Genomic DNA, 144,179 nt, shown 5'->3' with positions numbered 1-144,179 from the left:
ACTCATACTCACTTGTTCAAGTTCTCCAACTGCTACCCATCTGTTTTTGAAGCTTTCTTTTAAAAGGAGGAGAAACAGACTTTTCCTTTTTTGTAAGGAATCTGAACTTCTCTATGCATAGATTCTGCTCGTGAATCGTGATGTGAATACACATAACACAATCCTGTTTACTCCTCATTTCACATATAAATAACCTTGAAGTATTTATCTGGTGAATTTTATATTTACATGGCAATAATTAAAGCCCAGTAGCACAGATTGACCCTAAAGTAATTGGATGATGATAAGATCTCATTAGAACACCTCTTGATAAGCTCTCTCAAACACTTAAAGAATAATAAGCCTTGATAAGCCTCAGTGAAAAACAGAAAATCTCTTCTGGACCAGACCCAAAGTCCTTTTTATTCTCTGAGTTGCCAGCCAGATGCCTCCAGAAAGCCCAACAGTAGGGAATGAAAGCAACAGTCACAACTTGCTGTTTCCCCCTCAGCAGCTGATTTTCAGTTGTACACTGCCTCTGAACATGAAAGATTCATCCTAAGACATAAAGATAAACTGTGTTGCTGACAACTCACTTTTTATTCTGGCGCAGGCGCACTGAGAGCCATGTGGTACACTTACGCCAGGGTAAAAAGTAAGTCAGCGGGGCAGGCCTCTGAGGGGCTTGGGAGCCGGTGGGGAGGCAAAGCATGGGGGAGATCCATGCACGATCTTGCTGCCACCTCAATGGTGCTTGTGGAGCCGCTATGTGCCTCCCTGCCAGCTCTGGCCCCTCAAAGGCCTGTCTGTGGAACCGGTGGGGAGGTGAAGTGCGGGAGAGCACCCCCACGCAGCCTCCTACCACCTCAACAGTGGCTATGGAGCAGCACTGTGCCTCCCCACCAGCTCCTTGGCCCCTCAGAGGCCTGCCTGTGGAGTTGGTGGGGAGGCGAAGCATGAGGTAGCCTGTCGCGCAGCTTCCCTGCCAGCTCCATGGCCCCATAGAGGCCTGCCTGTGGAGCTGGCAGGGAAGCAAAGTGCAGGGGAGATCCCCCCTTCCCACAGCTTCAACGGTGGCTATGGAGCTGCACTGTGCCTCCCCACCAGCTCTATGGCCCCTCAGAGGCCTGCCTGCAGAGCCGGTGGGGAGGCAAAGCATGAGGTAGCCCCCCCCCCGTGCAGCTTCCCCACTGCATTGTGGAGCTGCATTGTGCCTCCCTGCCAGCTCCATGGTACCTCAGAGGGGAGGCATAGTGTGGGGAAAGCCCCCCTGGGTGGCATTCCTGCCTCCTCTATGGTTGCTGCAGGTCTGGGGAGCCGGTAGGGAAGCAAAGCATGGGGGGCTCCCCACACAGCCTTCCCGCCACCTCCGCCAGCTATGGGGCCTTGGGAGGGTTGCACTAGCTCAGCCCTCCCAACACCCTGCTTCTAGAGCCTATGGTATTTAATTTTACAACGGGCTCTGTTGCTAGTATAGCCATAATGGCTAATATCTGTTAATAGACAGCTATAGACAATTTTTAAAAACTGTTAGCCAAGTTGCAATTTTTGTTTAAATACACTTGCCACTTTCTTCTAAGCAGCATATTTTCCTACCTACACAAAACCCAAAGCAGTGTTTCTTCTTTCAGCATTCAGTAATAGTATTATACTATGAAACGGATGCTGAGTGTTCCTTACCAACTGACCTTTAAGGCCCCATACATCAAATGTAAGCTGCTTGTTTTCAGCAAGTGACCTTAAAAAGCTATGCCACTATTTGATAGGAACTCACTTTGTATGAGTCATTTATCTCACCTGATCTCACTATACAACACAAAAGCAAACAGAGCAGAAAAATCTCAGACTTCAGATTCTAAACAATTGGGAAAGGCAATGTGCCTTTCGCTGCAGTGCTACAAGGGCTGTTTGCATATAGAAGGAAGCATCTGCCTGCCAGTCCGCTTCAGACTCAAGCCTGTGTATGCAAGATTGCTGTGCAGAACAGGACCAAGCATCTGTATGTACAGCATCAATCGCGTGCTCGGTGATTAAAGTAGTGCAAATTTAGGGATATTTCCCTTACTAAATTTTGACTTACTTCTGAGTATTCCAGTTTAGGATTGCTCCCTGGTCAAATGACACTATCAAAACTGTAGGAGGAGCTCAGCGGGACAGCACAATTTTTTTTGCATACGTAAGGTCCAAGTTTAAATTCCTGGCAACTAAGATTATTTATTTAACCTTTTTTATAGTCTGCCTTTCTTTGCTAAGACTCAAATTGGATTACAAAATATTTTTTAAAAACATGCAATCGGACACCATAAGATATCAAAGAATCAGTCCAAAAGGACTAGAATTACTAGGCTTGACTCAATAAAAGAAGCTGCATCCTCCAGTTTGCAGGATCTGAGCAAGTCTGTTAATGATAGGACATTTGGGAGGTCTTTCATTCATAGGCTACCATACGTAGGCCAGAGGTGACTTGACAGCACATAACACACACAGGATTTCTAGGAAAACAATGCAAGCAAAAAACTGCCCAAGTCACAACATACCATAATGCAGGAAGCGAATTGCAAAGGTAGAAGACAGTGCAATAAAAGCAAGGAGATACATACAATAAAGATTGCAATAGATTACAGTCCCCTATAAAAATGCCTTCCTGAACTATTCCATCAAGTGGGAAGGTGCCCCACCACTCAAAAGAGATCTTGCTGGGCTGCATAGACCTGTAGCTTGATTTAACACAAGGCATCATCATAGCGTTGCTAACTAGCTTGTCCTGTTCCTTTAATACAAGCATCATGGGATGTTATTTTCCTCCATGCCATAAAAATCTTCAACTGCCCATTTCTGCCCATTAAAGGGACAAGACCTTTTTCGCTGGGCCAGCTGGAAATCCTTCTGTGAAATGTATGTTCAACATCACGTTCATAGACATTACAGACTAAGAGGATAGAAAATGGTAAGCTTAAAGAACTGGAATGGTGAACCTTGAAATAATTTGAAAATCTACTTTCCAGAATTTCTTAACTTTAATCTATATGACTACAGTTCATTTTCAGACCACCCCTCCCTTGGAGAGGTGGGGTTTATTACTGCACTTCAGCTCAGTTGCGTTCCCTTTTTATATTTCTTCTGTAGTACTGTAAATACAGATGTCTCAAGAATCTTTTAATGTTCACATTTATTGTCAATGGCACATTTTACCATTAAGGTCTGTACAATACCACTCAACTTCCATTCAGTGAATTTTTCCAGGATGTTTTCCATCAGTTATCCCCTACAGAGCTCACTTCTATGCATGGGAACTTAGGAGAAATTCTCACTGAATTCAGCGGGATTTAATCCCAAACAAGTGTGGCAGAGAGTGGTAAAATGCAGTACTGCAGCCCAAGCTCTGCTCATGACCTGAGTTCGATCCTGGAGGAAGCTGGGTTCAAGTAGCCAGTTCAAGGTTGACTCAGCCTTCCATCCTTCCGAGGTTGGTAAAATGAGTACCCAGGTTCCTGGGGGTAAAGTGTAGATGACTGGGGAACGTAATGGCAAACCACCCTGTAAGAAAAAGTCTGCTAAGAAAACATTATGATGTGACGTCCCCCTATGGGTCAGTAATGACTCGGTGCTTGCACCTTTGTTCCTTTAAGTGTACGTACAACTGCTGCCTGAATGAACCACCAGGCACTGGCATTCAGTAAGACAGCAACTCACAAATTGTTTAAACAGATGTGTTTTTATTTCAACTGACTGATCTTCCAACTTCTCAGATTATAGAAATCTGAGCCAGCTCAATTACACTGCCCATCCAAATAATTCAACTTTTGAGTTTTGGTTAGACGACAGTACATCAAAATGGAAAGACACGGGATGTTGCAACACAGGTTTTTTTTCATCATCTTTATGTCTAGCAGAGCAAATAAATGTTTTGATTGCAAAGAATGATAAAGTAGGTTCTGCAGAGAAAGTTGTATTGGATGATTGAACTGTTTGGGGAACAATGCCGAGAACTGATTGTTTGTTCAGCACTTACAGCCAGTGCCACATTTGATGCTTTACTGGTTAAGGAAAAAAATAGGAATACAGTGCAATCCTAAAAAACACATTTTCTAGGAGAAAGGCCCATAAAATAGAATAGTCTGGGATTCTGAGTAGACTTGCTTTGGTTTGCTCTATTATTCAGGGGTGTTTTTGCTCTCCTGCAGTGTTACCAGAGGAACTGCATTATCCCACCTGTAAAATTGCTGGTGAATGAATGGACCCTTTGCTTATTTTAGCAACAGGTGTTCGACTGCTGTTATTTTTTATCAGTTGAATTTTTCTATTTTAAAAAAATACAAAAAGACCTCTTGAAATTCAGAAAATCATTTTTTGTGTGTGTGGGTAGTACACACAAATTATTTTGTGGGTAGTACAAAATTAACTGGTGGAGAAAACACTCCTAAAATTAAATTATGTCTTTGTTGTTAGCTAATAATCTTTAGTTCTGTCTTCATCCAGGAAAGTAGGCAGGAGCAACAGGAGGCAAAAAAGAGAAAGTAGGAAGAGAAGAAATAGGGGGACAATTAGATATCAACTGGGCAAGATGGGCAAGCAGAAAAAATTAAACAAGCATAAAGCTGGGCACAGAGATGAAATCTTTCTGAAACAAAGCATAACTAAATTTATATGGCATGTTTAGCAATGTGGAAACATCCTAGTAGGCACGTATCTGCATCAGTAGACAATACCCAATAGTGTAGCATATAATCCCTGTCCCTACCAAGGCCTCTCTTTTGATAATGTGTACATCTGAAAGGGCAATATAACAAGAAGCACAAGCAATTTCCCTCCCATAATAAATTTCTTAAAGCACTAGCATGGGCTTGTAATTTGTTTTGCTTTAGGTAAACAAGGGGAGATAGACATTCACTAGTTGAAACTGAAGGCAGACCCGTGTATGTTCATCTGGTTATAAATTTGACTGTGTAATTTTTAATTGAACACTGGGAATTAATGTGCTGAGAGTATAGTTATGAAACAAGGGTGCCATCCAGTGGCTATCTGGTCTATAGCATATTTTCTTATAATTCTGACAGTTTATTCTTCGATTTATATTTGATAGAAACTGCATATACAACTAAGCTGCTTACAGAAATTCAGGTAAAGCAAAGAGTCATATTATTTCAGTGCAGAATTCTGTATTCAGCTCACATGAAATGTTGATACTATGCTTTTATGTTTTCTGGGTATCATAAACACTGATTATCATTTAACATGGAAGCTCCAGGCCTTCTAATGCATTACAAGGCATGGAGGGACAGAACTTTGTATCATAGCTCCTATTCATATTTTCTTGAAAGCAAGTTCCATTAAAAACAGAGAAGTTTAATTGTGAATAAATATGCTTAACACTAGGCTAATCTGTAGGTGAGTAAAAATCGCATATAATATTGTCCAAATGCATATTGGTGATGGTAACGTGGGGGTGGGGTGAACTTGTAGTCAGTGGTCAGACTGACCCTTCTCATGCCTGTGGGTTCTCCCCTGTAAATCCCTCTCCCCACCTATACAAGGTTTTGTTTATACCAACCCACGTTTACTTCCAGTTTTAGATTTAAGCTTGGGATAATAATGATTAAACATTCTGAAGTGCTTTTACAGAGAAATCAGAGGGTGGGGGGGGTAGGTTTAAGTACCCTGTTCCACCTGCTGCTTCTCTCTTGTGCATTTGCAACATAAGGAAAATGTGGGATTCAGAACCAACTGTGCTATGTTGTTGTTTTTTTTAATTTCACTGCATTGCAACAAATATTGCTATGGAGGATATGAGAATATTCATTTTTTTAAAAAAAAAATCTGACTTTACCCTGACACATTTTTCATAACATGTTCACTGCCTTTGTTTCCTTAGTCTGCTGCTGCTTGAACATTATTTTTATTGACTATTGCACTGATATAGCATATATTTGACATATTTGTTTCTAATTTGTTGAGTTACCACTAAATAAAAAAAGGACCTGCTATACATTTATTGGCAACAGCCAACAAATAAATAAGTCCTGTCAACCTGGAAAAGTTTCTTTAAAAGTATTCGAGAATCCTTATAAAGGAAGCAACACAGAAGCTAGCTAATTAATATCATCCAGAAATTTGCCAACATATACTTCTTTGTTATTGTGCAGGAACAACAAGTTATGTACCATCTAAATATGTAAATGGCATCGGCATATGGAATAATTACAATTTTGTAAAGGCCTTCTTCAAGTTAACTTCAACAAAATATCCATAAACTTACCACTTGATTTAATTGATACCTTAAAGAAAAGTAGGTATTCTGTATGCTTCCTATTTTCTTTTGAAACATTCTAATCTAGAGTAGATTCTGTGGCTGTTTAGTTTCTTGGTGGTGGAGAGGGCCCTCAAGTCACAGCTGACTTATGGTGACCCCTGGTAGGGTTTTCATGGCAAGAGACTATCAGAGGGGGTTTGCCATTGTCTGCCTCTGCAACCTTGGTCTTTGTTGGAGGTCTCCCGTCCAAGTACTTAGAAGTCCTAAATCCCAACCAGTCAAGGCTTCTAGGCAAAGCATAGACAGCAAAGGATCACATAATTTGATCTTACCAGTTTGCTCTTCTTTGGCTAGCTGTTACCAGGAAGTTTCTTTATTTACCCTAGCACAAAAGAAAGGAAACCCTATTACAGTCTGCAACAGAGTATCAGTACATAGTGCAACAGAGTATGAGTACATAGGCCTAAAAAAGATTAATACGTGTGACTTTTTTTGCAAATGAATATTGAACATATCTTAGAACAAGTATTTAATTAGCATTCCCAACAGGCTGGGGGAGAGGGGATGTCTTGTTCTTTTAGCAGAAGCATAATGTGTGGAAATGGGCAGTTGAAATTTTTCATGGCATGGAGGAAGTAAGCAACATCCCATTAAGCCTCTATTAAAGGGACAGGATTTTTTTCCCCAGGCCATTTTACAACATTGCATTTGAACCTTACTGTGAATCTTCACAGTACTGAAATCCACACACACCCCAAAATGAAACCTGCAATGATGCCCCTCAATCCAACCTACTGATGAGCCAGTAAGAGGGGTCCCAGTAAAGGGAAGGAGTGCAGGAAGAGATGCATTCCCAGATCAAGCTGGGCTGCTCAAATCCATATAAGACATATTCTAATAGAAGGTCAGAAACCACTTCTTCCTTGATACTAAGCCTGATCGAGATGGACAACTTCATATACACACTGGACTTACCACTGAAGTTTCAGAGTTGCAAATCTCAAAGCAGAATTAGAGGCTCCTTCTCAGGTCAAACTAGATGAAATACAGGAGATCTATAGGGGGTATCATATGAGGTATTTTAAAACTATATTTAGTAGTCCAGTGAAGCCCAATGAATGTTCCTCTGATTGAACATCACTCAGAACACCTTGCAATTTTCTTTGCATATTTCTAAATAATTTATCATGGTATCTTAAGAGTATATATGATTGTCTTTCAAAACATATTTCTTTTCTTTTTTTTACTCTGTACAAGTATGCCGCAAGTGACAGGGTCCTCACCTTGCTGGTAAGAGTCAAAAAATAATGTTTGACAAAGCATGTGATGTTTGGTTTCATTTGTCTGATGAAGGATGGGGCTGGATCTGGATACAGCTATGTATTCCTGAGGCCTGGTTTGTAAATAAACAGCAGAAATTAACTTTATTTCCATATAGTAAGGATGTGTAAGAGTTTCAGATTAGAAAACTGAAAAGTCTTCCTTTTTTCTTGAGAACCTGCTTAGAGAAACAGCAAAATTATGCTGGCAAGTTCAACCCCTCTGAAATTTCTTAGAGGTTTTCACACATCTCTGCAACAAAGGTAATCGGGGTTGGTTTTTATCATTGTAGCTACTTCTCCTTGTCCCGGTCAATCTATTGTGAAATTAACTTGATCATGAGCTGTCATACTGGCTTCAGTCCTAAGGGAGAGACACAATCAATTGCAGTAGGGGAAAACAATTTGGCTACTTTCTAAAGTAAACAAAGATGTTTGAACTTTTGCTGGAGAAAAGGTTTAAAGAAAAATGGATCAAAAATACAAATATTTATGTGAATAAATAGAAAGTCTGGGCTGTGTTATGTACTATTCCTGATCCCATAGGTGTTCATGTAACATATAGATCTATGAATGATGATATACAAAATGCTCAGAGTATACAAAGCTTTTGAGCTATACAAATATTCTAATTACATAGATGAAGATGAGATCTTTTTTCATCTACAAAGAGCATGCCACTTGAATAGTAGAGCGGTTCTTCTGGTTGCTTAGAATATTAATCTTTGGCATTCATTGGCCTGTTGTGGAAAATTTCTATTTATATGTGGAATTTCCTTTTTACATGGCTTAGGCAGATGCTAGAAATTTCAAATTACTACTTTCATTTTTCTCATATGGCCATGTCTGCATCTGACCCTAAGAAAAACCCACTAGACGCAGACAAATGGTAACCTAATCTACAGTATCCTGTTTCCTACAGTGGCCAAGAAGATTCCTTCAAAGATTCACAAAGAGGAGCAAAAAGTCCAGAGTCTCACCCTGCTCTTGCCCCCCTCCAACTATCCACCATGCCACTGGTCAGTCATTACCACTTGGACCCATCAGTGCAGATGTATAGTTAGAATTTTTTTAACCCAATGTGCATCCCATTATACTTACACTAGAGCTCATTTGCCATGCCCTTGCCCACTCACCCAATTTGGAGACATCCTCTTATAGCCATTCACAATCTGCTTTGTCTTTCACTAGCCTGAATAATTTGGGGGCACCTGCAAACAGTCCACATCTGCTCAAGCCAAATTTCAGATCATTTTGGGGCAAATTAAATAGTACCATTCTAATATAAATCCCTGAAAGACTCTACTGCTTACTTCTCTCCATTGTGAGAACTACTTACTTGTTCCTACCCTCTGGTTCCTGTTGCTTAACCTGTTACTAATCCATAACAAGCGCCAGTGTTCTGATTTTCTCATTGTATTGGATAAAGAACAACTTTTCAACAAGACTCTGTTCTCTAGGGGGGATTTTCGCAGCTGCTTTATTGCATAATAGGGTATGCTGCAGTTCAATGAGCAATTTTACTTTCAAATTCAAATTTTTGAAAGAAAAAGGGGCATAATGTTATTAAGGCCAGTCATCTGGAACACAAAGAAATTACCTCTGTTAATACTCCATTGTGTTGAGAGAGATTGATCAGTTTGGTTAACTGGCTTCTCTTGTGAGTAGAGAATGGGTAGTTTTTGAATTTAATCTTGCACCTTTACAGACAATAATTTTATAACATGACAAATGCACTTCTGTTTCAGGGATATCAAATTTAAGTAGCAATCAATCTATAATACTAAGGAAAAATGCAATACTTTCCTTAGCAGGACCATTGTGACTTAAAATGCTACCTAATGTGATTACACACATCCCAGGTACTTACTGGGCACTGATAGTGGCTCAAATCTGCACACTCTCTTGCACAATTCATGTTGTGACTCATGCCTCAGAATTCTATTTACTAAAATAGGATTCTCACATAGTCAAAACTGACTATTCTCCAGGTAGTGGAAAGGCCCTTATAAGGTTAACACATGTTCACACACAGAGATCAATGTTTATTCCAACATCACCTTGTTGAGGTGAAGCTATCAAAGAAAGCATCTAGACTTAGTTTGAGGCTATTGGTGTGTGTGGGGGGGTGAGCTGCTGTAGCACAGTGGTTAAGTGGTTCGGCTGCAAATCAGTACTCTACTGGTTTGAATCCCACTACTGTCATGAGCTCAGCAGGTGGCCTTGGGTAAGCCACTCCTCTCAGCCCCAGCGCCCCAGCTGTATTGTGGGGATAATAATAACTCTAACTTGTTCACCACTCTGGGTGAGGCACTAATCTGTCAAGAGGAGCTGTATATAAGCACAGTTATTATCATTATTATTATTTTATTTTCTGCCTATCTGACGCATCGTAACATTCAAGGCAGGGAACAGAAGCTTACAAGTTCAAAACTATTTCAGACACTTGTTGCCTCGTGCTCGTCCCACCCGCCCGCCCATTAGCAGTGCAGGTTTTTGACCGGTTGCCTTTTGGGGGGCCAGGTAGGAATTTTTCCTTTCTTTCCCTGATTGGCCTTGGGGAAGGAAGTTTTTTGCCTACCTTGTACTGCTTGCTGGATCTGTGGCTATTGGACTACGGTGGTGCTGTATAGGCCATCAATGGCAGGATTTCGTTGGGGGGATGTTAGCGGGATGGTGAGTACCCTTGGCACATCCCCATTGGTGGGGATATTAGGGGCCTGTCAGGATCGGCTGGCATGCTTTGCGGCGGCCAGTTGAGAGGGCAGGCTGCCTGGTGGGATCTCCTGGACAAGTCCTTCCCTCATGCTCTGCGGTGGAGGTACTTGGAGCTTTAAGGGGGAAACCATCCGCCAGGCCGGCCAGATCCCAGCCATGCATTTGGATGGCTCGCATCTGGGGCAGCGGGTCTCGCCCAGACAGGTCAAGGTGGGGTCCAGGGGAATGACCCCAGGGCTTGACCTGTACAGCTGGTTAGGCCCTTGCCAGGGTTTTTTAGTTGTTGCGGTTCATGTTGTTGCCTAAATAAAAGTGGCCCTTTATTACCCAAGCCTTGTGTCTGCCTCTTATTCCGACTGGGGGGGGCAATGTAACAGCACATTTAACAGAACAATTAGCAGCAGCAGAATAAAAGTAGCAAATAAATAAGTGGAACACAGAGAGAGACAAGTGGTGGTGATTATTTCTCTAGTGCAGAGCCATTCCGCACCATGCAGGCAACCCTGACTGGAGGAGGACAATAAGCAGCCTGAGTCACACCTAAGCCTTGAGAAACCAAGGTGAGAGTGGGCCTTTTGGCAGGTAAGAAGAGAATAATTTGGTGGTGGGAGGGGAAAGGCAAAGACTAGAAGCTTCTAAGCTTGTTGAAGAAGCAGCCATTTTTATACACTTTCAGGAGAAGAAAGGCTGCAGGGTGATTGTTAACCTTCCTCATTCCCTGAAGAGCTGAAATGGGTGCTCTTAAGGCCTGTCTCATCACAGAGCGGTCCTTAGTTTCTAGGCCATTTTGTAGTCTGAATTCTCCACTTCCATCAAACTACATAATAGTGTACAAATGCTTCAAACACTTGAATAGATAACCAAACAGGTTTTGTGGCAAATAAATGAGGGATGAAGTATATCTGCTGTCAAGCGTTCATGGTTTCTAACAGAGCAATTCTAAACAGGTCTGCTCAGATCTATGGGGCTTATTCCTAGGACAGTGTTCTTAGGAATGCACTGTTATTATAAATTTCATTTATGTGTTTTAACAGCAAGACGAAATCTTCTTGGTCTTTAAGGTGGGACTGGACTCAAAGCTGCTGCAGACCAAAACAGCTACCCACCAGAAACTATCTTCATACAAGTTTTAAGTTTGCCATTTTCAAAATTCTAATTATTATGAGTCATGGTTCTTCTGACTTTAGGAAACTGAGTAATTACCTTGCTTAGGAAAGCTAACACATTAAATCAGATTTCAGGAATTACACTCAGCAATGTTTTAAATTAAATGTTTGGTTTTTCTCATTAGTGAAAAGGTCTATACAAACTTTCATTGGCACTTCAGCAATTCATTTATTACACTGGACTAAAGATCTTTCGAAAGATCATTTGACAGAATATATAGATGGGAACAGCTAGAGTACTGCTGAGTATATCACATCATACTAAGTAAATGACACTGCAAGAGCAGAGGGAACTGAACAAAAGGTTAAGTGCAGCAGGATAAAAGAATTAAACATTATTTAAATCCAAGGAGAGATGCTGCAATAAAGTCAATGTAAGGTAATGTAGATATTGATACAGGTGAGTATAACAGGATGCATAAGCTTTCGAGAATCACAGTTCTCTTCATCAGATGCATGGAGGGCAAGAAGAAACTGGTCCATGCCCTCCATGCATCTGACGAAGAGAACTTGATTCTCGAAAGCTTATGCTACAATAAAGTTGGTTAGTCTTAAAGGTGCTACTGGACTCTTTTTGATTTTGCTACTACAGACTAACACGGCTAACTCCTCTGGATCTATAACAGGATGAAATATTAAAATAGTTATTTGGACTTAGCTTGGATTATGGCCTTATAAATATGCAGTTTTGTTTTCCCTCATTCTTCTGCCTCAGCTCCCACAAAAAGCAGAGGAGAACAACGGTGTACTTATATACTGCCCTTCTGGACAGATTAGTGCTGAAAGCAGTGAACAAGATCAGTGTTATTATCCCCACAATACGGCTGGGCCGCTGGGGCTGAGAGGAGTGACCTACCCAAGGCCACCTGCTGAGCTCATGGCAGTGGTGGGAGTCAAACGAGCAGAGTGCTGATTTGCAGTCCAACCTGTATTAAAGCATTGGTCCTGGGGGGCAACAAACGGCACAGTGACTAAGGCCTTCCCTTAATGATACCTTCCAGCACTGGAATTCAGAAGTTTGCGGCCTCTGTATATGGAGGTTCCCTCCTGTCACTATGGCTAGTTGCCATTGATGGACCTCTTGTTTTGGTTGACTCTGGTCAGGCCCGATTCATAATAGGGTTGCCAGGTCCCCTGGAGCCCAAACCAGGGGTTTGCCAGGTCCTTTTACTCCCCTGGCGGGAGATTGGGAGCCTGGTACTCACCTTGCCGCTCAGGGGGGTTTCTTTTCTGCATGCACGTTCCCGGCTTGAGTGATGACGTCACTTCTGGAAGTGATGTCATTACATGGGAGTCAAAGGCCAGCCAGGAGCGCTCCTGCACTCACTAAGGATTGGGCCCTGTGGGGCACCATTCTCTGCAAAACGGGCCTGCTGTAGGTGCAGGAGTGCGCGGCGTGGCTCAGGGCACACGGCTGGGCTGGGCTGGGCTCGGGGCACGTGGCTCAGCTCAGTTTAGACACGCATGGTGCAACTCGGCTCAGGGCGCGTGGCACGGCTTGGGGTGCATGCCTCGAGCTGAGCTGAGCCACGCCATGCACCCGAAGCCACGCGCAAGCCAAGCTCCCCCCTACATCAGGCTCTGGAAAACTGGATGGATTGGCACTACCACTGCTCATACACCACCAAGACAGCCCAGTCTAAACAGAAACTTACTGTTTTCATCTAGCTAAAAAGCATTTAGTCTTTTTGTTTGTTATTTTTATAATTATAGCCATTGTAGTCACTTGCTGAGGCTTATCTCTTACAAATATCTCCAACCACCTGTCAGTCAGGAATAACTGACCATTTTTGTTCAGGCGTAGATCCATAAATGGTCTGTGGAATCATGATTCCAAACTGCAGCTTAATCTTGGTCACGAAACCTGGTTTTATAGAGAAGAGAGTAACCCATATTTTCTGGATAAGATGTAGTGACAAACTATGATTTGTGAAAATGGAAGTCTTTAATTAGTTCATGCAAGGGTAAAGATGAGGAAGAAAAAAGCATGAGGCCTTCATGTTTAAAAAAATACTATAGTTTAAGTCCTTAGGCATTTGATACATCCATAGTTATGCCAGGTTGCTCCTACCTATTTTATTTTTATTTATTTTTTCGCATTCCCATAGTGACTTTAATGCTCCCTCCCACCACCATTGCAGGGTCTCAGGGCTCCTAAGAGGTATGCCTACAAGAGATATATTTCTAGAAGCCTATCTTGTGCATACTTTTTCAGAAGTAAGTCCCACTGAATTCCACAGAGTTTCCCCTCAATTAAGTGAGCAAAAAAAGCACAATCACATGCCGTTTCTAGAAACAACTCAAAGTTGTTGTTGCTTTTAAGAAAAGGAATATAAGAACATAAGAACATAAACAAAGCCATGTTGGATCAGGCCAGTGGCCCATCCAGTCCAACATTCTGTCACACACAGTGGCTAGAAATCCAGTGCCATCTAAAGGACTGTCAGTGAGGCCAGGACACCAGAAGCCCTCCCACTGCCTTCCTTCCAGCACCAAGACAACAGAGCACCACCTCCCCACAAAGAGAATACCATCTATCTCCTGTGGCTAATAGCCACTGATGGACCTCTGCTCCATATATTTGTCCAGTCCCCTCTTGAAGCTGGCAATGCTTGTAGCTGCCACCACCTCCTGTGGCAACGAATTCCATGTGTTTATCACCCTTTGTGTAAAGTAGTATTTTCTTCTATCTGTTCTAACCCGACTGCTCAATAATTTCATAGAGTGCCCACGAGTTCTTGTATTGTGAGAAAGGGAGAAAAACACATCTTTCTCTACCTTCTCTAACCCGTGCATTATCTTGTAAACCTCTATCATGTCTCCCCTCAGTCGTCTTTTCTCCAGGCTAAAGAGCCCCAAGCGCCTCAATCTTTCCTCATAGGGAAAGTGTTCCAACCCTTTAATCATTTTAGTTGCCCTTCTCTGTACTTTTTCCAGTGCTTATATTAGCACTTTTTCCAGTGCTAATATAATCTTACCTTTGTGGTTTTCTATTTCTTTCCCTAAACCAAACTGAAAAAGCAGGGCAGGATTTCGCTACACTGCTTTTCTGTTCTTTATTGTTCCTTACTGTAGTACTTCTGTTGTGTCTGACAAATCTTCCAATGGCTGTCATACATCCTTTCATCCTTTCCATGTTACAAAACCACTGAAGTGCCCTGCCATTCCATTCTCAGGAAAAGGAAGGATTTTGCCTTTCCTTTTACTTTCTTCGGCATCTTTGCTTGATATTTTTAATCACTTTCATGATTAATCTTCCATGCAACGTTGCATTAGCTGGTGTTCTAAGACACCCCAAATTCACATCTAACTTAAACAAGGATGAATGGTGTGCTAAGTCTGGGGTGTTGGCCATGATGGGCAACTTACCGTTCAATCCTATGTAGAGTTACTCTGGTCTGCCCATTGATTTCAGTGAGCTTAGACTGCTCTGCATAGGATTGTACAGTTAATAATATAAAGAAATCAAATTGATACCTTTAAGAAATGCTTTGTGAATCTTTTGCATCTAATTTATTTATTTTATTGACATTATTTATAGCCTGTCTTTTTCACTAACAGTGCAATCCTATGGAGAGTTACTCCAGTCTAAGCCCATTGACTTCAATAGGCTTAGACTGGAGTAACTCTCCATAGGATTGCGCTGTAAGACTCAAGGCAGATTACACAATGTCAGCACAGTCAATTTCAAAGATATTTCAATAAACAATGTTAATAGGGTATATAAATGCAAATGTGCAAAGATTTAAAACCAGCAGAAATCCAACAGAGTTGAAGAAATGCTGAACAGGGCATATACAAGTCTAAACCTGACATATTAAACAATGCAGAAACTACCCAGTAGGATAATACTTAACAGCAACAGACAGTACATAGAAGTAAAGTCTATAGTCCCTATCCCTTTACTAATACATCCCTTTGAGACCACTTCCTTACCATGCAGGCCTCCTATCTGAATAAAAAGCCTAATGAAGAACTCTTGAGCCTATTATAAATTTGTGTTTAATCTGGCAGAAGTTCCTTTGATCAAAATGATAACACAGCTATCATCTTCTGTTAACAGAAGGCACTCCATCTTTTAAACTCAGCTTTAGTTAACAGTTCCAATAGACAGGTTTCTATGACAGAATGTTCAGTTTCTTGATATAGTTTTAATTAGGGTTGCCTGGCAACTGGCTGGAGGGTTGGTGGTAGGGAAATGGAGGGAGCAATGTCAGCTATGTCATGATATCACTTTCATGGAAAACCTGGAACTGATGCAGGGCAGCTCAAGGAATCTGTCCTGCAGTCTGCACACAGGCCTGGCCAAGTGCCTCCCTGGAGTAGGGCCTCAGGACTGGCTAGTGAGACTTCAGAGCATTGACTGGAGATAGCGACAAGAGAGCTAGAACATAGAGCTTGCATCTAGTGGACCGGTTGATCTACCAAGGTAGCCTTCTCTGCCTCAGCCTAAATAGTCTGGAAGCTGATCTGGCTCCGCTGCACTTCCTGGCAGGTGTTGAAGCTTCTCAGGGTGCTCTGCATTTTGAACATGATCCTGTGGAGAAGTATTACTCTCAGAGCACTGTTCTGGATCTAGGCTGAGATTGTGTGCTGCCAGGCTGGCACTTTGCCTCCTTTGTGCAGTCTTGTCCTGGGACCTCCACTGTTGCTGCTTTTGTGAAGTGGGAGCAGGTCCTGAGGGGCTATGGGCCCAGGTTCACATCCTGCCCAATGGAGGCCTGGCAGCTATCTCAGAGGCTGGTGGCAAGGCCTCCTTCCAGGCTTTGGCAGTGTGGCTTCTGGCAGTGCTGGAACAGGGTCAGCATGTGCTTCTGCAGCACCAGGCCCTCCCTGGTCTCTCGGGCCCTGACCCCTCAGGCTCTTCCTTGGAGCACTCTGAGTCAGAGTCACTGGGCTGGGTCAGAGGGAATCATGATGACTCTCCATAGAGTTTTCAGTCATTCCTAGAACTACTCCATGTCACTTTCAGATTTTCCCCAGAAGTGACATATCAACATAACAATGTCACTTAAAAAAAATTCCCTCACAGCAGCAGGTGAACAAGGCTGCCAGTGGGAGGCCCTCTGCCTTCTTTCATAATTGTCAGTTCATTTGTTAGACAGATTAATTTAGGGATGGGAAATTAGTTTGCGGTGACATGACTCTGTTTGAGGGAATGAATTTGGGAGAAAATAAATTTTTGGATGAGAAAAATCTCTAATATATGTTCCTGTTATTTGCCACCAAGTTGCAGGTGTTTTTTGGTTGAGCAGTCAGACTAGACATGCTACTGAGGAAGGTGGATTTAGTTGAGGCCTCATTCCAAGATGAACACCTGACTGAGACTTGAACTACAGTTCAAATAAAGCAGTTTTATACCCTTGACCTGCTACTGTGGACTCCAAACTTTACAAAATCTGCTTAATGAGTATTATTTACCAGATGCTGCTATTTACTTGCATGCCATGAAAAGCTTCAACTGCCCATTTCCAAACATTAAGCCTTTATTAAAGGGTATTCTGAACATTTTTCTCCAGGCATGGTCACAGCCCTAGCTGTGAAATGAATCAAGGGGAAATTAATTTTGGAAGGGAAATTAACAGAATCTGGGTAGGAAATTAGCTGGGTTTTCCGAGGAAATGAATTCTGAGTATGAAATCTGAGAAGGAAATGAATCTATAAAAGAAGGAAATATTTTAGTATGTGTGGAGCAGAGAAGTAGTCATTGTGTTTGGTGTTGCAAAAGAACATAAGAAGAGATTTCTGAGTCACACCAAGGTCCATCTAGTCCAGCATTCTGTTTCCAATAGTGATTAACCTAAATGCCTGTGGAAGCCTATTAACTTTTTCCTGTGATTGCCCAAGGCTAAGAGAGGTGTGAGTATTGGTCCTAAGATTACAGCAATGATCACATACAAATATACCATGAAAGTGATAGCCTACCCAATTTATTTGCGTTCAGCATTCACTATTAAGAAGTATACTGCCTCGGAATCTGGAAGTTCCATTTTGTTATTAGCCCTGACTTCCATGAACTTTTTCTGATCCCTAAAAAAAAACGGTGCTACTAATCATTACAATCCCCTATAGTTCTGTAAATTAACTGTGTGTTATGCAAAGAAAAAAGTCAGAGTGCACTATTGTTTTACCAGACTGCCTATATTTATTTTTCCTTTTGTCCGCAAACTTGGGAAGTTGTGGAGGGAACAATTGAGAACATCTCATAACACACTATCATAGAACATATGGGGACAAAGCAGTGGGTTTTGGGACTTTGATTCAGCCTTTGTCTTATACTAAGTCTGTGGTTGTGGACAAGTCACTTGCCCCTCAGCTTCTTTTAATTTTCCTTCTGTAAAATGGATGTTGTAACAGTCAACATAAGGGCAAAGAAATGAAAACTGATGCTGATTTAGACTCCACTTCTGTGGCTTGTATTTAATTTGTTGTGGTCTTGGCCAAGACATCTTCATCTACTCCAGCATTGTGTTTCTTGCCAAATGCCTCTGGTGTCATGGCCCTGATTCAAAACAGGGGGCAATATGGCATCCAGATCCTAGCATAGACCCTGCCATTGATTTGGAAGATGTGAACATAAAAGACCTATTTTGCTTTGATAGCTAAGCAGCCCAATCCAGGAAGTGGCAAAATAGCAGTACTAGGCAGGTGTGAGCTGTCAAGTTGCATCTGGCTTACTGCGATCACATCAAGCGGCTTTCAAGGTAACTAGGGTGGGCCGTGTCTGTTTTTCACCTGGACAGTCCAGTATTTGGCAGGACTGTCTAGAGGAAACGTTTCCCAAATACTGTACAACTGGCCCTTCCCACCTGGCAGTTCTGTTCCTAGCCCATGTGACTGGCCAACCTTCTGTGGCTGCGTGGCAATGGCACCAGCCTGGAGAAGTGGCCAGCTAGCCTGGGCCAGGTGCCTGGCATCCTTTGCAGTGCCAGCAAGAGTGGGCTGCCTAGCCTCCTGCAGCTGCACTGTGCTACCCAGGCACCCAGAAGTGGGGTTGGTGTGATGACATCATTCATTCAAATACCTTTAATGGCATACAAAGATCTAAGACAGCAAACAAGTCACTATGAAATTACATAAAATATCAGAAGACAATATATTTATACAAAACTTGTATGAATCTTAAGCACACCCACTAAAAACTCTGCAACCACTTTAGAAATCGCTGTATCATTATCCTTTAACAGAAAACAACAAAAAGATAGATTGTTCTGGTGTTCAATATGTATTGGCAACCTCTTAAACAGCATTCTTCGCAATTTGTCATATAAATGGCATTCCAAAATTATATGCTGGATAGTATCTGGGCAGTTGGCTCCACACAATGTCTTTCTGAAAAGGGGACTCGCATGGAAGGTGATGACATCACTTCCAGTAGTGACGCTATTATTCCAACTGTTTAGCAATATGCCGGTAACTGTGGATTTGGCCTATGTCTTTACCCTGATATAATATTTACTGGTTTCACTTCAACCCTATCCCCAACCCTGAGTATCATCTGGCTGATGGGCTCATCTAATCAGACAATTCTACTTGTTCTGTATTACTGTGACATGTCGTTAAATCCAGCCTCCCCCATACCATTTCTCTGACTTGAAACAATGCTGGGGGCGTATTATTTGCCTATACACTCCCTGCACCATTTTGTATTGGAAAAGTAGCACGGGGGAGAGCAAAATCCCCTTTTCTACCATGTCACAGTGGTCCTGACCAGAATCAGGCTCCTGTACGGTTCCCAGGTCCCCACCAGTGGCAAGAAAATTCCCAGGAGTTTGTCCCCTTGCCCGCCAATCTGCCAGTGATCAGCAGGAGGTAGCAAGCCCCTGGAGGTTGTCCACCAGCAGCAGACACCCCAGGAACACACTCATCAAAAATTTTGTGTTGTCTCTGACCATCTACATCCCACTAAATACTGAACAATATTTCATTGAAAATTATTGGACTGCATAAAGTAAGGTCACGTTTTTAGCCTGAAGCATTTCTTTGCCTCAAATTAAATTTCAGGTGTAAGGATTCCATTTCAAAACTATTGCAGGGTTTCCGTAAATGAAATACTAGACACGTTTAAATACAAAAGGAGCAACCCATTTCTCCTACAAACAACCAAAGAGTTTTAAGGGAAAGGGAGATAAAATAAACACGAGGAAGACAGCCAGATTCTCCTTTATCTGAGGAAAATCCTATTTATTTCAATACGACTTACTTTCAAGTAGGACTACAGCTTTCACCTTTCCTAAACAAGTCTTGCTGAAAGCAGTTCCAACATGCTAGCTCCTGTCTGCATTGTTCATTATGCATGCATTCCAAAACTGTGGAAATGAGAGCAGGATAGTAACCTTTATCAATGTTTCTAAACTCCATTTATCAATCTGAAAGTCGGAACAGTGCCTGCATGTGCATACCTGTTTAAACAATCAAGTACACTGCATTTTGTACATCCAACATGTATTCACGTAGCTTCTCCCTAAATATTATTTAACATTTACCATGTGGCTTGCCCTGACCTGGATAGTCCAGACAAGCCCAATCTTACCAAATTTCAGAAGCTAAGCAAGGTCAGCCCTGGTTAACAATTAGATGGAAACTTCCAATGAAAAGCAGGGTTACAGAAGCAGGCAGTGCCAAACCGCCTCTGTTCGTTTCTTGCCATGAAAACCCCACCAAGTGTTGCCATAAGTCAGCTGTGACTTGAGGGCACTCTCTACCACCACCATATAGATTGCCCAAATTCCGCTTATTTTTAATTTCAACGTGAAACATTTCTGTTTTAACTGTAACACAAATCCTTAAATTAACAAGTGTAAAGCTCAGCTTTTAATTAACGAAGCCTGAAAGAAATAATCCAGATTTTAGACAAGGATGGGAAATGATCTTATCGAAATGAAAGTTGCAAACGAAATCATACCAGGAAAAAAGTGCTAGGCCTAACATCTTAAGAAAATATGTTTCAAATCAAGCTATATGGTGAGGGTTGTTAACATCACTTGCAGAATTTTCTGTAAACTGCAAATTATTAAAGCAAAGAACTTTAAACTGGAATTCCAAAACAGCAAAAAGAAATTGGGCAGTCAATAATTAGAGTAGCTCATTCAAATAAAGAATTTGCAGTCAATACTGAGGGTGTGGTTGGGCTGGAAAGAGCAGTAGTTTTGGAATCAGGCCAGAGATTCTCTCGGGATTTCTCCGCAGCTGTGTATAATAACATTTTGGCAGCTTGACTGGGTTTTTCACTGCCAGTCCCAATCATGTTGGCTGTGATTACTCAGTGGTGACAAGAAGAATTCTGCACACGCTTGGAGGCACTATCATTACTCACTGAGCCTTGGTATTCAGAACTGGGATGATAGAGAATTATGGCAGCAGGAGAGGCAAATTATTTGGAAAATTCCTCCCTTCACTCAGACATCTCTTTATAATATTCTATAAGCTGTCATAAACAGGCCTTTTATTTATTTGACTAACTCAATAGCTCTCTATATTCTTTGTCTTCAGGAGCATACTTAGTCCCTTATCAGGTTCGGGGAGAAGAATTTTTGTGGTTAATTTACAAAGACACATTTTTCTGGATGCCTGGAGAATCTCCTTTGTTTGCATCTAGCTCAGTGTTGATGGTTTCATGATCAACATGGAACTATTCAGTTAGCTATCAGGTATAGTGATTCAAAGCTTGAGACCTGGTTAAAATGGAACCCTGGCAAGGCCCCTATCCAGAACAGAAAACAAGAAAGGATGTACGAAAAAGTCAGCACAGATCTTAAATGTGTATTATTCTCATACATTCTATGTGTTGACCATTTACTTGGTATAGTGATGCAACATAGCCATATAAAAGGATTAAGTAGTAAGGTGGTGTTGCAGCCATTAAGAAAATGAGATGCATAAACTTCGTAAGGAGAATAATTTGTCCATCTACTCTAGTTAGACATGGGATGCCCTAGAGAAAATATTGGAAAATTTGGGCAGGGGTGGGGGTGGGGGGATGTCTCCAACATTTCTAGAAATTTTACATCTCTTAGCTGAGCACTTGGTTTCAACCAGTGGCCACAAGAAGCTGATAAGCATGTGAAAGCTTTCTTCAGCTGCTTTGAGGATAGGATGAGAGGAAGAGGATCTAGGGCTCAATTGGTGATTGAACAGTTGACAATAGGAAGCTCTATGTCCACTAAGGGAATTGAGGAAATGGGGCTAGTTCTCACAGCATTGCCAGAAGCTTATTTGTCCCCTCCTCCTCATATGCCAATATGTTTGTGTCTTTTTATTTAATGTCAAAAGGTATAGGTATGCTTGTAACCCTATTGCTGTAGAAAAATATAATTGTTCAAGCTTGTGGTTGGAGGGTAGTTCAGCTGCAGTCACAGTTCTGCAAATCTGCAGCTTCCTAAAGTAGAGGCTGTGGGCCAAGCTACAAGTGATGAATGACACTTGAATGGCAAGTGAACAGACTCACGTGTATTCCTCCCTGTTCATTTGCACTCCACTTGTGCTCCACTGGATCTAGTGGAGGGCAAGTGAACAGGGAGGAATACACGTGAGTCTGTTCACTTGCCATTCAAGTGTCATTCGTCACTTATAGCTTGGCCCTGTGTGAGCGATACATATGACGGGTTATGTTCTTGGGTACAAGAACTTACTCCCAAAAGGCTGATTCACACAAATATTGCTGGGTGATTCACCACTTGATGACTCACAGCTGTACGTGTGAAGTCTCTCCATTGAGAACTATTGTGCTAAAGGTAATTGAATATGAAATCTCTTTGGTGTTGTTTGAATAAATGTTCCAAACTTAACTCATCATTACTTGGGAGACATTTGTCTCTACTGTTTTTTGACACAATGTTTTCATTCTTCCCACCTCACCTTAAGTTCCTTATTTCCAGATTTTATTCCCATGGAGTCCGCTCCATAAGTGGTGCTATAACACTTCTGAATTAGTTTGACTACTGCTACATTCATCCTTTTTGTCTAAGATCTGTATGTGCTTTCCCTGTAAACAGAGATAGAGCATGTTTTGTAGACTGTCCACTTTACCCTTTAAAAACCTTAGTGCAAAAACAATAAACCAGATACATATGTTGGGGTTAAAAATTATCTTTGTGTTAAAGTGAGATCATTTTTAGTAAAAAAAAAAAAGGAGAATGTTGAATAAAGGGTATACAGCAGTTATTAATGAATACTGGTACAGAAGCCACACTTGAAGAGGAGGCATGGTGCTACTAGGACTTGGGGAAACTTGAGTTCAAATCCCTACTTGCCACAAAGCTCTCTGAACTTGGACAGTCACTCTTTCAGTCTAACCTACCATACAAGGTTGTTGTTATGATAAAGTGGAGAAGAAGAATATGACATACGTCATCCAGAGCTCTTTGAAGGAACGGTGTGATTTAAAAATAAGTGATCGTAGTTGGAGATGATGATGCAGTCATTTGAGTCCTGGTTGATTCAGGATGGTAGCGCATGGATAAAGTTCTTCTTGTCCTGTGTAGCAGGTTATACTTGAATGTGCTTAGCCCTGCTCTTGTAAGAATAGCACACCGGCAACTGTAGACAGGTAAGAACTTAACCCGTGGCCCGCCCCCATCTATAAGAGGGCCCGGGAGATGCAGCGCGCGTGTGAACTCCCCCCTGGTTCCCACTTCCCTCCCTTGCTTTCCCCCAGTCTGCCGGCAGGTGTCGTTTCCCGCCCGCCCAGCCTCTCCGAGCCTGCCAGAGAAGCTCCTCCTGCGCACGACCCCCTCCCCGTCCCCGCCGCCTTCTCTCCCCCCATCTCCCCTCCACCAAACGCCGTCTTCGCCGGCTGCAAACCCAGGCGGGCCGGCCAGGCGAGGGGAGGAATGGGGAGGTCAAGAGCGGGCGAGGCCGGGGGCGCTGCAGCAGCGTCGGCGGAGTCGGGCAGCGGCTTCTTCAGAGTTCTTCCCTCTTGAGCGGCGCGGAGGAGGAGGAGGAGGAGGCCGCGGCGGCCAGCCTATGGCAGGAACCCCGCCGGGGCTGGAAGCGGCTCTCGGCGTGCGCGCCGGCCGCCCTTAAAAAGCCAGGGGGGAGGCGAGGAGGGGACGCCCAGCGGGAGAGCGTGCGGCGGCGAGCGCCCTTTTCTCCCGGGGAGGGAGCCGGCATGCCGGCCGGCCGGCAGAGGTGAGGCGCGGCGCGGCGCCCCGGCTGCTGGGTCGGCGTGTCCCCCGCGCATCCCCGCGCGCGCGCCGCCCGCCCTCCTGCCCGCCTGCCTTCCTTCCATGCGGACGCGGCGCGCGGGCGGGCGAAGATGGCCCCGTCCGTGATCCAGGCGTGCCGCAGCCTGGCGCTCTCAACATGGCTGCTCTCCTTTTGTTTCGTGCATCTGCTCTGCCTGGATTTCACCGTGGCCGAGAAGGAGGAGTGGTACACGGCCTTCGTCAACATCACCTACCACGACCCCGGCGGCGGCGGCGGCGAGCTGCGCAGCGAGAAGAGCGAGTGCGGCCGCTACGGGGAACACTCGCCCAAGCAGGATGCCCGGGGGCAGGTGGTGATGACCGCCTCGGCCGCCGACCGGCAAGCCTGCGACCCCAACGCCCGCTTCGCCGCGCCCGGGCCCGGCAAGAGCTGGATCGCGCTCATCCCCAAAGGCAACTGCACTTGCCGGGATAAGATCCGGCACGCCGCCGCCCAGAACGCCTCGGCCGTGGTCATCTACAACGTGGGCTCCAGCAACGCCAACGAGACCATCACCATGGCCCACGCAGGTGAGCCGCGGCCCCGCCGGCCGGCCAGCCCCCCTCCTCGAGCATCGGGCTACATCTCCCAGGGGGTCCTTAAGAGCCGAGCAGGGCCCGGGGAATCTCCGGCACCCCTGGCTCTTCTCCCCGGGAGACGAGTTCGGGGTCTTTCTGCCCTTTTGGTTGCAGTGTTGGGGAAAGGGGCCGAGCCTGAAACGGGGGGTGTGAAGGGGACGCGAAGGTGGAATGAAACGGGAGCGGAATGACAGTCGATGCCCGGAGGCTTTTGAATGTGTGCGAGCAAGAGGGGGGGCGAAGCAACTGCAGCTGGGACTAAAGGGGGGGGATGGTGGAGGGTTGCTAAGACTATAGGGGAGGGGTAAAAAGGAGAGGGGGGAGATTAATGGCTAAACATGGGCTTTGTGATGGGCAGAAAAGAAAATGGGGGTCCTGAGTAAGATGAGCTCATCCCCAGCGTATTCTCACATCTTCGTCCTGGGTTTCCTTCTCCGCTTTTTCAGGGGGTGGCCATTCCAGCTGTGGCATTACTCTCTGCTAGTCTCTACATCCAGATGTTTCACTTGCTCCTGCCTGCATTTGTATTTACTTAGGCAGCAGTCACATGTGACCGAGTCCTTTTTTCTTTTTTGTCATGTGTCTTCACCAAAATGTAAATATGTTTTTCTCCTGTCACTTATTCCGCACATAGCCGAAACCTTCTTTCCTCGTCCTGTTGCAAAGAGCACATTCTAGGATAGTAAGCAGACTAATAAAACTATACTTTTTCCAGGGCAGTGGGAAGGACGGGAGTTGGCAGCCTCTTCTTGGGAATTTGTGGTATGTGTGTGGAAGGGTGATCCTGGAACGATTTTGTTGATTTCTTAGTTTTTGTTACTCTAGCTGTGGAATAAATGATTTCACTGAGAAGAAGCTATTCAAGGAATGCAGTGAAGTTAATTAAGAAAAGATTTCATGTAAGACATGCAGTCTTTCTACAATATGTGCAATTCCTGTGGCACAGATTTCTGTCCTGTTTCTTGTAATCACACACACAAATATTTCTGTCTGCTATGAAGGCTTTGCTTTCTGTTGCCCTTGGAGTTTGCATTGTTCTGATGTTATGTGAGAGTGCTTCTGGGGCTTGTTTTGGTTGTCTTGTGAGAAAGCATCACAACATCACACCAGTGCAAGAACTGGTTTATTCTTGTTTTATGATGGAACCACAGTGTTTTTTTTAACTAATTATAGCTTTTTGGAACAAATCGATTAATAATTAAACACAACAGCTTGGGTCAGACCCTGGTCTGCTAAACAATACTTGCTTTTTTATTCTAGAAGATCTTTCTGTAGAGAATCACTCATTTTGGATTGCATATATCTCGCTAACCCAGCTGTTTCTGGCCAGTGTATTGTATAATTGTAAATACATTTGCTCAGGAGTGAATGCCACTGTGTTCAGCAGGGCTTATTTCCAAGTAAGTGAGCATAAGATTGCAGTGCTCCTGTTGCTCAGATTAGAGAGGAAGCTGGAGCAAAGATCAGTTGGTGGCAGAACATGACATTTCATTTTAGTGACATTTAGACTGTAATCCTATGCAAATTTGCTTTGTGAAAAGCAGGTTCCAGTGAAATTGGTGGACCTAATTCCAGTAAGGAGGCATGGGAAATTTTGAACTTGTTACATTAATAATCATGACACAACAGCTGCTGTGAAGTTGTCCAGAGCCATCACTGGCAAAGACTCTGTCTGCCCTTGCACCCAGACAAAGATGATATGAAAACAACTTCCATAACTCGCCTGGCTTCTTGGGGAGTTTTTGTCCCACTCCCCTCTACAGACCTAAGTTGTTGTGCAGGTCACCTTAAACCTTTAATGTTTAGATTTTTATGCAGTAGAGAGAACAGGCGACTATTTTTTTCCTTGAACAACAATGCATGTGTTGGAAATGAAAGGCTGGAGCAGAAAAGTTTTTATTTTTAAGACATACATATTGCTTAGATTTGTTCAAATTGTTTCCAGGGATCTCTGGATCTTCTTTAAAATTTCTCCTTATGAGTTCCATATGAGTCTGTCTTTTTAGGCTCCGCTGCATTCAGTTCATCAGAGAATGAACGATGAAAATACAGCATTGCTAAATTCATATGTGTAGTGTTGTGTAGTGCTTGAGCAAAAGTTGCTTAAACAAGTTATGAGGGCAAGTTTCTGAAACTGAAATGTTGTTTCAATTCATGGTTTACTTTTGCAAAAAGTGTTCTCTAAGTTATCCCAAATAAATACATTTTTAATAGGAAGTTGTAGATTTTTAAGAATTCTGCACAAATGATTTACAACTCTGTGCTTGTAAAAATAAATGTTTGTACTTACTGTATCTATTAATATTAAACTACTTCATTTAACATCACTTAAAACATCACTATTTCTTTGGATGCTTATTTTTAATCCCTGGATTGATTGCTTGGCATGTCCATAGAATGCTAAACAGTAATCTGTTTCAAAATAATGCTTCACATTAATAGAGAGCCTTCTGTCAGTTCAGCAATACTTAAAACAACGCTGAAATGTAAGTTGGTGTTGTTATCCCCATATTGTATATCTTTCAACTACTGGGCTGCATCAGTATTGTCAAGTGTATTCTGAAGATCACGATGTTCCACTTGCGCACTGGATCTTGTCAGCTTTCCCCTTCTCACCATAACCACTCACAAAGCTGCTCTTGAATGTCAGGAGTGGAATTCAACCACTTCCCACTCATCTACAGGCCGTATAGGATCCAACCATCGTTGTAGTGCAGGGGCTGAGAGATAATGGTTTGTCTTAAGCCATCCCGTGAACTAATAGCTGAAACAAGAGTTGGACCGTTGACTCCTTTCTTCATGTTCCTAGTTGCTACACAGCACTAGTGCATCTTAATTATCTACTGAGCTGAAGAGCTCTTGGCCTTTGGCTCTTAGCCTGTGGCCGTATAAGCAGCACCAATGCACCATGCTGGAACACTGTAATCAGCCAGAGTAGTGCTTGAGGTCCAGAAGACTGGAAGTCGTCTACAGGTGGTCCAGGAGGATATTCCATTTAACATCCATGGACAAGACCCCCTAGATAGCCTGTATTCCCCTGTCACCCCATCAGTAGCAGTGGGCTGCTACTGGGGGGATTTTATATGGTTATGAACTTAGTTATCTGTATGTTGGGAGGAGGTGGATATGGTTCTGCTGTTGAGGTGCTGGGGGAAAAGGGAAGTTCAGTGGTGGAAGGACAGGCTGGGTGAGGGAAAGAAGGAGCTATCAAGCTGTGACCATCCCTTTTTCCAATCCGTCTGTCAACCAGGAATATTCTGTTAATCTTGCTGATCGTCAAGCCTAAAAGTGCTGCAGCTGAATGGTAGGTCAGCCTAACCTGGTATGTATCACAGAGACCTGGGTGGATGAAGAAGAAGGGGTGGCTGTCTCCCAGCTCCCAGCAACTGAATAGGGATTATTTTGTACTGCTCAGCTATCTTCTTGCCTGAGCTGACGGGGCTGATCTTGGATTTAGCATTGAGGACCCTGAGGCTCATGGTTTTTGGGGATTTCAGTGTTCATGCTGCCTTGATGGGAGCAGCTCAGGACTTCATGGCTGTCATGACAACCATGGGGCTGTCCCAGAACATCCAAGTCCCTGCATATATAGCAGGACAGGCTCTTGATTTGGTTTCTCTGGGAACAAAGTGCAGGGTTTGGTAATGCGAGTATTTCCCCCTCTGTCCTTGTCATGGGCTGACCATTGCCTGGTGAGGTTTAGACTTAAAAACACTTGGAACCTCTGCAAGGGTGGATGCAGTTAGGATGGTATGCTCCAAGAGGCTCTTGCATCTGAAAGACTTCCTGTTATTGGGCGGGGGGAGGGAATTTTCTGGTTTGAAAGGTTAACTGTCCCCTGGTTGACCTGTGGAATACAGAGATGGCCAGGGCAGTGAACACAATTGCTCCTGTGTGCCCTCTTCCCTCCTGCAGAGCCCCAAATGATACCCTTGATTTACCAAGGAGTTTAGAGCAATGAAGTGATTGGACAGATGGATGGACTGCAAGTAGGGAAAACTTGAAGTAAAAGCAACCAAACACAGGCGAGAGTGCGTTATCATGCCTACTCTGTGGGGACGACAGTGCAAAACAAGCTCACTTCTCTGCCACCATTGTATCCATGCAGTGCCTTCCTGCGGAGCTTTTCCAAATTGTGAACGGGATCTAGTCCCAATTCCCTGAGGATTTAGACCTGGAAAACATGCAGTCACTCTGTAACTGTTTTATGATGAATTTTGCAGATAAAATTGTATGCAATCCCTGCAGCTTAAATGCCACAACTGATTTAGTTGAAGCTCAGGATGTTATTGGCGCACAGCCTGAGCTTAGTTGCATGGATGACTTTTAGTTGGAGAAGCCTGATGATGCAGGCAAGCTGATTAGAAGTGTGCAGTCTACCATCTTGCTACACTCTTGCCTTTTGTGGCTGATAGTATTGAGTAGGCTGGCTTTGTTGAGCAGGTTCAGGAGGTGATGAGCTCCTCTTTAGAAGGGTGCTTTGTGAGATCCTTCCTGAAAAGGGCACCCTCAGACTCAAATGACCTAAACAACCACCATCTAGAGGCCAACATTCCATTCTTAAGTAAAGTGTCAGCTTTGGCTGATATGCCAGGTGTGGCTCTTCCTTGAAAAGTGTGGTGTGGCCACAGTAATCCATGCTCTGATCACATCACATCCAGATTGTTGTAATGTGCTTTACATGAGGCTGCCTTTGAAAAAATATTTGGAAACTTCAGTTGGTCCAGAATGCAGCAGCCAGGTTATTGTCAAGGGCTAAATACAGGGATCGTTTCACCCCTGTATTGAAAGCTGTATATTGGCTGCCCAGGTGTTCCTGGGCACAATTCAAACTGCGCGCGTGCACACACGCGCACACACACACAGAGGATACATGAAGGACCACCTACTTCCATACAGTAGGACCATACCTACTTCTGGACTGCCACTTGATATATTATTATCAGGCCCTGTTCTCTGTGCCACTGCCTGCAGTGGCAAGGCACAGAGAGAGGGCTTTTTCAGGGGTGGCACCTTACCTGTGGAATACCTTCCCCCTTAAGGCCTACCTGTCATCTACATTACTGTCCTTTCAGTGCCAGACTGAAGTATTTCTCTTTGCCCAGGCTTTCGGTTAAGGGGTTCCATCTTTTTTAGTTGTTCAGTAGTTTGCTCGTGGCCTGAGGACTAATTAATCATCATTTTAGACTTCTCTTTTATGTGCTTTTGTGACTGTGTGACTGTGACTGTGTGTGTGTGTGTGTGTGTGTGTGTGTGAAGAGCAAGAGTCCAGTAGCACCTATAAGACTAACAAAATTTATGGCAGGGTATGAGCTTTCTTTTCTACTGTTATATTGGTTTGTTTTTACTGCTGTGTGTTAAGTTCTGTTTTACTGTTTTAGTTGTGAGCCTCCTCAAGCAGATCTGGAGAGGTGGCATATGCCTCTTCTAAATAAATTCTCCATTTTTATCACGTCCTTCTTCCAAAGAGTTCAGAGCAGCGTTCCTCTTCCCCCTTTTTCTGATTTGCCTTCACAGCTGCCCTGTGAAGTAGGTTAGATTGACCCAAGATCACCAAGCAAACTTCGTGGCTGAGGGCCTGACAACCTGTTACTCTCTCCCCAGGGATGTCCCCAGGTTGGCTTGAGAAGTGTGTTTTGGAGTTCTGTGGTATTCCAGACTGGTTCTAATGGGGACCGCTGCACATGAAGGGAGACACCTTATCCTTTTCCCATGCCCCATTTTCCCAACCTGAAAAGGCACTGTGGGATGCTTTGTGCACTGCTGTGTAAATGCTGTGTAAATGTGCATACCTGAGAAGCATGGAACATCAAAACACACTTCTCTACCTAAACTAGAACATTCTTGGAGACAACGTATTGTGTAGTTAGGCCCTGGGCTGACATTTGAACCCTTTTTCCCCCATGCTCTAGGCACTACACCACAGTGGCCTCTCCAGTGCATTCTTGCTTGATTTTAATTTATGTGGGAAATTTTTACTTTTAGCAGGGAGTGGGAAAAGGTAATAATATTGCTGTACTTGAAGGCTGATTTGTGCACTGGCGAGTGCGTACAAGGCAATCAGTCTGTACAGTTTGCTTGTATAGGAACTGAACCTCATTAGGCTGGAGTAGAGATGTGAAAATAGGCCTTTTAATTTTTCTTTTGTATTATTTAGGTCTGGCTTATTTCTTTTTTGCCACCTCTATACAATTTATACATTAATAACTTGAGAATAATGATGAAAATGTATTAATTTGAATGGGAAACATTCAACGCAAGAAACAGAAAATGGCGCAAAAGCTCAGGTTTGCTTTACACAAGGGAGAAACATCAAAATGATGATTTTTGTGTTGAAATAGTAGGAAATTCAGTAATGTCCCTAAGGACAGGCAAACCGTGGAGAAATTCACTGTCAGCTTTACCCCAATTGTAAATCCAGTTGAAGTCTAAAGCAAAATGTGAAAACTTGATGTCCGTAACGAGCAGAAAACTGGTGCCTGATTCCCATTAGGTTTGACCATTCCTAGTATATATATTCCTGAGAGGTTCCTTCTGTGCAGTTGTGTTCGGATTTTTCTAATTTACGTCTTATGAATTGTCTTCCAAGCATACGCAGCAAAAAGTGGAGAATCACGAGAAGAGATAGCAAAAAGTTACACTAGACGTGAAGACCTAACGAAATAAAGATTTAGAAAAATTACAAAATTATTCTCCTGGGGAAGGCTGTGTGTCCTTCCCCAGGAGCAGCATCCGATGTTTGCCTTAGTGGAGTTTGAATAGGAGCTTTTGAATACAGAAAATTACGTCGGTGAGAGAACCATCTTTGAAAAAGACTCGGAAACGGGACCCCCCCCCCCAAATGAACCGGTCTGCCCGTCAGATGGTCTAATCCAACCTGCATTTCAGACCTATACTTGAATTTTGACCCTATGAACTTTTTGAGTTAACTCTAAGAAAATTGATTGACTTGAGACGTATTAATTGTTCCTAGGTGATACCATCATTGTTTTGCACTAGCACTTTATGCATAGGTCTGCATATGAAGACTGTGTGTACTGATATGTATTGAATGGCAATTTGAATTGTGAAATAACAAAATAATTTTGTAATTTTTCTAAATCTTTATTTCATTAGGTTTTCACGACTATTGTAACTTTTTGCTATTCCGAGCATACGCAGCATTTACTTGAAGCTTTGCTTTTTTTGACAGTTGCTGAGATGGTAATACTCTTCATGGCTAGCTCTGGTATAATGTCTTCCATGTTTATTTTTCATGTGGAAAACATTACATTGGAATGCTTTTTTCTACAGCTTCATTAAAAAAAAAGTTCTGTGCATTCCGCCCTAGACAAAAACTCAGATGCATTCATGGAAAACCTCTTTCAGTGGAGCCGTTGGCTATCGAGGGAGATATTTATTTATTATTTATTACATTTGTATCCCATCTTTCTTCTGTGGAATTCAGTGCTACATACATAAGATTCCAAGCCACCTCCCATCCAGTTACTAACAAGAACCAGACATAGTTGTTTTTCACATTGTGGTTATATCACATGCTTTCAGACCATGTCCTGGAGCAGAAGCAATATTGTCCATTATGCAGGGCAGTGGAAATGAATAGCTTTGTTCTCTGTTTTAAGTGCATATGTATGGCAGCCTCAACACCGTAGCTGTGGGTGTGTCTGAGATTCATCCACATCAATTAGAAGGGAAGGCTGTCTGCAAGGTAAGGCGGGGGCACCAAGCGCGTGGGGCACCATGAGTATAAAATTGGGGGGTTGGACAATATGCTGCTGTGGTAGCTCTGGCATATTTGTTATAATCACTGGAAAATAGGAAGCCCTTGGATTAAAGGGGAACATCTACAGTACATGACAGATATGCTCATTTTGAGCATGATTGTGGCTTTCCTGGGGCTTCCCCCTTTGAACTAGATAAAAAAAATTGAACCTGCTTTTCTTCAGCTTAAAGGGGAATCTGCGGAGTGACTGTGGGGAGTGTCTATGAGGGCCTTCTTCCATCCCTGTGGTGTGGAGATGGAGCTAAGCTCCTTGCTATTCCCTCACCCCAGCCCATTAAAGGGTCTTGGCCCATTTTTTTTACTGAGCCATGATGTAGTACATGTCTGTATATCATTGTTGTGCTTCTTGTTGCTGCCATGATGAGGGTGCCTTGTTGTGCCTCTGCCTCAGATTCCTTTTTTTCAAAAGCACAATTTCGTGTTATCCCATACTTTATATATATATGGGCTTGAATCCAGTGATGCACAATGCAAACATGCATGGACTGTGCAATTCTGTTTGTATAAGATCTTGTGCAACACCTAGCACTTTCCTCTGTCTGTAGTATAGTTCCCACTTCCCAGTTGTTCCTTGGTTGTTCAAGACCTTGTGGAAACACAAATAGTGATACCATATATTTGCATGCAGTTACTGCAGTCTTTTTCTTTCATTTTCACTTGTGCTAGATCTAACCCATAATCTTTGCAAGTTACATTGAAATGGATCAATGGGAGGAAGAAAAAACGCAAGTAAACTGTGTTCTGCAAAGTCTTGTACAAGTCCTACAGGTAGATTACTTACCAGTGGTGGATCAAAGTCTTCTACTTCTTGATGCTGGAAAAACTAAAGGTTATGTCTCCTGGTACATTAGTAAAGCTTTCCTTCTTCCTATTTTTCTTTTGCTCTAGCTAGTAAAGTTAAAGCTTGTGGGCTACAGCAAAGGAAGCAGTGAAAAGTTCTTTTATCTTCTGAACTGACCAACAGAGGAGAGGGGAGACGACTTTGCTAGAATTGATAGACAAAGGGAATTGGCAGTGAGTTGACTATTGTTGACCTGGATCTGCAGAAGCTTAAGAAGATAGCAAGATTACTTACGGCAGGAGCACAGAAGCAGAAACAGGAGACTTTCTGAATACATTCCAGACTTAGGATTTATTATCCATTTGTCAGATGGGGTGAGGGAAGTATGATTTGGCTGCAGCAGAAGTAGTGTGTGTTTGAGTGAACACTAAAAATGTTGCAGAGAGTGAACTTAAGACCTGCAAAGGTAAAAGGAATGTTCAGTGTGCGACATGCTCTCTTCTGCCAATCTGTGTGCGTTCATTACAGCCATTTATGTTGTTGAACTGTTTGTCATCTGCATGGGAATATATTCCTCCTGCTTGGTTGATGCATTTGTTTCAGAGATGCACACTGTATTTTTCTGTATTTAAAGACTTTGAACATAAAGCGGGTAACTCTCTTCTGTTGCATGCACGTATCCCTCTGTCTGCAGTTGAGACAAGCTTCCTGCCTTTTCTGCCTCCCTTTTTGTGTTCAGGTGTGATACCTTTCCTGGCTCTGTTTGGCTTAGATCCTCAAGAGCAATACATGGCTTCGGTAGTATTTTCTGTTTGGTAAATAGCCTTTCTGTTCATGTTAACAGGAAGTGGACAAATGACTGACAATATTCAGCAGGAGGAGAAATACTAGCAGTAGGGCAAACGAGCCCTTTTCTCCAACAAGCACTGCTGAGCTCTTTGGCAAGAGTAGAAAGATTATCTGAGAGTGCTTGCCTTCCATGACAGTAAAAAACAGTCAAATGGGAAGACCGTCCATTGCTCTTTCTTTAGTTATTGGGTCAGTGGCTGTTACAGCATAAAGCCTAGGCGGAGTAAAACACAAATGAGATATGCTAATATAGCATATTCTATTGGCATATTAACTATGCTTGATCTGCATAATATGAAGATTTGGGATATGGAAGATGGCAGTTGAACTAATAATGCTCATGCTGTAATCTTGAACATTGTTTAACTTGAATCAGTGATTCGTAGAAATGCTCTGCAAACATGTTTGACATGCTGAAAACATAGCAAAATATCGAACTGGTGGTGAAAATTACAATAAAGCATGACTCTCTAGGGATTGCCTGCCACTAGCTGTCACATTATGTTTCTCCAAGTATTTCTTTACTCGGGATGGAATACTGGGAAGAGGCTGTGTGAAGGAAAAATATTTGTGGGCTTGACATGTGTGATTTAGCCTTTGATTTGTGAATTAAGATTGATTACATGTGCTAGACAAATCCACAATGCTGTAAAGGTATTCTGAACATTATAAGTATGTAGTTAGCTTTGAGTGTCTACATTTCAGCATCCTTCATGTCATGAGTTTATATGGGTCTGTTGAATGGTACAGGGTTTTCTTTACTTTTTTTTAAAAAACAGAATTTAGTGCTTGTATGATTAGCATTCAGGGTCACTTATTTCCTATGCTCCTATTTCTGTTATAATTGTAAGGAGCTTGGTATCATGTGCTGAAGTCCTGCCCACCCCCCCCCCCCAAGAATCTTCAGCAGCCTCAGTGAGCTTTTGTAATTTAAATTGTAGTTTAATTTAAAGTACTTGTAACTATTTAGAAAAATAATGTCCTAATTTATTATTTTTGTTTCACCATGAAAATGTGAAAGCTTGTACAGAAATAAAAGGCATAATTTTGATACATCATATAGCTGTATTTTAACTACATTAACCTTTTAGCAATCATGTTAGAATATGAACATGAAAGCCAAGCTTTGTTACTTAAGATGCTGAAAAATCCTGAGTGTGGGTTCATTTATATGGTCATTTCTTCAGTAAAATGTCACCATGAAATTATCCTTTCGACAGATTCAACAGTGATCCTACATTCTTACAAATGTATTCCAATGTAGCTGAACTCATGAAATAAACATTGGAAATGTTAGCTTTGTTAGCTTCCAATGGATGAATAGTCTCTTTGTTTTGAAAATAATCAAAAGGGAATTATAGTAAAAGATTTTCCTTGTGGTGACATTTCCCTTTAAAAGATATTTGTATAAACGATCCGTCTTTTTGATTCTGTACATTGGTAAGACCATAGAATCAGAAAATTATAGAGGTGGAGAGGAGATCCAAAATCTTTAAGACCAGACCTTCCTCTTTCACTTTTTGGCAGCACTCACCAAATGGAAATGTTCCTTTGCCAGATGTTTCTTTAAACTCTCTTTAAAACTCAGAGAGAGGAAGCTTCTGGAATGTTCAACCCTAATAGAAGGGTATTTTAAAAGATTATATGTACAAGGGAAAATGAATTTTGTTAAATCCCACAAAAAGCCTAAGAACAGTTAAAAATATTTGGAGCCAGGGTTTTAATTCCAGCTTCACTCATTCTGGGTTGGTTTTTATAACACACATAATGTATGGTGCCATAATTGAAAGCAGTGACTGCCACAGCCTCTGTATATTTGCTGGAAAACTATCTGATGTTAAGTTGTTTACTTGTGCAGGTTACTAAAACTGGGTATCCTTTGGAGAAGTTCTTACTCCGTGTGGTTACCAGTATGCACAAATACAGCTGTGGCACTTTCATTCTTGCTAACTTTTTTTGTAAAGTGCTACCTGAAGAAATGGAAGGATAGTGCCTTTGTATATATTTGTTTGGGGGATGGGGTTGGAGGGCAGTTAAAAATTTGTCAGAAATATTTTATTATAAATTATTTCTATCAATAGCTGCAAAGTGCACACAGAACGGATTTGGCAATATTTATTAAACAATTTATTCAAGGTGCCTTACAAAGAAATTCTTAACATTTCGATACCAATAAAAATCATTCAGCATAAAGTCATATTCTGAATTAAGAAATAAACATTATGAAAAATATTGAACATTTTATAAAATACTATATGTGTGAATTATGTTACTCAGACTTTTCATGAAATGTTACAATATTTCAGTTATTGGCTCAGTAATTCACATCTTTTTTGTGTGTGTTGTGTATCCTGACCTAATTCACAGGGTAAATAACAGCATTTTGCTAAGCAGTGTCACAGTGTGAATTCAAAACTATTAGTGTGCAGATTTACCATATCCAGGGGAATAAGTGCTGCATCGCTATAGTCTGTGTACAGTGCTATGTGTATGCCTCATTGTATGGAGTAGAGCATACTCCTGGGGAGATGTGTATAGAATTGCAGCCTGAGGGACAAAAAGCTTCTTAGCCAATAGCTGCAACCATATTAGATCGTTACAGGGAGTTATATTGATGAGGGAGCAGTACAGAGAGCCAGTTGCATCAGACTGGTCCTGAGGGTAGCATTTTCCAGTAGAGCCAGCTGCAGTGCAGCAACAAGCAGAATTATTTGTTTCATAGACGTATATACCCTTTTCTTATTAAAACAGGCCTCCACGGCAACCCAGAAAATTAAAAATAATATATACAATGGCAAATATTGAAATCCTTATGGGGAAATATGATGATGTGAAATGGCCTTTCTTCTGGCTTTAAATTAGATGTTTCTCTTGCTCCAACTCCTGCTCTTAAGTGTTACATGATGCCCATGAGGGATATAGCCCCCCTCTGGCAAAGTGTACTTCTGGCAGTTGTAGCCAGGAAGTGTTTGGTGGGGCATTTCCTCATCCAAGCAGATGGCTCTTCCCAGGACCACCAGTGGTGAGCAGAGAAAGCAGGATGGGGCTTAGCCTTCCCTGACAGGTAGTTGCTTCACTGCAACAGAAAAAGCTTCTGAGGTAGCACCAGCTCATCAGCTGAGAGGCACCCATGAAAGGAGGCCAGAGGGGACGTATAATGGCTGGTGGACATTTTGGCAGCACTGGGGAAGAATCTGATTTCTCATGATACTGGGAGTTCCTTCAGGTAGTTGGGAATGCTGAGGGAGCACACATAGTTTGCCATACTCTTTAAAATGGCTGTGACACAAGCCAGTGAGGAAGCTCCTAGCCATTGTCTCCAGGCATTACAAGATGTGAGGGTCAGCACAAGGAGGACATGGGTGACAACCTGCTCCCCTTTCGGCCTGCGGACATGGAGAAGGACCAGAAGACAGCTAAGGACTGAAAATGGGAGACAGCATGGATGCCCTTGACAAATCTCCCCAGTGCCTTTCTTTGTTCTTATTTTAAGTTTTTTTTATAGCTAGCCTTTATCAATGGGACTTAAGGGCACATTGTGGTGTTAAAAAGAGGAAAAATGCATTGGATCATCTCGGCCCCCATATGAGTTGCTGTGTGAACTGTAACAAATGCCCCCCCCCATGTACTATTGGCAGGGGTGGGCTGTATTAATCACCATCTGGGGGCTGTGTTTTATGAAAAATTAGTGTGGTTTTATTTAATTTTAAAATATATTTTTGCTTGCTCTGAAGCCCGCTTGTGGGGAGGGCAGGCCAGAAGCCTAATAAAATAAATAAATAAATAAATAAATAGCACTAGAAATACAAAATTCAGTGACGCTGAGACCAACAATGAGAACAGCAAACAGCTTAAGGCAAGGTATCTTGTGAGCAGTGCTGAATGTATGATTATGAGGTACAAAACAGGGCAGTAAAAGTCATATGATACCTACAACAATGTATGATACCAACAGTAATCAGTGCCGTGGATTACAGACCTATTCCCATAGGAAGGTATCCTTCTGGACTGTTCCATCTTAATACAGTTCTCATTCCATTGTAGGAACCTGGAATTGACCCCGTCTTGGGACAGTTAAAATCTGTTTAATTGTTGATTTTATGATATGAACCGTTGTTTTATATTGTATTGTATTTTTATAACTGGTGTACTTTGCCCTGAGCCCGCTTGCGGGAAGGGCGGGTTAGAAATGTTAATAATAATAGTAGTGGTAATAATAGTAATAATAATTTCTGTTTTTTGACATTTTATGGAGCGATGCAATTGTGTGTGTGGGGGCCCTCCTGACCTTCTCAAGCAGGCTATTCCACAAGGTGGGAGCCCCCAAGAATACACGTGAATGGGCAGTTGCTGATCTTAACCATTTAGAGGAAGGAACTTTCAGAAGGCTTTGCTCTGATGTCAAATATCCTCGGCCTTGGCCTTACATGTTTCTGTTGCCTGTTGTTAAACTGCTCAGGTGACAGCCGTGATTCTGAATCCTAAAGCATTGTTTTTAAGATTCACTATCACTCGTGCTATCCCACGAGAGTTACCTTTCTAAGTCGATTGGAGTCAGTGAGCTTAGAAGGATATAATTCTGCTTAGGATGGTACTGTAGATTTCCTCCATGCTTGACTGTTTCTCCTTTCAGATTTGCATGCCTAGTCAGTGGCTGTTCATAATAAACAAGATGGTTCCTCATTTTGCATAGGATAAGACATTGAAAGACAATGCTTTCAACTAATCCAAGCAACAAACCTTAGTATTTGTTGTATCTGTTCTGCTTCAGAACCTGATTTCATTCTTAAACTTGTTTGTTCATCTGTTCATATAATAATAATAAAAATACGTTTTCTTATTTATAATGGAACATCTCGGACAATTTCTCCATAAAATGGTTTCTGACATTTATGAGAACATTTACTGAAGTAAGAATAGCTTGTGTTTTGACCATATTGTGAAATCTGTACCACATTTTGGAATACTTGAGATTTCAGTGTCTTATTGTGTTAGTACTTCATTACTGTTAGTTCCAGATCTGTTGGTATTTAAGAATCAAAACTATATTTGTTATTTAAGCCTAATGGTATTTTTGCCTCCAGGTCTCATCTGTCAAATCTGTGTGATTTATCACACTTAGCTTCTGGAATGTGTTCAGAAGAGGCACTGAAAATGAAGATGCTTTTAAAATTGCAATAAAACTGTGTCTCCAAAGTACCAAGAACGTTGGGGAGGGGGTTTAAAGTAAAGACCTGAACAAATATTATTTGGGACGCAAGTTGGTCAGATATTTCTACATTTTGCATTATCATTTAAGCATCTTGCTTTGTAAGTGTGCGCTCTCTCCCTTCCTCCATCTCCTTTCCCCCACCCTGTCTTCTTACATCTGGAGCTAGGCTGAGAAACACTCCCATCATTGTGAAAGAGTAGCTCAAATGCCTTTTCCACATTCAAGTGCCTTTAGCATGGTCATACTGCACAAAGACCGTATTCAGTCCTGACAAGGTGCTTTTCTACCTTTTCATCTCCATCTGATTGCTGATTATTTGGCTGCTGAAAGAAAATTGAAGGGCACAATACAATCATTGGATTATAGAAATCAAATATGTAGAGGTTCATTAATTTTGGGTAATCCCATCTCTCTGTTAATGGACTGTTTCCCATCAGGGATATGTTCCAGTAGCTTTGCAGTACCTCAGAGTTGTTCCTTATTTGTAAAACAAGGAGTTGCTACGAGAAAGTCTTGGGTTCAAAGCAGGTGCAAGGAGAAAGTAGGAAGGAAGGAATCCTGAAGGTATGCTGGGAATTTTTGGTTTTAAAAATCTGTTTCTTCCCCAAGTGCTGTAAATCCATATATGATGGTTTGTGCCTAGTGGTCACCTTTTTTCTCAGATATTGTGAATGTATGGCTTCGACTGCCACAGATTTTATTTGTGGTGCAGCCCTAATATGACGGGGGAGGGAGAAAGAGGGAGAGCTGAGTCAAGTGACCTCTGGAAGACTGCAGACTGGACTATAGGACAGTTCAGTGGATAGGGAACTGGTTAAAGGACCACACCCAAAGAGTGGCAGTCAATGGCATTTCATTAGATTGGAGGGATGTGTCCAGTGGGGTGCCACAGGGCTCGGTTTGGGGCCCAGTACTTTTCAATATTTTTATCAATGATCTGGATGAAGGGGTAAATGGGCTACTCATTAGATTTTCTGATGATACCAAATTGGGAGGAGTGGCAAACTCCCAAGGAGATAAAAAATTCAACAAGACCTGAATACTCTGGCGAAGTGGGCAGTTGTGAACAGGATGCAATTCAACATAGATAAGTGCACAGTATTACATCTGAGCCACAAAAATGTGAAGCACAAATACAGGAAGGGAGATGCACTTCTGGGTAGTAGTGTATGCAAAAGAGATCTTGGGGTAAGAGTAAACTGTAAACTAATGAGCAGTCAGTGTGATGCGGTGGCAAAAAAGGCAAACTCAGTCTTGGGTTGTATCAAAAGGGTATCAAAATCACAGGAGATCATAGTCCCTCTCTATACTGCCTTGGTCGGGCCGCACCTGGAGAACTGTGTGCAGTTCTGGAGGCCTCACTTCAAAAAGGATGTGGACAAAATTGAGAGGGTGCAGAAGAGAGCGACGAGAATGATCAGGAGTCTGGAGACTGAGCCCTACGAGGAGAGGCTGAGGGCCTTGGGAATGTTTAGTTTGGAGAAGAGGAAATTGAGGGGGAACATGGTTGCTCTCTTTAAATATTTGAAAGGCTGTAATTTGGAGGAGGGCAAGGAGCTGTTCCAGTTGGCAGCAGAGGGCTTAAATTACATGCAGAAAGGTACCGGCTGGATATTAGGACGAACTTTTTCACGGTCAGAGTAGTTCAAAGGTGGAATCAGCTGCCTAGGGAGGTGGTAAGCTCCCCTTCACTGGCAGTTTTCAAGAAAAGGCTGGATGAATATTTGTCAGGGATGCTTTAGGCTGATCCTGTACTGGGCAGGGGGTTGGACTAGAAAGTCAATATGGCCCCTTCCAACCCTGTGATTATGGGAAGTAAAAGTCTGAATGCTGTCCTGTTACCCCTTTACTCTTGCATCTCCTTTCCTTCTGTTTAAACCCGTTGCCACAATATAAATTAAAAGGAGCCTATGCTGTTATCCAGAGCTTCCAAAAGTTCTATCCAAAGGCAAATGTATCAAAGCTCCCCTTTTTAAAGCTGAGGAGGTTCACTCCCCCATCCCATGTGAAGTTCCAGGGGCTCTGATTGGCTGGCCCATCTCTAGAGCTTGCTTCCTGGAGGAACCAGGATTGGTTCAGAGGCCTAGAGAATAGGCAGAACTTGGACCATGATTGCCACACCATGGCCGTTTCCACACGGCTCCCCGCTGCTTGTAACAACCCGGAATATTGCGAAAAAATGCGGAAGATTGCGTTTTCTCGCACGAGATTTGCGTGACATCATGTGATGTTGCGCAAATCTCGCGCGAGAAAACGCAATCTTCCACGGTTTTTTCGTGATATTCCGGGTTACGAGCAGCAGGGAGCCATGTGGAAATGGCCCATGTTTGAATATATATTGTAAATCACTCACCCTCCAAGCCCAGCTCTCCCTAGCTTAAAGGATCAAAGTAGGCGAGAAATTTAGTTTTGGAGGATGTCCTGTGTTGTGTCTCTTCCCTTCAAGCACATAAAAGACTTTCCCATCACTGTTGGATCATTCAGTTCTGAAAGGAGGAAACTGGTGTATGAAAATGTACCCTCTGGTGCCAGCCTCTCTTATGGGGGCATAGCAGACCTGCTGCAGCCCCTCTGCTTAAATTGGAGGCTTATGAGAACATATTGCATGTTTTATACCATATGTAGCCTAGTATCAGGTACTCTTGAGAGTTGTTGCCAGTCAAGGTTTCAGGCAGAGAAATGCAGAACCCGTTCTACCCCACCATTTTTTATCTGGAGATGTCAGGGATTGAAGTTGGAAACTTCTACAGGTAAAACAGGTGCTTTACTATCAAGTCCAGGAGACTGATTGTAGTCCCTCTGCTCATGCCGTGCACTCTAGCAGAGGATCTGTAGAAGCTACTTTTGCCTGAAACTAGATCCAGGGAGCCAAGTGTGGGGAGCTTCTCCACTTCAGCCAGGCATTTTCTGGCTCTTATCAAAGGTCTGGAATCGTTTTCCTTCAAATCTACTGTATTGGATACATACTGTATGATACATACTGATCTAAAAACTTTTAATGGAAATGATTCCTGGTGACCTTTGGATTTGGTAGAGCTCTCCTTGTGCAGAACATCATGACTTTGGACTTGTTTTAATTTGTTGATGTCGCCAAGAAGCCTTTTATTGTGTGGAGGTAAGTATTTCCATCTGCCATGCAGAAGATTGTATGTGACATGTGGTGCCCTACTACGAATCAAAGGGAATGGAGGGTGGAGACTGGAAAGAGTGTGGAGGAAAAAAATTCCCATTTGTCTTGAATTTCTTCCCGTCTGTAAAACTGCTGTGGATCCCCAGGGTATATATTATATAGTATGCTAAAGCAATTTTTGATGCTCTAAAATGGAAGAAACAAGATCTTTCTTCTACATCAAGTGAATTTCAGTTATCAAATCTTATGTAGGACTGTGTTTGGTGCTTTGCAGAAGGCATTGATGAGGATTAAACCTCTCTTTGCCCATGCCCCAATGGCCCCAGTGCAGATGGGGTTGGGGGGCATTGTTGCTGCTGTTTATCAATAAACATTTGGTACTGTACACAGATCTTCTTTAGACCGGCCTTTAATCCTAGATCATTCCATTGTGATTGTTCTATCAGTGTCTGTAGAATCTCACTAGTGTACAAACAGGGACCAAATTTCTCTTTCCCTGTTCTGTCATAATATAATGTGAAGGGTAAGCATCTTGTGGAGGCAGTTCAAGGGGTGGAGGGCAAGGGGCAAGGTGACAGAAAAAGAAGACGACCACAAAGAGAATAAGCACTTTCAGAGGAGAATTCGCATTGGAATACTTGTTCTGACGGGAGGAAGACGACATTTCCTGGCAATCACTGTTTCCTTCATTGCTTCTGAAAAGAGAACCACCTTTAGACAAAAAATACAGTGGACTTGACACGGTCTCCAGTTTTGAAGACTTACTGGTGTCAATTTCTGTTGACCTACAGACTGAAATTAAGATTCACTGAGAGACGCTTGTTAGCATCACGGTCGGATGTTCATTCACTGTTGTCATGTATGATGGGTATTTGGTTTATCCTACATTAATTATTGTTGAATTTTCATATAAATAATTTTGTATTGAATTACTGATTGAAAATTCCAGTTATTAGTTGTTCATTGTGTATTTCATTCCCTGGGAAGCTTTTTGGGTAGGCATATGGCTGAGGCTGGGCCTCCGCTGGCCTGAAAAAAGGGGTGTATAAAATCTTAACCCTCCCTGTGGAGGCTGTCCACCATCCTGTTTTAAATGTGTATTAATACACTGCTGTTTTAATGATGTTTTAACGTAGATTAATTTTTATTGTATTTTAATATGTTGTTATCCGCCATGAGCCTGCTCGCGGGGAAGGCAGAATAGAAATTTGAAATAAATAAAATAAATAAATGCCCAAACCCATGCTACTAGTGGTGTTGGAGTGCACTGGCAGCTCTGGTCCCATTTCCACTGAGTCCTGCCAAAGTGAAACTCCGTTGTACACAGACAGGAATGAAACCCAGACCTCCAAGTTCCTCCTCATTTCCTGGGAGACCCTGATGTGATGGTGGGGGCTGTCGACCTGGCGAGCCTCTCACAGAAGGGCCCCACCTGGGGCAACACCCTACAAACAAAATTAAGATGCCCAATCAGGGCCTGCAGCTCCTTCAGTATGCACTTAGAGTGGTATAGGGTGTGCATCGCCTTGTCCGCATACCAGCAGCCCCTGAATTTAAAACCCAGGAAGCAGAAGTCCTCTTGAGTGTACTGGGAGTAGCTGGAAGGCCGGCTGCACATTGCAGTTAGCCATAAGGGCTCCAGTACTACAAAACTTGATAAGGCAGACTGACTGATTGAATAATGCATACCAGACAGAGCAGTATTCTGCCAGGATGGCTTCGTTCACGGAAAAAACCCATGGGTAGGACAAATGGTATATGAGTCAGTACTCACCTGGGGCTTTCTTTGGCACCACCCCCAGAGGAGAAACCCTCAAATTGGGGAGAGGTGGGCTAAGGAAGGGACCAGCAATGCAGATCACCATCAGCTTCTTGCTGACTTTCCTGGCCATGACCTCCAGCAGCTCCTGGCAATTGAGGAGGGGGCAGAGAGCCTACTTCCAAACATGAGTAAAAGCCAAACCCAAACTGGCAGCTGGATTGCTATTTTCCAGCAGGGACAAGCTCGGCAGTGGTGCCACCAGAACTTTCCTCTCTGTGGGCACCACCAGAGGGGGGCTGGGCAGCTGGAAAGGACTGCAGACTGCCAGAGGGACAGAAACAAGATGGGCCACTGATTGACCAGCTGGGCAGTCTACGCCAATTGGCTCCCATGCCACCCAGGCTGGGACAGCATGGCAGTCATCCTGCCTCAGGCCCTGCACCCCGCAACCCACAAACAGTGCCCCCTGGTGAGTTGGGAGGCTTGGGCTTCTTGTCATTTTTAGAATTTATGAAGTCGTTAATTAAGACAGAGAATTTTGTTATAAATGTTTAACCTCACTGGAGACCTCTCTTATCCCAGAAGCATTTAAAATCTCACATTAAAGCATATTTTGTTCCACAAGGCCCTTCTAAGTGTTAAAGTGAAGCAGTAATTAGACTGGAGTTCAATGTATCACAAAATCAGTACAGCATTACAGTTATAAAAACTTGGCGGGGCTGTTCATAAGGTGACAAACTAGATGTATCTGTTTGAATTGTGTTACCGAGGTTGTTGTGTACTTCGTTCCTGCAGGCTTAGTGATAATATATGCTTGTTCCACTTGGCCAAGTGTTTTCCTTTCACAGTTTATGTTGTATATTATCATGTTTCTCACTACCTTCCTGAGCAGTAAGATTGGCGCAATAATCTGCCACAAGATTTTGATTCTACAATCATGACTTCTGCTTGGATGCTTTCTAAGCTGGAGTCTTAAAATACTTCAGGGCACAAACACAGAAGGACAAGGATGCCAGTGGCCAGATGCACACTCCCAGTGCAAGTTCAACCCAAGGGAAGCCCTTTAAACCAAACTGACCCCCCCCCAACCCAAGTACCCCTTGAGCAAGCTGCCCAGCCACCCTCCATTGTTCTCTGTGATGGGAAAGTTTCAAAGCTGGTTCTCATGGGGTCCAAGCACACTGGGGCAAGGCTACCATAGCCAAGGCATGCTCCCAAATGCAGGCTTATCCCAGAGCGCTAGAGTTATCCAAGAAGGACTGGAGTTGGTCAGCTACTGCTCTCTCATTCACTTTGCCCAGAAAGGGCAGATTAGAGACTGGGCGATAATTGGCCACATCAGTTTTGTCTAGGGATGATTTTTTTAATTAGCAGATGAATAACTGCCTGTTTGAGCAGCCGGGGGAAGGTGCCCTGAGTTAGCGATTGATCTCAGTGGTTCACTTACCTGAACTTTACTTGATTTTAACAGCCAAGATGGGCAAGGATCAAGCACACTAGTAGTGGCTTTCATAGATGCCAGGATCCTGTTAAGGTCTTTCGTTGTAATTGGTTCAAAGCAGTCTAAATATAAGCTAGATGGTGTATTAAGCATTTCTTCTATCTCATTTGTTTTACAGCTAGCATCTAGATCAGAGAGTATTCATGCTATTTTATCAGCGAAAAACTTAGCAAAGGCATCACACAGCTAATTGTCTGTCTTGGGACTGTAAAGGTTCAGATTTCGGGGTTAGAAGGTGTCTGGATACCCTGAACAATTGGGATGGTCGTGAACTAGCCAACACAATGGTTGCCGATTAGTAATGTTTCTTTGCTGCTTTCATTTCTGTTTCATAAATCCTCCAGTGTGTTCTGTAGCAAGTTCTATCAGCTTCCGCGTGAGTTACTCGCCAGTGTCTTTCTAGACGTTTTCCAGCTCTCTTCAGGTCAGCCAGCTCCGTGGTAAACCATGGTGCTCACTTCTGTCCCAAGGGGGTTGGGGTTGACAAGGAGCAATGGTGTCAGTAGCTTCAAGGAGCTTTGTGTTCCACACGCCTACCGCAGCTTCTGTGGAGTATGCATCTGGAATTCTAAAATCCCCCAAGGCATTTTGGAATCTGGAAGGGTCTATGAGCATATGTGGATGGATCATTTTAACTGGACTCCCAATTTTGTGGGGTGTTGGGGCTATATTCACTTTTGCCTTCAGCAGATTATGATCTGACCATGGTTCAGGCCAAAGCTCTAATGTTGAAATAAGACATTCCTTCAGAGGTTCAGTGCAAAATATTACGTCTAGCGTGTGGTCTCTTTCATGTGTAGGGCCTGACACTATTTGAGAGAGGCCCAGGGTTGCCAGGGAAGCTATAAATTCCTGAGTGGAGCCCGACTTGGAACACTCAGCATGGATATTGAAGTCTCCCAGAACAATAAGTCTAGGTATCTCCAACACCATGTCTGCTAGCAGCTCTGCCAACTCAGAAGGGGTGCATATAGGGGAGCTGGGTGGTCTGTAAACAAGCAGGATACCCAGTCTATCTTTAATTCCTAAAGACAGGAGCATGCAATCAATACCAGCTATAGCTTGTACTGGACATCTGCGTAAGTTGAAGGACTAGCGAAGAATAATAGCAACTCCTCCACCCCGGCTTCCATAGCGAGGTTAGTGTAGGATTGCATAGCCAGGGGGAGTTAGTTGGGAAAGACACACCTTGTCAGTTTCCTGCAGCCAAGTCTCTGTTAGGCAAGCCACATCAGTTTTCTCGTCCTGCAATATCCCAGCAATGCATGCAACCTTGTTCCTAACAGATCTAGTATTGCTTGGTATTAGTGTAGCAGGGAGGGTAGAAGTCACCCCATTGTCAGTAGAGGGAATACTAGAGAGGTTGGATAAGCAGCGAGCATTACTGCTTGGTGTTGGGTGCTTTTGGTATGTCCTACTCCCATATTTACCAGCTCCCAACAGTACTTGAATAGGAAATTTGCCAGACATTTCCATGGAGGAAGTAAGTAGTAAGAAGCTTAGGATTGGACTCCACAACAACATACTGGAGTATTCAACATACTGGTGGTCTCAATTCAAGTAACAGACTAAGGCTACGATAATGGTATAGTTAAGCAAACAGCATCGAATCGGTGTTGCAGTCATCTCAGGAACAGTTCATAACACAGTGATGTTCTTCCTATCCTCTCGTGTCTTCCACTTTGTGTAGCTGATTATTGCTCCCGAACTGCACGCCCCAGGCTAAGAGCCCTTGTGCGTGCTCCAAGAGGCTCATGCCTCTTGCACAGAGCCCCAGTTAAATAGCAAGCAGTGCCTGTGAAAAGAGAAGGCAGGGTGGGCAACAAGGCCAGCATCCACCAAATGGCCCCAGCTGCAGATCAAAGAGAAGCACCACGAGCTCATCGCGATAAAGGAAGCTTTATCTTCCTTGTGGGACTGAAATCTTGCATGTTTAAGTAAACATCCAGCTCACTGGAAACATGAACCCAAGGGAACTACTGAATAAATACTGTAGCATATAGTTTGTGTCTTACCTTGACAAATCTAAGAGATGTGACTCTTTTTTACCTGTAACTAATATAAGTTGATACTATATCCAAGTTGATACTTTGGATATAGTAGGAGGACTATCATTTGGATTAATGAGAATGAATAACCAGTTGGTGTTAACACCAAAGAGAATAGATAGTGGTGAAGCACCCATTGCATAGAAATCTTTGAAAGAAATCCTTCTACAGTCTTTAAGGGGTTCTTATTTTTTAAATTTTATCTTTAGTTTCAACCTGTTAGTTTAACTTGAAATGTGGCTTGAAAATCCAGTGATGGTCTGTCTTTGATTCCTGCAACTGATTCAGCTGTGGCCAATACTTGAATTCCAGAGAATAAAGACCATTTTGCTGGAACCTGTCCCAGTTCCGTGAGTCCCTCAGAATGTCTTGTTTAATACTAGTTCTTTCTCATCTTGCTAATCACGGCACATTGTCTCCCAGTCCCCTAGAAGCATCTAATCTGATCATTGTCTCCTTCTGTTCACGGCCAAAGGTGCATTCAGGTTAGATGTATGGAGTTAAACATGCTGACTAAACTGACAAATTGCTTGAGGTATTAAAAAAATTGCCTGAGTTATTAAATATGCTCACATGTATTTATGCTAACAAGTCTCCACTTTACTCACAGTTCCTTATTCTTAAGCTTTAATAACTTAAATATAGATTAATGTTAAATTCAGTGATGCTTAACTACTTTGAGTGTGATCCAGCTAAAATAACACATGTGGTTTTTCAAGAGGTGAGAATTAAACGCCTTACTTAACTGTCTTGTTCCCTTCAAGCAGCCATGCAGATCAAGAATTCTGGGAAGGGGTAGGACAGCTGTTTCAGACCATTGCAGCAGCAATGAGTACGGAGCTTTTTTGTGCTTTTCAGAAGACTACCCTTTTATTCCAGCATAACCTTTAATGGTCCAAATTCTTCTGATGCCGTGAGGGAGTCTTCCTGAGCAAGAATCCACTTATTGTATTTTGAAGAAGTGGACCCTCTGCAGAAGTCAGTGCTGGAATAAAATTAGTCTTCCAAAAGGTGCCACAAGACTCCCTATTTATTTTTGCATATCAATCAATTCATTTCTTTCCCAATGCTGTTTCTCTCAAAAATTAAATGGAAGCTGTATATAGTATTGCTGCATTTCCTCCTCATAGCATGTTGAGGTTGCCAAATCCGACTTGGAAAATACCTGGGGACTTCGAAGGTGGAGCCAGGAATCTTCAAAGGTGGTGCCTAGCAAGGATGTGACATCACTTTTGTGATATCATTTCCAGGTCAAAGGTCAGGTGAGAACACTTCCCAAGCTCCACCCCTTCCAGTGATGTCACTTCCAGCATACTGCACCAAACCCCCATCCCTTCCTGTGATGATTCTTTCAGGGCATTCCCCAAACCCATCTCTTCCTCTGAAGTCACTTCAATTCCTCATGTCTTGCGACTCTCAAACATTTGACATTTATTCTGTGTGGTTCTTACATTAAGCAAGTTTGGCCACTCCTGTTATATATGGAGAGCATGATAAAATTTTGGCTATGATTTATATTTATGTGTAGAACAAAACTAGAAATTCCTCTAACAAGACCATGCATTTTTCAGTGGACTCATAGAGATTGTTGGAATGCTGCAGTGTTTTCAAGCAAGCTGACTTGTTGCCAATCAGTGCTCTCTACTGTTGGGATGCCCTTTAAGCAACGGCCGGAAGTGTTTTTGCTTGTATAGTTGTCTTGTATAATAACAGAATGTTCATAGTATAGCTTTTGCAGGAGGAAGAGGAGTGGGTTTTGTTTTGGCACAGTTAGAAAGGAGCTGCATGTTTAAATCCCAAACCAAGAACAATATCTGGATAATATCTTTTATTAGGAACAACCAAGTTGACAAAATTTGTGAAAACTTTTGAGCTCACTGGAATTCTTCATCAGACTGGATGTTGCAAAATTTTAGAAAGACAGAAGGGGAGAAGCGGACTTTACAAGTCATGATATTATGACCTGATCTTATTGGTCAGGTTGTAACATTACAATCCAAAAAGTCTGCTTCCCACACCTCTATCATTTTAAAGTTTTTAACATGCATCCTGAGTTTGGGAGAGCTGGAAAGCTTGCACAAAGTGTTGTCAATTTGGTTGATCCTAATAATAGGTATTATGCCATCTTCATTCTTGTCTTGTCCAAGGCAGTGCTTAATTTGAGCTGGGGGTCATTGGTCATTTACACATTTATATATTCACTTGCCTTTCAGCATTCTAATATATCGTGCTCAATAATGAATTGAGTAAGAAACTCTCATGCTAGCATCATCAAGTATCTATGATTTTATAGGGTGATGAATGTATTCTGCTAATTTCTATTAAGGCATAAGGATTTTCTGGTATGATGCCCCTCCCCCCTTTTCAGTGCCTAAAAAAACCTTTAATGTGAAAACACATCTTGTGTTCATCATGTAGAAAGTGTAGAATTTATGATTATCACATTGTTAATTTACTTTCTTTTTTAAAACTCAGGGCTGAAAGTGGCATTCAGATCCATTTATTTCCATTGCATGTGTTTATGATTAATGTGCAGCCCTGGTTTTGTAATGAGGTGGAGAACTGGTTGATCATCACCTAGCTTCTCTTACTGGTTTTATTTGAAATGATGGCATCTGAGGTTGGGATCTGTTCCACAGCAAAGATTTTGTGCTGCATAGAGATCCATAATGGTTGCAGTCAGCTAAAAGCAGGAAAAAAATTCACTTGTTGTGTTATAGAGGAGGTATTAAAGAAAGACCTTTGCTTTTACTTCCCAGGGGAGTTAAAAGGCGTGAGAGCAGGAAACAGAAAAACAGCTGCAAGCCATAATTTATCTTTCATATAAGAACTTCTGGACTCTCAAGCAGGTGCTAGTTGAGTGCTCTGGAAAGAAGATACAGGCTATATTTGGGGGAGATCAGATAGCAGTGTAGTTTCTGCACTCTTCCACAGTGAATGATCCACTAAGACGGAGTTATTAGAAAAAGGAATATGCAAGAGGATGTAGAATGTAATTAAATCTTTGGATATAATGATATAGTTACTGATTTTATTATAACAATAACAATAATAACATTTGGTTTATACACCACACTTCAGGACAACTTAATACCCACTCAGAGTGAGTTACAAAGTGTGTTATTATCATCATCACAACAATCGCCCTGTGAGGTTGTTGGGGCTGAGAGAACTCTGAGAAGCTGTGACTGACCCAAGGTCACCGAGCTGGCTTCGAGCGGAGGAGTGGGAATCAAACCCGACTCTCCAAATTAGAGTCGTGCACTAAACTCTTCTTTTCATCATTTTCTCTCAAATTAAATCCAGCAGTGAACCTGCTAGACATATATGTGCCCAAATAATGTCTGCACATGATCCTAAAGCCACTAGAACATGTACTTTAACTTCTGTCACCCTCTTACGTCCTCTGTTATCTGCCCAGGATTATGATGATCATCTCCTCAGAATCCTAAAATCAGAAGGCCCTGTGCACCCAGAGATACAGAGAGAAGCCATCTTGTATCAAATAAGAAAATCATGGTCAGATCTACATGAAATTTAGTTGCCTCTGTAGATGACAATTACAGCCACTTCTGGACAGGAAGGAGTCTTTGGTGGCAAGGGGCATCACCACCTAGAAGCACCTGTTGCCTTCTGTTTTGCTTGCTGAGCGAGTCAGAGGACACCGGTCTATGAGATCAAATTGTCTGCTCTGAAAAGGCAATGTATAAGACTGAGTTTAGAATTGCTGTACTGCTTGCTTACCACAACTGCCTTCAAAAGGGGCTTTTTAAAATTAAATAATTGCTGTTATGCGTCTGCTATAAATTAGATACTGACTCTGGTATTTAATACAAAAGTCACTGCTGTTCAGTGCTTCAAAAATATTTGACTTGACAATATTTCGTCAATACCTGACCTGTCAACTGATAAATCTTTTTGATGATCTGAATGCACAACCTTAAACTGGAGCATTTTGTTGGAGCTCCAATTTTAAATGAAATACTTCCCTTTCCCTAATGATAATTATTTGTTGAAGTCAAGCTTTTTATGGATCTCAGTACTGAGAGTCACAGAATGTATAATGGTGATGTTCCTGTGAAAACCACCCATGTTGTTTTGCAGCAAACAACTTTTTAGGGAACCTGTTCCTATTATAAGCTACAATATGTGAGCATTTATTTTTAGTATTGCATAAATTACACGATGCCTAAAGGAACCAGGTAATTCTGATTTTAGGTAGCAATTTTTTCTCTTATTTTCAGCTTCTAGCAGAGTTATACCATTCTAAATCCATCAGCTTCAGTAGAAGGGTATAACTCTGTTAGGTCTGTACTGTTTGTTACAGCTCAAAATATGTAGTTGATCAACGAATATTCATACAATGGATAGATTAAATGTAATCATTATAAATAAATAAACGGCAAAACAAAAGGTATGCTTTCTTTGTTTAGAGGATGCATGTCATAGTAAATACCATTTTAGAAGAAACATTTCCTCCTATGTGTCAGAGAAGGGGGAGTAATCCTTGAAATGGTGCTTGTCATTTACAGATGATAAAAGTAATTCTCTTAATACCTACCTTTGCTTTCTGATAAAATGATACAACCAATTTTGTCAGTCCAAAAATGTTACCACTTAACCAGAGTGATTAATTGCTTAACCATCACTGCTGCATTGTCAGCATATCCATGTTGATTTACTGCTTTTGTTTGCCTTTCTACTGTTTGTCTAATATCCAACCAGAACTGCCAATGCTTTGAAGATATGGTATTAACATACTGAAAATTATACCTTCCGTTATCATTATACTGTTAATAGGGTCTAAGAAAAGATTGAGTGTATACAGTTAAGAAAGCATGTTGAATAATCTGTGATAATATTTTATGTATTCAGTTTTTGGAACCCTGTTCCAAGAAGTGATGGGTCTACAGATGAGAGAAATGCAGGACAGTTTGGCATAAAAGTTTGTCTGCACATACCTGTCTTGTAGTCTGTTCTTAAAAATCTCCCATACCTGGCTTACCATAAACAACCAGATGCACAGTTTACAAGCCAGATCTAGAATAATGTTAAGATTTTTGCTATGTCTCTGAATGTGGTGTTTGTGTCTGTTCCCTACCATTAAATAAGCATTGTCATTTCCGTATTTGTTTTCCCTACTCATCCATCTGACAAAATATATAACGGTTTTTTCATCAATAACATTTTTCAGACTTGAATGACTTCTACACCTTGATATAATAGATACATGTGGTAGGAGTGGACTGGATATGTTCAGGTTCATTGGAGATGCCCCTGACAGTTTGGGAATGGGGTTAATTTGAGATTGAGAGTAGTTGGAATTTGTTCAAGGGAAGAAATTGAGGGCCAATTCTGAGAGCTAGTGTAGTGTTATAGCTAGAGTGACAGACTAGGACTTGAGCAACTCAGGTTCTATTCCCTTAACCTACCTCACAAAATGTGTTGTGAGGAAAAAATGGAGGAGAGGAGAATGATGTAAGCCATTTTGGATCTTTGACGAGAAAGGCAGATATAAATGAAGTAAATTGAAAGAAAATGAAAAGTCTGGCAGCAGGTAGATCAGGATTAGGACAGAAATGCAGACAGTAAACCTTATACATAATATTTAATCTCTGTGTTTTATGTTTTATCTACAACCTTGTAGCTGTGGTAAGAAGTAGAGAAGGGCACGAACAGAAAAAAAAACCAAACATGTTCGTTGCCATCCACGAACAGGGACTCACAAACACTTATGAACATGACCTGTTCACAAACATGTTTCCGATTGGATGTTCATGGGGGCCAGCAGACTCTCCTCCAGCCATCATCCAAGTTTGGTCAAGATCCCTACTGAACCACTCCCAGAAACCTGACCTGAGCAGGCACCAGGAAAGGTGCCAATAATAAATAATAGCTTGGCCCAGAGCCTGGCAGCAGCCTTGGAACCTGAGGGTAGATCCTGATCCCACCACACACAAAGAAAATTCAAGCTCCAATGCACTCTATCAAAATGCCAGCAGCAGCTGTCTCTCCCTGTCCACTGTCTGCAAAGCCAGAGCTGGGAGCCCCCCTCCCCCCTGGTCTTTGCTCCCTTGTAACAAATTTGGAGCTCCACACTTGGAAGGAAGCCCTGCCTATCAAGCTAAATTGGGCTTAGATTGGGGTTTCCAGGGCAACAGCAGGAGTTCAGACAATCCATGCCTAAGTTGCCAAGGGAACTGATTGCAGGTCCCAGACTGTCTGGCTTGATGAACAGGAATGAACGAGGCTTGCAACGACCACCAGTTCATTTAGAATGGGGCCTCACGAACAGCTTGTTCTCAAACAGCAGATTGGGCTGTTCGTGGCTTTTTTTTGTTCGTATTGCTGTTCGTGCCCACCTCTAGTAAGAAGTAGAGCATCCAAAGGCTGGAATCAAAAGGCCAGAAGGTACATGAATAGGAGATCTGTTGTATTCCAGAAAACCACAGCGTCATCTACTGGGCAGCCTCTCCCAATGCGTAGAGAAACTGAGGCCAATGGAAAATAGCGAGAACTTTGAAAATCTTAAGTTATTCAAGGAGCAGTAAGGTAAAGTTCAAGTTTGAGCCCTAAGAGGGCTTAGCAATGTGCTTTGTACCACATCAGTTCTCCCCATTTGGTGAGGATGGTAAGCGCAACAGCATGGTATATACCAGTGTGGATATTTTGGGCCTGTAAAGTATTTAAAAATCTCTTCTGTTAATATTTTGGAACTAAACTAACAGTAGGAAATATATTGTTAGAAAATGTAATTTTTAGGCAGGATAATGGAGAACATATGACCGAAAGTCCTTTTTCGATCCCTGCCGTTTGAAATCCTCTGAATTATTGTTAAATCTCAGGGTGGACTTTAATAGAAACACAAACATCAGTATGCCACAGCAGACTCCTTGTTACAATTAGTAGCTCAAGCAAAAACAAAACAATCTTAATAATTTCATTAGTGCTATGAATGATATCAGGCATAAATTAAAACTGACAGGCCACAATAGCAATATACTGATGGAGGCTGGAAACTTTCGTTGCCAAGTCCTTGAATTGCTGTCATTTTCCTAGGCTATGATGCTTTGAGTCTTTTACAAAATAGCTTAAACTAATAATTAACAGATATTTAAATGAGGCAGTGGAACACAGGCTTCAAGTCCTCAGCTTCGCTGGGCCAGATTCCTTTCATAGAAATAGATGCTGGCTTGGATCCACTGGAACATTTCTGCAGATGGAAAGATTTTTACCCATGGGTTTTCACACATACCCGCTCCTGCTGCAGCTCCAAATGCCTCCAGATACATTGTTTCTGGGACCCCCCCCCCTGTCTCCCAGGAATCATATTTGAGGGGTCTGTCATTGGGACTGCAGCAAGAGAGGGGATGTGTGAAAGTCATGCTTCGTGGGCTGAAATCCTTCAGAAATGCCCTGGTGGATTCAAGTGCTTGTTCTCTTTAGAGCTTTTTTCTTTGAAGCTAAGGCAAAAAAAATTGGTTCACTTACCATAAGACTAAAGAGCTAATCTTTGTATCCCTTAATTCACAGCCATTCGATCATCACAAAAATGCTGTAATGTATATGCTAATAAGCAGCCTCCAACCTCAATACTCATTGGGGCATTTCCCATCTGCTCCAGTTTGAGGTCAGCTTCAGGTAGAATGGTCCCTCTTTCTATGTAAAAATGCTGATATTTCTGGATGCTCTTGCCTATGCAAAGATTTTTTGCTCTTTACTTGCAAATCAGTAATTCCAAGCACGGTTAAATCCTTGAGTGGAATTCTGATTTGCAAAGTGTAAATGGTGGCTCAGATATGAGGACAAACTATGGCTTGCCACAAAAATGAAACTCAGTGATAATCTCAAGGATCCCCATAGCTCAATCACATTATTGCAAAACATAGTTTTCTATGATGGTTGAACCAAGCCCTTTGTTATTCCCCAAGGCAAACTTTGCTCAGCGCATAACATGGTCATCACAAATAGGTTTTTCTCAGGGATAAGATTAATTTCTTTTTCCTGTAACTTATTTACATTAACGTTATAGAATAAAAGAGGAGACATGTATGGAACCTTTCCCTTTCTTGACTCAGAAGCTCCCATTCTTGAATCTGTGTCAGAATCAAATATTTGTGAAAACAGCACATCCATTCTTGGTTCTGGTAAGGTTTATTTGTATGATATAGGTAGGCAGCATTAGGCAGTAGTCTTAATCATTTCTCTTTGGCAAATGACAACCAGGTTGTGTTTGCTCAATCACACAAGTATCTGGTCTGAGCAAATACATATAACACAAGACTGTTCTCTGATCTTATTTCTGAAGATGTGGTCTCCAAGGGGGATAATATTGCCTTTCATTTCAGTGTTATGCAGAATCATGTCTTCTGTATTTATAAATCCTAATCTTAATTGATTCTCAGATGACTTGTTGCAAATCTTATTTTGATCCATTCCACATTGAAATGGCTCTAGCAGCTTATTCTTTTCATAATTGAAATATCTATATAATTTTAATTAAAATGATAGAAGCTTAGATTTTGGTCTGTCTTTTTTTGTAATAAATGTTCTACTGGACAGCAGGGACAACATTTGTCTCTTCAGTGATCATAATTTATGTGCCAGCTTGAAGCTCCGTGGGATGCCTGCAGTTACACTCTAGAGGCAAGGCTGTGGAAGAACAGTCATGTGTAATGCTTATCTCTGTAATTTTTTTTCATAGAACAGTGGATTGGTGGAACGTTCATCCTTTGAATGATTTTCAGAGATTCTTTGAATCTGTGGGAGCAGCCCACACCAGCCAGTGGAGTGGCAGGAGAGGGGGGAGTAAGGAAGATCTTTCTGGTTTGCAGAGTTCCATCTGGTCTAAGTTAGCATTCCTCTTCCTACAGGTAAAATAAAGCTTGAATGTGGCTGGGGGCAAAAGCCATGGCTCACAGATGGTGGCTGTGGATGAACCAGCAATTGATTCCTGGCCTATTGTGAAACCACATTGGGTTTTTTGTTTACTTGTTTTTGGTTTATCTATATCGTATTTATTGAAAAGCGGGATGTAAGTACATACATAAATTAATTAAACATATAAATATATATCTATCCTATGTTAAAACAATTCTTAACCTCTCTGGAAATTTCTTGTGTATGTTCTGATGGAGTGCATAGAATCAAGAATTTAATCTTAAGGATGCATTCAGACAACACATACACTATGGTTTGTTGAACTCATAGTTTGTGCAACATGCTATGGTTGGTCTAAAGACATCAACATCAAATCTTAGTTAGAATATAAGCTCTTTCTTGTCTCCTTGGTAACTCCCAGCAGTGAAATGTCTTCCCTCTTCTGCCACTCTGAGCCCAGGTGAATACGAGGGTCACTGCTTCTTAACAGACATCACAAGAAACCACAATTGGTAAAACTGTGATTAATGAAGAAGTCCAAATGTTTGAAATACCAACCTGATGACATCCAACAGCTTAATTTTTTTTGAGATCACCATGCTAGCATCCAGCTGAATCACTCTATCCTGTGACAATGCCCCTTTTTTTCTTTATATACATACAGCTAAGCCTATCTGTTACGAAGTCCTGTTATAACTTGCTGATGTATTAAAATGTTTGAAATTATTTAAAATGCGTTTATGAAATTTGTTGGGCTAATTCATTGGAATTGATAGAGCCTTTTGTAGATTATCTTGGTTTCGTCATCTACCTGAAGAGGAAGCTGAGGAAATAAGAGGAGAGACAGCCAGGATTCTACGAAAGGCAAAGCTTCCCACCAGCAATATAACACGCAAGGAGAGAAATGCCATCAAGACCCTCAATGCAGATCCAGACATCATCATTCTACCAGCTGATAAAGGCAATGCTACAGTGATCATGAAAACAGAGGAATACAAAAAGAAGATTAAGGAACTCCTGGACCCCTCCACCTACAAAAAACTAAAACGAGATCCCACTTGCAAAATCACCAGGCTAACAAATGCGCTGATCAAGAATTCCTCACTACATCCCGACATGCACAGAAAACTATGCAAGACTGAAGCACAGCCACCTAGACTATATGGACCCCCCAAAATACATAAGGATTCAGTCCCACTCCGACCCATTGTGAGTGCCATTGGTTCACCGACATATGAATTAGCTAGACATCTGGCCGATATCCTGCAGGACCACATCGGGAAAACCTCGTCTTACATCAAAGATTCAGCAGACTTCATCAACAAAATCAGTTCTCTGAAACTCAATCCACAAGACATACTTGTCAGTTTTGATGTTGTATCCCTGTTTACCAAGGTTCCAGTAAAAGACACTATTGCACTTATTAATCAGATTTTCCCAGAGGATGTAACAGCCTTATTCCACCATTGTCTGACAACCAGTTACTTCCAATGGGACAACGAATTCTATGAACAGATGGATGGGGTGGCCATGGGGAGCCCACTCAGCCCAGTTATAGCAAACTTCTACATGGAACATTTTGAAAAAACAGCTCTAGAATCAGCACCCCACAAACCTAGTGTATGGTTCCGGTTTGTGGATGATACATTTATCATTTGGAGCCATGGGGAGGAAGAATTGATGGGGTTTTTGAATCATCTCAACAACATCCACCTGAACATACAATTCACAATGGAGAAAGAAATCAAGGGAAAACTCCCATTCCTGGATACCTTGGTCATCCGCAAAGCAAACTTTCAGTTAGGTCACAAGGTCTACAGGAAACCAACTCACACTGATCGGTACTTACACAAAAACTCCAATCACCACCCCCGACAGAAAAGAGGCATAATGAAAACATTAGTGGATCGTGCAAGACGGATATGTGAGCCGCACTTTCTCAATGAGGAAATTAATCATCTAAACCACGCACTTCAGGCAAATGGCTACTCCAGAAATGAAATCCGAAGAGCAATCAAACCCAGGATGAATCAAACAACCAAGGAAAAACAGTCTCCTACAGGAAAAGTGTTTTTGCCATATATCAAAGGAATTACTGATCAGATGGGAAAGCTTATGAAAAAGCATAACCTTCAAGCAGTATTCAGACCCACCCGAAAAATACAACAGATGCTACGATCAGCAAAAGACAGTAGAGACCCCCTCACCTCTGCAGGAGTATACCGTATACCCTGCAGCTGTGGACAAGTTTACATCGGGACCACAAAGCGTAGCATCCAGACAAGAATAAAAGAACATGAAAGACACTGCAGACTTGGACAACCTGAAAAATCAGCAGTGGCTGAACATAGCCTAACTCAAACAGGGCACAGTATCTTATTCCAGGACACCAAAATACTGGACAACACTTCCAACTACTTTGTCAGACTGCACAGGGAAGCCATTGAAATTCACAAGCATAAGCAAAACTTCAACAGGAAAGAAGAAACCTTAAGAATGAACAGAGCATGGTTTCCAGTTCTGAAAAACACCAGGCTAACAAAACATTCTATCCCCGACAATAGCCCTGCAGAGAAGATTAGCACATCAAGTACCAATCCATATGCAAAAGAACCTCCTCAGGATACAGTGAAGCCTCCCGCCATTAGCATTCCACACCCTTGGAAACTCTTACAGGATGACTCAGCTCAACCCCACTCCTCCTGAGTAGATACAAATGACCTACATCTTTTCCACACTGTGACACTGAGAGATCTCTGTCTTTTGGTGCTACACCTCTGAAGATGCCAGCCACAGCTGCTGGCGAAACGTCAGGAACTACAATGCCAAGACCACGGCAATACAGCCCGGAAAACCCACAACAGCCATCGTTCTCCGGCTGTGAAAGCCTTCGACAATATATCTTGGTTTTTCTACTCAGAAACTTTCTACTAACTGAATAAAAGTTGGTTTGCAAGCCAAACTAGGAGAAATATTTTTTTAATTTTGGTGGAGCCATAATTGGAGGATCAGTTTAGAAATTTCCCACCAGGATAATTCATAATAGCACTATCCTGTCATGATGTGGACATCTGCCTGACTCTCTCCAATCTTATCAGTAAAGAAGTGGTAAAATGGAGTGAAAGACAGCCAGTTTTTGAGGAAGGCAAGTCGTACAGAGGAGAATGTAAAGAATTGCCAGTAAAGGCCTAAGATTTTGTCAAAAGTGACTGGACTTTGGTTCAGTGCTGTAAGTCAGTGCAGGCCCAGTTTCCAGCCTAGCTAGAAAATGTGCTGGTTTGTCTCATTTTAACACCTATGAGCCAGTCACCTTGACCTTGGGAGGCTGGCTCTCACAGCCGCTATCTTCACACCCCAGTTTCTCACGGCTGGCAACGCCAATTAAGCAAGTGAGCCGAGATTGGATGTTAGTTGGCAGGGTGATGTCTGGAGTCCTGAAAAGATGGCTTCGTAGCTCACCCATCTCCCTTCTCTAACCATCATTATTCTACCATCATATGAAAGAGAAGCTACTGGTTCCATGCCTCCTGTTATCTCAGTATGCCACGTGCTACATGGCATGAAAATGGACTCCTTTACTGAACAAATGGGTAAGAAACTACCAGCTTAAAAGCTAACCAGACAAGCATAGGCAGCAAGCTTCATGTGTTTTTTAACAGGCAGATGTTAGCCTAGCAATAGAAAGATTTATTTGTTTTCATATCTATTGCCCACATTTGAGTGCTTTATGCTTAGCAACACTCTGTGCTTAATAAACTGAAGATATTTTATTTAAGCTTGTGTCTGTTTTCGTAAGTGGCACATGGGTACAACCTTAGAGAACCCACAGGCTGAAAAGCCTCACAAAATAAATGAACAGGAGCCTTATTTCTGCCTAAGGAGCCTGAAGTGGCTGTTATCAGCTCCCAGGAATAGGAGGTGGGAGTACCTGGTTCATGCATGGTGGCATGTGTTAGTGACTTCAGAGAGCTTCATCGCTCCAGTAGGTAGGGCATTCTCACAAACAGGAATGTCTCTTACTCCATTGTCATATTGGTTCTTAGAGCTGCTGTACCGCTGGCAGTTATACTGTGGCTTTTCTAAACTCACCACTTCCACCAGCAGAATTCTCTAGACTTCAACCAGCTTTTTAAAAAATGAGGAGGGGGGATTTTAATTTATTTGCTGGAATGAATAATGCTGCCTGGAATGAAATAATTGAACAAGACCTAGATTTTAGGTTTTGGTGAGGCTAATCTAGGGTGCTTAGTGACTGCTTCATTTTCTCCTATATTCGCCTTGAATTGGCAAAAGCAAAGGAAGAGAATTGTGCAGCGGCTGTATTTGGCATCTGTACTGCATAAACACAATCTATTTTTGTCACTCTTGATCGTTTGCCCTGAAGAATGCTGGAAATATTTTGCATTTGGCGCATACTATATATCTCTGCTTGGAAGAGAAAAAATGACTGGCTTTGTTTTCCTCTTGGAAAGTTGCTGTTATGTGATATATAACATCTGTTTTAAAAAAGGAATCTTTAAATTGTGTCAGTTCTCAATGTAAAATTAACATCAATTTAGCGGCATTTCTTATGAATGGAAAATTTAAAATATGTGTTATGGCAGATCCTTAACATAAGCAAAATATCTTACTTAGTTCACATTATGGCTTATTAAATTTTGCTGCATGAATAATGTATTAATTGTCCCAGAATTTAAAATAAGTGGAAAGTAAACATTTTGGTACTTTAATGAATGGATTCCAAAAATTGCTGAATCTTGATCAAGTTCGTTTCCTGTTTGTTCCTGATAATTCTGTGTTAGTTTATTTTTGGCATTTTTCACAGCTGCAGTCTTGCAGGTTGGTTGCCTAAAGTCCTGTTATTCAGTGGGACTTAAGCAGCATGATGGTATACAGGATTGTAGCCCTTATTTTATAAACTAATAGCCAAGTAGCCCAGATATGTGGATATTTAAATCTGGAGGTTGGAGCCATGAATGGACAAGACAGATCTTCCTATGCAACTGAAAAATGCTCCAGGTTTGCAGAAAAATCTGAAATAAAAAAAATACATTGGAGGTTTTTTTTAAAAAAAAGAAATGATAAAAGAAGCACCTGCAGCTGTAACCAGAAGCCCTCAGCAGCTGTTGCTAGGTAACCAGTATTCCAGGCTTGGTTTCTGTCTGTAAAAGGCAGGGATAAGGGGCAGAGCCCTTTCCAGGGCACTTTGGGCCTTTGAGGGAGGACTTATCAGGGTCAGTCCCAGAAACAACCACTGAGTGACTTGATACCACATAACTTGCATAACTCACCTAGACCTGGCTGCTGCTGCCGTTCAAAAGCAGCTCCCCCAAAGCCAGTGTAGTGGTTAGAGTTTTAGAGTAGAATGTGGGAGAAAATAGAGAGAGTAGGATGTGGTGAGAATATAGAGGCTACCAAGAGGAAGGAAAAAAGGAAATAGTGTGGGGAGGTGGATACAGGAAAAAGTGAAGTATTTTCCCCGCAAGTCATTGCAGTTTCCCCACCATGCAACTGGGCCCGGCTCAGCCAGCACCACGCAACTGAGCCATAGGGGAGAGGCTGCTGGAGGGGGTGATGATAGGTGTAGACAAATGTAGGTGGGAAGGAGAGAATCTGGGAGGGAGAGCAGAGAAGAACAAGGACGTGCCGCTTGCAAGTTCTTGTGGGTCCCCTCTGTGTAGTGAATTTCTGAAACTTGATTTATACATGTAATGTGGAGGATACAGCATAAGAATTCTGTGTGGCCCATCGTATTTAAGTTCATGAAGTATGTGCACTGGTCCACCTGCTTGCATTATAAACATGTAAGCAATATATTTGCCAAGGCCACCTATTTTGGCATGCTGATGTCTATGTTAAATGCACTCAAACATGACAGGATATGGTACAGCATCACTCACCGATCTTCCCCAGATGCTACATGGTCATTTGTTGTTTTTGATATCTAGTTACTCAACAATACCTATTGATAGCATTAATAAAAAATATGTGAGAACTTCTGCTTAGATTTTTCTTATTTAGCAGCATTGAGAATAATGTGTTAAAATGAGGCATAGACATCTGGAGTAGACTGGATCAAATTCTAAGAATTCTTACTCTTGCTATGTTCACCTAACTATTCAGCTTTCTACTCAATTCTTTCTCTTCATAGGATCATTCTCCATATCTGTAAACATCATCATTCATCTTTTGTTGGCTGGGTATGTAGCCTTGGCTCTACCTCAAATTCTTCTTTTCTTTCACATTGAATCCATTGCCAATTCATGCTTCTTCCTATACAACATTGCAAAAATCCATTCCTTTCTGTCTCTTCAGCTAAAACTCTGGTTCAAGCTTTGTCTATCCTGTGACCTCTTTCTTTCTGGCCTTCACCTATCCTGCCTTTGTCCTCTTACTTTTGTCAAAACGCTGTCAAAACTATTCACCTCTCGTTCAGACAGATATCCTCAGATACCTTCACTGGTTTCTCCTTACTTATCCAGAACAAGCTCCTTTTCCTTACCTTTGAAATTCTCCACAGCTTTTCCATACTATCTTTCCAGCCCTCGTTTCTCATCATTTCTCAGTTCCTGCTCTATGTTTTAAAGATTTCTTGCTGTCTCTGACTGCTTGTTCTCCATCGTTTCTCTCTCCTGCAAACTTTCTCATGAACATACCTCCAATGCCACCTTTCTTTTTCTTCAGATGCCTTCTGAAAGCCCAGGTTTTCTGCCCCTTTGCCTTAAGCTTTATAACCAGCAGCAAGTAGCAAATTAGATGTATGTGTAGCTTCGTTTTCTGATATTCAGCTGGCCTTTGTGTCTCCTGCTCTTGTTTCTGTTGTTTTCCTCTTTTCTGTTTTAGATCAGAAACTCCTTGGGAGCAGGGGCTTGTCATTTTTGCTTACAAACTATGTTTGCTGATGTGGCTATATATATGCTAAATAATAAAAGCCGCCCTCACTAGAGGCAACAGGCAGAAGTCATTTGTCAAATGGTAGATGCAGTTCTGCAGTTTCCAAAAGGCATTTTGGCATCTGTCTGTTTCAAATCTTCACTGCCAGGAAAATAATGTAATGAAATGGCATGTAGTGCACATTGCAGTGTTGCTCCACAATCCAAATAGGGAGTTCACAAATGAGAAATGGGTGGGCGAAAAGACCTGTTAGGAAAGTCACTGAAGCTATGGGGCATCATACCAAAGAAAGCAAGAAGACTAAAATGGGAGCAGCAGCAGTGGCGGTATGGAGCTGTAGACAGTAAACATAATGCAGGAAAGCAGTCTAGTGAAAGCAGTCATGAAAGTAAAAACAAAACAGTGAAATGATACTGAAAGAAATGCTAGCAGGATAAAAATAAATCTTTGATCTTGCTTCTTTTAATAATCTTTCATTACAGTAGAGTTAGGTTCTTCATGTGTTGCAACAGGAGGGGGAGAGCTATGGGGTTGCAGCCTGATTGCAGTAGTGGATTGGATTGGGGGGCGAGTGTTATACACAGACACACACACCCCTAAGTTTGCTCATAAATGTTTGTCATCTTCCATCTTATACTTCAAAGTGTTCTGGTGGTGACTGTGTGCATATGCCACCTTCCTGCTAATAGGCATCCATGGAGGCATACAATAATAAGAGAAACATTATCAGAGAACTAGGACAGGTTTTACCTGTTTAAAAGATAAGGAGGTTATGCCAGACAGATATATCTCAGGAGGCATCCCCCCGCCCCAGTGGAGGCGTGGCCATGGAAAAGCCTTCTCTCAAAGAGATGCCACTCTTATTTTCAGAAAGCAGGGGGATCCCAGAGGAGTGCTCTGGGTTGATGGTTGGACAGATTCATATGAGAGGAAGGAGGTTGGTGTCCCAAATTGCTTTGTCCCTTGCAGTCATGGAACATATTGATGTACTTTTAAGCGCTTCATCTTTGATTCTATTCATAAATAGCCTAGAGACCCTAATAATTCCATTTGCTATCCTAATTGTTTGATAACCAAGCCTGCTTTCATTGTGACATTAAATACTGCTGCTAATGATTTCAAGTTCCATCAGTTTTTACAAAAGGAGTATGGATAAAAGTCAAGTCAGAAGTAGGTTAACTATGCAATGACAAGAAGAGAAATTGAATTTTAAAAATCTAAGCAGCTGTGTTTCTTTTGAAGGAAAGTCATTTGGATAATGAGGTTTTTCAGTGGTGAAGTCTGAACAGGGTGGAAGCCACTTGCTTCCACCAACAGGTGTTTGCAGGCTTGAATTTGCAGTGGACATGGAAGGAGGCACTGGCAAGGAAGGATTGCCAAGTGGGAGGGAATATTTCTTCTTTTGTAACTGGATTTTTTTCAAGGCTGTTTTTTTTTGTCCAAGCTATGCTTATTTCCAGTAAAAGAAACCAGCTTCTGGGAGAGAGCAGTTAAAATGAATAGGGAGGTATTTGCAGGGGAGAACTGGAGTGAGAGTTCAGTGCCCCTCTCCCACCTACTAATACTCTGCAAATGGCCTTCCCTTCTCTGCTATTATAAGGGAACCATTGGGCCCATAAAGACCAGTTCTCAAATACCAAGTAGCAAAATTACAATGTCTGTCCATTTTGCATGTGGCTGAGAAAACTGAGAATGGTTTGGCTATCCTCCCCCCAACCCCACCCCGGGCTGCTGTCTTCTCTTGGCACTGCGTAGGGTAGCTTTTGATATGAGATATTATGGAGGCTGTGGTACACATCGAAAGAAACTGTGGTATGGGCAAAAGAAAACCATCCATTGTAAATAAGTCCTGAACTTTATAACTTACAAGAAAATGAGCTGAAGATGTGCAGTGAAATGGCAAACCACACCCCAAAAAAGCACATTAATATGATTCTTTGTAATGCGGTAACAGATACAGCCTTCCTGAAATATCATGCTGTCAGATTTAAATGTGCCGAATGGATTTTCATTCTGAATCAACAAGAACTTCAGATTATATTCTGTTTGCATTCCAGTTTCTGTAGTTTGGACATATGCGCAAGTTGACGATTAATTGTACACCGCTGAAATTAGTCCCTCTTGCAGTAAGTAGCTATGCTAAGTTTGAAAGCTACAGCTTAAGACCTTTGTACAGCGCTGAATACAAATTATATGAAAGTACAGTGCTGATACCTTTCTCACCCACTCTTCCATTGTGTGCATTACAGAGCATAGGCATAACATATACAAATTTTATGCCAAACAGCTGCTAGTTTTTATTTACACAGAAGCCATTTACTCTTTAATTCTGAACAACAAGGATCATATGGCTTTTCAAATTTAGATTTTTAGTTGAACTCCACCATGAGGCAAATAACAAGAACGCTTAACAGCTTGTCATGACATATGTCTCGTCTGACCTGTGGCTCCTCTGGCCTGCAGAGGGCTGTTCTATGGGCCTTTAGTAGTATTATTGCAAAAGTGACCTTCTGCCCTTCTAAGCTATGACGAGCTATTTTAGGAGCACAAGTGGTTGCTACTGAAATGTCCAGGACACCTCTGAGCCACGACAAACCTGTACTGAAACAAAGCAGTGGACTGTAATTTCATCACAGTGAAAGCTTGTTCTGGGGTCTGTTGGTTCAAACAAAAAGCTCTAGAGGAGGGAAGGCCTATACTAAAAGAGGGAGTGGTGTTTCAGAGATGTTCAGGCTTTAATTCCAGATTATGCTCTGCTGTCAGAATGCCAATGCGCTCACTTCACTGTCAAAGGATCCTGTCTCTTTATTTTAGTTGATTGCTGGGATGGAGAGGAAAGCTTGCCATGAGAGAGAGAGAAAATAAAGTGCTGCAGATTAGAGCAATTTGAGTTGATAGCGAATGAAGACATGCATTTGCGTCACATTAATTCCCATTCTTAAAAGATTAAAGTGTGTGCACATAGTACAGAGATTATGGAGGGCACTCTTTGGCTGTTGTTTCTCTGTCTAGGGTATTTTGAATATAAAATTTTGCTTCTAGAATTTTACAAGTAGGGCTGCCTTTTGATTCAGTGGATTCTTATCCTGTAGTAATTGACCATTTTGCTCACCAACAGTATCCTTCTAAGTAAAGCAGCCGGGTGGGATGCCTGCTTTGAAGGAAGGGGTTAAAGTGGGGTGATGGTGGAGGAGGAATGCTCCTGAAGGAATCGCTGGCTTGGAACGGGCAATTTTGGGAAGTACTAACAAAGATAGAGAGCCAGCGTGGTGTATTGGTTAGAGTGTCCCTGTTCAGCCATGGAAGCCCACTCAATGACCTTGGGCCAGTCACACTTTCTCAGCCTAACCTACCTCATAGGGCTGTTGTGAGGATAAAATGAAGGAGAGGAGGAGGATGTAAGCCACTTTAGGTACCCTTTGGGGAGAAAGATGGGTATAAATGGAGTAAATAAATGAAATAGAGTAGTGGCATGGTTACCTTCAGCTTGTACATTTAACATTTTCAAGATGTGTGGCAATGTTAGTCTGTCTGTAGCAGTGGAAAAGAGCAAGAATCCAGTAGCAACTATAAGACTATCAAAATTAGTGGTAGAGTATGAGCTTTCATGAGCCACAGCAAACTTCAGATACCAATTCACAAGTTTAAATAATGTAAATTAGTAATACATGCTTTTGGGATTAAACATTACCAGTCAAATGTTTTACGCCATCGAGTCGTACAATTTTATGTGATCTTAGTGCCCATAATCTCCCTTTAAAATGGGATTTAATCTGGTTGCTTCCACCCAGAGTTTTTGCAGTTGTTGGGCATTTGGATTGGGGCATTTTAATTTTTTATCCATCCCCATGATATCATCCCTAATGGTCCACTTTCCAGGTTCTCCTTCGCTTTGCCCCAGTCTTTCCCAAACCTGGTTTGGTACAGTTCAGGGCTTTTTTTCAGGGGGAGCGCGGGGGAACGGATTTCCAGAACTGGCGCAGAGGGCAATCTAAACTCCCCTCTGTCTGGAGATCAGGGGGAGGGGCCACCAGCCATGTGACCATTTTCTCCGAGGGCAACCCACTGAGTTCCACCACCTCTTTTCCCTGGAAAAAAAAGCCCTGGTACAGTTACTTGGGAAAGATAACAATCAACACATGCTTGTACATCATACAGTTGGAAAGGTGCACATTTTTGCAGGGCCCAGCCATACTAGTGCCATTTTTATTGTCCTAGCCCCTCAGAACTGCCATTCCATCCCCCTTCCATCAGAGGGTTTTTCTGGGCTTTTAAAAGAATCACTAATGAGCATATTACTATAGTATTAGACTAGTGAATTATGTAAGTTGCCAATTCTAGGACTCTGGTGCGAGGAGGGGTAGAGTGGAAAATGGTGACCATAGGAGGGCTGAGTCAGGTAAAGTACAGAGGAAAACCATTGTGTGCATGCTCTGTAGTGTTACAACGCCGTGAAGAAACAGTTTAAAACCATATTACCTCAATGCACAAATCTGGAATTGGAGTTCATATAGCTGATGAATGCTGCAATTGGACTCTGAAGTTTAGAGTATACAACACCTGTCTGGGGATGACACTGGCACGCATGCCGAACTCACACCCTACCCCATCTCCATCAGCCCCCTCCCCACCACTTAGAAAAGGGGTGATAGCAATAGCTCCAGCTCATTCACCCCCGCCCACCCCCACAAGCAGTGCTGGCCATCTCAGCAAGGAGTGCAGAGAGGTCCCTGCCAACAGGTGAGCCACCGAGATCCCAAGGCATCCATGCAACCAGGTCACACGGTGGCCACATGGTCCCCTCACAAGGCAGCCATGGAGGCAGGCTGGGCATTCCCGACCAGCTGGAGATGGTGGAAGAGTAAGCGGCCCTCACTGACATCTCCACCCCTGCCTGTAACAAGGCAGCAAAGGGCCACTGGCAGGCAGGACAGGACCAGCAATTGCCAATATTGCAGATGCTGGGTGTGGGGGTCAGTGACCAGGCGGCACTCCATAGCCCATTGGCTAGCCCACCCAGTGGAGACAGGGGCAGAAGGGTGGGGCTAGGGGTGGGTTCTGGGGGTGCTCTGACAACCCAGCTGAGTGGGGATAAACAGATGCTGTGCCTACGCGAGGGAGAGTGAAAGAAATAGCCCCTGGAGATGTAGCAAGAGGCTTGCAGGGTGACGTAACCCAGTCCCCACTTTTCCAAGTCTGAGGCTTTGTGGGAGCCCTCAGAAGGGAGGCTGGAACCATGGATGGACACATGTTGCACCTCAAGCAAGGGGAGGCCCACGATACCTCGGTCCTTTATTGATTGAAATTACAATATACGTGTAGGTAAGTCGGTTACGGAAACTGGGCTGAAGGAAGTGGCTGAGTGACACTTCCTGGGACAAAATGTTCCAAGATAGATTCTAAGCTCCCATAAGCTGATGAATTTTATTTATTATTTATTTAAAACATTTATTAGCTGCCTTTCCCCCTTAGAGGAGCTCAAGGCATCTTACGTTATAAAACAGAAACAAATGTTAAATACATTAAAACACAGTTTAAAACATTGATACATGAAAAAGTAGCTGACCAGAAGCCAGCCTAGAATTTTTTTAAAAAGTCTTCAGCTGCCTCCTGAAGATCGACAGGGAGGGGGCAAAGCACACTTCCCTCTTTCGTTTGATGGGACAGTCAGGAGGGCCTCGCCCTGTAATCTTAACTCCTGGGCAGGAACATATGGGAGAAAACAGTCCTTCAGATACCCTGGTCCCAAGCAAGGTATGGCTTTAAAGGACAGAACCAACACCTTGAATTGGGCTTGGGAGTAGATTAGCAGCCAGCGTAATTGCTGTAATATTGGGGTAACATGTTCCCAGTAGTTAGTCCCAGCCAGCAGTCTGGTCCAGCATTCTGCACTCGCTGCAGCTTCTCGTCAGTCTTCAAGTATAGCCCCAATCATCACACACTGCAGTAGTCCCGTTGAGATGTAATGCTATCTTGTTCTTTACAAGAAAGCAAATTAAATCAAAGAACTGCAAATTATCATAGCTTTTAAAGTTAATTATGTAGCTGAAGAGTATTGGAGGAGTGGCACATCTCATCATGTTTTGCATGAAAATGTCCCAGTTTCATTCCACAACATCTCCCATTTCACTAACTTGGATAGCAGGGCTTGGAAAGACCTCCCCTTGAGTCCTTGGACAGCTGTTGCCAGTTAACAGCACTGAGCTAGATGGATCAGTAGCTTGACTGGCATATGATATGTTCATACCTATTTGAACAGATTGGTGTTCCTTTAAATGGAGTTTCCAAACAATGGAACCTGCTTAGTTTATTGGAGGGCATGAACTGTATTTGTGATTTACTCATTGTACAGAGGTTTTTTGTCTCGATTTATCAATCGAGTATTTGTTATGGGGGAGTATGTGAAAAATTATCTTTCTGATTTGGATCATTTGTTACCATGTGAAGTTACTATCTTTAGTTATTTACATCATTTACATTATTTAGTTACTTACATTCTCACTGAGACTCGGGGCGCAGATACACAATGTTAAGTCAAACACAATCAATAGGATGAGACATCCAATAAACAAAACAGTAAAGTTTGGGTTTCAGAAATCTTAAAACAAGCAGAAACCTGAAAATGGAACTGAGACAAAGCTTAAATATTAAAACAACATGTTAAACAATGCAGAAATCACATAGTAAGATCATACTTACAGCAGCAGACAGTATGTACTATACATAGTACTATAGTCCACACCAAAGGAACCTTCTGAAGCATTTTGTTACTGTGCAGCCTGAATAATTCAGTTTTGCATAGTTTGCAGAAAGCCAGGAGAGTGGGAGCGTTCCTAACCTCATCAGGCAGGCTGTTCCAGAGAGCGGAGGCCACAACAGAGAATGCACATGTGTGGACAGTTGTTGATTTCACTTATTTGCAGTGTGGCAGCTGCAGGGGGCCCTGCTCCATTGAGCAAAGCTGTTGTGCCAGAGCATATTGGGAGGGGTGGTCCCACAGCTTTGACAAGCCGCAGCCTTGAAGGGCTTTGTACATGATAGCCAATACTTTGAATTGAGCTCAGTAACTGATGAGCAGCCAGTGGATTGTCTGCAGAGTGGGATACTGTGCATGTTCCACCTAGCTCCTGATAATAGTCAAGCTGCAGCATTCTGCACCAACTGGCGTCTCTGAGTTGAGTTCGAGAGAAGACCTATGTAGAGTACATTACAGTAGTCTAGTCTTTTTTAAAAAAAATTTATTCATTAACATAATAATAAACAACAATAAACATTAAATGTACAGTAGTCTAGTCTTGATGATAACATAGCATGGATCCACGTGGCCAGATCATCTGTGTCAAGGTAGGGGGCTAGACTGAGTTGGCAGAAAGTGATTTTTGCTTCTTCATTGACTTGTTTCTCCAATAGCAGTGCTGGAACCAGTATAGCCTCCTAGGCTCTCAACCAAGTCAGCAAGGGTCAGCTAAACCCCGTCAAAAGTAGGAGGCACAATGTCCTTCAAGATCTCTGCCTTCCCAACCAGCATAGCTTTTATTTATTTAATTTTATCTAAAACATTTATATGCTGTTTTTCTACCGAAGTAGAGTCTCCTCAATGGTGTCTTCTGTTTTGCCTGAGTTCCACATCAGGAAGTTTACTTTCAGCTTTTGACTGCAGCAGTCAAGCATTGGCTGAAGAAGACCTGGAATTTTTTTTTCTTTTGTGGTGATGCATTTTTGTAACAGACTGACCAGTTATAGAGTGGGTGCCGTTTTTGTTAGATCAGTTCTTGCAACAATTAAGGATAATTTATTCATCATTGGAATGAAACTTGTGTGTAATAATAGTTCAGGCATAACCTTGCCAAGTCAGAAAGGAAGGAGCTGATTAGCTATGTAATGTGGGTCATTTGAGATTAATTATGTACAGAATAAGAATAGCACTGTTGCTGAAGTTTGTTAAGATTTTTAAACATTTTGGTTTTATTCCTTAGTGCTTATCAGTTCCTTTAAAACATTGATTTTGCCTGAGTGATTATTCATAGCTTGTTAATTAACTGGATCTTAATGAAGCCTGAAGAATATTATCAGGTTCATGTTTTAGGAGTGGCTCTCGTATCTCTTGATAGCACATCCCTTTATAATTGGAATATTTATCATATAAATCAGGGGTAGGCAATTGTTTTGGCTCGGGGGCCACTTTGTGGGAGCAGATGTTAGCGGAGGGCCGCACCTTTTAAAATGATTGCATTCATTAGTTAACTTTGCATTTCAGAAAAGGTATAAATTGTATCATAAAAATCAATAAATATAAATTAAATAAAATAGTGGTAGTTTTATTCAATTTATTTATTGTGCTAATTTCATATCATCTATAGCTGCAAGCTATGTGAGGGAGAAAAGCTGCAGAGCGTTGCTCTTTCGGTGCCAGGCGCCCGGTAGGTGACTGTCTTGGCGGGCCACATGTGGCCCGTGGGCCGCAATTTGCCCACCCCTGAAAATAATTTTATACTGTATCACAGACTCTTTGTGCTTTAATGGAGTCAGTTTGCATTCAGCTGAGAGTGATGGCAAATATGTTATGTAGGCAGGAGCTATTTGGCATACCTAAATTAAAAATGTGATTCCCCCCCCCCCCCACTCCTTCACTGTATTCCCAGCACACCTGCCAAAGGGCAGCATGCCATTTTGTTTGGCACAGCTTCTCCACTGCTTCATCTCAGAGCACAGGTCAGGACTTTGTGAAGACTTGGACTAGTGATGTCCTTAACTAGATCTCCTTCTGGTCCTGCCCCAGTCACTGTCACCCAGCAGTCACCCTTCCAGCTGCTGGCACCGTCTTGTATAGGCATGCAGCATTGCTAGTCAGTCCCTGAGTTGATGTTGGAGATTGCTAGCTGCACATCTGAAAAGCAGAAGCCATTGTCGCCATCTTTGTCCTCTCAGGGGACGATGCCTCTGTGGGTCTGCACCCTTATCTTCCCCTGCCCCTTTTGCTTCCTGACACACGAATATCTTCATAGTTAGACATTGTGTTTCATCTTTCAGCACTCAGGCTAGAATGATTGCCTACCCTGTTCTTCACCACTTAAAATCACAAGAATGTTTATCATTCTCTGGTGGGTGTGTACGTAGTTCCCTGCTTCTATCGTCTGGCCACTAGCAAGTCATATGTTACAGGGCAGTTCACAGAGTGGGGCATGATAGTGATTTCAGCTTGCTTATACCAGTCTCAGATTCCGAAACAAGATGCTGCTTGTTTGAAGTCCCTGGATGCCTTTGCATATCTAATACTCTTTATATCTGGTCTAAAGGGTATCTAGATATAAACAAGATGGTCTGTGTTGATGTCCAAGTGAATCCATCTGGCCAAGGGCTGTGGGCCACTGCTCGCAACCAAAGGCTAGTGACCCAGGCTATAAGAACCTGCAGCAGAAGAACCACTCAGCCTCATTGTTTCAAACTGGCAGATATTCCTCAAGAAGGGCTTACTGCAGCCTGATACAGAATTTGGAGTTAAAGAGAATGGCCGTTTCCGTAATGAAAGCTGAGCAGCATAGGATATGCATGGGATATGTGAGTATGGAAATGAATTGGGAACAGTGAGAATTGGGTTAGGTTGATATATTGAGGAGAGTGATTGATATAATCTTTTTCACGATAGAAATCACGCTCCTGATGAAGTGGGCACGAAATCTGTGATTTGCAGCCGGCCCCAGATTGAGCGTGGAGGAAAAAGGTCTTAGCTTCTTATATATCCCTGTTGGAAGAATATGGAATAAAGGACAGCAAGAATATCGTCATTAGGAGGGGTTTACCTCTGTAGTCTGTGCATACTTCTGGACACTTTCTGTCTATGCTGCTATAACTACTACTGTAGAGTTTATCTGAATGTTTACAACTACTACTGTAGAGTTTATCTGAATGTTTATGCTACTGTATATGAATGTAATTTGAATGAATTTGATACTTTTCATGTTAAAAGTTTGCACTGTATATTGCACTGGCACTTTAAGAACTTTCAAAGTTTATTAACTGATTGGTGTTTTGTTTGGTTTCCGTGGGGGTTTCCCCTCTGTGATACAGAATTTGAGCTTGTCACAAATGCCTCTTTCCTTTCTGCAATAAAAATGGAAGCACAGGCTGGCCCTGAGTGCTTTAGCAGTAGAAGAATGAAAAGAAATCTGATAAAAAGGAGGAATCATTTGCATTCTAGAACCATCATGGATGTAAGAACTTCAAAGATTACTCCCCCTGATATAACATGGTAATGGTTGTTTGTTTGGGACAACACACATCACAATTGATTTATATATTGGTTTGGCCTGTACTATGGTCTGTCCACTATCCACTCAAAGCAAGAGTGAATGTAGCTCCAACACTCTGCAGGGGGAGGGGCTGGTTAAAATGGCCTTCCTGTGGAGATTCATGATTCCTGCTGCATTCCAGAATGATTAGAGTGGGCAGGTTAAGATTCTAGATTAATACTCTGCTGAGGCTGCTGTAGAAATTCGGAATGTGAAACGCTTAAAAACGAAAGTTGAGCTTTGTCAACCCCCCCCCCCCCCAAGTGGATCCTAGTCCTATGGTTTATCATGGAGTTGGTGACCTGAAGAGGGCCAGCAGACACCTAGAGTGATGCAGACAGAAAACTTGTGCTGAGTCTGACAGTGTGCTGTGGAAGACCTGTAAAACAGCAGTGAAAGGAGCAAAGAAAATTTATTTCTCTGCTATCATTGTTTCAGCTAGTTCATGGCCATTGCAGCTGTTTTAGATATTTCAGCATCTGCAGACTCCTACATTTGAGCTTCTGTTGTCTTGGGAACAGAAAATGAGTTGTGATGCTATTTGCAAAGCTTTTTGCTGATAAAATCTCTCAAATACATTGTGAGTTGGATGCTGGTTGTAACCACTTGGACAGAAGACATGTCTAATGCATTGTCTGATTTGTTTGTGGACCATTTTGACCAAGTTCCTATGATGAATATTGACAAGATCTTGGAGTCTGTGAAAGCCACCACTTGTGCTCTGGGTTCCTGCCCATCCTGGATGCTGAAATCATACAAGAATCTCGTTAATGAGCTCTCATAAATCAATGACTGACTCTAGGTGTCTTCCCTCAGCAACTCAAGGAGACACTTATCCTCCAACTTATCCTCCAACCATCACTACTGGAAAATGATGTGGCCAATTATTGTCTATTCTTTTATTTTCCCTTTCTGGGCAAGGTGATTGGAGAGCAGTGGCAAACTCCATATCTTTTTAGATAACTTATCTGCTCTGTATACATTTCAGTCTGGTTTCAGGCCAGACTATGGAGCTGAGGTGGTGCTGATAGTCTTAGATTGATGATCTCTAAATAAAGACTAAGGCCCATGTCTCTTTGTTGCTCCTACTACATCTGTCTGCAGCCTTTGATACAGTGGATCGTTCCAACTTACTGAGGCGTTTGGAAGCAGAAATAGATACCAGGGAACATGCTTTGAACTGGTTTAAATAGCCTCTTACATATCACTGTCAGAGATGCTATCAGAGATTTGTCCTCAGCAGGGGTGCCCCACATGGTGCTCATGATGCCATGGCACCTGCTAACACTTTCCTGACATCTGCCAAGTGTTTTTAGAAAGTGGTCAGGGCCAGGTAGGGCTTTTGTCCGAGACGTCTGATTGGCTACTGGAGACTTGATTGGCTGTGTAGATTTTTTTTTAAATGTTGCTTGGCAGCAGCTGCCACCACAGCACAAGAATCTTCACTGTGTGACTGAAGGAAGCTATGGCAGCAATTTTGTGGCTGTGCCCATTCCCGTATATCAGAAATCCAAATAGGGTTGCCAGGTCCCCTGGGGCTTAAACTAGGGCATGGCGGGTTGCTGGGGGGGGGGGAAGCAGGGAGAATCTACCTTGCGCATGCGCTCCAGATCACTTCCACATCACGCCAGGAATAATGTCATTTCTGGCACGATGCAGGAGTGCGCTGGTGGGGGGGAGAGGTTCAACCTGTTCCCATGTCTTTCCCCCTGCCAGCCAGGTGAGAGGTGGTGGAGGCGAAGGCTGGGAGCATGGGATCTCCCGCCCCCACCAGGGGAATGGGATCCCTAAATCCAAAGGTGCCCACAGGCATAAAAAAAGATTGGAGAGCCCTGGTCAGCAGTGTGGGACTTGTCCTTTGAGTTTCCACAGGGCACAGACTTAACATCCTTACTATTCAATCTCTATTGTAAAGCCCTTAAGATAAATCATTTATAGCTTTGGAATTGTCTGTCATCAATATGCTGATAACACCCAGCTCTATATTTTTCTAGCCTCATCTCCTGGTAATGAGGTAGGCCGTGTGGTAGAAACCTTACAGTTCCTGACTGCTGTGGTCAGTTGACTAAGAGAGAACTAATTGAAAATGAATCTTGATGAGATGTAAGAGATTCTGGATGGGAAGGCTGAGGTTGTGAGGGACATTGTACTTCCCACCTTTGTTGGAGTTCAGGTGACCCTTACTGACCTGTTTAAGAGCCTAGGGGTTATACTGGATCCAGCATTACTGCTGGAGAAACAAGTTAATGCAGCTCCAAAAAATGTTTTCTTCCAACTTCAGCAAACCTGGAAGATGGCGCTTTACTCAACCAGTCTAGCCACCTGCCATGCCATGCCAACTTCAAAGTTAGGCCATTGTAATGCCCTCTACATGGCTTTGCTTGTGGCCATGCTAGGGGGCAGTGGGAAGCCATGCTAGGCAGAGATTCAGCCAGACTCATTGGCTCTGAATCATTTGTTGATAGGAAATCCTCACTGGCCCTCATCTCCAGCACTCCACCTGTTTCTCCTCAGAACCAGCCATGATTGGTAAGGGCCGCATGAAGGTTTTAAGGAGGCAATCCCATAGGCCAGCATGGGAGTGATGCTGCGTATGTACCAGCTGTTTTAAGACAATTTAAGAGAGACAAAAATGTCTTTCCATCTTGTTTGTTGTACTGTGTTTTGCACTTTCTGGTAATTTTGTTTGTTTGTTCTAAGCAGATAACCAGTACTGAAAGGTAGCGGCAAAGAAAGCTATCAAAGGAGAGTCAAGAAATGGGTATACTCAAGAGATACATCTGTGTATATACAGAAAGTAAACATGACGGAAATAAATATGATGAAAGTGTAGGAGGCTGCTTGTCTGTCACTAAGATAATTCTATAATTGAAGTGTATGTGTACAAGGATGGTTCTGTTACTATTTAATTGACCCTGCTAATGAGGACTCTTGGGTAGCTCTGAATCTTCTAAGGTTTGCCTTGCTTCTGTTCTGTGTGCATTTATACATGGGTAGGATGATAAACAAGGTAGGGTTTTTTTTCTCCTTAGCTTTGGAAGTTTAACAGCTGTTGCTGCTAAAAAATGGAAAAAACACTGAAGAAAGAAGACTTAACATGGATGGGGGGCGGGGTGGAGAATCCAGTGCGCCTAAAATAATTGATGGTGGTACTTAAAATAATGGTGTGTGTTTGTGTTGCTGCATGTGAGTTTCTCCAGGGAAAATTTTATTCTTAGTTAAACATTTTTCGAGCTCTGAAAATTATGACACCTTACTGTAAGCATTTTCTTTTTTTTTAGAGGATTTTTTTCCCAGTGGTCACAGTCTCTTGTATTCCAATATTTTCCTTTTTTTACTTTAAATACTTAAGTAACTGGGCCTTCCCAGTTACTTTGAGTGATTATTTTCAAAATGCGAAACATTTTCTAGTGTCTCTCTTGAGAGTCTGTGACATCTTAAATTATTGCCTGAGACTCTAAGGATTGGAAAAGGAGAGTTATAAAAAATAATTTTTTGTAGAGGAGCTTGGGAGACACGAGAAGTGAACCTTCATTGTGTTCCACCCAAGAAAATCTATAATCACCGGTGTGGCAACACCATATAGGGGTAAAAATATTTTTCTAGGTTTCAGCTTTGAGAATCACAGTAACTAGTATGGTCTTTACATGGGTAATTAATATCCTTCCTTCTGTTTACTGTTTTCTCCCTGGGCAGTAAGGTAGCAGCAGATATTAAATTGCTACATTTCCATGCCACATACTGATACCTCCACAAAGTGTGGCTGCTATGTAACCTCCAACCATTTCTGTGGGAGCTGCTGATGCTGGAGGTTGATGTACACTAATGCCTAATGAGTTGTGTTTAAAACAATCAAGTTATTTTGCTCCTGTCAAACATCTGAGGGAAACTGGGGAAGAAACTGGCAATCCGTTAAAAGAAAACCAGCATAGCTTTAACACTCAAAAGAGGAGAATGTCTGCAGTTTAGGCACTAATACAGAAGAACCTCCAGGAATCAAGTTTTGTCCACCAAAGGAAGAATACATAATTTGTCTAAATTCCTGTATTGTGTCATCTTGAAATGAACAGTTATACTAGGATTCAGGCATCCACATAATTCATATTTTCAGTTGTCAGTCTTGAAGACATTTAAAAAATACTTGCATAAAATTAAAGGAAGCATTAAAAGTCTCTTGTGTGGCATTCAGGACTCTCCTGCCTATGTTCACAATTGACTGTCTCCATGATGGTGCCAGACTTACACTCCATGTAGGTTTTTCTAGAATCATTGCTCTTCAGATCAGTCACTCAAATCTAGAGATGGGCACGAATCGAATTACGACCCAAAAAACCCTCGAACCAGGCCAGTTCACGGTCCGCAAACCAGTGGTTCGTGGAAGCTCGTTTCCATGAACTTCCACGAACTGGTCTACTGGTTCATTTGGGACATATAGGGGCAGTTTAAATGGCCATTTCCCCAGGGAAATGGCCATATAAACTTTTCCTGTGGCTTGCAAGCGGCAGGTCCCTTTAAACTATCAGCTGGCAGGCAGCAGGTGGGATCCCCCCTCACCACCTGCCAGCTGGTAGTTTAAAGGGACCTGCCACTTGCACACCGCAGGGCCCTTTAAAGTGCCCAAACTCCAGCCCCAGCCCCACGCTTACCTTGCCCTGCAGGCCCACGGCATCCTCTCCCTCCTCCCACGAGGGGCAGGAAGGCTGTTTTTGGCCTCTTCTGCTGCTGTGTGGGCCCGCAGGGCAGTGGAGGAGGCAAAAAATGGCCTCTCTGCCCCTCAAATGGCTGCTGTGGCCACCATTTGAGGGGCGGGGAGGCCGTTTTCAGCGGCGGAGGAAGTTTGGGCAATTTAAAGGGCCCTGCCGCTTGCAAGTGGCAGGTCCCTTTAAACTATCAGCTAGCAGACAGCGAGGGGGGATCTCCCCCTGCCACCTGCCAGCTGATAGTTTAAAGGGATCTGCCACTTGCAAGGCAGGAAAGGGCCCTTTAAACTGTCAAATGTCCCTTTCCCTGCTGCTGCAAAGAGGCCAAAAAGGAGCATTTAAACCCCACAAACCACAAACTGTTTCGTAAACTTGCCCCAGTTCTTGGTTCGTGAAAATCCACGAACCACGAACTTCATGGTTCGTTTTTTTTGTGGTTCATGCCTGTCTCTACTTAAATCTTTCCTCCAGCAGCAGCATTATTTCCAAGATAATGCTGGGAAGGTCTACCTGTGCATTCTTTTTAGAGTGGCAGCTCTAGGGAGTTACAGTCTCCAGGACGGTGGTACTAAACGGCTGTTGCTGTAGGAAGCAGTACTGCTACAACAGCCTGTGAGGTCAGTCCAAGGTCTATATATATTAGATAGCATTTATCCAACTTTTGCAAGATCTAAATTGTATCCTGAGAAGACTCCTAATTCACTTCTCAAATTACTGTAAACATGAGGAACTTAAGATCAACTATTCAAAATAAGGTTATGGTCTCTAAAGCCAAGAAATTATCTCCTTGGTATGGAGAATTAACGCTGTTCAATTAGAACAAGTCTCCAGATTCCCATACCTGGGTGTGTTTTTTTACTTCCATCTTAACTGGTAATCCCATTATAAATTTGCAGTAAACAAAATCAAACCTAGTGTGTCAGCAATTGAACACTTTTTATTCTCTAAGGGAGGCAAATATATCCCAGGGGTGTCTGTATTCAATATGAAAATCATTCTGCAGCCTCTTCAATATGGGTTCTCCGAGCAAATGAGAACCTAGATTACCCTCTATGCCATTTTCTGTGACATATTACAGGAACCCCAAAATGTATCGCTGGGATTTAAGATTAGAATTGGGCCAGGGCATTCAAACATAGGCTAAAGGTCTTTTTCTCCACAAAGAAGGATGGTTTGGTTTATGAGCTAAATCAAGATCAATTCTACTCCCATTGGATGCAGGAAATATACAAAAAGCTATTTATTCTCGTCCTAGCAAAGGCTGATGTACTGAGACTTGGGAAAAGTGAATCTTCGTTAACTATCAAGAAATGTTTAAAAGATATAGATTATTCTAGCTCAGTTATACAAGCTTGGAGAATATGTTCCACCCCAGTTCTTTGGTATCCTTCTAGCTCCAACCATTCCAGCCTACATTAAATACCTAACAGTCCCTCATTACTGTAGAGCATTCATGCTTGCATGCCTGAACACTGCCCCTTCAGCAGTCCTATATGGGAGATATTGCAATTTGCCTTATTTGGATAGACTCTGCCAATATGATTAGAAAAAGGTTGACTCCCTGTTCCATGTGATATTGGAATGTCTTTATTTGTGAATTATGGATTGCCCTTATTTTAATTAAATTATCTTCTACTGAATTAAAAGATAATATAGTTTCCTATCAGCTGGTGGATAGGGACCCAAGGACTACTATGCTGGCTGTGGCCAAGTATCTTTCCACCATATTTTTCTTAAAGAAATAAAGACTCCTCCTTACCCACTGCTCAAGATCATTGAATTAAAGGAACTTGATAAGAAAGGAAAGGAATTGTATCCTAAACTTGTCTAAAGTGGAGACTTTAGTTCACCATGAGTGGGTTGGCCTGGCAACAGGTATACTTCTCCCAACACGATCATCTCCTAATTCATCTTTTTTTATTTTCGAAGTGTATTGAAACATTTGGGATTAAGTTTTAAAGAAGCATCTAAAAGTTGAAAATCTTAACTTGCCCAACAAGAGCCAAGCTTTTCATATGATAAGAAATGAGACAGGAGTGCTTGTTTTTCCCATTGACCCCAGAGTCCTGAATGTTTGAGAACTTCTGCATTCTTCTGAGGTCTCCTCACTCCTTGTTCCAGGGCTATGGGAAGAGTTTCCCTGCCTAGTTCTAAGAGTTATCATTTCAGCCACCGTTCTGCTGCCGATAAAGCAGCAAAAATTATATATTTGTATTATTTAAAAGGTTTTTGGATATGCATGAGCATCTAAACAATGTGTTTTATGAAATATCTTCTGACGCGTCTTATTTAGCATTTCAGAACTGGCACATGAAGATGCCTAAAAGAATCATATTGAAGTCATAGGAGTCATACTGGAAGTAAAAAGCTATCTTTAAGTATTTCTACTAGTGTGTTTGCAATGTTACTTTAATCTCCTGTTTTGTGTTGTGTTATAAAATGCACATGGTGAGGCCAAAAGATATCACAAATTCTGGAATAGCTTCTCAGAAAAAATACATTTGTGCATTGGCTTCATCTATACAGTAACGTTTGAGAGGATTGAAAATTAAGTATAATTAATATTTCTAAAAGTGGAAATTGTGTTCATTCTTGGGACAGTAACTTTAGGACAAAATACAATGCTTCTTCTTTGGACTGCAGGTGGATGCCTAGGGTTTTAGAATTTTTAATTTAAATCTGTGTTCTTTTCAAATATACCTCTGTCATGTAATTACAACGGATCCATTTGATAATCTTTCATCGTACATCAAAGACTTTCATATGAATTATGTGGGGTGGAGTGTGCATGTTGCTGAATAGAATAATTAGTGTGCTTGTTCAGATTCAATCTTATAATTGAGAAAGAAAGTAATTATGTACTACCAGTGGAGAAGCTTGTTTGAAAAAGCTGGTATTATGACAATGGATAAATTAACATTTTGGAGGTTTATTCAACAAATCCATCAACTTAGGTACTAAATCTAAGAAATATTTTCATTGCCGAACATAATTTATACCTTGTAGCTGATGAGATTTGTTTGTATTTATATGTATTACTGTGAAGATGGAGGCATAGAGAGCAGGATTTGTGAGGCAGATCTTAACTGGTGGGTAAAAATGGGCATGAAATGGGAAAAAACGAACTCTTGAGTTTCATGGTTCACTGCGTTCCATGAAACACGAGTCAAAAACTTTCATGAAATTGTCCCACTTCGTGAAATGATTCATTAGGTTCGTGATTCATCAGATCCTGGGGCCCTACAACAGCCCCCTACATACCCAGAGACTTCAGCAGGCTCTCTTCCAGCCACCCTCCAAGTAGCTTTCTTCAGGCTTTCTTTGCTGACTCTTCCCTCCCATCCTCCTGGCCTCCTGCTTTCTTCCGCTGCTGGAAGAAAAATCAAGCGGAGAAGATCTGCTTGGGTGTTCTTCTCTTCAGGTTCTCTTTGCTGACTTTTCCTTCTTGTCCTCCCATCCTCCTGCTGCTTTGACATGCCCTCCCCCCCACCTCCCAAGGAAAAGCCAAGCAGAGTGGATCTGCTCAGGATCTGTCCCAGGGAGCTTGGGGGCTGGCGGTGGGCGGGAAGGCATGTTGAAGCAGCAGGAGGATGGGAGGTAGAGAGTCAGGGAAGGGTTTCTGAAGCTGGCAAGCAGCGAACAGCAGCAGAAGGAGCTGCTGAGGCTGCCACCACCACTACTCCACCATCCCATTCTTAAAAACAGAGAAGGGAAACAGAGAGGGAAAGGAGTCTCTGACTACATTTCCCAAGTAAACTTGCACAGACCCACATTGCTCAGCTCTTAGGTTGGCAGGGAGAGCTGCCTATCAAGGTTATGTGGGCTAAGATTGGGGTTTCCACAGCAACAGTCTGCAGACATTCCAGGTCTATGTTGCCTAGGAAATCAATGGATCGGCGCCAGCCTGTCTGGCATCATTAAGCATTCACGAATCGAACGAATCGGCCCCAAAAGTCATGGATTTCATGAAAAACTCGGCCCCACAAAACATGTTTTTGCGATATGCGAATCGGCCTGATTCATCACGAAATTTTATTCGTATTTTGATTCATGTCCATGTCTACTGGTGGGCAGGACAATATGGAAGGTTATATCTTTTCATGCCAGGAAAGTTCCAAGTATGTAGAGACTTCTCACTTCTGTGGGTATCCCAGTTTATTGCTTTCATTATCCACATGGAGGCCAGCCATTTATTATCAGATGCAGCGATATTTATTTATATCAGTACTGGTATAGCTGATGTTCTTTGAATGGTGGGGCTGAATCTTTGTGTCATACAAAGTCTATTTTTCCTCTAAGATTTTATAAGCCAGCCTAAGTGCTTATCTCTTACTTTGATTGCATACATTAATTCTGGTATTCCATTGGTGGGACATTGTTTATTGTTTAGGCTGTTTAGAAAGATTAAAGAATGAGCACTGACCTTTAACAAAATTTGTTTTTCTAACTAGCAAACTAACCTACTTCCTGAAAAATTGCTATTTTCAATCATTATTTTACTTGTCTTTTGAACTGGCTTAAAGAAGTCTTTGCTCCTTCTGCTTTGTTCAGTATCCTCCACTATCTTTAAGTATTTCTACTAGTGTGTTTGCAATGTTACTTTAACCTCCTGTTTTGGTTGTTGAATTTCTGAGAGTTTTGTGACCCTGTTTTAAGCAAAATATTCTGAAGAGCCTATCATCAAATGCTGTTGAATTTTAATATTGATAGGGCCATCCTAACTAAGGATGCTCATATCAGCTAAGAATATTGTGTCTTGGAGACCTGTTTCTGATGAAAATATAACAAAACAAGTGGATGATCGACAAGGATGGGGGGGGGGATCTCATTATATTCTCCCCCACTGTTTCCTCTTCCATAAAAGCACCCATAGCCTCTCCCTTTTTCCTGCTTACTTCTTTCCTTCCCACCCACCAGCTATCTTACCTTTATCTGCCCTTCAGTCTTCAGTTTTCCCTTTTCCTGTGCCGCTGGCAGCCTCTCCCTGAGAAAATGCTATCCAAGTTATGCAGAGTGGTTGAGTGTAGCCCTGTTGCACAGAAGGAAAGTTGCAGGGGTCACCTCACTTCCCCAGTATCCCCTTCCCACACTGTTTCCTCTTCCCTCCTCCTGGCAGCCCCCATATTCTCACCTTTCCCTGCTCCCTTCTTTCCTACCCACCCACCAACCTACCTTTTATCTGCTCCCATCTTCAGCTATGTCATTTAATTACTCACTTTATTTATATCCCATTTCTACACAATCTGGGCCCAAAGCAGCTTACATTTAAGTATCCACCAATGGGCCCATGTTGAGAATTAGATAGATTGATAATGTTGACCAACATTTTCCTAAGAAGTATGTATGTGTTGCGTGGCCTGCGAAGTTGTTAGGTGAATCCAAACATAAGTCATTCAGACAATTTAAGGAATGTGTAACAATTACTGGGCCAAGTGACTGAGCAATCTCAGCCACAACAGTTATGTACACTGCTATTGGAACTTTCTGAGATACCCACTACTGATGCGTGACAAATGTGCACCTATTGGTCTCTTTCTATCTTTATTACAATAATGACATTTTTACAGATGATTACACCAAGTTTCGAACAGGGTATGATTCATCCTGCACACCATCTTTTCTCCCTTGTTATGTAATGGTCTCTGTACGTTGTGTACAGAGCAGAATGCTATTATCTAGAGGTCCCAGCTAGCCGGTAAATCAACCTTACTATAATTTTCTGTGGCTTATCTTATTTGGCATTTTATCAAAATAGGACAATTTTTGCCTTTTTAAAGACATTGAACTACTTCCTGTTCTTTACAGTATTGTGTGCATGGGCATTAAAGAAAGAGGATTTAGCTGTCCACACAGATTCAGTCTTATCAAGCTACGCATGGTAACCAAATAGGTTTCCAGAGAGGTAATCATGTTAGGCTGTCATAACAAAAGCAACAAGAAGGCTTGTGGCAACATAGATTTATTGTGTTAGAAGCTTTCATGGACTAAAGCCAACTTCATCAGATGCATGAAATGTTACTGTCAGTTGGCAGGTATAAGTATGCACATAGATAAAAATCGTAAACAGTAGGGCTAAAAGACTATGATATACAAAAGGTACATTTTGTACCATTGCCTGGCCTTTTTCTATTGCATATCAAATGAGTGAGGAGAAAGCACTTGAATGGTGCATTATGTAAATAGATGTTCTGGATTAAGGATGGGTTTTTGCAGAATCTCTGTGGCCATCTATAATAATCTCAGGAAATAGTAGCACTGTAAATAACTAGTATTACAGATTAGGTGAACTGTTTAAATTTTCCAAATATACCATAAATGTTATAGGAGACATTGCACTGGCTTCAGTCTACAGGTATAAATTATGTCACTAAAGGCAAGTGTTAAAAATAGGGCTACCCGAATATTGTTTTCTCTTTTGTTTTACATATTTTGTCTTTCAAAACAGGTTTTGATTCCCCAGATGCATAGACAGAGATATGGGAAGGAATGTGGTAAAAGTGATTTTGTGACTGTCTGCCTTTTCAGAACTGGAAACCATGCTCTGTTCATTCTTAAGGAAAGAAGAAACCTTAAGAATGAACAGAGCATGGTTTCCAGTTCTGAAAAACACCAGGCTAACAAAACACTCTATACCCGAAAATAGCCCTGCAGAGAAGATTAGCACATCAAGCACCAATCCGTATGCAAAAGAACCTCCTCAGGATACAGTGAAGCCTCCCGCCATTAGCATTCCACACCCTGGGAAACTCTTACAGGATGACTCAGCTCAACCCCACCCCTCCTGAGTAGATACAAATGACCTGCCAACATCTTTTCCACACTGTGACACTGAGAGATCTCTGTCTTTTGGTGCTACACCTCTGAAGATGCCAGCCACAGCTGCTGGCAAAACGTCAGGAACTACAATGCCAAGACCACGGCAATACAGCCCGGAAAACCCACAACAACCATCGTTCTCCGGCCGTGAAAGCCTTCGACAATAATAGTCTATGGTTGCTTTTGGTTGTATGTTTTCCCTTCACCATGGACTGGCACCAAGGAAGTCCACAGTTGCTACACTACGCAGAGGCAGGAAATAGCAAACCACCTCTGAATATCTTTTGCCTCGAAAGCCCTATGGGGTCACTCATCATAAGTTGGCTGGGACTTGACGGCAAGAAAAAAATTCATTTGGAACAATAACTTCCACATTCAGCATTGACAGTCTTGGAATACCATACAGCCAGCTATTAACCATGGTGAAGAAGTGTTAACATTTAGTAAAGATTTCAGTCTTTACTGTGGAAGAAAAAAATGTTCAGACAATCAAGTAAACACATGGTAGAAAACCCGAGCTGGTCATCTGTATCTGATCACATTTCAATTTCTTTCTGTTATTTTCAGTTCTTAGACTGTATCTCATTACTTGGACTGTTAACTATTTTATTAGTCTTGTGTTACTGTGTCTCTAAGAGAAGACTGATGTGGAGAGATTAAACAGGTGAAGCTTCTCTTATTTATCTCCTCCTCCAAAAATCTTCACCCACTAGATTCTGTGTGTCAAGTTGCTATTAAAAGCTAATGAAAAAACCTGGCAGTCCTATTTGTACATGACTTTAAATATTTCAGAATAGTTGGTGTAGAAGATATCTTTGCTATTAATCTAATCACAAAGATGAGTGAGAATTGCAGCATGCTATTTATGGAAAGGAAGTGCTATATGTGTTAAGGATACATGATTAGCAAAAGCAGAGCAATTAAGGTTCCCAAAGAGGGCTGTTTTTTGGAAACTGTGGTACACGGGATGACATATAGAAAATGTCCACAGCAGCAGACCTGTCAGTCTCTGCAAATGGGCTTGCAGCTATTTTTGTATCCATTTTTCCTGTTTACATAGCTCACAGCCCTAATCAATTCTGATAGAAGCTCAAGCACGCATCTGAAAACATGCCACACTGCTTTATTTGCCTTAGGATATTTCACTACATGAAATCACATACGGAGAATTCACAGTGAATCACATTGGATGCAACCACAGTCAAATGAAGCATTACTTTGGTACAGATTTTTAGATAATACTTTGCTTTTAACATCAGAAAACTGAGTTTTTGTTGTCCAGTAATCCTATTAAGGGTAATGTAGGCCTTCAAGTTGCAACAAACTCATAGCAACCCCAGGAAGTCCCACCTTACGGGGTTTTCAAGGCAAGAGATGAACAGAGATGGTTTGCCATTGCCTTCCTCTGCATAGCAGCCCTTGTCTTCCTTGGTGGTCTCCCATCCAAGTAACTCATCATGCTAGAAGCACTATAATTGGTTTTTAAAATGATATTTCCACTCATTTTCACAGTAGAAATGATGTATTAATTGCCTATATAACATTAAACAACCTACTCTTCAGTGTTTTGGCTAATTTAGCTGCCCGGAGCAATGTCATTACTGCTGCAACATTTGCAGAGGCATGGGATAAATTACAGGAGACCATGAAGTGCTGTTGGCTAGTTCCTTCACATAAAAAGACTGCCATGTGGAGTTGCTTCCATGTGGCTGTGTTAAAACTGGCTGCAATGCCCTGCCACTGTGTGTGCACAAATGAATTAGTCACAGATGTATTTTCCAGTAGTAGTTATGACAAAGAAAAGCTGGTGCCCCCAGTACTTCCTGCATTTTTACTAGAAGGTGCTTATTATTTTAAATTGGTTTCTTTTGCTGATTGTCATTTCTTCCTTTGTGTTGTTCCTTTGGATTTGTACAGCTGCCAGACCCCGTGTTGCTCAAGATACAAGATGCACTGATAGAATTGTCTTAAATAATGTTGTACTGGTTTATAAACAAGAAGGGGGGTGGTTAATAATTAGATGAACATTGGTTTGCCATTCATTGGTTGTATTGATATTTGCTTTATCAGCATAAGATATAGTTGAATTTGGGTCAGGGTTAACTTATTGTTTGCTTATTTATTTATTTGTTGTGCAAGAAAGAGCAAGAAAAAGCTGAGGGCATCAAACTATTTCTATCAAATACTTTTATGGATTCATACAGTGTGTTTCAGATATTTGCCCATAAAAAAACCTGGATGTTGTGGCAATGGAATGAATCAGTTGCCCCACCGGCAGCTGCAGCTTAGCCTGCAGAACGCTCCCAGGCCCACCACTGCCACCAGCGGCCGAGGCAGAACAGTGGGCCCAGCCAGTGTGACACTTGGTGAAGCCCAGCCAGCCCCACCATGCAGGGCCACCTGGATTGGCAGGTGGAGGGGTCAGAGTCGAGGTGGAAGACAATCAGGGGGCCCTGGTTTGGCTTGCCATCTGCATGTCCTGAGGGAACAGTGAGCATGGGTCAAAGCCTGGGGGAGGGGGATCTCCCAGGGTGGCCGCTATAAAGGTAGGCTTCCTGGGTGGGCCAGAGAGGAGAAGCGCAGTGTGGTAGCAGATGGAGGGGGGGCAAGTGAGCTAACCATGCAGCAAGGGGGTGAGAGGGCATGAGGGTGCTGTAAACTCCCTCTTCCCTCCATTTCAGAGGCTTTCCCGATGGATAGGGGCTAACATGGAGGGCATCTTTCCCCCCCTCCCCAGGTTCTGGAAGACTGTGGTAGATGGGTCTGACCAAGCCCTTGGTTGCACTAGCCTTTTGTTTGCATTTTGTTTTGAAGATGAAGAGAGGCTAAAAATCCGTTCAACACACATTGAACAATGCAAAACCATATTAATGACTACCCATGGCCACCTTAGTGCATGGTAGTTTTGCAGAGCAATGATTTCAGCTAGTGTCAGTATGATTGCAGTATCACCTCTTAGTCCTTCGACTCTGGAAAATCCTGGGCTGTTAAAATGGATGCTGCCATTTTAAAACATCTATACATCATTGAAGGAGACAGCAGACTTTGCACTGTGAATCATTTCTACTTGTATGCATTTGTTTTTCTGTTACCTAGACAGCAACACTTTTTCCTTCCCTTTTTCTAATCTTGCCTGAGCCAAGTGGCTAACATTTGCGCACTTTGTTTAACTCCAAGTATCCTGAATGTGCTGAGAGAATCTCTCAGTTCCCTACCAGTCTAACTCTGGGGAGAGGTAAAAATCTATTATTATTCTTGGCATCATTATTTTTTAGACGCATAGGTTAAAAGCAAACCCAAAAACTAAGCTGATGTAAAACTTCTTGTTAGGTAGGACTGACCAAAATAATACAAAAAAGTTTACAAACATTCAAATTTGAACTTTCAAGTTTCAGGAACTCGGAAGCATGCACACTGTTTTGTGTTAGTTTGAGTGGTCTTAAAGAAATAGAATTGCTTTTCCTATTCGTTCTAGGGTTGCCAGCCTCGGGGGGGGGGGGTTGACTGGAGATGTCCTGGAATTACAACAGATCTCCAGGCCACAGAGATCAGTTCCCCTGAAGAAAAAGGCTGTTTTGGAGGGTAGACTCTGTCACATTATACCCTAATGAGGGTAAGGTCTACCTTACAAAGCCTTTCTTTTACAAATCCTGAAAGGTGAATGTTTTTAAAAGAGGTAGGATAGCGGCACTCTGTCTCGCTCATACCTGTGCAGGAGATGCATGATGCTGACAGAGCCTTGTGGTCAGTGCCATTTTGAATTGCCTGGAAGAAAGGACTCTTGGAACCCCTAGTCTGCGAACCCTGCTTGGTAATTCCTTCTAAGCCAAGTGGGGATAAAAAGAGCCAGTTGATTTTATACTGTATTTTTAAATGTTTTTTTCCTATAATCAAGTACTTCATTTAGTAAGACATTTGTCTAAATGGTATCAAATTTGCCCTTTTATGTTTTATGCCAAGATTGCTTGATTATATGGTTCTTTAGAAAAGGCCTCAGCCTGTATCCACCCACACATTCTGCACATTTAAGAGTATGTATGTGTTTGGAAAAGAGGGTGATGACTTCTGCTGATTCTTCATTCCCACTGCAACCCCTGTGTGCTCTTCTTGAAGGTCTGCTGATCCCAAAGAACAAAATTGCAAGGAGGAGGGAGGCTTAGTGGATTGCAATGATTTCAATGGGCTGAAATTGGTGCTCCTTTCAGAACTGCATGGAATCCTGGATCAGCCCAGGACTTCTCTTGTCATAGCATATGGTTGTTTGTTACAATCTTTTGAAATGGTCAGTTATGACACTTGTATCCAGGGCTGCCTATCACCATGAGATAATTAAAGATAGCCTGATAACAGCAGTTAGGAAATCAGCACGTTAAGGCAGTTAACTGGCTTAGACTTAGCATTTTATTCCCGTTATAATTCATGGGTGTCTTAAAGGCAATTAAAAGGGGGGGAGGGAGAGAATCATTGAGTGACCAAAGTACATCTCCTTGTGATCAGCATCACTAGTATATGCTTATTCCCTAGAGAGCTGTGCCTGGCTGAGTAGCACAGAAGGGGAAAGACTAAGCTAGAACTTTTCTCTCATACGTGCTAGCTTTCATGTGTAGCAGTCAAGCAAATTCTCCCAGCTGCATTGCGATTTTTGTATGTGTGCTTTTGCCTAGTGGCTGGGCTAGAGTGCTTCCATGCTTCCTTGCTGGAGATCTCTAACTAACATCAGCTCTAAAAAACTAAACTCAGTCCAAGTTCCAATTCCAAATATTGTCCAAGTTCAGTTTGCAGCAATTCTTGCAAGGCTGGCTTTAGCTCAGAAATCCAGATTAGTTACTGTTCAGTTCACCATCCTGACCATTGTGAATGGTCATGGCTCATCAGGCCAGCCACAGAAGGCTTGCATAAGAAAGCACACCTTGTGTCCAGTATTCTAGTCCAGGAAGTGGATGGCTATAGTGAGCACAGCTATGTTTTTGCTGGTGATGCTATGCTTGTTTGGGGAGAGCTCTGAGTCTTGACTATCTGCTCAGCAGCACTGAGGCTTAGTTTTGTGCAGCTGACTTTGGAGATAATTACGCGTGACCCTCTTGTGGGATTCTTGACAAAGCTTGCCTTTTAGAAAATGTGTGCTTACACTCCAGCTCATGTTCAGGATCATCCAAAATAATCTCAGTCCTGGCCTTAAGCCTCTTTTTGTGAACAAATGTGCTGTTGACTTGAGTACTCAGCCTTCCCAAAAGGCATGAAACAAGATGTCAAGCAAGCATTTACTGAAGAGAAAATTGTCTTGTGGTTCAAATATTGCTCTCTATCTTGGCCTCCTTGCTCTTACTCATAACAATTAACATTAAAAAATGCTTATTTGGATTTGGTTTTCTCTCAGTTACCTCAGCTTTAAATACGGCTTCTAATGGCTGTCTGTGAAAATAAATATTTGAATGTTTCTATTAGACAGAAGGCAAATGGATATCAGAGGGATTCCCTTTCTATTACTCCTTAATGTTCATAATAGGTTGCTGCAGGGCTATATTATGCTGCCATTCTTGGTGGTGAAAAGTGCCATCAAGTCATAGCCAACTTATGGCAACCCCTGCTGAAGTTTTCAAGGCAAAAAACTAACAGAGAGGGTTTTACTAACCAAGGCTGACCCTGCTTAGCTTCCAAGATCTGATGAGACTGGGCTTGCCTGGGCTATCCAGGTATATTCAAATAATTTATTTTATTTTATTTTATCGTATTTGTATTCCGCCCTCCCTGCGAGCAGGCTCAGGGCAGATAACAGCATTAAGAACATTTAAAACATTCCATATAAAACATTTAAAAGCATCATACAAAAATATAAAAATAGCAGCACTATTTTTCTTGATGGCGGCAATACAGTTAATAACAAATAGTTATTATTACTCTGTTGTAATTATGCTGGCAGTGATTAATTTAAAGCAGTAGCAAGGGGAAAAAATTATCTCCATTATCTAGAAAGATTTGGAGAATGATAGAAGGGAACTTTTAAGTTTTTGAAGAAACATATCATATTGTCAAAGCAGGTGCAAATGATGAAAACATGATTCAAAATACAGACGTGTTGTGTTTTTGAATGTCCTACGTGTCACAAAGCTAGTCAAGAAACTGTTTTTTGGCATGCTACCTTTTTATTTTGCCATGGGTGAACTGTCAGCAATATGTCAGCAATTCTTTTTAAGTGATACAATCCTTTCTCTTCCTTTCTGAACATCTGAAACTACCCAAAGACCCAGTTCAGGTGCTGAGCTGTGACGTTGCCTCTATGAAGTTAAACCATGTGAGTCTCAGTTCCAGAGATGCCCTGGTATGGATAAATATTGCCCTAATTCTCTTGGCACTGCTCTGCTTGGCTTCAAATATATTTTGGTTTCAGATAGGTAGCCGTGCTGGTCTGCAGTAGAATAGCAGAATCAGAGTCCTGTGACACCTTAGAGACTAGCAAAATTGTCACAGTATAAGCTTTTGAGATTCAAAGCTCTCTGCTTCATATACCAAAGAAGAAGAGAGCTCAGACTCTCAAAAGTCATGCCTGACCCAGAGTCATCCAGAACAACATGCTATATTATTCTAGAACAATCAAAATTATTTTAACATATATTAATTTTTCTATACATATATTAATTTTTCTGCAGGTTGGAATGCATGGAAGGGGTCTTTTCACTTCCCCTCCAGAGAGGCCCTCCTGAACATTGTTGCCCACTCACTTTCTGGAGCATTCTGTGAAGTGCAAGGGCAGAGTGAATTGCAAGATTTTTATCCCACCCTGTCATGGAATGTGTGTCAGAACAGTGTGCAGGTTGAGAGACAAAATCTGCTGAGACAGGGAAAGAAGGAATGCTGCAGGGAAAGTTGTGGACTTAGTAATATGAAGTGAGAATGCTTGAGGAAAAGGTTGATGTGAAGATTAATAACATTTAGTTCGCTCCAAATTTAAATGTCATCAGTAAAACTTTTATACCAACAAGAACTGGAAAGACTATCATATTTGGCAACTGGAATAGTTGTGGTGTTGTTTTCCCATCCTACTCCTGCATGGCACTTAGCCAAAATCATGGCTGTCTTGCTCAGGGTCAGTTTTGTTTTGATTAGACCAGAAATGCTACTTTTGCTCATGGTGGGTCTGATACCTGGAAATAACTTTTCTTCCCAAAATGCAGATTTGCATGATAAAAGCAAAAAAAAATATTTATGAAGATCTAATTACTTTTAATGTGCTTTTTATGTTCTTCTTCTGACCTAGTATTTATATCATGAGAAAAATTAGCAACCCTTTCTTCTTTTGCAAACAAGAACTCTCTTTGTGCTCCTCTAGCCCACTTATTAAAACAGCCAAAATCCCCATTTCTGCATTTCTGAACTATGCAGGAAGAATCCAACAAACCCAAAAGCTACTAGCAATCCTGATGTTGCTGTCACAAAAACATGTATTTTGAAGATCCAGTTTCAAGTTAAGAGGGTTTTAGAACATCTGTATTACCCTGAAGCTTACATGGTTACTTTTTATATTACTGTCTAGGGCCACACAAAAATTTCAGCTGCGTATGACTTGTGTTATATACAAACACCAGTATTAAACTTGTTCTTAAACAGTATTAAACTTGTTCTTTTATATTTCCTTGCTACATTTGATTAGATGTTGGAAAGTGATTGGCACAGGGAAGCAGCTGGTCCCCACTCCTTCCACTCCCACTCGCCCAGCTTTCTCTCGTGCCCCCAGGCGGGCTGCATGCTGTCTTGATGTTGTAGAGGCGGGTGAGGAAGGAGGATAGTCAGCTTCTCCGTCAGCTTCTACTGACTGGGCTGCAGCACCAAGAGCGACATGCTGAGGTTGGAAGCTGCCTGACCACCACCACTCGTGAGAGGGAAGGAAGGAGAAGAGGAAGGAGATTGCAGCGGCTGATCACTCACCAGAGCCATGGGACGCGCTCACAAGGCTTCAATCCCAGGGTCCACTGTCGCCACCCCACCGTTGCCGCCCGCCTCAGTCTGCCAATCTCCACGCTCTACAGGAGAAGGCCTTTTGAGCACCACCTATGGCTGCTGTGATCTCTTCATTCTCCCTCACCTTCCCTCCCTCTCTCTTGCAAGAGGTGCCAGAACGCCATTCCACTGTGTTCCGGCTGAAAAAAAGCTCTGGTTCTTGGATAGGTTAAGAACTCTGTTGTACAGGTCTCAAACTGGGGTTGACTGGGTTGGGTCAATACAGAGTAAACCAGGCATTGTGGTGTTGTTGTTTCCCTATCAGCATTGTCTGTCTGCAGTGGCTGCCATGACATGTTGATGGGTTCAGGAGCATTCTACTAGATAAAATATGGAATCTGTGGTTGGAACTCTGGTGGTAGGAGGCAGTGCTACTGAATGGGTGATTGTTTTTATAGCAGTTCTGCTAACTTGAGGCTAAGATTCCGAGGAAACCACTTCTGATTTTATTCCCTGCTATCTAATATGGTCTGAAGATCAGAGAGGAGATTCTGAAAGGATTTGCAAAATGTAGTGGAATCTCAGTGTTTAAGCCTTAACTGGAATTCAGTAAGGCCATTTCCTTAAAGCTGTGCATGGATTTAGAAAAGCACAGTCCATTTCTAGAGAAATGTTCAGGCTGCTAGAAATAAAGTGTTATGAAAGCCAAAGGCAACATATGGAAGAGCTTTTAATGGAGACTGATGGAGCTCTTAATGCCTAGATATTTATATATTTAATCTTAAAAACAGGTAATAATTCATCAGTATTGTTGATCTCTCCTACTCATTAACATATTAAAATTCTTTATTATATGATGATGATAGGAAATGAAGTGCAACATTTAGTTATTTTACTGGACATTTCCTCCCTGAGTTATGTTTGCTGCAATGTATAGAATTAAAGCCAGTGAATTTTGAGCTCTCTGGGACCTTGGCACAAGTGACATGGATTATAGCAACATGAGAAGAAACTTCTTGGCATCCTTGCATAGTAATAATAAACACTGGCCTAGACTGTTTTGCTTTGGAAGGATCACAGCTAGCTATATCTTGTCCGTGTCTGATCTAAATTTTGAAAGAAGTCTCTGATTAGTGTTCTGATGTGTTCTGTGGAGCTCTGTCGGGTTTAGCTAAAATCTGAGCAGAAGAATCTCAGTATAATTGCTTCATGTTGCAACCAGCCATTAAACAGCTCATGAAAGAAGAATTTCATTGGCATTCCTTAGCCTATTAAATGGTTCTGCTTCTGCAGAAGAATCAAAAATTGAATTAATGTTGTCAGTAAGAGATTATCTCCCTTTTTAATAAGAATACAGCACCTGTTCCACAGCACTCTTTGCACAGAAACAGATTGGTGAAAGTGTGGGAGATGATGGGGAAGGATGAAAGAAGGTTGAAAAGGAGAAATGTCCATTGAGATGCAGAGGGGTATCCCACAACTGACAAAAATGGGGATACATTATTTTGTACTTGTTTTATTTACCTGGCAATAGTTTGCCATGTACCAGCTTCAGAAACAGGGTATGTTAGCAAATGGACTATGCATTTTTATTATTTATGAAAAGTTTCACACATAATGGATCTGATTGTACTTACAGAACTATACACAGAACTCAAATGCATTCAGCAGCATTTTTATGGGCAATTATGTGGAAGAAGATAGGCAGCACCCCTGGGATTTTGTGTCCACTCATATATACTTGCATGCACAAGCGCTCATGTACAGATGCATCATCTCCCACTCAGATATCTAGTTTCTAGAGAACCACAGGAAGGTATTGAAAGGTATAGAAATCTATGACAAGTGTACATACCAACCATGTTTTTAAAAACATCTTCAATGTTTACCCTAAAAACCAAACTAGGGGCAGCACTTTTACCTGAGGCAGGTGCCATATAATAAGGAGATTCCTGGTAAATAGAGACAGTGAAAGCATATTGGAATCTGACTTCCGGTTTGGGATTTATGGAGGTCTGACGCAGCTCCAACTGCGGAGCTGACCGGACTGCCGTTTTAACCGGCCGGCGGGGGCAAAACAGCCCGCGGCCGACTGCTCTCAGGCGGAGAGCAGGCAAAGAACGCTCAAGACCTCAGGGCGCGTTGATCTCGGGCGAGGGGGGGCTCCACGCGACGGGCCCCCTCACGACCCTTGAGGTCCCACCCTGTGACAGGTCGGCAAAGATCTCTGCGGCAGTTTCGGGGCCAATGCGGTTGGCATAAGACCTACGTACCCAAGCTTCAACAGGGGAAAGAGGAGTGGAGGAGAAACGAAGATTGAAACAGTGATTACAACCCACGGAAAGTGAATGGGAAGGTAAAGATCACTATCTCCTGATACGGGACAGATTATTAAAAGTAAAGAGGATTAAAAGTTGATTTTAAAACTGCAACAGGCTAATTATAACGGGGAGAAGACTCGGCAAGAGTCGAAACAGAAAAAAGACTAAGTTTAAAGAAGTTATTAAAGAATTAGGACTATTGTTTTGAATACTTGCGGTTATGGAGCTGTGAGAAAATTCTGCCATCGCGAGAGCTACTGCGGGAAGTCGGGAAACAGGAAGTACGTAATAACAATAGAGTTGCTGGAGAGAAGCGGCCCCTGCCGGAGGGCAGGAAGAAGGGAATCGCCATCTTTGAAAGGGGAAAAGCCGCGGCTTCAGCGGAAGAGGAAGTAAGCCATTTTGAATTACAAAAACCATAGAAGAACCATAGAGAAAAGACGCCCGACATTTTGGATTCTTTAAAAGTTTTTTCTTTGCAAAAAGACTGGGACATTTAAATTAAAAATTAAAAAGACGCTTAATTTCACGCCACGGAGTTAAGGAAGAGGGCGGACTCGTGGGAGCGAGCCAAGGCAAGCCCCACGATGTCGAAAAAAGAGTGGCAATCGGCAATAGAGAATCTTGACAAAAAACTCTTAGAAGTGATCAAAGAACTTAAGGACATTAAACCGGAGCTGATCAAAGAGGTTAAACAGACAGTGAAAAGTGAGCTGTCAGAAGTAAAGAAAGGTATGGAAATAATGCAAAATGAACTGCAAGGAACACAGCAGAGAGTTAAAACAGTAGAAGGCGCGGTGGAGAATCTAACTGACACGCAACAAACAGAGATGAGGCTGATGAAGGGGAGAATGGCGGTTGCGGAAAGCAAACACATGGAGAAGCAGCTAAGATTTCGCGGTTTGCCGGAAGTGGAAGGAAAAACAGCGCAAGAACAGATGACGGAGGTGTTAGCTGAATACCTGGGGAAGGAGGAGGAGGAAGTTGTGGCTATCCTGGACGTGGTATATCGTGTAAATTCAAGAATTGCGACCCAGAGGAAACTACCAAGAGATGTGATTGTGCAATTTACGACCCGAAATATGAAAGAGAAGATTGTGACTAAACAGTTTCAAGATCCATTGGAGATCGACGGCAAGACGATTATCATTATGAAGGAAATACCCAGATCGGTGTTATTGAACCGGAAAAAATATAAGACGCTGATTCAGATTTTGAAGGACATGAAAATCAGGTACAGATGGGAACTACCAGAGGGAGTGTCCTTTGAATTTGGAGGGGCCAAAAGACGCATCAGATCGGAACGGGAGATGGAGCGATTTATAAGAGACAATGAAAAGGACTTACCAGCAACAAGATTATGATTATGGAGTGTAAAGTTATATCTTGGAATGTAAATGGACTTAATTCACCGAACAAGAGAAAAAGCATTTTTCACTGGCTATTAAAACAAAAATGTGATATTGTATGTTTGCAAGAGACCCATATTCGAAAACAAGATGTAAAGTATCTAAAATCAAAAAAATTGGGCAATGATTTTGCAGCGGCCTCTAATAAGAAAAAAAGAGGAGTAGTGCTTTACATTAAAGAGGAGCTGCAGCCAAAGTTTGTAATGAAAGATGTGGAAGCCAGATTTATAGCAGTGGAATGCGTATGGAATTTAAAGAAAGTGCTGGTAGTTGGAATTTATGCACCTAATGGAGCAAAAGAAAGCTTCTTTGAGGACTTAAGGAAGCAACTAGATGAACTTTCATATGATCAGATAATACTTTCTGGAGACTTCAATGGAGTGACGAATTTGGAGTTAGACAAAAAATCATCAACTGCACAAAAGAAAAGAGGATTGCTACCAAAGTTGTTTTTTGAACTGATACAACAGGAAACCTTAGAAGATGTATGGAGAAGACAAAATCCGAAAAGTAGACAATTTACGTTTTACTCCGCAAGACACTTTACATTATCGAGAATTGATATGATCTGGGCCTCAAAAGACTTAGCGTTATGGACTAAGGAAGTGGAAATAATGCCGATGGTAGGCTCGGATCATAATCCAATTATGTGGAAATTGGGGAGAAGGAGCAAAAGGAAAGGATGGAGAATAAATGAGGATTTACTTCAAGAGGGAGAAAATATGGAGATGCTTAGAAGAGAAACAAAGTTCTTCATACAATATAACATGAATAAAGAAGTACCAACCAACAAGGTTTGGGACACTTACAAGGCGGTAATTAGGGGCATACTAATGGACTTAAATGGAAGAGCCAGAAAAAAGAAAGAGGAGAAGAGACAGGAGATTATGGAAAAAATAAAAGCCAAAGAAATACAGTTAAAGAAGAGACCGGGGAAAAAGAAAATTTATCAGGACATTAAAATATTACAAGAACAGTTAACAGCAATGAACAATAAAGAACTGGAGTGGAGTCTTAAAAGACTGAAGCAAAAAGGGTTTGAAGGTGCAAACAAACCCGGGAAATATTTGGCATGGCAATTGAAAAAGAGAAAGGAAAAGAAAATAATAAACAAAATATGTGAAGATAATAAAACGTATTTGGAACAGACATCCATTAGTAGAGCCTTCTATAAATTTTATGCTAAATTGTATAATAAGAAAGAGGTCAATAAAGAATCAATAGCGACATATTTGGAGAAAATGAAGCTCCCAGTAATCTCGGAAGCGTGGAGAGACAGACTGAACAATGAAGTAACGGATGAGGAAATAAAAATGGCAATACAATCAACAAATTTGGGAAAGGCACCAGGGCCAGATGGACTTACAGCTAAATTTTATAAGACAATGGCCAATGAACTGGTACCATTCCTAAAAGAAGTGATTAATGGAGTATTAAAGGATCAACAGATTCCAGATACCTGGAAGGAAGCCAACATTTCACTGATCCCTAAAGAGGGTCAAGATCTGACTAATGTGAAAAATTACAGGCCTATATCCTTACTTAACAATGACTACAAAATCTTTGCGAAGATACTGGCAGAGAGAGTGAAGGGGTGGCTTTCGGAAATTATTGAGGAGGAACAAGCAGGTTTTTTACCTGGTAGACAAATCAGAGACAATTTAAGGACAGTGATTAATGCTATTGAGTATTATGATAAGCGTTGTGACAAAGAGGTTGGTTTCTTCTTTGTTGATGCAGAGAAAGCGTTTGACAACTTGAACTGGGACTTTATGTTTGCCACTATGGAAAAGCTACAAATGGGAGAAAAATTCATAAGAGCAGTTAAAGAAATTTATAGAGACCAGAATGCAGCAATTGTGGTCAATGACGAGACTACCAAGAAATTGACTATAAGTAAAGGAACAAGACAAGGTTGCCCGTTGTCTCCGCTGCTATTCATTTTGGTACTGGAGATTTTGATGATACAAATACGACAAGATGAAGAAATCCGCGGAATAAAAATAAAGGACTTTTCTTATAAAATTAGAGCATTTGCGGACGACATAATGTTAATTGTGGAAGATCCAATGGAGAATATGCCAAAAGTGATAGAGAAGATTAAAGAGTTCGGAGATTTGGCAGGGTTTTATATCAACAAAAAGAAGTCAAAGATATTATGTAAAAATATGACTAAGCAAAAACAACAACTATTAATGGAAATAACGGATTGTGAAGTAACAACTAAGGTGAAATATCTGGGAATTGAACTGACTGCAAAGAATATAGATCTATTCAAAAACAATTATGAAAAATTATGGACTCAGATTGAGCAAGATTTGATCAAATGGAATAGATTGAATTTGTCATGGCTGGGAAGGATTGCAGCAGTTAAGATGAATGTGTTACCAAGAGTAATGTTTTTGTTACAGACAATACCAATTATCCGAGACGCTAAGCAGTTTGAAAAATGGCAGAGGAAAATATCAGACTTTGTTTGGGCAGGCAAGAAGCCTCGAGTGAAAATGAAAGTTTTACAAGATGCAAAGCAAAGAGGCGGAATGCAACTACCCAATTTAAGACTTTACTATGACGCAATTTGCCTAGTGTGGCTGAAAGATTGGATGACGTTGAAGAATAAGAAATTATTGGCCCTAGAGGGATATAAAAAAATATTTGGATGGCATGCATACCTATGGTATGACAAAGTAAAAGTGAACTCTATGTTCCTACATCATTATATATGGAAAAGCCTATATGCAACCTGGAAGAAGTATAGAGACTTCCTACAAGAAGGAACCCCCATGTGGGTAGTTCCGTATGAAGTAATAGATCCGAGAGCTGTCTATACTGAGCAACAGTGTTTAACATATAAGGAGATAACCCGAATAGAATCTTCTAAACTTAAAATAAAGACACAGGACGAGTTATCTCCCAACTACAATTGGTTCCAGTACAGGCAGATCAGAGATCTCTACAATTCAGATTGTGTAAAGGGAGGCATAAGAACAGAGAATTCGGAACTAGAGCAGACACTTTTGAAAGAGGATAAGAAGGAAATTTCCAAGGTATATCAAGTACTGTTGAAATGGTATACTGAAGATGAAACAGTTAAAGTACAAATGGTGAAGTGGGCCATAAACTTTAATAAAGAGATAACAATGGAGGCATGGGAATACTTGTGGAAAAACACAATGAAGATTACAACGTGTACTAATATCAAAGAGAATATTTACAAAATGATCTATCGTTGGTACATGACACCAAAGAAGATTGCGCTAGGGAATTTGAACACTTCTAATAAATGCTGGAAATGTAAAAAACATGAGGGCTCTCTGTATCATATGTGGTGGACGTGTGAGGTAGCCAGGCAGTACTGGGGAGAAATAATAAAAGTAATAAGTGAGATTCTACAATTTCAAATTAATAAGAACCCAGAACTCCTGCTACTGAACTTGGGAATGGAGAACATTCCAGCCCAACATAGAACATTGTTATTTTACGTGACAGCAGCGGCCAGACTTTTGTTTGCGCAAAAATGGAAAGTACAAGAAGTGCCAACTATTGAGGATTGGACTTACAAATTGCTGTATATGGCCGAAATGGACAAAATGACAAGAAAACTGAGAAATCTGGACCCAGGACAGTTCAACACAGATTGGGGGAAGCTGAAGCAATATGTGCTGAAGAAATGGGAGGTGGGAAGAGAACTGTGGCAGTTCGAGAATTACTGAAATATGACGAAATGTAGAGGGGGGTGACTTTACTGGAGGGTAGAGAGAGAAATGAAAATGTCTAAGCAGCTATTTTGTTAGATTGTTATATATAGAAAAACATATAGAATATGGATAGAAAATAACTAACTATAAGGACCGACTAATTAAAATTGTTTCTGGTATAAACGTGTAATATGTTAAATTGAATAAGTCTACCTGAAGAAATATATGGATTAAATTGATTGATAACTTTTGACGATAGTTATATAAAGTAATATACGGAATATAAGTCAAATTGGTTGACTTATATAAATGTATGGGTTATAGGGTATAAGGCTTATAGAAATATCTGAAACCAGGAAACTACGAAATTATGTTAAAAAGGGACAAATTGTTTGTCTGATGTGGAAGAAGGGACTTAAAGATAAGATAAGGTATAGAGTATTAAAAATAGTTAAAGAATTATTGCTTAGATTAAAGGGAAAGTATATGTTTGTTAGATAGATGAATTTAAAATGAGTAAGAGAAAAGGGACAAAGGGTTGGAAAACTGTTGGAAGTCAAAAGAAAAGGGGGGAAAGGGAGGGGGTTAGAAATTGGGAAATGGGAATTGATTGTAATATGTAATTATATGATTCTAATTCCAATAAAAATTTTATTAAAAAAAAAAAGAGACAGTGAAAGCATATTGGGGGAGAGGTCCTGAGTAGAAACTACTTTGTTGTTCTACTAGTGGTAAATGTGTTTTATTTTAAAAATCCAAACTCTTAAGCTCCTCTGATGTGCCAGCTGACCACTCGTGGTCCAGATCAGACCCATAAGGGTGAAAGTTATGAAGACAAGTGAAGGCAGATACTCACTTGATGTACTTGGGGATCTTGCTGTTTGGCTGTACTTGGCAAAGCCCAGAAACCAATATATATCTCCTTTACCCCCTTATTTTTGACCTTTGCTCCCTCTCCTCCTCTCAGTGCCAAAACATCTCTGTCCCCTTATACCTTGCAATTCTTTATGGCTCTCAAGTAGTACCCCCAATAACTGTTATTGGTTCTCATCCCTGTTCTTGGTGGGTTTTTTAAATTAAATTGTTACTTATTTGTGTGAAGCAAAAATAAAAACAATTTAAAATTGGCAGCAGGTCTATACATTGGCTTCTATAAAAAGGTCTCCAAATATCAAAAAAGAAGTCCATACACAGTTGTTGTCTGTATGCAGTACGTTCTGTGTGCAATGCTGTCTGAATGTGATACTTTTAATCTTCTCCTTATGCCAGTTTCTTGCTGGAAGAAGCCCGCCTGAACTTTTTTAATGTATTTTCCCCCAGTGGAAGAGAGAGTAAAAAGAGTAAAAACAGCTCAGGGGTGTCTTTCTCCAGCAAGAAAATGGCAAGGGATGAAAAGGTTATGTGATTTCCATCTCTCCTCATGATGTTCTGGTTTTTGATAAAGTAAGCCTGGAGACTACATTTGCAAAAGAGAAAAACGTAATTCACAATAAATGGGGAAGAACCAATAACGTGTAGTTGAACCTGTAAATGACAATGAATTCCATAGTCAGTTGTATTTAGTTTTTAAACCTGAATAGTAAACTTGCTTTAAAATAAAATTGGCTGAGGTTTCTGGAATCCTTTAGACAAAATACTGATGATAAACTTTTGATGATAAAATATTTTATGAAAGACAACCATTGTGTACATTTTAGAAGCCTGAACTGAACTTGCTGTTTTTGTAGTTCATAAAACAGCTCACTGCTAGTGATCAGGCAGGGATACTTTTGTAAATTGCAGGAAAGATGTGGGTCTCTTTACCTTCTTGTAGGCAATAAATGACAACAGAACGTATAGGTAGGTAGGTTATTAAAAATATTTCTGGGCTAATAACTTCTGTAGATTTATTTGCAAGTCAAGTTTTGTTTATTCTTAAGTGTCATTTAGAGAAAGTTGCAAACTTTCTGCCTGTGTCAAAAAGATGGCAGCCTCTATTAGAATTAAACATTTCTTTCTGCATTATATCAGAAATTTTGCTTACCATTCAAAGGCTCATCCAAGAAATTACAGTACATTATGTTAGAAGATGGTGGTTCTATGCAAGGCTGCTAAGCCCATACAATTAAAAAATTCTGTTTAATACTTTTTGAAGCAATCTATATAGCATTTGTTGAGTAACATTCATGATATTGAGATGACAGGAAGAACATTTCTATGGTCATTCTTGCATCAATATTTATTATTAGCCTGGATACCTATAGAACTGGCCTCTGATCCATAGAAATTGTGCTTTACTTAGCTCTGTTAGTTTCAACAGGATTTTGCTTCCATGATAATGTCAGTAAGGCTACTATAAATTCTGGCCCAATTAAATTCTCTAGTGGATAGATGTGGCTTGCAATCAAAGTAGTCAATAGGTTATACTGGTGAATCAAAAACAACAAAATATCTTTTTACTTACAAAATTCTCAAAATGATCTAAGAGAATACATGATGAATGCTGGATTGACTGGATTGAGGCTGTTTGGTTAGCTGGGAAATCAAAGTCTTCTGCTTAGAAGAACTATTGTGATTCTAAAGCTAAATAGTGAGAATGGGATGCATCTTGATCTCTGGCTGAGAAGCGCTAGGAGGATGCTGAGCTCGTTGATTACTTCTCATTATGTCATCATCAACATCCCTATATAATCCAAAAGTAAAGATGGCTATAAAACACAACCGCCCTGAAAGGCCATTGCCATATCCCCCAGGTCTCTTAGCACAAATACCATGAGTAATTGAAACCTGTTAACTTGAGGAGAGATGTGCTCTCTCTTCACCATCTTGCAAATCCCTCCTGTTGTATTTTATTGTTAAGCAATAAAGGGAAATGAGATGATCAGATAGTTTGTGAAAAGAAAATGCAAAGAATTCTCATTCATTGCAGCTTGACACCTTTGATTCATGATTCAGTGTTATTCATCCTGTCAGCTGCTTAAAAATTCATGGCAAACTCTGCGTTAATGTCATCCAGAAATAGAAAAAGAACAATGTAAGCAATAAAGTGAGCTGAAACTGTATTGTTGGTGCTGAAGATGTAGCCAGAATGAGGCATGATTTATATTTGGATGTTTGTACTCCCATAGCACCTGTGTACTGTTTGATTTTAAATAATAATGTTAAATGCAAGTATTCAGATATGAATGTGGTAGGGCTTGTGGAGAGCCTTTCTGTGTGTAATTGAATCCTGAAACTAGCAATCATATTAATAAGGTATGCAGTGTAAGCATAGCTCCTTGTTTAGCTTCCCTTCCTTTCAATAGGATTTTGGCTTCAATTCATTCTACAGATTGGGGAGTCTTCCTGAGTGTTAGGCAAACAATACTGATTATTCTCTGAGTAAGTGTGATTATTTTTCCAAAAACTTAAATTACAGAGACTTTTGGCATCGTAAAGACTAACATTTATTGTAGTGTAAGCTTTTGTACATGAAATGGAGCTCACATTGTCAGTTGCACGCTTACGGTGTTTCTGAACTCAACTCAAGAACTTAGTTCTTGTCTTTTGAAAGTTCTTCACAACAGGGGGATCCCCCCTCCCCGTATATGTGAAGGATTACCTCTCCCCGAAAAAGCCCACATGTTGACATAGGTTCTCACAACAGGCCTGTTAGGTTCATACATTGTCTGCCCAGTGGAACAGTGGAAGCAAAATGAGGGGGAGGGCCTCACTTCTGGTTATGTACCCAGTAGTGACATCACTGTAATGCATTAGAAATTCCCCAAAACTTGAAACATTGGCTGCAGTGTGCTGAATCACTTCTGGGGATGTGATATCGCATGTCCTTGCCTCTAAAGCTCCCAGGGTTGTGTGCCTCTCTTAACAACACTTTCTCTCCTCCTAGTCTCCTGTTTTTCACAGACACGCCTGCCAGCCTTCTTCACTATTTTCTCTGTCTCCTTATTCACTGCTGCTGCTTTCTTCCAAGGTGAGGTGGGATTTCACTGGGCCCAGGCTCTACTGCCTCGGTTGCTAGGCTACCCCATAATGCCAACGGTAATATCATGAGCTTTTGCAAAATCTCAGTCAGCATTCTTCATTTGGGTAAAATTTTAATTCCCTCCAATCATTTTTTAAACTTGGTATATGTTTCTGCAAACCTGGGGATGTCTGCAGAAAAATGCCCTCTATCTGTACATAGCCTTGTATTACATTTTTGATCTGTATTTTTTTTTGCCAGATGCAGAATTAAATGCAACAAGAGGAGAACCTGTAAGAAATAGCAGGGGAGAGGGCATCCCATTTCCCCCACCTCTGCTTCCATCCCTACTGCTCACCCCCTACCGTGTCACTGCTGCTTTGTTAGTTTCTCTACATTCCCTCATTGGTGTTTTCTCAGCGGCCAGAGAGCATGCAAAACAATGAATGAAAAATGAGTCCTGCACAGCCCCTGCTGCTGTGGATTGCCTGATGGTGCTGGGTTTAAGGAGCAAAAACCTCAGGCCCAAACACCTGTTCAGCTGTGCAGCACAGCAGTAATAACAACAACAACAACAACCACATTCAATTTATATACCACCCTTCAGGACAACTTAATGGCCACTCAGAGCGGTTTACAAAGTATGTTGTTATTATCCCCACAACAATCACCCTGTGAGGTGGATGGAGCTTAGGGGAGCTGTGACTGACCCAAGGTCACCCAGCTGGCTTCAAATGTAGAAGTGGGGAATCAAACCTGGCTCTCCAGATTAGAGTCCCACACTCTTAACTACTATACCAAACTGTCTCTCCAAGCAGCTTGGATATGGGGAAGGGAAGCAGTGAGGGGGGCATAGAGCCTTTTTCTTCACCAGCTCTCCACTGCCACACACACCCTTAGGGTTCTTAGGGGCCCACCAGTGGCGGGCAAACTCTTGGGGATTTGCCTCCTCACCTGCCAATTGCCCAGCAATCAGCAGGAGGTAGCCAGCATCCCAGAGGTTGCCTGCTACTGGCAAGCACCCAGGGAACATGCGCCATGTGCACGCTCCCTGGGGAGCAAAGCAACATCACTTCCAGAAGTGACATCATCACGCCAGCCACGAGAGCGTTCCTGCACTTCAGTTGGGGCTGATTTGTCCTTGTGCAGAGCACAGGAGCGCTTGCACAGCCAGCGCAGTGACATCACTTCCAGAAGTGATGTTACCACTTCCACCCTGGGGTGGGCGCAAAGAGGTAAGTGCCAGGGGCCCTGTCCTCTCAGTGGAAGGGGAGAGGAACCTGGCAAACATAACACTCCCCCCCCCAGGTGTGGTATATGTGTGTGTCTGTCAGTTCATCCACCCTGCTGCCCCATCCCTTCACTCTTGCCAGCACAGTCCTCTGTGTCTCTCCTCTGTCTGTATATTCTCTCATCCCACTGAAGCCTTCTCTAGGGCTGCTGTCACCATGCTGTAGATGACATTGCTTACTAGGGTTGCCAAGCAACTCCTGTAATGTCAGCTAAATTCCCAGGTTATGATGTTATAGGATCTCTCTCATGCTCGTTCTTTTTTTAATTTTTAGATCCCTGTCACTTTCTTCCATTTTCAGATTTTTCTGAAAATCTGGGTATTCCAAGTTTGTAGAATGATTTCCTGTCTCTGTACATGACAATAATTTGTGGATTTAATGATCAGCATCCAGGGCCATGCTGAGAATTAGATGTAATTGCAGCGGCGGGGGTGGGGGGTGTGAGTGAGAGAGACAGAGAGAGAGACTCACGGGACGAGGGCGGAATCCTATCAATTTTGTCATTCATCCCTCCCATGCTGGGCCATTCACTTGCCAGTCAGGCCACTTCTCCACAGAGCTGCCTCCAATGGCTGCCTGGCTCATGCAGTGAGGAAGTAACTTCACCTCCCCTTCTCCCACACTCACCCACAGCACTACCACTTCCAGCTGGCTTGCTCATGTGGAGGCTGCAGCTCCCCCCCCCACCTGCTCCGCACGTACACTGGCATCTCCAGCTCTCTCTCCCCCCTCTCCTGTTCACCTGGCTTAGGCAGCAGTGGTAGCTCCTAGTGTTGCTGCTGCATTTGCCCCACAGCCACAGTCTTTGGCAGGGATCTCCCCCTCCTTTGGGGAAGTTTACTTTTTTTCTGGCAACCTAGGGGGGTCTACCCAGTTTGCAGAAGAATACCCCCTATCTGAATCTGGCCTCATTCTCTTGAGTTTTTCTATCCACATTGAGGCCAGATTCATAATTAGGGTGGTGGTGGTGGTGGTGGTCTTACTTCATTTGTCAGTCTCAGAATGACTGAACCAGAGGATTTAGTTCTTATAGATTTTTCTTCCTGTACTTATCATATGGAAATAGTTTTGCTTTTGATTAATTGGGAAATCCCAAAGTGGCAAGTATATCTATTATGTCAGTGGGGAGCAGCAGTTAGGAAGATATTGTTTCTGTAGTCATCCACATGCCCTTTTGGCAGTGAGGGTCATGCTTTTCATAGAGCAAAGGCTGAAAGGAAAACAGCATTGTCTCTGCCCTCCACTTCATGTCAGCACACCTTTAACGTACAAGAATGTAAGTTGTTTCAATCCCTACCTCGCCGGGTGCAAGTTTTCTCCCTTATGCATGTTGACTGCATTTGCCTATCATGGCTTTATGCAGTGAGTGCAGCTGAGGTACGTAATGGAAGAATTCTGATAAGGGCCTTTGTTGCGGTTCACCCTGGAGGAGGAATTTAAAGAGGCCTTTTCCTGTGCCTGATTAAGTGACTAGAAAGTAAAAGAAAGGTTCTGCAAATGCCTCTGTGAGGAACACATTAGCCTGTCTGTGGTTGTGTATGAGAAAGCATAATAAGGTGCATAATAGGGAGAGAGATGTTACTATGATGTGAATGTTTTCTGCTTTCAGGTCACTTCACCTAGTGCAAATTGAGTGGAATGATTTTCAGTGATTTACCCTTCACACTACAGACCCCTACTCCCTCCATGCTGTTTCCTAGGGTACACCAATCAAGAGAAGGTACAAAAGCTTGCAGGAGGAGAGGAAGGCAGGGAAGTTCACTTCCTCTTGTTGTGCCCTGCTTTTGCTGGATAGGGTGGTTCACTTCTTAGGTGGGAACCAGAAGGGAAACTCCCAACAGACCAAACCGAATCACTGCGTTTCCAGCTGCCAATTCCATGTAGGTTGTTCATTAATTCAAACCTTTCTTCCTTGGGTGCTGGAATGGTGGCCTGGTCGTTCCAGCTGAACCCAAAATCAGATTCTGTGTCAGTTTTGTCTGGTTCCCCAAACAATGGAAAGCAACTTTATTGAATAAGAGAATGCTGAGTATTTTATTGCCTTTTTCATTGTTGTTATCCTTTTAAAACTACAGTGGCTGCTTTTCTTGTTTTAAAAGGTTATTCCCCCCCACCCTTCTGATTTGATAGGTGCTGAGGATGTTGTAGCAATAATGATCCCCGAGCCGAAGGGAAAAGAGATAGTCGGTTTGCTAGAGCGGAATGTTACTGTGATGATGTACATCACCATTGGAACTCGTAACCTGCAGAAGTATGTCAGCCGTACCTCAGTAGTGTTTGTCTCCATCTCCTTCATTGTGCTGATGATCATCTCCCTGGCATGGCTGGTCTTCTACTATATTCAGAGATTCCGATATGCAAATGCGAGGGACAGAAACCAGGTGAGTAGCTTGGCAGGTGAGCTCCATTTTGTGCATTGTTCTGTGTGTTTAAAAGGGGTTAGTATGTCCTGGCTGTTTAATCTTTCCAAGTCCATCTTCATAGAGTAAGACTTCAATAAGATTGTAATTGTTTTAAGTGTGCCTTTGAAGGACCAGGAGGTCATTAGCTGATACATGAGACAAATGAACAAACATCCTTTTTGTGCAGTGAGTAAGATGTTTTGATATAATTTTTTACCTTTTCTACAATATCCAAGAAAATAACAAGCCTGTACCTTTTGACAAGGCATGTCTGAAGCGCCAGCTGTGTTGTAAATTTTGATGTTGTTAATTGTGATTTGTAAGCCACCTTGAGCTATAAAGAAATGCAGGATGTATGTTTTTAATTAATAAATAGGTAAATTATACTATTTTAGTATAATGCTCCAAAACACGCATGAACTTAATAACATTCAAGGCATCTCACGGTGCACATTCAATTAAGCCATCTGTGAAGCCTATGAAGATAAAACTGTACACACATATGGCTCTCCTGCAACTAGGACCGGTCATGCACAGAACCTGACACCCTGGATATGTTGTCTGAACCAGGCTTGCTTTTAAACAATGGAAGGTTATTGTTCTCTTGGTTAAAGTAGGACACCCAGTTCCAGGCACCTTCTACCATTCAAGATCATCCAGTCCAAAAATAATTTCTATTGGCCATTCAGGTTAGACTGACTTTTTGGTTTAAAAGAATCTTAATCAATGTCTTAGTGAAGGAGAACTTGACAACAGCGTGCAGCCTTATTGGATCATGGCCTAGCAATTAAAATAATTTAAAATGTCAACTCTCTAAAAAATTGACTTTTGGGGGGAAGCCATTTTAGAAATTAGTTATCGGACTCTGCATATTTTTAGCTTGGATCTTTGACCAAGTATCTGTAGAGGCACATTACAGATAAAATGTATAAACTATACAAATATAGTGCCGCTGGCATTGCCAGAAGACGCACTAGAGTAGCTTTACAAACTATGGATTTCTTTTCTGTTTACAATATCTTTGTAATGTACTATCCAGTCAGATAAGTAGGGAAATCTGTTCTATCAAATAAAGCATGATCAATATTGATATTTAAGCATTTCAGTTTAACTTCTAAAAAATTAAACCTGCTATACCTTTTAATACATCACACCATTCAACCAGAAAGTTGTCCTGGTCACTGTAAAATAAATGCATGGGGCAATGCGTTATCAATAGTCCTGTGTACATAACAACAATAACTCATTTTAACAGCAGTATAACTATTAGTGTGAAATCCCATGTGTGAAACACCTGCAGAAGCACTGGTCAGCTATCTCTTCAGTCAGCTGTGTAATCTAAATCTATAAATAGTTTTTCTTCAAGCATCTTTTCTTGGGTTCTCTTCTGGACCCCATTTTGTATTAACTGATTTGTATATTCCATCTCCCTTGTTGTCTATGCCTCTTTTCGTTCAGGCTGAGAAACACAAATTAGGAAAATTTAAAACTCAGCAGTAGCCTGATCCTGACCATTTTGTGCCCCTTTTCAGCCATTTTCAGCCCCTTTTTGCCATTTTGGGCCCAATTTCGGCCAGGATTGGGTCCAAAACAGCCAGAATAGGTGATGTCAGGAGGTGTGGCATATGCAAATCAGTTATACTAATGACACACTTCCAATGATGGCAAGAGGTGTGGCATATGCTAATGAGTTATGCTAATGAGTTCTTCCAGCTCTTTTTCTACAAAATGACCCCTGGGAAAAAGTCGAGTAAGAATAAGATAAAGAGCAACTGGCCCATATTGGCAGTAGTCAAACTGATGTTGGCAACAAATAGCAAATAATGGTGCTGGTCCTCTGGAATAAAGAAGCTGCAGAATTCATTAAAAGACGTAAACTCTTCTATAAGATGAGAAGCTAAAGCAAGGCATGAGAAAGAGAATAATATAGTAACAAAATATTTAAGTAGTAACTAAAAATATTTGCTGCATTCAGGACTTTAGGAGGCAAGGGAGGCATTTGGGATTTTAGGTAGTCCTTTCCACTTTTGATAGTCTGTGGAGAAGTGCTTTATACTGCTCATCGAAGCCTATGAATAAAACCCAGATTTGAGATTTCTCTCCTGTCCCTTAAAGAAATACGACCCACAGCAAATAGGAATAAAACCTAACAGTAAAACATTGTCTGGTGGCCATTAGGCACAAAGTTCTCAATCAGCGTGTGCCTAAGTGGCTTGTATTGTAAATATATATGCGTTTTCTGGAGTGCTGTTTTTATATCCTACATTTTTACTTCTGGTTTGCGTGACATTTTATGATAGTACTGCATACTTGGCAGGTGGTGCTGCAACAAAGTTTTAAAATCATTGCTTTAGAAGTTGAGAGTTTACTTTGTGGTTGTGGGGGGCGCTGAGGAGAGCTTACTTCTCCACCATAACAGCTCTGTAGTGTCATCTGTTAATGCAGTCAAAAATTGTAGGAGGCTTTGAAGAGTCATGATGAAACAGCTACAAGCATTTTTCTGTTATCTAGGTCCTTTTCAGCATACATTCTTTCTTGGATATGACACAGAAACCATCTTGGTCATTGTCTAAAATTGTCTTTTCTGATCAACTGACAGGAAACTGCATTCCTCTTGGTTGCTGACCAGACTGCTAACTTCAAAATGCTTAACTTTAGCTAAATTGTATCCTGGACAGTACAAAATGTACACCTGTATCTCCAGGCTCTCATAACTTACATTACAACTTGGCAGTTCTATTAACTTTAGGCAGATAGTTAAATTAAAAATGTCATGGAACTTAATTAGAAAAAGCAAAATTAATTAATTAGCAAACATTAAATTTCTTTATAAAAATAACATGTATCCATTTTACTATGAAAGGAAGAAGGGAAGACAGACACAGCTTTCCATCAAGTGTACACTGTACACAGAAACTGTTCATAAGTTCAGCAACCACACGTACAATCCTAATACAATATACACTTGATTTTTCTTTATCAATATATATACATATGTCCTGTGCCAACTGCATTGGCTTCCAGTGAAGTTCTGGATCAAGTTCAAGGTTCTGGTCTTAACCTTTAGTGGACTGAGGGCCAAGCTACACATGACGAATGACACTTGAACAGCAAGTGTATTTCTCCCTGTTCACTTGCCCTCCACTCAATCCACTTGCCAGGCAAGTGTCTTTCGTCATGTGTAGCTTGGCCCTGAGACTGAACTCACCCTGTATTCCCTGGAGGTTGCTCTGGTCAGCAGATAAACAGCTACTGGTGATCCCTGGCCGCAAGGAGGTTCGCCTTGCCTCAACTAGGGCCAGGGCTTTTTCAGCCCTGGCACTTGCCTGGTGGAACTCTCTGTTCATGGAAGTCTGGTTTCAGCAGAATTTGTTATCGTTTCACTGGGCCTGTAAAATGATGACGTACCTCCAGGCTTATGGTAGTTGAGACAGGCAGATCCTCAACCAGCCTCCTACCAGTGGGGGGTGGGATATGTGCCCCTATCCCTGTATTTATTAGCTCTTGGCCACCCTGCCCCATAAACCCTAATGTCTGAGATGTGGGGTGCAATGTGTGCTTCTCTAGGTTGTTTTACTACAGTATTTATATGATTTTTACTAGTGCTTTTATTGTATGTTTTTATTATATGTATTTATTATGTTCTTTATCTGCTCTGAGCCCTTGTGAGGGCAGAAATACGGGATATAAATTTTGTTTAAAAGAGGTTTTTCCCCTTTCCCACCCCTTTAAATAGATACTGTCTCAGATCTCACCTAAAATTTCCATGGAGCACAACTTCATACTTCCTCCCTCCTCACTACAGCCCCAGAAGCCCCCTAAAATGCTGTTCCTAGGGACAGGGATCCCTAGAAGTAGCAGGGGTGGGGAAATTGTTGACAATAACTCCCCTTTCCACCTATGCCACTTTTAGGCAGGATCCAAGCTACTGTCCTGCATCTGTTGGTTGTTGATGAATTTTATTACCATCTAATAATAAAAATTTGATAACCTAACAGCCTAAGACCAGTTCTTGTTTCCATAGTGATGACCTCTCTGGATCAAATAGTTTGCAATTAAGTCAATTTCATTTAAAACAGTGTTGGATTATCAAACAGCTGCTGAAAAACCATGTAGAAACGTCAGTATTCTTATACACTTTAAAGTAACATGGGCTATAAATAAGCTAAATAATTAAATACATTTACTGAAGAGCCATGTTTTCCATTTTCAGCGCCGTCTTGGAGATGCTGCAAAGAAAGCAATCGGCAAGCTTCAGGTCAGAACAATAAGAAAGGGTGACAAGGTAAAAGAAATTCAAATCTTTCTTCAAATAAACAAAAATGAGAAACTGTGTTAAGGGAATAGTGCTTTGGGCAAGGAAAAGATCAGTAACTTTGGTAGCGAATACTCCCTGCTGCAAACGATTGAACAGGGTGTGCATGATAATAGGGTGGTAATACTTCCGTAATATGGAAGTCCTGCATGGAGATACTGAATTTCCTTAAACATCATGAAATGCTGAGGGGAACTGTGGAGAAAGCAGGCTCTGTTATACCTATAGTGAACTAGGCCAAGCCCTCAGAATGTAAAGGTATTTTGTGATGGCACCTCGTGCTTTTTCCTAAATGATTAATTCCACTTGTGTTTTTTTAATAGGAAACAGAATCTGATTTTGATAACTGCGCAGTTTGTATTGAGGGTTACAAGCCAAATGATGTTGTCAGAATCTTGCCCTGCCGGTGAGTTACTACAACCATCTATTAAAAAATATATAACCTCTTGATTTTTATAAGCAAACTGATTTACAGATACTCTTTACAGGCAAGGAATATTTCTTTTAAACTGGTAAGAATAAAAGAGCCTGCTAAGATTCATTACAATGGGTTGTGGTTGGGGCTAAAGAAATGAAATCTAATGGCACTTGTAGTTTGGTGGCAGATGAATTTCAATGATCAGAATTTTTGTAAATTCTTCAGAGTATCCAGTACTAGGCATGAGACAGCCAGCATGGTGTAGTGGTTAAACTTGGGAGAGCCAGGTTCAAAACTCTGCTCTGCCATGAAGCTTACTGGGGGACCTTGGGCCAGTCATACACTCTCAGCCTCTGTTGGTTGTAAATCTCCAGCTGCAACTGGCACCTGAAAATCTCCCAGAATTACAACCGATCTCCAGATGACAGAGATCAGTTCTCCTGGAGAAAATGGCTGCTTTGGAGAATGGAATTTATGACATTATACCATGCCAAATCTCCAGGAATTTACCAACCTGGATTTGGCAATCCAACTACCTCAAAGGACTTTTCATAGAATGAAATGGAGAAGAGAACAGCATATATTACTCTCACCTCCTTGGAAGAGGGCAGAATAAAAATGTAGTTAGCAAATAAATATATGATTTAGAGTTCATTCTTATGGACAGATAGTGTTACCCCACTGAAATAAGCTCTACATAGGATTGCATTGTAGATTTTCTTAAACAAACTATATAGCAGTGGGATAAATTGCCTTGAATTTTTTTGCTAACTCAATGAACAATCTGTTTGTTAAATCCAGTTGTAATACCATCCCACCTAAAATGTTTACCATAACTTTCTATGCTGTATATTTGTTTGCTCTTGCTAAAATCACATTCAGTAGCTAAAGTCTAAAATAGACTAATGATAAAATCCTTAACATGTGACTGAATAAGTATCCTTTTACCAAGTTGGCATGCAACCCCCCCCCCCCCACTAGCTGTAAGGGCCATCTTAAGCAGAGTGACCTCAATGAATTTAGAAGCTGCCAACTCAGTTTAAGGTGGGAGTGTAGGGAACTTTATACACAAGATGTAGAAATGTTATTTTAAGTTATTCCTTTGGAAATAAACAACAGACCACCTAATTGATATAAAAGGCAAAGCTCCTGCTCAGTTCAGTGAGCCAGGACTCTTCCTGTTACCCTAACGTAATTTGATTTAATTTTTGAAAGTGCATAAAGATATGATCTTGACAGCTTTTTGAATCTGAGTCAGTCGGCATGGGTAGCCATGTTGTTAAAGCCAAGAACCATTGCAACAGCCAAATAAAACTTTTGAGTGTGCGAATCTCAAACAGCTGCTGACTGTGAAGCATTATGCTGTGTCATGCTCTTACCTGGCAAGGCTAGCAATGCTTGAACTACAAATGACAGAGAACTTTCATTTCCTATATTGCACATCCTCTGGATTCTTGATCAGAAACAGATTGATTGTATGTGCGTCTGTCCATATGTGTGAAAAAGAGTGCATGTTTGTGATCTAATAGTGATCACATAAGCGTTTTAAATGTTGAAATGTATTGGTTCAGTGATCAACACTTTTGATAGCCTTAGTAAAATTCTTTTGTTCACTGAAAAGATGAGTTAGACACTTCAGTGGCATAAAGCCCTATGTAAAGTTTGGCTATAAACATTTAGAGCCCCATATGGGCCAGGCCCACCATATCTGCTGGAGTCCAGGCCCACATACCTGATTATATCTGCCTCTTCCCATATAAACCTGTTGCTTTTTGAGGTTTTTTGAAAGTCTTGTTCAGAGTTCCTCCCTTTTGAGAGATGAGAAGTACTGTCACCCCGATCAAGGCCTTCTCAGTGGTAGAACCACCAGGACTGGCTCAGAGCATTTTGCTACCCCAAGTGCCTTCTTCCTTTGCCACCCTTCCACCTGCACCCTTCCACCTGCACAGATGTGTGTAGAAGATGTGTGTAGGCTGCCATCCAGCAAAAGCCTGTTCTAAGGCTGGCTCTAGAGGAGGTGCCTTTGTGGCACAGTCCTGTGAGGTGGCAACAGACACAAACCATGACCATCTCCCCCCATACCCATGTTTGTTTGGTGCCTCAGGTGATTGCTTGAGCACCGAACCATTCCTAGGGACTGTTGTTACATAGCAGCAATTTCCCTAGTAAGGACCACCAAACCTTTTTTTCGGAGTTTGGGAAACTTGACAAAACAGTACTACTTTCCCAAGCATTTAAAATAATCTTCATTTTTGTTGTTAGGTTTTGGAGACTTAGAAGAAGTTAAAATCAATAAAATAAGTTCACCGCACTATGTTCACCATGCCCACAGTCTGTTATTAATAATAATAATAATAATAACATTCGATTTATATACCGCCCTTCAGGACAACTTAATGCCCACTCAGAGCGGTTTACAAAGTGTTATTATTACCCCACAACAATCACCCTGTGAGGTGGGTGGGGCTAAGAGAGCTCAAGAGAACTGTGACTCGCCCAAGGTCACCCAGCTGGCTTTGTGGAGGAGTGGGGAATCAAACCCGGCTCTCCAGATTAGAGTCCCGTGCTCTTAACCACTACACCAAACTGGCTCTCTATTGGCTATTGAGAGTGCCCCCCCACACCTCCTCTTCCCAGCCAAAGAGATGACCCACATTGTCAACTCTGAGCCACTGCAGTGTGGTAGTTTTGAGTGATCAGACTTGGTCTCACTTTGGTTCAAATGCTGACTCTGCCATCAGTCTCCTTGAGCTAATCGTCCTTTCTCAGCCTGGCTTACCTCACAGACTTACTATGACAATAAGATGGAAGGGCGGGAGGGGAATAGGCACCCTGAGGAGTTTCATAGAGGAAAGGTAAGATGAAAATGGGGTACCATTAATCACCTGTAAAGAGAGAGAAAATTCTCACTATATAGCATTCACATGTTTACAGCAGCTGACGTCCCTAAAATTAGGATTTGTACAGGTCAGATCCCTTCTTTAGTGATATGAGGAACATGATGATTCATCTACAGTAGAGATGAATCATCATGTTGTATAGTAATGTAATTCTCAAACCGTTTTCTGTATCTGCATTGCTGCTTGCTAGGTTAAATGTAAAATGTTTACTGATTTTCAGTCACGGTTTTGCAAATGTATAATTTGTTTGGTGCTATCATCTCATGAAAACTTTTTCAGATGACGTGAAGTGCTTCTTGTGGGAGAAATGAATTGCTGATCAAGGAACTTGAAATGTGATGCATGGTGTTGCTTACACTGTAAATATTCTTGACCTGAAGTGGACTTTTCAAAATAGCGGTTCAGATTTTTCAGTATCAGAATGCTTCATTTTCATTAATCCAATGGACTCTCATGAACTTTAGCATCCCAGTCAAGTGAAATCATAAGACTCATTTCAGACTTGATCATATTCCCTCATAGCTTCCCCCCCTCCCCAGCAAGTTATTCACAATATGAACTGCAATAGTATAAATTCCCTTACAATATTTAGTCTCAATAATTATTCAGCTGGAAGAAATGTAAAACTCCACTGAATGAGAAAGGGATGTGATGTTTCATATTTATTTTTGCTTATACTTTCAATATTTAATAATGAATCATAAACAGAATCATGGCAAGTAAAAAGGACCAGGGCACAAAAACAAACTGAAAAAATTGTGTTACTTCCAGTAAATTCGTGGACTAGCTTGTTGTTAGGGGACTTTTCTCTCCTTAGATATCTATCTAGAGAGAAAAAATATATAAAATTACTTGTATTTAATAAAGATATTAAAGATAGGCGCTGGTACACAACAGATCTGTATATTATTCTCATGTTTGGGATACAACATGGTAGGTTAAGTCCAATATACATGGAGTTTCAAATGAGAGAGACTGGTAAGTCATAGAAACTGGCTAAATTATTTTAAGAAGGTTATGTTTAGTTTACCATGTAAGAGTTGTTTGGGACGTATGTTTCCATATTTCCTTGAAAATGAATGGGATGCAGTTGGAGTGTTATGCTAATGGATTTATTTAAATACTATCAGCCTGCATATATTGTGGTAACTTTCCTGGCTCTCTCAGTATTTTTCATCTAAAGTGCTAATTCTCTGGTTTAACATTTGAAACCACAAGATGAGTGTTGTCAGTTCAAATGTATTGACATCTAAACTCCTCTATTTCTCAACAAAAGCTTTCTTTCATCAGGTTTTTCTCTTGACAAAAATCTTTCCTACACAGATATTCCTTTATAATTTTCGTCCTCATGTAGCAAGACACATTGGAACTTTTTTCTAAATAGATTATCTTAAGTGCAGCTTTTGAAATGGAGAAAATTAAGAGCTCATGCAGGTACAGATTTGAAATAAAATGTCCTTACTTTCCCTTGCAGGCATCTCTTTCACAAATCTTGTGTAGATCCATGGCTGCTAGACCATCGCACCTGCCCTATGTGTAAAATGAACATCTTAAAAGCATTAGGGATTCCGGTAAGTGTAACATTCTATAGAACAGTCTTTTTATGACTGCCAGTTTTAAATTCAAAATTTCAAAGCAAGCATCTGCATATAGTAGGCAGTAGGTTTACCCTAGTGAAGATCTCTGGATATTTTTTCTCAAATGATATTAAGGAAGTTTATAAGGGAAAGGGCATTTTCCACAAAACACATGGTTCTGTTTTAATTTAAGTGCTGTATTGCAGGCATGAATGCAACCTGTGATTTTTTTGATGGTGTAATTACAAACAATCATGGCAGATAGTAGCAATCAGAGCACAAGACTCATTAATAGTGCAATCCTAAGAAAAGAAAATGGGCTTAGACTGGAGTAACTCTTCTTAGGATTGTATTGTAAATCTAGGACAAGAAGTCTATGTTAACTTTTATTTAATTCAAAGCACTGCTCTTGCATCAGTTGGGGAACAAAGCCGCCTCTCCAGTAGCTACCCACCTCACCTCTGAAAATGGGTAATGTAGAGGGTCTTAGATTATTATCTTCTGATGGGTAGATTCATGTGTGAGAAGATAGTCATTTAGTTGTCTAGGCCTCAGGTTGTTCAGGCTTTTAAAGGTAAAAACCAGAACATTGAATTGATCCTAGAAATAAAGTGAAAGCTATTGATCTTTTAACATGAAATAGGGAGGTCATATTTCACAGTAGCAAGTGCCAGTTAACAATCTGATTCTTGCATTGTGCACCAGCTGAGGTTTCCAAACAGTTGCCAAAGGCAGCCTCACAAAAAAGGCATTGTGTTCCTCCAACCTGGATATTATTGAAGCCTGGAACTCCTCAGGATCTGTGGCCACGTTATCTCTCTCCAGGAAGGGACACAACTGAGGCCCTAACAAAATGTGATAAAAGGCATTACAGAAGGCATCAAGCCTCTCTGCTAGACTCACATGGGTACAAGAAACAGGATTTCTAGCCATTTCCACAACAAACAGCAAAGTGAACCAAACTGGGCCTGATCTCCTCCAAAAATCAATGGCTTTCACCAGGGCCAGCGCCTCCATTGAGGCAGGTCCGGCAGCCACCTCCAGCGCTCAGGCGCCGGGGTGGGGGCGCACACCGCGGAGCTGGCAGCAGCAGCGCATGGGCAACTGAGCGGGAGGGATGGGAAGCCGCCTGCGTGCCACCCCAGCATCTGCCATGCCTGGCCCGCAGCTACTGCAGCCTCCCAACCCTCCTGTGTCACCTCCACCACCAGCACACGCCCCTGGCTGGGAGCAGCAGCCACGAGCCAGACACAGCAGGCGTCCAGGACGGCGCGCAGAGCAGGAGGGCTGGGAAGACGCACACGTGCTTCCCCAGCCACCCACTGTGCCTGACTGGGAGCGTGCGCCAGCGGCAGCAGTGTGGGGCAGTCTGAGCGGACAGCCTCCCAGCCCTCCCGCCCAGCTGCCCCGCAGTCTGGGTGCACATGCGCGCAAGGGGGCAGGAGCAGACCTGAAGCTGCCCCCCGGCCTCAGGCGCCAGGGTCTCTGGCGCCTGGCTTTCACTTACTGGGAAAGAGCATTCCAGAGACAGAAGCCTAGAACTGCCTAGTATCATACTAGTAATCCGGCTCTCTTGAGGTACATTTTAGATCCAAAATATCCTGATATATTAACTTTCCTGTGCTCACATTAGTATTTTCTGTTAAGAATTTCTTACTTCATACTTCCAGTTTGTTCCAATTTCAATTTGCAGCCTTTAACAACCTTTTCCCCACCCCGAATATCTCTCCTACTATTTCTTACATGGAAGCATTCTCAAGATGTGAAACCTGACCCTTTTCACCTTTGGCCAATCAGGAAGCACTTTGTCCTCTTCCCACTTTTGAAAATGCAAGAGAAATTAGCTCTGTCTGTGTCTTGAGCTCCAGCTTCTGGCCCCGTAACTGGAGGTAGACTCTGGTACCCTGCCTAAGACTACTACTGTTTTGTAAATGGTACCCTGTCGAGCTTTTACCTGCCTAAGACTACTACTGTTTTGTAAATGGGAAAAGTCACACTTCTGACACACATCATGTGCTCTCACCTCTTCTCTGGTCTCCCCTTTGAGTAATCTTGTAGATCACCCACTGCCTGGATGTTTTTGGGCCCCTACTTTGAGATTTGGGCTTACCTTGAACCTATTTTTCCCTCTCACTCTCTATCTTTGATCTCTTGCTTACCCTTCTGGAGTAGAACACTGCACAGTTTGTGTGGGTGCTTGGAATATTTAGTTCTTAATGTAGACGTTCTAATGCTGAGTCATATTGCTATATGCTTGAGTCTGCTAATTTTCCAGGCCAGACACTTGTATTATTCCACCTGATAAGCTTTATTTCTGATTTCACTCTACCTAGATTTTCAAAATTTGACAATTTCGATTTTCAAAATTGCTTTACAGGTTTGTAGAAGAACTGCGTTGTTTCGTCAGCAGATTCTTTTCAATGTTTGTGTCACTGTCCAAATAGAGGGACACCCCCTAAACCAGCACCACCCTAGGCCAGCAGTTACTTTAGTACAGAGGAGAGTTTTCCCAGCAGGAATATAGGTCAAAATGGAACCCATTCATACAAATGCATGTGTAGGGTACACATAATCACTTTACAGATATCTCTTGTGCATCTGTCAGCTGCGCAGAATGAAGATAATCCCAATATTTATATTGTACTGTTTATATTGTTTTAAATTGTTAAATACAATTTTATTGTAATGTTTTTATGGAGTGTAATCCACTCTGAGTCTGCCAGTGTGGGTAGGGCAGAATAGAAATTGAAACAAGCAAATAAATAAACTGCAAGACCGCCTGAGCTTCATTTGATGGATCCTTATCCTACCTTCAAGAACCTGTTCAGGACGATTCGGTTTCGTTTTCTCAGCCATGCCAGACGCTCCTCTCGGCTGGTCTGGGAGGAAACGACCGGGCACCCTGACCGGGCGGCTGATCCGCAAGGATTAGCCCCCAGGACTCCCAGGGAGGGAGCCAGGGTCCGGGACGCTGCGGGAAGAACTCCCCGAAATCAATGCGGGGGGGGGAATTGCCCGTTTGTCCCTATGGAGGCCGGCAGACGTGCGCGGTGCCTCGAGTGCCGCCGGGCAACGAGAAACGGCAAATAAAAGAAACAGGTGGAAGCCCGTAAACAAGCGAATCCCTTCTGTTCTACAAGCGTTCGTGAAGGAGAGGTTGATCTGAAGAAGACTCGTTCTTCCCCTTCGCTGAGTTCCAGAATTTTGTTGGCGCCCCCCCCCCCCCAAATGGCAGCAAAGAAGCAAAGTCCCGCTCTCGGTAAGTCAATCTCGGCTATCTTGAAGAGTCGCTCGAAGAGTTGGTGCGCAGGGCGGTGGTGGAAGCCATAAAACCCTTTGTTGACAAGCTGAACGAAACTGATCAAAGGGTGGGCTTAATTGAAAGCGAAGTGAAAACCATTAAGGAAGCAGCGGGGGGGGGCAGAGAAGTCTGCTCTGGAAAGTGCGTCACTTGTGAAGGCTACAAAAAAGGAGCTGAAGTTGGTTGAGAACCAGCTGATCGGGCTACAGATGGAACGAACGCAGACAATTTTGCGTCTCCAAAACGTGAAAGAGGAGGAAAAAGAGGATCTGTGGGAGGTGGTCTCGGAACTATTGGCGATACCCGCGAGGACGACTAAAGAAGAGGTTAAAAGCGCCATTTTGGAGGTCCGTCGGGCTTCTTCAAAATATGCAACAAAGCGACAGTTGCCTCGTGAGATCATTATTGACTTTTCATTTAAAAAGATTCGGGACACCATCCTATATAACTCATACAATGCGGATTTGGACTTTATGGGTTTGAAAGTCAAGATTTTGAAGGACGTTCCATTTCTAGTCCGGAAAAGGCGTTTTAAGTATAAAAAGTTTGCAGCTCTTCTGAGGGACCATGGAATAAAGTACAAATGGTTATTCCCGGAAGGAATATGGTTTAGATATAAAGATCAGGCCTATAAGATACTATCAGAAGATCAACTAAAGGATTTTGAGAATAAAAACCCAGAACTCTGCTGCACCGAGAACGAAGAAAAGGAGAAGCCGGAGGGGGGGGAGGAGGAGGAGAGCACCGCAACAGCGGTTGCACAGAGAGAATTGCGTCCGGGACCTAGAAGGGGGAGGAAAGTTTAATCAGAATTTGAAATGTTTATTCTCTGTATGATTAACCACTCCATCATTATCCTATGGAGCTATTTTTGTATTATGACAGTATGAAGGGAAAACATTGAAGTGTAGTGTTTAGTGTTTGTAGTTCATTCCCCCCTCCCTTTTTCTTTTTCCACCCCCCTTTGTCCCTTCCCTCTCCCCTTTCCTTGTGATAGTCTTGTGTAGTGTTGTGTAGTGTTTTGTAGTTATGAAAAATAAAAAAATTTATAAAAAAAAAAAAGAACCTGTTCAGGACACCTAGCTCAGATCTAAAGGGGGGGGAGCTGAATGTCATCCACATAATGATGTCATCTAGCTTCAGAAATACAAGCAACACTTCCCAGCTGTTTTTTGTAGATGTTTAATAGCAAAGGAGAAATGTGGACCCTGTTAACACACACAGTCTTCACTTTCTGGCATTTGCCAGTTAAGTGGGAGCAGAAACATTAAATTGCCATGCCCCCAACTTCCAGTGCAGATTGGCAATTTGGAAGGATGCTGTGTTTGATGGTATTGAAAGCTGCTGATAGATCCAGAAGAATAAACAGGAATTCATTCCTTTCTCATTCATCCTGTGTAGATAATTGACCAGAGCAACCAGAGTATTTTAGTTCCAAAAGCCAGACCAGATGACAGATTGAAATAGGTCTAGTAAATCAATATTATCCAGGAATGCATATAGTTTGAGCCACTCATGCACCTTCCCTCCCCCAATATATTTTTCCTATCATCCAATAGTTGTAAAACTTAGTAGAATCCAGGAAGGATTTCTTCAAGACTGGGCCCCTCAGCTGCTATTTTCAAGGTAGTGGGGCAACTCACACTTGTCAGAGAAGCATCCTGGACAAAGGGCTGCTCCTTCTTTGTTTAGAAGTCACTGGCAAAGATGAACCACGCTTGAGTTTAAAGGTGTAGGCTGCCCCCTCTAAGCAACCTCTCCACATCCTACGGTTGTGATAACTAAAATTAATTCAAGCAACTAGAATGAGCCAGAGATCTAGTTATCCTCTGTCTCAGGACTGTGTTCAAACTGGGGTCCAAGTCGTGGTGGTTGCAAGTTGCATTACCTGGATTTTTCACATCTATTTAAACAGAAGTCAAAATATATGCTAAAAATATAAAACCAGATAAATTATGGAACTACAAATAAAAATACAGAGATTAGCCTTTTTCTGGAGCAAACTTTTAATTCTGTGATTAAAATCTGTAACCCTTTCAGAATATTTCTTCCCTTTCTTATTAATGTCTTTTTCTGTTCCCATTAGCCAAATGCAGATTGCATAGATGAAATACCTCCAGATTTTGAAGCATCTATAGGAGGGCCACCAACCAATCAAATTACTGGAGCTAGTGACATAACTGTGAACGAAAGCTCCGTAGCACTAGATCCTCCAGTCCGGACTGTTGGAGTATTACAAGTCATTCAGGATGCAGATCCTCTTCCACCACCTGGGGAAAATAACCTCACCACAAACAGTAAGTGTTTGCTTCTGAGTTTTCTCAGAATAAATATTATAAACATGCAAGAAGGGACTTGCAAAGCATGGGGGGTGTCATTTCCCCCTCCCCCACTATTTTCCTTTTTCTTTCCCTGAAAGCTCCACAGTCTCTCTCCTTTGCCTGCTTTTCTCTTTTCTTTCTCCTTTGCCTGCTTCCTTCTTCGCACGTGCCAGGCATCCTACTTTCTATATGCTCCCCTGTCTTCATCTTTCCTTCCTTTCCTCTCTGGTGGTGTTTACTGTCAGGCTGGGCCCAGTTGCACAGTAGGGAAACCCACAAGGGCACCTTACTTTCCTCTTGTATTCCCCTGCCCCCACTATTTCATCTTTTCTTCCTCCTGGCAGAACGCAAATCCTCTCTTTTCCCTGCTTCCTTTTTTCTTTCCCACCCACCAGCTAACCTTTTATCCTGCCCCCTCATCTTCAGTTATATTTATTACTTATTTACTTCATTTATACCCTGCCTTTCTTCACAGTGGGGGCCCAAAGCAGCTTACATTGTTGTCTTCTCCTATTTTATCCTCACAACAACCTTGTGAGATAGGCAAGGCTTAGTGTGTGTATGACTGGCCCAAGATCACTGTGTGAGCTTCCACAGCAGAGTGGGGATTTGAACCTGGGTCTCCCAGATCCTAGTCTAAAGCTGTAACCGCTATACAAGTGGGCTTTGGAATCTGAACTATCAAATTTTCCTGTTACTGAAGGACTCCTTCAGGATCAGCTGCCACTGGATACAACCATATGGTTTGAACACAACCTTAATAAGTAATGTTGAGGCACATTGATCTTTAAAGTGTGTATTCCAGTCGAAGGCCTTCAAAATGCAGGTAGATTTGTGCACATCTAGCTGCTGTATGAAAAAGGGCATGTAATTCCTGTGGGAAAATGATAATATGTAACAAGAGACTGATCTGTGGTTGCTTTATAATCGCTGGGTCATTTTTATGTGTGATCCAGAAATGTGAAAACAAGTTAGACAGTTCCCTAGATAGGGGCCAACATGGTATGTCCTGAAAAGTAATACTCCAGGAAAGCTTTTTAAAGCAGTGTGCCCCCCTAGACTACCATATAATGTCATCAGAGGTGTCACAATACCTCCAATGCATACTGAAAGTCAGAGGTCACACTAAAGCAGATTAGTCAGCGATATTTAATTTTAATTGGTGACTCTCACAATGGCTGATATCGCTCGCTATTGTAAAACCCTAATTAGTAGTCTACATTAATTTCTTCTCATCATATTTCCTTATTTTCAAAAACAAGGTTAAAATAGTTTAAATTACTTAACATTCTTTAGGGTTTCCCACTTATTTTGTGCCTCTCTTCTAATTGTACTTATCTAGAATCAAAAAGAGGAAGCTGACTCAGACAAATGAACTGACTGGGCAAACTGTCTGAACTGACTGTGAAAGGGGAGTTGTAGAAAAGAAAATATAACATATGGAAAAGTGTCTTCTCTAAAATCTGTTAGACGACTCTTATAGCTGTGAGGAAAAAGCATATTCTTTATCACTTAGACTAAGAACAGGCCTTGTGAGAGCTGCCAATTGATTACAGTAATTCACCAGTGAAGTAAATGCACTTATTCAACTGATGAATTACCAATTGTTGCTTAATCTACCAGTTAAAACTTGCAGATCTGTATCTCTCTGTCACAAGAACAGATAATTTTTATTATTAACATTTAACATTCTCAGTTTCAGTAACACTCCAGAACTAAAAAGGTCTTGAAAAATAAATATGCCCTAGAATAGCAGCTTCATCAATCACAGTTTATCCTCTTGGTTTAAAATTAGACCCTGCCACTTAATCAATTAAATCGATTAATCTACCAAATGGATTTATCTACCAATTACAGGTTGCAGCCTTAATTTGTATGTCTGTCATCATACATGTAAGACTATGGAAGGAATGGGGTCACCCTGTTAATATGAAAGAAAGGCAATCCAGTCATGAAGTTAGAGGGAAGTTTTGGGTACAATTGGCCACTGCAAATTTTTTTACAAACTTTATACAAGACTGTATTACCCATCTCTGCCGGCACTAACACAACATATCGGATGAAGAAGAATGTTCGTATTTACCTGTCAGAAAGATGCACACACATCCCAGAATTTGTGATCATTTATAAAATATACCACATGCCAAGGTGAGAGGATAGCAAAGTTGTAAGAAAGAAGGGGATACGATAGTAGTTAAAATGGGGCAATGTGTGATTGGAAAGAGGAAAGTTAAAAGTTTTTTTTAAGTGTGACATATTTTTGTGAATAGTTTCCTTCTACATCTTCTGGAAGATAATTTTTGGATCTTCCTCTTTTGGAAAAGACAGATATGCAAAGGAACAGAAAATGCAAGCCAAGGAAACTAGGAATTCCTGCTCCCCTGCTGAACTGTTATGTCAGAAGCCAGAATTAGCAGTAAGCAGTACAGGCAGCATACTGAACAATGAGGAACCTTTTGCCAGAATGATGAATCATCACAAAATTTTCAAGTTTATGAAGTCAGTTGGTGTGAGCATTATGTGAAAAGCATTTTGGAATTCATTTTCCCCCCCTGAATTCAAAATAATGTTCCTGTTGATTGTGCATATTTAGTTTTATTTGTTGTTGATGATGGTGTGAGGCCTTTTTCCACAGTGCAATCCTATACTGAATGATTCCAGTTTAAACCCACTGATTTCAGTGAGGTTAGCTTGAAGTAACTCTGCATTGGATTGTACTGTAGTCACTCTTCGCTGGGCCATGGCCTAAATTACATTACTCAGAGTTTAGCATGGGTCATTGTCCTTCTAAAATCTTGTCTCAAGAGGTCATTTGCTTTCTATTTATGCTGGTGTCATCATTGGATACATTTCACTCAGTCTCAGTGAGGCTGTCTGAGTGTAAATGTCAATGAATCTCTCTTGGGCAAGCAGCCCAGTCGACAACCCAGTGTAGGTGTGGAGTACTTGAATGGAAGCCATTGAACTAAACTGGTCAGAAGGAGTCGGTGCTTCAGCATTTTAAGTGGGTAATGGATCACACTCTAAGAAAGACTAAAGACCCTTAAAGCTGCAGTAGAGGTGGGAATGTTTTTGGTAGTTTAAATAACCTAAGGAAATCCTGTTATGGAGTTTTTAACTCCTGCTATCCCAGCTATTTGTGTGATTTATATCATTTTCTTAGAAAGAACACATTTTAAACAGAAGGGTGACTGGAAACTTGGAAGGTAAAAGAAGGGGGGGTTAGTATGTGTCTCAGGGCATGCCTTAGCAAAAGAAAGGTGGGATTAAAATGAATGCTTAAAATGAAGCCATTAGAGATGTATACATTTATTTATGTAAGCTATTTTTAAAGTTTGTGCTACATGAAGCAGACAGTCTTAGTACAATCAGCCCAATATGTAAATCTTCCAGAAGAATACTGCTCAGATAGAAATGATTCTGTAACTGTTCAGTATTTTCAGACCGCTTCTGCATACAGTTTGGCCATTTTTAATGTCACTGCAACTCTAGCTGTCCAGTGCTAAGCAGCAGTACTCAGGAGTAAATCCCATTGATGCCAATGGGATATATACTTTGGGAAAATTGTCTAAGATAGCAGGGTAACCATGTTGGCAACTTAGACGCCAATAAGGTTTTCAGAGTGTAAGCTTTCAAGATTCAGAGTTCCCTTCTTCAGACACAAGTGGAAAAAAGATTCCCTGTGCTGTGTTTCCACCACACCATGCCATTGGCTGTCATCTGGAGGGAAAGAAGGGAATGCACAGCATGAGATTCCACCCTGTGTTTTGTTGTTTAAATGATGTGAGGAAGACGAGGCAAAGAAACACAGTGAAAATAGCTGCTCAAGCCTTCAGTTTGCTCTGTGTGCTGCCATTCTGCTTTTAAGGGTTGCCTTGGTGATAGTGCACTATCTCTGGTTACCGTGGTGGCCACCATAAAAAGTATTATTTGGGAACAGACTACCTTTGTTCCTGTGCTGGTGAAGAATAGTAGGAACAGCCAAGTCAACGGCCCAGGTCAATCTGTTATTCCACAGATCAACCAGGATGCTGGTTTGTCAGTTCAGCTGGTAAACTCCCCAAGGGCATCCCGGAAATCCTCTGGATTCAGTCGTCTATTTAGTTTTATTCAGCTCCATTTCTAAAAGAGTCTTACATAATATTTGCGTGTATTTAATATCATGTCACTTTAAACTCTGCATGCATGTTGTGACACACTTGGAGGTTTTGCAATAATAGGTTATATTTTTGTGGTATTACACATTTAGAGGATGTTCAGGCATGTGCAGTCCAAGTTGTGCAGATAAGACAGCCTGCCAGGGATTGCTTCCTTCCCAGATATATGCAGCTTGCTACAAACATTGAGAAAAACGTTCTGTCTCTTTAGCAGACCTAACTCAGACCACACATCTTTAACAAAAATAATCCAGTCCTTTCTGTTTCAGTGTACAGTAGTTGAAAAGAGTGCCAGTTTTTCAAGGCATACTGAAACACACTTTTCAACTCACCTGCTGCTTTTAGCAATAGTGGCGCCATTTTCTTCAGTCAATGTGTACTCGAGGGGACACAAAGGATACCAAGGCACAAGCTTTTCCTGAAGCACAGCAGGAAGTTTTTGCAGCTTTGCTTAGTTCCCTTGGAGATAAAATGCATTTCTCTCAGTTTCTTTTAACAGAAGATGGCAAACTAGCATTACAGCTGAAATTAGCAGTCTCTCTGAATTCACAAAAAATGGAAATTAAACAGGAGTGAATTCTGTTCCTTGATTTTGATTTCCTGCTATACAATTATTAGAACCATTTCTGATGTGCATTGAAATTCATACATGTGTACAGGAGGTTCTGGGGGGACCTAATCCAAATTTGTGGTGTAAAATGAGCCTCCTTGTCTCACGCTTGCCACAGGATGTAACCAGATGGGTACAGTCAGTGAAAACGCCAGAACTTTCTTCACCTAGATAAGCTCTCTCACTTGAATCCCCTTCATATGAGCTCTTTAATTTCCTTTGGCTTCTGAAAGCAAACAGATTTTTTTTCACACACCTAAATGATAAAATGCAACAAATGAAATGGAGCAAAACAGGTTTTGGAAAACTTGGCTAAAAGTTTCATCAACTGTGGGAGGACAGTGTTTTATCCCTAAAGCATGTGAAACCTTTTAAAAAAATCCATTTGCCTTCAGAAGCCAAAGTGGGTTTACTGTTAAGGAGTATAAAACCTTTTTAAAAATCTCTCTTCAGAAGCCCAAATGGGTTAAAGAGCTTGTATGAAATGGACTTGATTCACATATACGCTGCATGCCTGTTAATTTGTATGTCCTCCTCAAGGTCATCTCTGCTCCTGTTACCAAAAACTCCCCCTTCTTTCATCTTAACCCTGCTGCAAGGGCTGTCCCAATCTCTCTATCCTAATTTCTCCTGCTCCTTTACCAGTGCCCCCATCCACTCTTTACTATCCATGGTAACCTGATTTTACTAGCCTTCCCCAAGTGAGTCCTTTATTATATCCCTCCAGTCTTAATCCTCAATAGCCTTCCTTGGGCTTCTGAACAGGGAGAGAGTCTTCTGAGTGATGAAGCTTCTAACTGGAACAGAGAGAACATGTGTGCATCACAGTATGGTTCTGGCTTTTGGTAAGCTGGCTACGCTTCTGTCTTCCAGCTGGGGAACAAGCTAGGAAGGCTGTGTTACCAAAACCAAGCAGGAAAGTCAGTGAAATGGCCCAGCTCTGTCAGTGACGTATAATACCATAAGTTGTGAAGTTGTTTCATGTTCTTCTATAGATCAGAGTCTTATGAATTACTTATGCACCCTCAGTCCTTTAAGAGGTACCTGATTTTTTATATAAATTCTTTCCCTTGCTTCTGCACCATGGGGATGATCACTTTGGTCTTTCAGATTTGAATATATTTGGCTAGAAAAGGTCTTTCGTACCTTTTAGCAAAATGAAAACAAGTGGAAGGAGCCAGTCCTTGTATAACAATTCCACCTGCTCGACACCAGTTAAATCTCTTTTTAAGTTTCAAATGTAACAAACAAGAGAGTCCAGTCACCGCTGTTAGGGACTTGAGAGTTTTCAAATCTGACCAGAAAAACAAGTCACATCTGTTTCATCTTTTGTTTTTTATACACAAACCATTACATACAACCTCCTTATTTTCATGTAATAACACTTCTGGTCAATAGTTACCATTGTTTGCTGTAGAACTAAAGCACAGTAGAAGAAATGCACCATGATACAAACCCCGCATCACATGCCCAGTATCATAACAAGCATGTCCATTAGATATTTTTATAGTCGCCTGTATATTATTTTTCTGGGCGATTCATTGCCAGAGATTTCAACAGAAGTAGGTTTGACAATCACTGGCCCCTTGCCCAGTGAAGCATATGTTGCCCTGAATGTTTTAAGAATAAGGAAAAACTGGATCCAAAACAAGCTATTTTTTGTTGGGGGAAAGAAGGAAATTCTTTAGAAACTTGCAGTAGTAATAGGTGATTAGTTTGCCTCAGGAGGAGTCAGGAACCTTAAAATGTACACAATGAATGCTGCTTACCACCTGTAGTGTGGAATGAAATCAAAGCTCATTTTCTAAATTAAGTTTATTATTCAAAAACTTGTTTCTTGATGTTGGCCATCTTGCTGTTGAGAAGGATAATATGTGGCTCTATACATAGGAATCCAGTACCTGAGACTTTACTATGATATTGGATCAACATATCATTATCGGTTCTCGTCAGTCATAGTGACAATTCTAGCCTTTATTGCATGCCTTGTTTTTCTCTCACTGTTGTACTTTTCTCCTTTGCAATAGTTGGTGCAGACTTCTTTTTCCATTCAGGCCACAGATAATACAGTAAATTAGGGAAGCAGGCTGAAACCTCTTCCTAAGTCAGGCAGGCTAGGTCCCTGCTTCTTGGTGTTTTGGAATGCTAACATCAGGGCTTTTTTTCAGCAGGAACGCAGTAGAACGGAGTTCCGGAACCTCTTGAAAATGGTCACATGGTCGGTGGCCCCGCCCCCTGATCTCCAGACAGAGGGGAGTTTAGATTGCCCTCCGTGCCACTGAGCAGCGCGGAGGGCAATCTAAACTCCCCTCTGTCTGGAGATCAGGGGGCGGGGCCACCGACCACGTGACCATTTTCTCCCGAGGGCAACCCACTGAGTTCCACCACCTCTTCTCCCAGGAAAAAAGCTCTGGCTAACATTATGCCACTATCTCTTTGAAGTCTCTTCAAGAAAATGACCCACCTTACTAAGCTGGTAAGTCCTTCTATCTGTGGACAGCAGGAATACCCTTTTGGCTCTTTAAAAGCTGGTCTAGCAAATTACTTAACTCCCTAAAACTCACCCCACTTTGCCATGCATACACTCATTGGATCATACTGAAATACCATTCAGTTAGTAGCATTTTTCAAACATTAAGAAGTTACCCTCAACTAATTTCTTGGAATTTTAAATGCAGGAAACATGGCACAATTAAGTGTGAATACTCAAAGTATAATTTTTGTGTGATAAAAAGCAAAATGCATTTATATGCCATAGTAATTAAGAGTATTGGCATAGTAGGTTCAAATCTCCACTTTGCCAAGGAAGCTTGCTGGGTGACCTTGGGCCAGTTACTGTCTCACAGCTTAATTTAGCTTACCTCACAGGGTGGTTGTGAGGATAAAGTGAAGGAGGGGAGAGAATTGTACACGGCTTTGAGTCCTCATTTTAAACAAACATGGGGTATAAATTGCCAAATAAACAAATTTCCAAATATTTATGCTAGGTTATGTTCTCTTTTTAGCCTAAATAGATGATTTGGGAAATGAATTTCTTTGTATTCAGTGGGATTTATTTTGACGCAAGTATGATTGGGCTCATGACCAACTTCCCAACTGTATTCTAGGTATCCCCTATGGCAGAGGATGTAGGAGAGCGGTTAAGCGGGTGAACAAATGTAGAGAAAAGCAGCTTTGTAGCAAGAATCAATTTGCTACAGAGTCAGTTGTGCATATTAAACATGGTTATGGAGTATAAGCAAATTATGCCATGGTAATATTTCACACAGACAGCCCCTTCAGTTCTTGCGAGGTGATAGCGGGGATGGTAGGTTTCAGTCTCTTCGGAAGTACATCGTTTTTATAGCAGTGAAACATGGATATTTTAATGGAAGACTCTGCAGTGTCACAGAGCCGTAAAACAGGAAAGCCAGACCCAAGTGTCCTTAAACAATGACTTATATACAATAAAAGCTGAGAGATGAACTGAAAGGGTCTCAAGAATTTGTTTTGCCCTGTCCATCATTACGTTCCCTGAAAGTTAAATGGCCTGTTCTCCTTTTGACTGAGCATCCCTTCCTCTGAAACTTTACTGGGTCTCTTGTCGGTTTCCCCATTTGCCTCAGTAAAATAAAGCATTCTTGAGCTGATCTTGTGTCTTTTGAGGACACTCTGTGTCGTTATTTGGGTAAGCCAAGCAAAAAATCCCCCCCCCCCGCTCCAATCTCTGCTTTCAAAACCATCTGTGTGTATAATTCTGTACTCCAGGATCCTTCTAGGGGATAGTTAGGAAGACACTTAAGTTCCTCTGTCCATTTTTCTGATTAGTTTCCAGCTACATTCTTCTTGCATTCAAAATGTGTCCTTGAGTGCCTCTTGCTGTGCACTTTTTTCAGTATCATAGAAGGCCTTTGCTTCCCTTTCTGAATGTAACCTGAAACCCTTCATCTGTCTCAGTTCCTTACTTCCTTGTGAGTGATGGCTTTACAAGCAGCTTACAATTTAGGTAACACAAATATTCATAGCAAAGTGTTACAGTTGAGTAACAAATCAGTTCTAATTGACATAAATCTATACAAATAAAAGGTGCATACAAACATTTTGGAAAATGTTCACCCCTCACTACCCCGTTTCCATGCCCCCCTCCTGGCCAGGTGAGAGGCAGTGCAGGGGTGGCTGGGGGCAGGGGATTCCCCACCACCACTGGGAGACTGGTAACCCTAGATGGTGTCCATGGTTTGAACCTATGGCCACCATCATTTTAAAATAATTTTTAAAATGCCATGAAGGTCTGATCCTGATAGGGCCTGCAGTGCACCTGGCTATGGCACTCTTGTCTCCCCCCCCACACACACACACACACCACCCATGCCTTTCAAATGCAGAAATGGCTGCACACCTACACAAGTTAGACCCATGGACACCATTACGTGTAGTTTGTAACTCCTGGAGAGCAACTAGTAACTCCTGAACTCCTGAAAAGTATGGTAACCTGAAGAAGGACATAGGATTCTTACCTCATTACAGATGTTAATTTTCTGCATTTCTACTTCTATGCATATCTCCCAGCTGTAATCAAGCTGATTGCATTTGCATTGTACATCTGCATCCGGACTCAAACTGTCCTGTCTTTGAAACACCACTCCTACCTTCTGTCCTAGATTTAAGAATTGATGGATTTTCATTCCTGTTTGTATCTGAGCTTTGACTGATGAAAGCTTACAACCTGGAAAATGTTGTTGGTCTTGGAAGTGCTACTGGACTTCAATTTCATTCTGTTACTACATACTTGCACGTTTACTCATCTGAAACTTTTGAATATGAAAATCATTAATCTGATTCTGCCCCAAGGGTCAGATTATCCACTTCCTCTGCATCTCACTTGTACATCTGCTCATGCTACTTTTTTGTACTGTCCCAAGCTGGAACATCTCACAGCAAGAACAAACAAAACATTGCCATGGGTTTGTACTAAACATTATATTTACTTTCCCAATATTTGAAAGTACACAATAGTCCAGGAACAGACACTTCCCTATTTACCAAAGATAGTGATTTCACTGTGGTTCCAAAGATCTTCATGGATCTTTGCCATCGTGAGCATGTTTTCTGGAGAAGTAGCATGAAAAGTTAAATAATTGAAGATGGAGGTTTCGTATGAGTGAGATTACCTGCAGAGAGCGGGAGGTTCCTACTATACTGACTGTTCCTCTCCTCTTGTGAAAATCCCCAGCTGAGATGTTCACCATCTTGTCTCATGCTTCTAGCATTTCGTTCTTCAGTACGCCGTCTCTTTCCTCCAGGCTGGTTCTTTGGCGATGCACTGGTTAAGCGCCTGTGTCAATCACTGCCTTGAATGATGGGTTAAGAAACAGTATAATGAATTTTGAAAGCACCTATCAAAGCTACTTCCCGGATAGCAGCATAATGATAACACAACAGGGAGTCAATTACAGCATATAATAATCTTCAGTTTATAGCTGTATAATCTGATTTTTTTGCTATGTACGTAAACCTGTACCTATAATATTTTAACGTTATTTCTGTTGAAAATGTTTGGGCCAGTTTTCTAAATGTATTTGAGGGATACATGGTAACAATGATTGTTGCTCACCTGGACTTGTTCTTTATATATTCTGCCACATTGTCAATGCCATTGAAATAGGCTGTTGTGTGACATAAATCAAGTTACGTAAAAATTCAGTACAGGCGTAGTAACTGCCTGGGTAGAGTAGCTTCCTAATGGCAATAGTAGAAGGTCTGCTGCCAGTATAACCAGAAGTTGTAGCTGCAGACAATGTGAAAATTTTTATGTTCTCCTTTGTCTCCTTTCTGTGTTCCACCAAGCAGCCCCACAAAATGGACTGCATCTATAATTGGGGTCAGATACCTATGCTTTAAGCACTGATCAGATTTGTAAGCATTGCTTTGATTTCATTTGACGTCCTAAATTTGTAACAAGACAGCTCATATGTAAGAGGTACATGTACAGGGGCAAGTAGAAACGTAAACACAACCCACCCAACCCGCACATAAATGTATTTTATTCATTTGCTTTACAAAATATATACCCTACTTTTTTACCCTCATAAGGGCCATCAAGGAAGCTAATCAACTAAAAATGCACATAATAAAAATCACATCTTAAAAACCTTTTAAACCAATGGTGCATGCTGTGGGAGAGGGTAGTTTAGCATTTTGCCTTGTAGTTTCAAAGAACCACAATATTTGGTAAATATTGCCTCCTCCCAGTCTTTCTAGATCTCACCATTGTCTCTACTGTACAGTATGTATTGGGTGGAAGGATGCAAGGCAGGGTCTTTTCAGCCATGGCCCCACAGTTATAAGGACTACCTTAACTTGGCTTCCATCACCGCTTTCTTTTTAGAGAACAGGGAAAGATGGTTATTTTACATGGTTTGGGGATTAGTGCACACAAGCAAAAAGTTTTTTCCCCTCTAGATAGTGTTTTGTGGTGCTGTTCTATATATGTTACAGATATTATTTAATTGATCTGCTCATTTTATACTGTATTTTTAAGAACCTTATTTTAGTGAAAACTCTTAGTTGTCTTGGGGATCTTTTATGATGAAAAGGCAAGATAAAAATGTTTTGAGTGTTTTTCCTGTGCCAGTTATTAAGAGCTAGTAGAATAGTTTTTTATGGTTATGAAATACTCTCTGGAAACACTCTTTGTATTTAAGAAGGGAGCCAATGGATTTTTACAGTTTCTTATATCAAAAATAGCTTCAGGTTCTTTTGTCTTCGTTCCTGTTGTTTGAGAGTATCTGTTATAGCTTCCAGTCATAATGCTTGTCCTTTTCAGAACTTAAAGACACTAAATTAAAAAAAAATACATAACTTTGGGTGCAATCTTGTGCTCATTTACATGGGAATAATACAGCAATACATTTGGTAGCAGTATACTTAACAATACAGTCCTAAAGCAGAGTTACACTGTACTAAGCCAATGGCCTTAAAAGGATGCAATTCTGCTCAGTATTGCATTGTAAGAGTAGAATCACACATTTATTGGGTTTATCTTGTCCTTACCATGTGAAGATAACAAGCAAAGCAGGATGCATGTCTTGTTTTTACAAGAGTGCTTTTGTTTGTAAAAGTATTCAATAAAAATAAGATTTGCAGTAGAATCTTTAGCAGAGTTACACCTTTGGGTAGGATTGCACTTCTGCTTAGGATTGCACTCATAGTACACTACTTCTCATTCACTTATCTGTGCACTGGGGAACACCAGACAGAGATGGAGGGGGGACCCTAAAATGTATGCACTAACTAGTAGAGGTGGGCATGAACCATGAAAAAACAAACCGTGCGGTTCGTGGTTCATCATGTTTCACGAACCACAAACTTTCACGAACTTGCCCCAGTTTGTGAACCGGGTTATGATGACAAACTACGAACCGCACAGTTCATGCCCACCTCTAGTACTAAGTGAAAAGAAACTAAGGTGCTTTGTGACAGCGCAAGCAAGATTATTTTGAAAATACCTACACCTGTGAAACAAGCTTTTGTGCTTTTAAGATGGATTTATCCAGACTGTTCTATAATTGCTATTGTGATCACTGTGTCAAAGTAGTATTTATACCACAAGGCTTAAAGCTGGAGAAATTGAGAGAGATTTTAAGGAGCTTTAAAACTGGAATTGTTTTGAAATTTATAATTGGGGTACTTACAAGTTTGTATTGGTTGAATGGGGATATACTTCAGTGGTTTGTTCACAGTATTATATTCATAGAGGAGGGATGCTCATGTCATGTCCAAAGAGAAGATAGCATCCTACTGTCACTGAAGCCAGTAGGACATCTAGCCTCTTTAGTGTGTTCTTTCATCCACCATCCTGAAATTATGCTGGGCCAACCTTCTGGGGAAAAGAATTATACAATCACTTGAAAACCTGCACGTTCTTAGAGTTGCTACATAATTTGAAGCCATCCATCATATTTTTATGTTGCAGTTTTATGCTATTGTTTTTATGGTTTTATTGACATTTGTGTCTTTGTTGCTGTGTAAGCCTTCAGGCATATGTTATAAAAATACAGCAAACTAGTAATATAAATGGATAAATAATGTGCAGTTGGAATACAGATTGCATATTAATTATTATATGGAATCGCTTTGCTTTAACAAATTTTATAACAGAATCTTGGAATAGACAGCATGGGAAAGGGTAAAGAGGAATCCTGCAAAGCTGGATTGAGGAAACAAAACCATCTAGTGGAGAATTTTGTTATAAAGATGAGGTGAAAATAAAAAATACTTTCTTATTATATGGATTCTAGCAGCAAAAATGAGCTTGCAAATTGAGAACAGACAAGAGAGTTAATGACTTGTTTAACGTCATCCACTGAGCAACCCAACCCTCTCTGATGGATCCACTGGGGCGGGCAGGATTAGTGAAGCCTCTCTCTCTCTATATATATATATGTATGTATGTATGTATGTATGTATGTATGTATGTATGTATGTATGTATATCAACAGTGCATTGTTGATATATATGAAGTGGGGAAAAAATGGCCATAGCTTGGTTATTAAAAAAAACATGCTTTGTAAATGTTCCCAGATTCGATACTGGCATGACTGGAAAAGCTGTCAGGTCTGGGCAATCTCAGATCAGCAGAAATGAGTTAGGTGGACTGTCTTCTTATATGTTGGTCTAATATCTGGGAAACCCGGGTTCAAATCCCTGCTCTGCCACGGAAGGTTGCTGGGTGACCCTGGGTGTGTCACATACTCTGCCTAGCACTGCCTCACTGGCTTCTTGTGAGGATAAAACAAAGGAGAGGGAGAAGAGTGTAAGCCACTTTGGGTTCCTAGTGGGGAAGATAAATGAAATAAATAAAATACATAAATAAAAAATCAGATTCTGGAAAGTTGGAACTTAAGTTGATTTTCAGGTATTGGTGACAAATTACCTTAAATGTTTTTCTTCTTTCAGGTGAGCAAGAGCCAGCTGTCAGTAGTGATTCTGATATTTCATTAATTATGGCAATGGAGGTTGGACTCTCAGATGTGGAGCTCTCTACTGACCAGGACTGTGAAGAGGTGAAATCTTGAGAAGAAAACGAAGACCTGCATACCCCCTTTCATTAAACTGAAGCAGGAAGGTGAACAAATGGAATCCACTCTGTAAAGATTTGGACCAGCTGTACACCACACACACCTACTCATACACATGTGCACACCCTTCACACATCCCCAGAATGCTTTGTGAACTCCAGTACTCTCATTCTGGGGTGGTCATGAAAAGCAATAGCAACAGACATGCCTGCCTGGATGCAGCTTCACCAACTGCGTATGTCCATTTCATTCACATTGGAAGGAGAAAGAAAACCGTTTCTACCACATGCGCCAGAGCAGTCATGCATATGAAACTGAAATGACAGCTTGAGTATTTTCTACATCTGCCCTTTTTTTAAAAGAAAAAAGAAAACAAAGCAAAACACTCCAAGGTGATTATTTTCATTATGGATGGATTTTGTTTTTCTTAATGACCCCATCTTTTTTTGAGAGAGAGAGTTTAGCTCAGATGTTTTGAGTATGAATACAAAGAATGGTCACCAGGATTTCTGAAAATCTAAATTCTTCTGCATGAAGTAAACATGCCCTTGGGAAGTAATCATATTTCAAAGCCAAGTCATATCCGAAGCCTGATTTGGCTTCGAGAACTGTGTTTTGGGATCTTCTAGGCTGGAGACAGGAGGCTGGATTCATGATGGTTGCTTACTTGGCACTAAATAAGGTTGGCTCCCACTTTTGTGGGACTTTCAGGTATGGTTCCAATTGAGACAGGATAACAGTAGTAACAATGTAGTATTAACAATGGGGTTAAAGGTCAGCCTTTTCTTGTGAGTCCTTTGTATTTTCTACTATTTCAGATTCTACATACCTTAACGGCCTTCTCTGTCTCTCCTTGTCCATCCCCCCACCCCACCCCCTGCCTTGGAAAGTAGATCTCATTTCAAATTAGGTACTTCTCTCAAATTTCTTATGACCAGCAGAGTGATAATCATGGGGTTTGAGAGTTTGTGGGGCTGATAGAAAAGGAAATAGAAATGGTCAAAGTAAGAGGAAAAGTTTTTGAGGTGGTTTTCCATAATAGGAAAGTTACAAATGTGTAGTAGAGGATGTTTTCCCATGAGGTATGCTTTGTAAATCACTTCATCACCCAAGATGGCACAACCATCTGTTCATAGCTGAAGGCCTTCTCCTGCTTCACAGATCCCCAACGTCCCTTCAGATAGTTTGAAAGAGAGAATTGCCCCTCCCCTGCCTTTTCCTCTGAATTCTGTACTGATAATGGTGGGCGAAGGATCAATAATCCAACTGAGGCTTTGTGTTTTGATTCCAGAAGATCAAAATTTCAAGAAGGCTGAAACACCTTAATGTGTAGTCCTTAATCAGGCTTTTAAAATGAGTTGTGCATACACATACCTACAATGAGCTCATTCATAAATGTTGTAAACAGTGGCGGAGAAGCTGAAAAGCACTCTTACTGGCATGGGAGAAAATGCTCTCTCATATTGGCTTTTCTCAGATTCCTAGTACAGAACATTTCCTGGAGTTGGCTTTAGCATTCATTTTTTGAACCAGGAATGGATCTGGCTCTTCTGTGCGTGAAATGAAAATGAAAGCCTTATGAAATCTTATAAAAATCATAATGAAAAATTGAAGCTTTCCAGTATGAATTCATTGGCAGATTTTTCTTTTTCTGAAAAATAAAAGATTCAGCAGGAGTGCCTTTAGACACTGAAATGCCAAGTGATCCGACATTATGCTGTAGCTATTATTCATAGAGCAACTTTACATGTCAGTAAAAAAATGTAAAAGAAGACTTTTCAGTTTTCTGCCAGAAAAGGGTAAGCCATTACACCACTTCCAACAGTGATTTGAAATACAGTAGATTAGTAGACGGCAGCTTGTGCTAAAACTTCAATGGAAGCAAAACCTATATTCTTTTCAGTATGTTATAGCAGCATTTTAGAAACACAAGAACCTGAGGTGGTCATCTTCAAACCCTGCAGCTACCATAAACGTCATTCATTTCAGTGGGGCTTAAAATGGAACAATATGTTGAAAGATCAGGCTGCCCCCATCATTGCAGCGAGAAGAAAATTGGAGTTCCAGAAAAGGCTGTAAACTCCGACTTGCTTTGATGTAATCCTGTTGAAATTGGTAGAGGCCAAAATAATTGTGTCATGTGTCTTGTGGTAGATATGTAGAATTTTGCAGAGGCAGCTTCCGGTATCAGAGTACTTGCAAGGCTTAGAAGAGCTGCATCCATCAGTATTCTTTCGTCAACCCGTAAGAGTTGAAAGATGTCAATCAGCTGTACTTGTGCTGTATGATAGCTATATGCACGGATACATGCACTAATGTTGAACACGTAGCTGTGCTAGTATAATGTTGTCTTACAATACCATGAAACACCATAATTTGCGATATTGCACCCAAACCTACAGTCAGTATTCTTGATTCTGCCTGCTCATTTGTCAGCAAGGAAAGTAGCAATAAAAATTCTGATGGTCTGATCCTAATAAATACACACCCACTTCTGATTTCCCAAGAACTGATTATTAGAAATGAAATCTGTGAAGCCTAGAATCCACAATGAGCACTTAAAAGTGTTAGGAACTAGGACCCAGCTCTATATGACTGAAGGAGCTGTGCTTTTAGGGATGAGTCTACTTTGTTTGTATAAAGTACTAAGTGGGGAAGGGTGGTTTTTTACAGAAAACAGTGGATGTGGATGAGATTAATGAAGCCCTGCCTCTCTTTCACTTTCTGTTGATTTTTTGAACTTTTTTCTCCTCGTCCGCTCCAAAATCAGGTGTGGGGAGAAGCTGCTTAGTTACCAAGCATGGCGGTGGGAAGAGAAAGGAGGAGCAGTCTTCCTCTGCACGCTGTAATGGTGGAATGATGACCCACCCTCACCTACACATGAGCGTGACACACAGCTGAATACATGTACACAAATCCCTCCCCCCCCCATCTAATTTGGCCCCTGAATTCCATTGGTGTCCACCCCCTGCAGGTCCTCTTTCCAAAAGAATTAGTGATTTAATGTCACCTATGCCTATAAGTTTTTCAGACAAATAGAAGTATATGGTGCAAATGTTACTCTCGTTCTACAGAGACGTCTCAGTGGACTAAATTAGATTTAATCAAACTATAGCTGGGGACACTTTTAAAAGGTAAGTCAGGGTTTATGAGGGAGCCCTTAATGGCTTGACCTAGCCTGCCCTAACCTGGCACTAGGGGAACCTGGAAGAAGGTAGTAGCCAGGATAACGATAGAATGATTCGATTTTGCATGTTGGCCATATGAAGCTTTTTACTTTTTACCAGTATTCCACTCCAGAATCTTTACTAGTGTTAAGCCCTGTATTAAGTATGGTCTTCCAGAAGCACACTCCATTGCCTTGCTGTTGAATTATGGCTAGAGATGTAGATATCGGGAGAGTGACCCATTCTAAATTTGGAAATACAAATTGAAGACATAGAAAGGCCTGAAGTTTTGCCCTATTTTAATTAATCTCTCTTAGGAGTTGGTCCCCCACCCTGACCCCAACCTCTGTATTTGTATCATGCCATCCATAGAAGTAGCCTCACAGACATTAGAAGCGGTGTCACTGCCACAGTCTGTCACCTAGAATGTGCGTTTGCTAAGAAAAGAAGTGAGACAGGCAGACATAGCTGAGGAGTCTTCAGCGACAACCTTCTTGCTTTCTTCTGGGCTTAATACCACTCTGTACATAGTCGATGGTGGAGGAGCTTTTGACCAGTTCCAGGACTGTTTCTGTTAGCCACAGGAGAAGAGTCAGCAGCAAGATGATAAGACATAGGCAATTTCGGGAGTCTACTGTACATGCACACCTGTATATGCCTGATATTGCAAGTGGCTATATTGAAATAGTGTGCCGCTAGATCCTGTGCTTATTTCCTCTGAATTAAGTCCTAGTAAGCCCAATGGCACTTACTCCTCAGTAAGAACGCACAGGTTTGCAGCCAAAAAGTTTATGTACAGATGGTCCTGTTTATTACAGGAAGCAGGGTATAAAAAACATGGACTATTTTAGAAAAGGCTGAGCTTTAACAAAGTATTTAATTAATTAGAGCAGTCGATAGAAAACAACCAAGTCCCTTTGTTTTGACAAACTGTTGCCTGAACTGAACTGAAACTTCTGCAGTAGTAAAGAAGACATGAGAGAATTTTTAGTCTGGAATGCCTTGGCGTACCAGATGGTGTTTATTGATGTGTAACATAGCCAAGAAGAAGAGCGCCCTCTGGTGGTGCAGCTTCCCACCTTCCCATGACCACTTTTGATACAGCTGTTGCTTCTGTAAGTGGAAATTCTGTCACAAATAGAAATGCTGATTCTTTGTGGACTGGGAAAAATTGCCCACGGTTACAAAATCAAGTGGAATGGAATTGCATTGAGGATACTAAGAGATCTTGTGGAAGGCTGATAAAATTGCACCTCACTCTTACACACCCACTTACTTTAAAAATATTTGCATTCTGGTAGAGAGCATATCTTGCAAGAATAATGCAAGGGAGAAAGGACAAAAGAAGATAATTGATTTTTTCTTGTTTGCTGATTCTTATTAAATCTTGCCTATTTTTTTTAAAAGGCATCAATCTATACAAACATACTTGTTTGCCATGAATGTATGTATATGGTTATTACAGATGTGAAATATCAAAGTGTTTTTTAACATGTACATAGTATCACCTACCTTTTCTTCCCTTTTCATGTTAGCAACCTTATGAGGCTATATACCATTTTATAAATAGAATGAAATGTAAAGCAGAGGGTGGGCTTGGGTGGGAAGGGCTGTTATTTTTATAGCAAGATGTTCCTTGTATGTAGTGAGCATTTTAAATGATTTTATACTTCTCTGAAAAATATACATTCCATCCATTTCCTGAAAATATTTATTTTTATTTAAAGTAGTTTTTAAACAAAAACAAGAAAAATGACAGTCATTTGATATGAGTTTCATCAATAAAGCCAAAAGTACTTGATTTACAGGAATAGCTCCAAAGTTTTCTCTTCTGCTGTATCACATAGCGGACTCTGCACTATACCAGCAAATGCCAATAAAAATAATTTTGGGGTCAAAAACCCCTAGGGGAAACCCCTGTTAAATAGCTACATAGAAATTATTTCTAGGTTTAAAACCGTGTCTTACAATGAAAAACGACATGACTAGTTCATGCTTCTGCTAGATAAATTTAGGGTGCATTAACATGTATAATTTAAGTAGTGAGCCTGCTGTTGAAGCACACTCGCCTTGCATTGTTTGGACATGCTGTCTTCTCCTAAGGCTTTTGCTGAAGAGAAACTCTTTCTTCCTGTTTGCAGCCAAAGTCAGCTGTGTAGAGAGCACTGCTAGCTCCTTATGACTTCATTTCTTCACTTATCTCCCACGTGGAATAATTTCTGATCATAGGATGTTTTTTTTAAACGAGAACAAATGCTCAGCTGAGTGAATTTAAATTCTGTATTTTTAAAATAATTTAGAAGAGGTAAACAGCCTGCCTGAAATACAGGAGAACAGTGACACGGGGTTAGCATACGATTTGTGTCCATCGCTGACATCCCAGATATGTTAGAGGAAGCTGGCACACCCCAGTGGGAAAATACGTTTAGCAAGTCCTGTTTTGGGGACATCTGCGCACACCCTTCCAGTAAGCTCCTCAGGGTAGGAACTTCTTTCTGGGTTATGCTACTCACTAGTGCCATTTATGCTGAAAGGAGTGTATATGGTGGTGTTAAAGGTAAAAAAAGACTTTCTCACCATGAAAACCTCTTTGAGCAAGAAGCAGCTTTAGAGGTTCCTTTAAGGGTATTTGTCTCAGACTCTGTAAACTACACAATCGTTTTTCCTGTTTTGACAGTGAAAACAACCCATGCACTCTGGTTGTGTAACTTACTCTTCATCCTCCAAATCTCACATTGATTAGTAAAGTAGCTGTTGGCGGGGGGGGGGCGGAGGTGAAATCATCCCAGTTACCTGGTGGCATTTGCCTAGGCAGTATTTGATTTAGCATTTTTGCCAGCTGTGAATTATCTGCCTCATACAGCAGTAGTTTGTGAAGAATTTGTTTTCCTATGCATTACTTCCTGTACCGTACTGCAAATGTATTTCAATTGCTAGTAAAATTGCCGTTTCTTTATTCTGCGTTCCTACATCTCCCATCTTCCTTTCCAATGCACTTTATATCTCTTGGAAAATGTGGAAGTTGGACAACTGTCATCTTTAAAGGGATTGGCCTGAAAGCAAGAGAGACACATTGATTTTTGCTTTACTGTGTCCTAGCTCTGCTGTACAGCTTGGACAGTGACTCAGCTGGGAGGAAATATGGAGCTGTTATGGCTGATCTTGGAGAAACATTATTCAGTAGTATATCATGGCTATTTTTGTTATATAGAGGATTATAATGTAAATACTTGAGACTGTGTTATTATGTACTAGTAAAATATTGCAACTGTACAAGTTACATGGTGAATCCTACCGAATTTTATTGCAAGTTTTTTAAAATAAAAAATTACCTTATGTCTGTGTCATACATTCTTGCTACCAAACTTGCGCTGGCCACTGAATGAGACACTTAATTCTTTTAATTAGATACATAATTTGAAAAGGGAGAACATCATAGCAAATGTGGGGATCAAATATGATCTATAAAGTTTCCACAGATGTACCTTTTTGAACAATCTCTTCAAGTTATGTGAAGTTGCTGTGTGGTTTCTCATTTAAACTCTCATTTAACTTGGGTTAAGAAATTTCATCTTTTTTCCAGAAACCTATTTTCAGGATGTTTTCCTCATGACAAATATTTAGTCATTCTAAGGGAGAAAGTAGTTCTGATTTTACATGGTTCATCTCCAAGCCAGATCCACAGCAATTACGTTTTTAAGCATAGGGGTATTTATTTACACAATGACAATTCTTTCTTTACTTTTACAATCAGATTTACAACAGCTTGGGTAAAACAAATCGTCAGTACTCCATGCATAATCCACTGTGAATTTCACTCCAGAACTTCTATAAGAGAGGAACAGCCTTTAGCTTCTAAACATGTTTTAGCATATATCATCAGCACAAGGGGACAGGGAGGAGAAGGGAAATGAGCGAGGGCTGGAGAATAGTGGCTTGCATTCACTGACGGTGTTTCAGCGTTTGAACTGAGGCCTTCATGTTTCATGCTTGTACTTGGTTACAAAGTTTATGTATTTTATTTATTCAGAAGATTTCTATGCCAGCTGTCCAGAGAATCTGCTCAAAGCAGCTTACAAAATATAATAAAAACAGAACACCATAAAGTAATTTTAAAATAAACTATTAACCAGTGCAAAATGTTTAGCCAGCCTAACATGATCCTTGTAAAATAGACCTAGGGCAAGAAGCAGACTGTAAACATGATTTCCACACCTTAATTAAAAGCCTGGGTAAAAAAATTTTACCTGATCTCCTAAAAGCAGTAAGATTGGCAGCAGGTAAGTATTAAACAGAACCAACAGAATTGTAAGATTGACTATGATGAGACAATGAAAGGCCCCAAAGCGCCTTTGAAGCCAACTTTGACTAAAATATTTTCTTTTAGCTTGGCATACATGGAACTGCTGGAAGAATGAGACGTGGAAAAGGGGGGAGTCTTTTGTTTTTTCTGAATTTCAGCTCTGCCTTTGTTGTTAATACTAGAGTCCATGCCTTCCTACCCAAAGACTGTGCT

General features: G+C 41.5%; 1 protein-coding gene across 1 annotated transcript; it reads left to right on the top strand.

Moving 5' to 3' along the window:
• Positions 1 to 23,356: 23,356 nt before the first annotated feature.
• On the top strand, positions 23,357 to 142,999 carry RNF150 (ring finger protein 150). The gene is made up of 7 exons (XM_054990028.1): positions 23,357 to 24,148; positions 107,567 to 107,817; positions 112,052 to 112,123; positions 112,477 to 112,559; positions 116,946 to 117,042; positions 122,436 to 122,646; positions 136,375 to 142,999. The coding sequence occupies exons 1-7, from the start codon at positions 23,689 to 23,691 to the stop codon at positions 136,491 to 136,493; spliced, it is 1,293 nt and encodes a 430-aa protein (XP_054846003.1). The 5' UTR covers positions 23,357 to 23,688; the 3' UTR covers positions 136,494 to 142,999.
• The last annotated feature ends 1,180 nt before the right edge of the window (positions 143,000 to 144,179 follow it).

Source organism: Eublepharis macularius, chromosome 10 (assembly GCF_028583425.1).
Source record: "Eublepharis macularius isolate TG4126 chromosome 10, MPM_Emac_v1.0, whole genome shotgun sequence".
Classification (NCBI taxonomy): Eukaryota; Metazoa; Chordata; class Lepidosauria; order Squamata; family Eublepharidae; genus Eublepharis; species Eublepharis macularius.
This window is presented reverse-complemented; position numbering and strand designations above follow the sequence as displayed.

Bases quoted from the DNA above. Each gene is read 5' to 3' on its own strand.
- RNF150 (XM_054990028.1), top strand. From the start codon at position 23,689: ATGGCCCCGTCCGTGATCCAGGCGTGCCGCAGCCTGGCGCTCTCAACA. The intron at 24,149-107,566 runs GTGAGCCGCGGC...CTGATTTGATAG, and splicing joins CATCACCATGGCCCACGCAG to GTGCTGAGGATGTTGTAGCA. The intron at 112,124-112,476 runs GTAAAAGAAATT...TTTTTTTAATAG, and splicing joins CAATAAGAAAGGGTGACAAG to GAAACAGAATCTGATTTTGA.